The following is a 134,249-nucleotide window of genomic DNA, read 5'->3' as shown; positions in this document are numbered from 1 at the left end:
ACTGCCGACCCCCACCCTCTCACTAAAATGGCCATAACTTCGCCAATTTTGACCCTAGAGGTATAATTTTTGTTGCAAACGAAAGTTTAACATGTCTTCTATCTATTTCAGTCGAAAACAGAAATTCGTATTTTTTGAAATCTTTCGGGAAAATCGACTTAGAAGTTTCACCCGAATTTTCAAGAGGGAAATTTGCTTACATTTTGGTTAGGGAAAAAATCTGAAACTCAAAGTGCTGTAACAGGCAGAGTTTTCACGGTAGGGACTTGAAATTCAAAACATAACAACTTCCATTAGGGGTGTACCTTCAGTGCAGATTTCAACTTTCTAGCTTTGATAGCCTTCGAACGAGAGGCTGTCAAATTTTTGTTCTTCACCCCATTGAAAATACAATTTCTCCAAGATAACTTTGCCAAGACAGAAAAGCAGGAGTCCAATATTGTTCTTCAAAAACTATATGGGCATAAATTGGCTTTCCCTAAATTATATGCACTGGTTGCAAGCGTTGCCATATTCGGTTCTAGTACCGCTGTGTGTGAAAGCAGCTTTTCAACCCTTACTCTCGTTGACTCACAACAACGACGATCTATGACTCAGCTTCGCCAGTGCAATCTTGTTCTTCTTGCCTTCAACAGGAAGCGTACCCATAAAATTACTTGGGACGTATTGGTTCAACGTTTTGCCATTAAACATACCCGACTATGCTACGATTAAACTAAAACGGCAATAAAAATCCAATGAATTATAACTTGTGTGTTTTAACAAAAATAATCAGGCTACGGGCCTGAACTACTCGCATCCACATGTTAGCTATATATGATATAGAATTTACGAATTATTACGGTTAGTTTATGATTTGTACGAGTTATTAGCCTACGAGCACTCTTCGTGTAGTAACGTGTAATTTAACAATAGATACATTATATAGTTTACTATTTGGGAAAAGGTTTAAAAGCTACAAAATCGCAAGAACTGTAAATACTCTCATCCGTAAATATTGGTAATAACAAATAGGCCTATATAAGTCGTGAAACCCCTTCATGTCGCTCGTAATAGCAACTCGTAATGAATCGCGAAATTTGCCGTACATACATCATTAGCCAATAGTAAAAATTACCAATGACATCACACCTAATCGAATCGCCTAACCACCAACTGGGACGGTTAGGTCGATTAGCCTAGTTTAGGTAAACTGTCTCACAAATGCATCGATTAGCCTGAACGTCCTGGCTCACAAATGTACAAAATAGCTAATCTACCTAATCGAATCGTGCGACAAAAACGACTCAGATTTAGTATAAATAAAGCTTGCGGTTGAATACGTTATGGCGAAAGAAAAATCGTGTATGTGAAGGGTGTATGGACTCACTCCACTAATTCATTTGCCATCTCTTCCCACGTTAAAACACGAAATTCAACCTTCTACAAATTTTTCCAGAAATCTCTTTGAAAGCTTTCCAACATGTCGAAAGCCTGACCAATCCTCAATGTCTCCTAAAAAATTCAATATATGATGGCCATGAAAATTTTGAGCTACTAAAATTGAAAGTAGACTACTACCGGTAAATACTCATCTGCTAGAGTTTGGCAGTTCATAAAACGACTATTTTTAGAATTAGCCTTCCGCCTTTACTTTAGGTCTCTCATCATCTCACCAAATCTTAAAGATAATTCAATTTCAGACATCAAATTCCAAATCTAGACCAAACATTACACAAAAATAGGCATGCAAAAACCCCAAAAGAGAGAGAGAAAGAAGATTTCTAAAAATAGCCTGGACTATATACAATCATAAAATGTTTTAGTGGAGTGAGCCCGTATCAAAGAATGGCTACTTTGTGTCGTCTGCTTCTATGTAGGCCTACACGCGTATTGATGTGACCTATAAAATCATGACAGTGATCATGCGTAGTGACATAGTTCGTCATATGATTTGGCACAGGGAAATGAAATAAATGTGAACAAAATACTGACTTTCTGGAGTTTTAAGGCACAAACATGAGGGTAAGTGTGTGTAGAATACCAGAAGACATACTGTATTATTTCTGTATATGGCTCAAATAACACAGTTTACCATATTGGTGTCATAAACCGTCTTACAAAAGCCATATCAATGTTATATAATATAACATACAGTGTTATTTATAAATAAATAATGTTGTTTACATTGTCGTTATTGTCTTGATGTTGTAGAATCACTAAGGCCAATATTATATATCACGGTAATAGAAGAGATATTTCTGCTCATTCATATGTCCACAAACAGTAATAGGAATTCAACTTTCATAAATCATAAACTGATTATTGCTTAACTTAATAATAAAGTGGGCTGATAGCTCGTGTTTATTTTTTGAAACGGACACGGATGAGCAGAAATATCTCTGCTCGACTATAATTTCTTATTTTCTCTCTCCATTTTGGCGTAATTCAAATGTTGTTGATTTACCAAACGTACATGGTTGAAATTTTATGCGTGTTTTTCAGATATAACCGTCATTATTATGAGATGGTTGTTTCACCTTGCGTTCTTGAAATCCCGGCATAGGTCGAGGTAATAGCTTCGGATTTTTTAACCCGGTTTCCCTCTGTCAGAGATGCAGCTAAAAGGAACTGACATGGAAAAAACGTCTAGTCGTTCGGATGGGACAATAAATCGAGGCCCCGTGTGCTACAGGATGTGCACGTTAAAGATCCCTCGACAAAATTTGGTAAAATTTCCCTCATTGTACTCTGCATGGCGTTGCCCGTCCTCATTAGCTCACATGGTGCAGAAAAGTAGGACGTAAAACTCCATTAATTTAATTTCATTTATTCAGCTTGCAAATTATCTCTCTTACAGGGCTATTGCCAAAATCTAAAGACGACAAACTTGTTGTAAATTCTTTGCATTTTCATAATGAAACTAGTTTTGAAGTTCGGTGTGTCACGAATTGTGTCCTAAATTGTAGAAAATGTGCGATGATATCTAGGGTATTATGGAATCTAATCTATCAAAAGAAGAATCAACATTATCCTGACAATTTTATCTGGACAGTCACTTCCCAAGGGCGACCACTCATGTGACGTTTCTATCTGTGACAAATCTGGTCCCAAAGTTCCTTGGACGTTTAGGGTCATAATATATTAATGGCACATGTTATGGGAGTTGCTCAGACCCACTGAATGGTACCAAAATACAGTCGAGGGCGGGGCTTAACCTACGGAGTTGAACGAAGAAGGAAAAACCCCAACCAACGGTTGTTTTGTGGTACCGTGTGGGGCACAGGGATATAGTAGAATATCTAGCAAAGTCTTGATTGACTCAACAATGGTTTAGCTTCGTATATACCAAAATTTAAGCTATATTTATATTATGAAAATTATCATAAACTAACCCATTAAAGTGTTATTTTATGTCTTGTTTTATGTCCTAATATCCCAGTCAGATTTGTCGAGCTCAATCAAAATACTTCATATTTTCTTCAGGATGTATCGATATATTACCTGTTAATCTTGGGATGTGTTACGTACATCAGATGTCCTGCCCCACCAGGTCCTGTTGATATGAAAGCCACAGAAGAGACCAAAACTCTCTACAAGCGTCTTTACGCGCTCGCTAGAGACCCAGATCATTTCTTGTTTGGTCACAAGGCAACGACTCAAAGTGGTATTTCTGGTGGAATTCCTCCCTATGAAACTTTTAAAGATTATAAAGGATTCCAAGCTTGGCAATTTACGGTAGGGAGTCAATGATTTTCTATCTTTTAAAGGGTTAGATGCGCCATTTTGGGGGTTGATTTGGGTCTGGAATATGTATAAGTATGTAAACTAGAAATTTTATTTCCTATTTCTTTACATATCTTATATATATGACAGTATCTCATGAAAAGACGATTCGTCTTTTACTGTCAAACGCGGTTAATTCGTGGATTTGAAAGCTCAAAATAAGGTATGATTGGTCAAAAACGGCGCATTGATCTTTTTCCTGTTGTGTAGATCGTAAATCTCCTTTTAATCTCGATGGACCATAACCATATTTCTTGTCATATTTTCTTTAGAACACAATGGTATCCCACAATGTAACCGACGAACTAAGTGACGTCAAATTAGTATCTGGATATTTTCCCGCCTTTGTGGGATTTGAATTCTTTCAACTAGATCCACAATGGATGGCTATGCAGCGATACTTGTCTCAACGTGCGCATGCTCGAGGGATGATACTTGCAATGACGTGGCATTTTGGTAATTTGGCAACAGGTATTATTTTAATTTTAATCGAAGATTCGAAATGATGTCCATACCAGACACAGAACTCTGTTAGACACCTGCTTAGGCCAGTAGCTACAGAGGGAGGGGGTGGGGGTGGTTGCAAGGAAAAAACAACCGACCAATTCCTGGACAACATACACCATTGCTCCTCCGGATATATTACATGTCCCCCCTAACAATCATGTCTGGTTACGGGCCTGCATCTGCTTTGTAGATCTTATTGTGGGGTAGCCAATCCAAAGACTATGCAGAATGGATTTACAGCACCTCATTTCATAGTCCAACAAATCTGGCCTTATCATAGCCATACCGGATTAGGCCAAACTGCTCATAAAAAAGGCATTAATTTTTGTCTTACCCGGACTAGTTATTTCTTTTAAACGCAATAAGAATCAAAGATGATATTTTAGTCCATGATAGACTTAAACCCATAGCTCAATAGAAATTTAATATCAATATGTAATATATATATACTATATTAATATTTACTTTTTTACAGACTATTGATTCATCTCCATTTTAATTTAATACTCTCTCTTTAGTTCATAGGATGTTGGTTACAGAAACAGAAAACGACGAACTTCCTTCACATTAATATATATACTCTATTATTTTAGAATTATTTAATTTGTAATTAGTATTACTTTATAATTTAATTCCATTACTTTAAAAAATCCCGTTGATGTTGCTGAATTTTCACCTTGGCCTGTGCTTTCGTAACTTCAATTTTATGTTGTTGTTACAACCACTCTTACCTAACCCTGACGAAATCGCATGTCTGAGAAATTGAGAATAGATCTGTTTGTTTATACCTTTCAATAATTATACTGAAGACAATCATTTTAAAGAGACAGACGCACCATTTTTTTTAACACCAATCATACTTTAGTCTCAGACACGGGAATTTGTTAGCTAAGACGATCAGTTACAGTATTCACAGCACACCGTCGACATTTGAGCTTTGAAATCCATATGTGTCAAGAATATGTGTTATTATCCCCGTTTGAATGTTAAAATGACGACCTGTCATTTTAAATTACTTTGTGATATATAGAAAAGACATATAGAAATAGTGAATAAATTTCTTAGATTGAAGTATTTTTAAAGGAATAATGCGATTTTCGTACATTTCTAGTACTTCTGAAGACAATTTACATAGGCCTATATTCAAAATCCCACATACGTCCCTTTTAAAAAAAAAGTAATCGTTGGTTATAGCAAAATCATACTGAAATTACATTAACCTTTCAGGTGGAAATTTCTACGATCTCCATGGTTACAAAGTAGTCAGAAATCTTCTTCAAGGAGGAACCTTGAATTTGAAATATAATCAATACTTGGATAAAATTGCCGACTACGCTCACAACTTGGTGGATGAAAAAGGCCGACAGATTCCGTTCATTCTCAGACTCTTTCACGAATCTAACGGTCCATGGTTTTGGTGGGGATTAAATAACGCTGTTAATAATACCGGAGAAGACTTAAAAGACGCTTATCGATATATTGTGGAGTATCTTAGCGACTTTAGAGGCTGTCACAACATCCTGTATGCTTACAGTCCGAACGCAGGTTTTGCTAATCTGACGTCTGCTGGTACACTTGCCTCATACATGGCAGCTTATCCCGGCGACCAGTTTGTGGATATTCTTGGATATGATGACTATTCCTACGTGCGATCTCCACGAACTCTTCAAAAGTTTGTCGATGCCTTATCAGAAGTTGTTATGTATAGCGAAGCGCGCCAAAAAATTCCCGCCTTAACGGAAGTGGGTTTGAATGTCTTAAACCAAATTGACCAGATTCCTGATTGGTGGAACGACTACATTTTAAACTCTATCAAAGGAATAAAATACGTGAAGGCTAACCCAGCCACTAAACGTATAGCCTATGTGTTAACGTGGGCCAACAGTTGTCAAAACAGCACAGTTTGTTCGTATTATACTCCATATAAAGGTCACCCAGGGGAAAAAGATTTCTTAAAATTTACTCAGGATCCAATGGTTGTTATGTTAGGTGAGCCTTAAAGTATGTAATATTGGCCCGTATATTATCTTACTCACTAAAGGGATTGTAAAGAGGATTTCTAATTATGTATATCGGGGACACAATAGCATTAATTCGCACCATTCCAATTTTCAATCACGTCTGTTGTTCCTGCAATTCCTTCAAAAAAGAAGTATTGTATGACGTCACTAATCGCAAAATACGGTTTATCTCTTAAGGCCCTTCGCGGTTAGTAACGTTACCAAACACTTTGTTTTGGTCGAATTGCAGGAACCACAGATGTCTGATTAACAATCCCCATAAAGATGGGTTCCCTTATTTTCATTTATGAAAATTAGGTACTTATATGAATAGAAAGTAGAGGTGTTCTAAGGACTTGGAAAAATACCAGTTTGTCTCATTTATAATTAGCTCAATAAGAAGAGATTTACTAGCAGAATTTCAACGAGTGACCGATCAAGAAAGGTCAAAAAGTCTTTTTAATACATGGAGATTTGTGATTGGTTAAAACTCTTAATTATATGCAATAAGAACCTAATGATATGATTGAGAATACATGATAATTCATTAGAAACACCAATTAAATCAAATAGTTTGCTTAATTTGACGCTAAAAATTAAGGAAACCCATCTTTAAGAACAATTAACATTTTTTTATGTTCTGAACTATGAAAGCGCTCAATGATAAGTGAGGACTACTTTATACGTGAAGTCATGAAATGACATTTAGTAGTCTAATTGTGTACGATATGGAACAACAATCGCTGGTTAACGTTTTTCCCGTGTCGTTCTTAGTACTTTGTATTTCATCATTAGAAGTAAAAACCAGTCTTGCAGCTTGCTCTCAGTTCGCTTTGTATTATAATAGAGACATATCAATAACTTAGTATAATTGCTTGATTTTTATTTCGTTTTTCATTTCAATCGGAAAGTATTGTCTGTAAGTTGTTAAAGGTTGTACATTTTTATACTTTTGTTAACAAATAATAAAGTTATTTTTTGAGAATAGTGTGACAGACTTTGTAAAATGAGGAGTGTATGGGGATGGCACATTGAAATCTCTCGATACTTCATATTTAAACAACAAAGAACAGAAAGGGAGAACAAGGATTTCTGTTATTTGTTCTAATGTGGAAGTGCGAAGTGAGATAGTTTCTTGCAGGTACACTGAGCAGAAAGTGCTTACTCTTTTCGTAGCCTTTGGGCTCTGCCTACCATCTTTTTACAACACACCATTATCAAATAGGCAGACCGTGGTTCACTATATCTAAGTAACTTAGTGAAGCAGTGAATTAAAATCAATCAAAAGCGAAATTGCACCCACGAGTGGCATTGCCCGTATTCGTAAAAAGAGTTCCATGCAGTGTTCATATTTTATATTTTATTATTATTAGTAACTTAATCATTCTTATTAATAACAATTTCTTACCCGTCTTGAATTTGGAGTGTTTCTGAACATCTGGACGAACAACTCTTGATTTCAGCTTGCATGAAACAAGTTGTAATTACCAATATTTACATTATGGATTATTTTTTTCATTGTACTAGTATAAATTGTCATTGCCTCATCACCAAAACAGTAGGCGTAGTAATGATAACCAATGACGCCGTTATTCATTGACGTGATTGAATGAAATAGACGGTCTCCAATTACATGTATAAACAATCATGTTGGTAGTACCAAACGTTGAAACGTAAAGAAATAGGCCCTACTTAAATTCATACTAAAGTCTTTGTATCAAAATAAGAATGTCTTGAAAACGTAAATATAAGCAATAAATAATAATATTGCTTAAATAGAAGGCAGATTTGTATTTTATAACTTTAAATCATACCAATCAATTCTTAATCAGCGTATTATGTTATCCGTCACATTGGCCGTTTGATGGAGAGAATCACGAGAAGAATTTATATTATCTTAATGGTAAAAATTAGGAACGTGATCCTGGAATACTGTTATAGGGTCTTTGTAGAAATTGTTAACGAAACTAGAAGCACCTTTATGACCCTTGTATGGTACCCAGATAAGGCATTTTGGGTGACCCAATTCTAGCCAGCATTGGTTGGTCCAGGCGTGGATGAATGCAATACGCCGTGTAGTCTTCTCTCTCTTGATGACGTCAAGCACGTGATCGTTCCAAAAATTAGGCGCGTCATTGATTTTGTTGTTGAAATATCCGGTTTCAGTCAGTCCGGGAATTTTATCACGTGCTTCTGCCAGCTCCACTAATTCTCGAAGAGATCTCTGCAAATTGTCTTTTGTAGCCCAGTGATCTGTAAAGTAATAATCTGTTCCCAATATGTCCACATAAGAATCACCAGGATAGGTTTTGAGATAATCATTTTTATCCTTGAACTTGTCTGGGCTGAAGGCGTACAGGAATTGATGGACGCCTTTATGGTCTCGTAGGTACACGACTGTGTATCGGTATAGCGATATTAGCTCGTCGACTGTGTTACCAACAGCATTGTTCAGTCCCCAATAAAACCAACCACCATTTAATTCATGCAAGAAGCGAAAGATGACTGGAATAGGTTTTCCATGTAAATCTTTGAATCCATGAGCCCATGCTGCAATCTTGTCTAAAATCTCGTTCCATTTATGATTTGAGTCACCTCCTGGCAAGAGTCGTTTCACGGTCTTGTGGTAGTCGCCATGGTCTCGATCTATCCATGCCGAGCCTCCAGTGATGGGGTTGTTGTGATGCATTACCAATGAAATTACTTCTCCTCGTTCGTATGCCAGACGACCTAGAAAATTCGTCGTCTTCAGCTCCGACGGTTTGAGGTTGTAAAGGTCAAAGCCTATAATGGCGGGAAATGAACCAGTCAGACGTTTGACGTCACAGAGCTCGTCTGGATATTTTTGATCTGCCATATAATCCTGAAAGACATCAATATTATCCAATGAAGTATCATACGCATATTGGCCCATTCATATTCATTTAACATGCCGATAGAACTGAATTTCACCTTTCAGTGGATTTTTTCAGATAGCAAATATGAATTGGGTTCATCTATACTACACGTACAAACCATTTGGCATATCCTACCGAATTTAGATTTTTGGATGTTGTATTGATCAGATATTCGCATTGTATCAATCTAGTATATATATCAAGATAAAATTGTCCATGTTGACTGAGTGATATCGAGCTTTTCATCCTTACTGCATAAGAGTAATTATTGCAACAGTACTGGTCAGACTTATTGGAGCTACTGTATCACGGTTAAACCCTTCATTGGTTTTCGTTTTTGTCTCAAGGGTACACGACGTTACTTCCAATATTTTCAGACTCAGAAATAACATACCGTACCCCATATATCCAGGCTTCAACTCCATCATGTCGTCGATTCAAAATATAAGGTGAATGTCCTCCTTCTAAACCTTGCAATGTAGCTTCTTGCATTCCAAATAGTATCTTGGACTCATTTCTAGCTAAGTTCTTCAGTCTGTAGTAAAGGTTCTTTGTCTCGTGGGTGGCATGTTGATCCACCATACCTGTGACAGATACCAGGCATGGTAGAACCAGTAAAACTAGACTCAGCAGAACTCTGAAATATTTGAAAAGGGATTCATAACTTGTTATATGGTTTAAGACCATTTACAATTTCAGTTGCTTGTGCCTTTTAAGTGGCTATGAAGAGTTTTTCTGGTCTTTTTTTATATTTAGATTCTATTTGTACTGTTCCAGACCCATATCAGCGATTGGTAAAAGTTTGACCACAAACAACTGCCACCGGACGTTTCACGTTGAACATAATATTTTCTTATGTTTGTCATCCTTTTACATCTAATAATATATTAAACATGCTAATTTTGTAATTTTGTCGATTTGAACATAATGCGTAATATTGGTCGTTTAAACCACGTCTCTCATCCATAGGTGTAGACAGAAATATGTAAGGGTGTAAACCCTTGTTCCCAACCTGGGGTGTTTTCACCCCCTCTGTGGGTGTTGGACTAGGGTGAAGGGGTGTGGCCAAGTGGTGTAGGAGTAAGAATGGATTATGAGTTGAGAGAGTACCTCACATCATCACATGCTGCAAATGTGGATGAAACAAATTTTGGGGGTGTGAAAGGTCCACATGATTGCCCCAGGAATGTAGGGGCTGCAATAGGTTGGGAACCACTGGTTTAAAAGGTGTTGTTGAGTCTACAGCTATTTATTAAATCATGGCCTACCTGATGCCATCCATTATAAAACAATGTAGAATATTATTTTGATAAGAATAAATGTTATCTTTATTTACATACGTAATGAAATGATCTTATCTTGGAAACTTAAAGATCGTTCTAGCTCCATTTTTGGCATATCTCTTCTGGGGGCGTAAAGTCATCAAATGACTCATACAGATATCCACTAAATATATCGTTTATTCTATGTCTACGATGAATGTGGTTACTGTTTGAAAGCGTTGCGGTAGAAAAATTGCCTTTTAAAGACGACAGAATTCCAAAGAAGTCTTTAAAATTGAGAATGTTGAGCAGATTAATGCGACAGTGACCCCCTCGATTCAAACGAGCTAAAGGAGACTCTCACAGGCAACATATTTGATAGTGAGCCGGGTCAGTTTCGGTTCATGGGAGCATACCCACCTACGCCACTGGGAACTCCTCTCCCACCCTGCACAGCACTGGCGTCGCAACCGATTTCAATTCAATTTCAAAAGAGAAATCAAGAAAAATAGTTAAGTGTAATTTATTATCTTTGAAAATATCACAGGTAGATTTTAATCATAGAAAGCTAAACTTTTCAAAATAATCATTTCTCACTTTAAAATATTTTAACATATTATAATGTCATAGGTGGATATACAAAATATTTTAACATATTATAATGTCATGGGTGGAAATACAAAATATTTTCCATTGTTGTCCAGCTCTTCTAGAAAACTTAAGAAGATCCAAAATACAATTCCTGGAGATAGTGTCACCGATAAAATTTTACTAAGAAGACACATCCTTAAATAACATTCTTAAGCAGTTGGGTGTATATCTTCCCAGCACAAAACACCAAGACTATCTTGAGCAGCACAAATTGAGACTTAACTTTTGTATGTTTTTTAAAATTAACAGAAAACCGATTATTTTTATAGTCATCATGGAGTAAGTGCTGATAACACAAGGTTTCTTCAGAAATGATTCGCCTCAGCTTATATTACAGATTCAAGTTTAGAAGAAAAACAGAGTGAGTCATCCACAAAAATTTCAACTCTGTTCGCTAGAGATCACAGTTTATATTTTTAAGCTAAATATAAGATATACACAAGTTATTTTGTTGGAAAAAAAAAAATTAATCAGCAGTATGTAGAAATGGCTATAAATTGATGAATGAATGAATAAATATGCAGAATCGTTGAAGGGATTGTAAAGAGGTTTCCAAAGCTTTTTATGTGTATCGGGGACACTCAAAGCAACGATTTGTACCATTCATGCAATAAAACTAAAACTGAGTGTCTTATGATGTACCCGGTGTACCAGCTTTAATGATACAGTTAAGCATTTCTATAATACATGAAAAAGCATTTGACGAAAATTCAATTGATGCGAATAGAAGATATAAGTGATCCCGATTCACTAGCAAGACAACCTCTTCACACAAGCCCTTTAATGTCTTCCAAATGGGAATGGCTAAATTATTCAGCAAAAAAACATTTTTCCAAACACAAGACAAAAACATTTGGATGTATACATAAACCAAAACATAACAATTTTAAAATATAGATGAACAGCATCTTCACAATGTCAAGTTACTATGCACGTCAGCTTATACCTTGACCACAATAGCCACTTTTTTTGTATCACGGAATGAGGCAATTTGAATTGATTGGATTGTATGCCCGCGAATACAGCCAATAAAAGCCCTTGACAGAAAGACTGTAAATTACATCGCTGCATTTAAAAACATCTGTGATACAAGAAAGATGGCTATTGCAGTCAAGGTATAAGCCAAAGATCTACATAGCATGTCATTGTGAAGATGAGATAATCATGTGTATATGCAAAAAAGATTATGCATGAGAAATCATATAATTATAAACAACAGGATTTACTCAGTTTATGTTTTGAAACATTCATAGATCACATAAATATCTTTGATCAATTATACCACAAACAGAACAATATAAGACACATAACAAATAACAGAATGATACAATGATTTCAAATATACTTTAACAATTACTCATCAGGATCACCTCCATATCAATCAGATCATTGACTGACAATACAATATTCTTTGGCCGAGGTGTTATTGTGGGACTGTTAGTATAGTACATTGAAAGACCTGTAATGGCTAACCTAGACTTGATGTCCGGTACAAGATATTGATCATTGGTCATTTGAGCTGCCTTGCCGGTCATGTCCATCAAATAGAGCTAAATCAACAGCCCTGTAGCCAAGAGAGAAAGCATGTTTTAGCTATTTTACAGCCTTTGTGACAATTTGAAGGAATCCCAGCCCATGACTTGATAAAAACATACTGTACTCATACTGAATCATAGAATTAATTGGAAACAGCTGACAAACCTAGAGCCTCAGTGAAAATTCTAGCAAAGATATCAAAGGGACAGGTAGGCCATTTTTTTGACCAATCATACTGTAGTCTCAGAAACTGGAATTATTTTAGTCGAGCTAATCAGTAATAGTGTTCACAGCTCACAGTCGAAATTTGAGCATTCAAGACCATGTGTGTCCAGAATTATCTGCGTTTGAATGTTAAAATGATGACTCGTCAATTTAAGATACTCTGTGATTTATAGAAAAGACATATAAAGAAATAGTGAGTAGAATTCCTAGTTTGAAGAATTTTTAAAGAAATTATGTGATTTTCGTACATTTCTAGTTCTTCTGAAGACTATTTACATATATTCAAGACTAAAATCAAACCCCCAAAATGGCACCACTGTCCCTTTAATACATCCTGGAAGTTCCAACCATAATCAAGAGCAGTCTATTTTGCTTCAGGGTAGAATAAAGTAACACTTAAAGATTTAGAAGAGTCCAATCTATTAATATATTATGATCATTACAACTTAAACTACCTAAATAATAAAATGGACTGCTCAACAACACCTTTTGCATAATGCCGCAGTCTAGCAGCTAGACTGAACTCTCTATTGATCAGCAGTTGATATCTTAAAGTCTTGGTGAATTTTTAGGGATATTCCCAGCATTTCGGACCTTGTTTATCACAGAATCAGCAACATTTAATGTCATTTGAGTGATAGGGAAGTTTGCTGGTAATTTTTTAGCTATTTGTTGATGTCTGATATAATATCTGAAATAAAAAAAATGATGAATATTAAACGATGACTATATAATTGTCTTTTTATAGGGATTGTAAAAAGGACTTCCAAATTTGTCATGTGTATAGGTGACACTGATAGCAACCATTAGCACCATTCCAATTTTCAGTCAGATATCTTTGGGTTTTGAAATTCCACTAAAACTAAGCATTTTATGAAGTAGCAAGCTATTGGGGAAAGTGACATCATACATTGCTAAAACAATAATTACTGGAACCAGTGACATTTGATGGAAAATGGAATAATGCAAATAGAAGCCATAAATGGGTGTGATACACATTAAAATTATCAAAAAAACCTATTTAAAACACCTTTAACATGACCTTCACCTTCAGCAAGCATACTTCTGAAACCCTGTATACATTATAAAATTTCCTGTCTCCCATCTAGACTAAGTGGACACCTAGCATGTATCTATCATACTGAGCCAAAGCAGCTCCAAATAAATTATACTTACTTAAATTCCTCTCTATAAGTATTATATATAAAGGCTGTAACACGAGGACTGTACTCTAGGAATGTAAGTAGAACAGTAAGATGTTGATAGAGACAGATAGATTCTTCAGGACTTAACATCTCATATTGACTGGGTCCTATTACATGTAGAACTTGTTTTATAACTCTTTCTACAAACCTTTCCTGTAACATATAATACTTTTTTAATAATTATATAGTTAAAATGAATATTATCTCTTAGAATCGTCATAAGATTTAAAATCTCAAACTTGGTGAATGGGAGTATATATTCATCAGTTGGACTTACAAGGTACCATGACTAAAGAATAGAATCTCTATATCGATATCACCACCAATAGTATTACCCTTGACCACCAATAGTATTACTCTTGCCCACCAATAGTATTACCCTTGACCACCAATAGTATTACCCTTGCCCACCAATAGTATTACCCTTGTCAACCAATAGTATTACCCTTGCCCATCAATAGTATTACCCTTGCCCACCAATAGTATTACCCTTGACCACCAATAGTATTACCCTTGCCCACCAATAGTATTACCCTTGCCCACCAATAGTATTACCCTTGACCACCAAGCCAATTATGTCATGTAACGTTTCCAATGCTTAAAGATGGATTCCCTTATTTTCATTTATGAAAATGAAAATGCTCTTATATGAATAGAAAGTAGATGTGTTCTAATGACTTGGAAAAATACCAGTTTGTCTCATATGTCCATTATTAATTCATAATTAGCTAAATTTCAATTTCAAGGAGTGACCGATCAAGATAGGTCAAAAAGTCTTTTTAATACATGGAGATTTATGATTGGTTAAAACTCTTAATTATATGCAATAAAAACATAATGATATGATTAAGAATATATGATAATTCATTAGAAACACCAATTAATCAAATAGTTTGCTTAATTTGACACTAAAAAAATAACGAAACCCATCTTTAACCGAATGTGCTCTAGAATTTGCCTTAAAAATGAATTTTTACCGATTTGATTATATTTTACACCATTCTAATTTTCTGAGGCATCTTGCAATTCAACTAAAATTATTAAGTCATTATTGCCCCTGATACCGATAACAAGTGTATTTAATCACTTTGAAATCCATTTAAGTTATACACCATCCATGCATTGGAAAAAAAAACTTACTGTAGTTCTATAGTCTTCTAGTATTCTCACCATCCATCCTATGTTAAAGAAGTTATCTTCAGTATAGGCCCAGGAAGCTTGACGAGCCATCAGAAATAACTCAAATACAGCTGTTACAGAAACTCTGGTGTATTCATCTAACAAGTCTACAAACTGTAATATATCATAATATTATTGTTAACATGCTACAGCTTAAAGGGGCAATTAATTTTTATTATTGAAAACATCTTAAATTATTCCTGAAAATATAAAATATGTCATTGATCTACTTGATCAAACTGAATTTATTTTAAAAGGGTTAACTAATAGTTAAGCAGTTTTGGTGTTTGGTTTTATAATAGCTTGATATTATTAGTTAAAACTCTCAGAATAAGTAGGAGACTTATTTCTCTACAATTTGGCGTTTATCTTGCTTAACAGTACAGTTGTTTTCTTACACCTACCAAAAAACATAACAAATGTAAAAAGTGTATGTAAATTAGTTTGAAAAAATTAAATACCAAATGCTTTCGTAAAAAATCTCCATAAATGATTCACAAGCCAGCTCCAGCCTGGTATTCTCGAAACGATCTAAGCGCTAAGATCGTTTCAAGAATACGGGGTCTGGTCTTAAGGTTTGATAATTTACTAGGTTTATCTCAACTGAAATCTCAATTCTATCGCAATAAATAATTTACTACCTACCTCCTGATCTGAAGGTTTGATGTTAGAAGATTTACTAGATCTATCTGGAATTTCTGGTAGACAGGTCAAGGTCATCAACATATCTAAAACTGATTTTCCCCTAAAAATTAAAAACAGCGGAATTAATCACAACTGCTAAGAATAGTAGAGAGATTTTGCAAAGCATAAAATAATTAAATAGGTTAAAAAGGTTTGTTTCTTTTTTTCTGATACATCTCGATTGTAATCTCACAACTTTTTATTGTTATTTTTAACCAATCAAATTGCATTTCTTAAAAACAATAGCCAAACCCAATAAGGGTGTCTTATTGCTTTCCTACAATTTGTAGGTGGTATCAAGGAAAAGGGCCTAGGCCTACAAGGCACTCGTTGATAAGTTAAAAATAACGTCATTAGAATGAGACTGCAGTAGAAAACTTGTCAGATTACAATTGAAAGGAAAAATGGTGAAATTAAAATAATCACAGATATTTGATTGAAATTGGAAATGCTGCAAATCGATGCTATAAGAGTCCACAATAAACATGAAAAATTTGGAAAACCTCTTTACAATCCCTTTAGTGAGTAAGATAATATTATAAAAACTGACAGAAGTACAACTGGTTTTTCAAATAATGCAAAAACAATCTTGTGAAGTTTAACTGAAATAATCTACTCACCTTTCAGCCTTTAATGTTAATAACCTATCAGGTATAATTTCTGTTTCACGAAACATTCCACTTAATATTTCAGCCATCAATATCACTATTCTATAGAAAGATAAATATACTTTAAGTAATAATGATACTTAAATGATACAGAACAAGAAACAATCCGTGCCCATTACAACTTACAGATGAGTCAAATGGAATAATGGAATAAGATGATTTATTCAAGCTCACCGGACTTTACATGTCAACTGAGACCCTATGACCACCATTTGTTCGAAGAGCTTGGTATATTAGCATACCTAGTATATCCCTTAATCATAATCAATCCATCCATTGAATAAAATATTGATTGATAGATGATTTTTGTTGGTAATAAATGCTGAATGCTATTTTGAATATTCAACCCCCATACCAACTTACTCAAATTCATCAACTCTTTGTCTTCTGCCATCTATTGAGTTGATATTTACAGCAGATTTGGGTAAATATTTCTGAAGAGTTTGTACCAAAAACAGAAACAGATCTGAATTCTATAAGAAATATAAAAGAGTTAAATAAAATCATCTTTAAATATAAGTATTAATGGCCTATTATGATACATTGTCAACCTGATGCAGTCAGCAATGAGGGAAATTCACCTTGTAGAATATCAACATGCTTAATTTACTGTCAATAATCTTATTTGCCTGAGAATCTTAAACATTTGCTGTAACCCAAAAGAAAATTAAAAAAAAAAACGCAGTTTAGTTTAAAATATTAAAAACTTCACATACCCGCCAAAATAATTTCTTTATAACAAAATTTTTCTCAGAGGCCACTTTGACTTCGTTTAATAATCTGTAGTTATCATCTATATTATTTCTGGGGTTTAATAATTCTCTCTTCAACTGATTAAATAATATATCAGTTTGTTCTCTGTAATTAATAAATATTTAACAAGTTATAATTATCATCTATATTATTTCTGGGGTTTAATAATTCTCTCTTCAACTGATTAAATAATATATCAGTTTGTTCTCTGTAATTAATAAATATTTAACAAGTTATAATTATCATCTATATTATTTCTGGGGTTTAATAATTCTCTCTTCAACTGATTAAATAATATATCAGTTTGTTCTCTGTAATTAATAAATATTTAACAAGTTATAATTATCATCTATATTATTTCTGGGGTTTAATAATTCTCTCTTCAACTGATTAAATAATATATCAGTTTGTTCTCTGTAATTAATAAATATTTAACAAGTTATAATTATCATCTATATTATTTCTGGGGTTTAATAATTCTCTCTTCAACTGATTAAATAATATATCAGTTTGTTCTCTGTAATTAATAAATATTTAACAAGTTATAATTATCATCTATATTATTTCTGGGGTTTAATAATTCTCTCTTCAACTGATTAAATAATATATCAGTTTGTTCTCTGTAATTAATAAATATTTAACAAGTTATAATTATCATCTATATTATTTCTGGGGTTTAATAATTCTCTCTTCAACTGATTAAATAATATATCAGTTTGTTCTCTGCCGAAATAAATATTTAACAAGTTATAATTATCATCTATATTATTTCTGGGGTTTAATAATTCTCTCTTCAATTGATTAAATAATGTATCAGTTTGTTCTCTGTAATAAATAAATATTTAACAAGTTATAATTATCATCTATATTATTTCTGGGGTTTAATAATTCTCTCTTCAACTGATTAAATAATATATCAGTTTGTTCTCTGTAATTAATAAATATTTAACAAGTTATAATTATCATCTATATTATTTCTGGGGTTTAATAATTCTCTCTTCAACTGATTAAATAATATATCAGTTTGTTCTCTGTAATTAATAAATATTTAACAAGTTATAATTATCATCTATATTATTTCTGGGGTTTAATAATTCTCTCTTCAACTGATTAAATAATCTATCAGTTTGTTCTCTGTAATAAATAAATATTTAACAAGTTATAATTATCATCTATATTATTTCTGGGGTTTAATAATTCTCTCTTCAATTGATTAAATAATATATCAGTTTGTTCTCTGTAATTAATTAATATTTAACAAGTTTTAATTATCATCTATTTTATTTCTGGAGTTTAATAATTCTCTCTTCAATTGATTAAATAATATATCAGTTTGTTCTCTGTAATTAATAAATATTTAACAAGTTATAATTATCATCTATTTTATTTCTGGGGTTTAATAATTCTCTCTTCAACTGATTAAATAATATATCAGTTTGTTCTCTGTAATAAATAAATATTTAACAAGTTATAATTATCATCTATATTATTTCTGGGGTTTAATAATTCTCTCTTCAACTGATTAAATAATATATCAGTTTGTTCTCTGTAATAAATAAATATTTAACAAGTTATAATTATCATCTATTTTATTTCTGGGGTTTAATAATTCTGTCTTCAACTGATTAAATAATATATCAGTTTGTTCTCTGTAATATATCATATTATATTATAATTATATGATCAAAGAAACCAAGAGGAAGATATAACAAAAAAACAAGTATCATATATCATATATATGATAAAAAAAAAAACACAATGTTTTAACACATAATGTAAATTGTGTTTAGTGTTTTTTGTGATATGTGCTTCTTGTCATTCCAATCTTTTAACAAGAGAAAAGTTTCAATTGTTATAAAAGTTCTCAAATGAATGGATAACAGAGCAAAACTTGCTAACTCTTTCCAGGATCATTTAGATATTGTCAGAGGTTATTTTCTAGTTTTGGACAAGAGCTGCTAATCTTAATGTATTTGCTGAATGTCTAAATAACTGACTACAAATTTGATCTATAGGTTTGATAAATAAGCCAAGAGTAAATTTGGGGATTTTTCAATGATTATTCTCCAAAATTTAACTTAAATATAATCCAGATTTTCAGAAATACAGTAATCTGATTGGATAACAAAACTAAATTTTAAATCAATTTTAGTGATTGACCAATCAGATGGCTTGAAAACTAAAATCATCTTAAGTTAAGTTTTCAAGAATAAGGCCCCTGAATTCATGTGTTAAAATGTCTTGTTTGGAACTTCTAAAATCAGCAAACCTATTTTGGACAGAAATATTTACATTATTTCTGAAAAATGCTGTTATGCAGATGCATACATGTGTACAGGTCAGGAAAAAAAATCTGGAGATTTGCCTTGAAAAATCTGGAGATTGGGTGAAAAGTCGGGAGATTTTTCCAAAGCTTGTAAATTTCAAACTGCAGTAGATGTTCAGTGTCCAACACATCAAGAAAACATGTTATTTCGCCATATTTTCAATCGAAATTTTCTCTGAATACTGTAGTTCATACCTGTGTTGTTGTGAAGCTCTGATAACAGCTGATTTTCTTTTTCCATCATCAGCTGTTTCTATCTGTAACGTAGCTCTCTAAAATACAGAAAAACATTTTGTTGAGGTTTTCTAGATTTTTTATATGTAGTGGGGTCATTTATGGCTCTGATTGGCATTATTCTTATTTTCCATCAGATATCTGGCATGTTTCAAAGAACAAGGGCAATAACTCATCATAAATATTTCATGGTTTTTTTGATTTTCAATAGGGTTTATCTTTGGATGATAATAAGCAATTTTGCTGAATTGTCCAAATCTATCAAGAGTTGTGCCTTCTGGAGTGTTTACAAGCTAAAAAACACATTTAAAGTGGGTTTGGAGACACTGCGGTGAAACAATGCCATCTTTTTTTTGTTAGCGTAATGAGCCTCGTTCTGGATTTAATATAAGGTCTATCACAATACCAAAAAACTTACAAGAAGGTAGTTACTCCAAGCACTGCGAACTAACATTAAAGTTGGTGATACCAGATTTAACAGATAAATATGGAGGACTGTTTGACGTTTATCATTGATACTGGCGCCATCTATTGATAATAAATGTAATCCTGTTATAGAACCACTAAACTCAGAACCTAAAACAGAACCACTGAAACAGAGAAAAAAAAGAATATGTTATAATACAATTAGAGATTTTAATCTCTTAAAGGGATTGTAAAGAATTTTAATTTACTATTTATGTGTATTGAGGAAACTGATAACATTGATTTACACCATCCCAATTTACATTCAGACATCTGGGCATTTCACAATTCCATTACAACTTAGGGTTTTATGACATCACTATCACAAAGGATCTAAGATAATAATAGCAGGATTTGCAGTAGGGTCCTCATGAATGTTAAGTTATAGAGGAATTGCAAGAAGGAAATATGTCTGACTAAAAAGTAGAGCAGTGAAAATCAATTCTATCGATGTCTCCTATAACCATAAAGAGTTTAGAACACCTCTTTACAATTCTTTTAAAGCCTGCAAAATGCACTTTAAGAAACATAGAATCATACAAATGTCTAGGAAAGTCAAGTTTTTAATGTTTGGGATATTGTCTGGTTACCAAGTAGGACTTACTTACAGTTGCTATGAAACAAGAGAAGATAACTCTAAAGTTTTTACCTCCGATGTCTCTCTCTTTCTACTGGAGTGTTCAGGCGTGAACCAAAACCATTCGATATATCTGATGATCTGCGGGATTCGGCAACTTGGAATGATGGGATAGGTGATGATGAAATGATTGGTTGATTTTCTATAGAAATATGTGGAAGTTTCTTCTCATTTACACTCTTTGGCTTTTCATTGGACGAAGCAGTACGATAATCAGCAGTGCGTGACTTTTCGGCAATCCCATGTTGCACTTTATTTTTCCGAAACTTTTTCCACAATTTGATAAAACAACATGAGGTATCTACAGGATCGTTCGCAAGACCAGAGTCGGAATCGTTCGGATCTGGGGCAGTATGTACAAAAGCAGTTTTTTTAGGGGGTGGTGGTAGATGGCGTGTTGAGGTTTGAGAAACACTGTCATGATCATAATTTCTAGTTGAGACGACAGAACGAACTGTTGATAAACGCTCAAAATCAAGATCCTCAGCATGTTCCTCAATTTCCTCTTTCAAGGATTGTAAGATACTGTCCTGGTCCCAATTTTCATTTTTCTTTTTGTTCTTTGAATTTCTGGAGTCACGACTTGAAACCAATGAACCACGACTGTTTGGACGGCTGCCATTATTAACTGGATTACTTAAAGAACTATTGGTCACATAGCCATTGTCTTCCACGGATCCGTCCAACGATGATACCAAGCTGACTGGAGTTGAAAGATTGGAGCGGTCGATACTTTGATCTAAGCTCAAACCACCTTGTGAGGATTTTCGAGATCTCCTGAATAATTTGCGTTTTGTATGATCTGATGCTAGATACTTTATGGCTAAATGCTGCGTATTTTCCCGTTCAATCCCACTTAAGAATTCTGGGTAATCCTTGACCTGAAAAAGAAATTCATTTTTTATCAGAGATGTAATTAAGAATGGAGCAATCTTTATTTATAAGCTGTTGGGCCTTGTTCCACAAAAAATGTTGTCATCAATTGTTATTTTTCTTTGTGAAGATGGGACCATACACTTTTTCACACCCTGACTTTATCTTTGTGAGAGTAGAAGTTATCTAGTAAAGTATGAAAATCATTTTAACATAAACTTAAAATTACAATAAGAACCAAATGTATTAACATCTATTTAAAGAGTAAAGGAGAGTATGCACCAGCTTAAAGGAATTGTGAAGAGGTTTTCTAAAGTTTTCATGTGTATCAGAGAGACTGATGACATCAAGTTTTCACCATTAAAATTTTCAGTCAGAAGTCTGTGGTCTTTCAAAAAAATTACTTCACTAATCGCAAAATACGCATCAATCACTTAGTTTTAGTGGAATTGCAGGAACAGACGTCTGCTAGAAAATCCCTTTAAAAGTAACATGTATTGTGTCTTTTCTTGTGTTTTGCCATTAGTGTCAGTTAGGAGTACTTCTTGCTCTATGAACTTTTTTTCTAAGTCATATAACTGTTTGATGTAAGCTTTTCAAAGTTCTTTCTCATTCACACCCACAGCATCAAATATACTATCACAGTCTTCAATACTTTTATTATCAGTAGGAAGTAGGGCATTTTAACCTAGAGACATTCTAATCATCATTATTAATGTACAGACTTGCCTCAAGCTAATAAGGATTTGAACAATATCATTAAAATATCTTTTACTAAATCAATTCCACATTACAACACTCTAGTATCTTCAAACCACACCCAATATACCACTTTTATTTATTTTTCCCGTTACCTAGCAACTTGACATCAAGTAGTTGTTTATGATTTTAATATGAATTGAAATATTTATGGTATCTTGTTCAATATTGTATATTGTTATAAATCTCAGTAGAGTTTCAGCTCATTGAATTTTATAACCAGCTAGGTCCATATTGTTCATATAGTAATTTCCCACAATAATCACAATTTTAGGCTTCATTTGTTCTGATAAGACTCATAGACGTGACTTATAATTCTAATTATGACTTCTTATAATACTTTATTTACTGCTTTTTTTATTTCATCTTTCCTATTTGTGAATTTTCAAGATCCTCGTTTAGTAGCGGCATCAGTGGGGGTACAGAAACCCACTTTTTTAATGAAACTCAAAATCTATAAGCTTATGAAAGATTCTAAATTAAGCTTATATTTTCATGCATGGGATAGCCTACATGTACACAAATTTAATCAATTGAACCTCCTTGACCATACTGGTCTCTAACTTAGAGTTAAAATTATTATTAAAATTAGTCTTCAAAGTGTATTATGAATTCGAATCAGAGGAAATTGCGTAACGTTTTAACAACTGCAGATTTTAAACAGTATCACTTATAAAAAAGGATAATAATCTAGGTCAATGAGTAGGGTTAGGTAAAATGATGTAAAATAATCAAATATCATCACTACCATTTATAATTTCGATTATCAAATTTCATAATCCATTATATTTCAAAGTTACATTTTCTCCACATAGTTTCCCTTCAGCACATAACTTACCCACAATAAATTATAATAACCGATCAAAGCCAGAATATACTTCTATGATGCAAAAATTGCCCGTAAAATTAAGAATTTGGCATGTATTTAATTTAGTATTTCTCGATTAAAATATTTCATTTATTAATTGATAAATGATCAGCTGTCAGATAATCGATACCCCGGCCAGCCTTATCTATGAGGATCATTTCTATCCATTGGGCCATCTTTTAGAACTAGAAGAGAGAGGTCTGTGCAGATATGTCCTTCTAAAAACAAAGAATATGCCAGTACCGGAACTATGATCAGATAGACATCATTTTCAATCTTATCTCTTCTGTAACTATTTCAACACTTGCAGCGACGTTGCTAGGCCACAACACGCCCCATAGTACAGTGCAAAAGTGGCGTTACTGCTTAAGACCACCACCCACCCTTCCCAATTTTTTATCATACTTTTTTGAGCCCCCACTCAAAAATCCTCCCCCCCCCCCCCCTTTTAGAATGACAATTTTGTAGCCCATTCCTAGTAGGCCTAAACTCAATGTCAGAGGAGAGGTAGAATGCTTTGATTTACCATGGGGCCATAAAGGTTATCCTTCGCTCCTTCAACTTACCAATTCAACTGAAATCACATCTTTCAATTGTACTGCTTCCTGAATGGATTTGGGAGGATTTTCAGTCAAAAACAAACAATCATCTCCTAAAATCACAAACTTGAACGATTTTTTGTCTTTTTCGTCCACAACAATGCACGATTCGTAAGCTCGAATTCGTTCATAGCTTTCCTCGGTTATAGTTCGCTTCAGGAAACTTTCCAATTTGCTGTTCTTTTTCACAAAAAGATCTTGATTTCCCCTTGCCATTCAAATTTATATTTTCATCCATCAGAAATAAACACAATAACGGCACATTTGTTTGATTAAAAGAGTAGAAAAAACTGCACAATTTTCCTAACTACCATGTACACAATAGCACCATTGTCCAGACGTAATAATAGAACGATTGTCCAGACGTCATAATAAAGCGTAGTCAATAGAACTATTGTCCAGACGTAATCACAATGACCGATAACGATACAAATCGCATTGTCCAGACGTAACAATAGAAACATTGTCAAGACGTTCGTATAGAAGAGTTATCCAGACCTATTACAGAACAAAGAAAATGACAGGCACATTATCGAATCCAATTAGCTAGTCCGAACTTGTCCGTCAGACCGATTAACAGCGGCTCTGCTGACAAAAGGTGTGTTTGTGACGCAATCTGCTATGGTGTACATAATCCGATAAAAATTGATTATCGGGATTAGTATAGTCTTTTCCTGATAATAATCGTGATGAAGTTATTACACAAAACTATTAATCTGTGACCTAGGCCGCAGTGCTTTTCATTGCTCCTCGCTTAATGTTTTAAAAGAAATAGAAAAGAACACGCACAGATCGGAGAAGATCATAGCCTAAGCATAGTTTTGACAAATATGACAGCATATATATGCTAGAACATAATACTGAGATGTGGCAACACGAACGGTCTTGGTCGGAAACTTTTGTCGTTGACAAGAGTGATCTGCGGGCACACGAGTAGGCCTAGACAAAAATCTCCAGTTGGTCTTTTCCACCATGTCGATAATGACGTGCGAAGCGTGCACTTGAAAAAAAAATGAGTCTGTTAGGATGATGACTGTCTTGTCTTGCAGACGATAAAATAATCGGAGACAATAATTATCAAACTTGTTTGATATTATAAAACAAACTTGTCGTGCAAGCACGGGCACACGCGCGATTTTACTCAAGACTTTAATCGGCGACAAAAATCTCCGACCAAGACCGCCCGTGCGCCCGCACCTAAAGTAGCTTAATTGTACATAAAATTATTTAGAATAGTATGCAATGGTAGACCGGCCTGATGGCCTAGTGGGTATTGAGAACGTGGCCGTGATCAAGAAAAAAAACGTACGTGTCTAGTTTTGGTTTTATTTTCAGATTTGGACTTTAGTTAAGTCCATATTAATGCTTAAATGGTTAAATTTAGAATCAAGATTAAAGATGTTAATGTTCTTATTCTCAACCAGGAAAGGATTCTTAACAGTAAAAATATATTTATTAGTTCGTCTGTTAATCATTGATTCCAACAGCAGGTAGGCCAAAACCCCATAGGCCTATCATAATGGCATAAGATATTCAAACTAACCAAAGCTGCGATTGCACGTGTAGGCCTACGTAAGCGTAGCCTAACTCAAACTCAAGCTCGATCTCAAAATCAAACTCAAAACGTGAAATCTTACGTCCGTACGATGATTCCGCAATATCGTCAACGTAAAAGTGTGATAATGGGTCAGGAAACATGCACAGTAGATGTAATAAAGGGGATTCCCCTATTGGCATCTTGAAAGCTGTATGTAACGACTCACAAACACAATAAATCGCTCACTGTGCCATCCGATGCGTTTACGAAGATGTTCAGTCTGAGGTCACATGTAAGAAAATTGGATTTGGTAAAGAGTTGGATAGAAATTACTCTTGTCCGTTTTTTATTGAGTATGCAGCGTTTGAGTTTGAGTCCACATACACATGTAATCCTAGCTTAATAGACTTGCACGTAGCCATTTTTAAGTTTTGTTTTGTTTGTATACAAAAAACAAGCATGGAATAATGAAAACCTCTGTCATAATACGAAACCGAGGAACAAGGGATAACGTCATTTAATTCAGCGTCATAATAACACAACGTCAACAATCAGAATGCTCGACATGTTACCACAGACGACAGAAACAAAATGGAAGTCGCAGCTTCACCATATCTAGATTCAAATTCTGGGTTAAAGGAATTTCGCGATCAGCTGAACGAAATTAGGGAACAAGAACTATTTTGTGATGTGAAAATCAGACTGAACAATGGTGAAAATTGTACTCTTTCTGTGCACAGAGCCATTCTGGCAAGCTGCAGTCCATTTTTCAGATCTCTTTTCACGTCTGCCATGGCGGACTCCAAGAAGGTGGAGATTCTTCTTCCAGAAATCTCAAAAGAAGAGATAGAGACCATAATACAGTTTGCGTACACGAACCAAGTTGATCTGTCACCAGATACGATAGAGTCAATTTTCATCGCAGCAGACAGACTTCATGTATTGGGACTTCTAAAATTATGTGCTAATTACCTTGAAGAAAATGTCGACCCATTAAATGCTGTTGGTGTTTACAGACTTGCGCACCATTGTCACTGCAGATTTCTGGAAGTTCGGGTGGAGAACTACATTGTGACACACTTTGATCAAGTTTGGAAAGAAAGTGCAGAATTCCTGCAGTTGCACATTAACGAGTTGTTGCCTATACTGCAACACAATCGGTTGAATGTACCCACAGAAAATATGGTGGTCCAGGCTTCTATGAGATGGGTACATCACTATCCAAAACGAAAGAGACATTACTATGATCTGCTAGCAACCGCCAGATTAGGAAGATGTGACAAATTTTTCATCGAAGACGTTATTTTGAAGAATAAGACAATTATGGCCCAAAAAGCCTGTCGTGATTTGGTCTATAAAGCTTATGCTATGAGCCAATTCACTTTGCTACAAAAAACTCAGAATTATCTGAATGCTCCGTGTTACATGTTAATGCCCAGAAATCCACATGGAGTGATCTTCATTCTTGGTGGTTGGACGAACGATAGTGTTTGTGGACATATGGAATCGTATGATAATCGGGTTGGTAGGTGGTACTCCTTAAAAACGACGGTGGAAGAAAAACCGTTGGCCTATCATGCCCTTGTTACTCATGGACGTTTTGTTTATGTAATCGGGGGCTTTACAACAGCTACATGCTTGAACACAGTCAAACGATGGGATCCACTTGAAGAGCAATGGGAAGTCATAGCTAACATGCATGATAAAAGATGTTATGTTGGTGCAGCTGCTATTGATAATTATGTATACGCTTGTGGAGGATTTGATGGAGAAACAAGACATAGTTCTGCTGAAAAATACTGTCCACAAAAGAATCAATGGTGCTACATCGCTCCGATGAGATCGATCAGAAGTGATTCTGGTGTTTGTGCCCTCGATGGTAAGCCTTGGTGCCCTGCATTGCAATGGATTGGAAAATCCCATTTTATGACCATTTGTATGTACAACGTTATTAAACGCCTCCAATAGGTTGCGATTGCAAAGAATTTCTTTCCTTTCGGAATAATTAATGTTGCTACGATTGGATTTATCAACCCATAGTTCAAAGCTTGCAATCTCAAATCAGCCTCTGATAAATATTTTTGATGGTTATCGAGCTATGGTGATTTCACTTGCCATTCATTAAGGTGATAGAACATTTTTTTCGTCAACTCCGGGTTGCAAGATTGAGGACGTTCCACTTGCGTCTCTTAATACTGTAAACTTACTTCTTGGAATATGTTTAAGTTCGGCATTTTGATTCAAGGATTTTGCATGTTCTTATTGTTATATATATGCGTGTGATTAATGCTGTTTCTGAAACTTTTCCATTAACGCATAGGTCTTCTGTACGTCTGTGGTGGTTTTGATGGTGGAGCATGTTTGATTAGCACAGAAGTTTACTCCCCAAAAACAAACCAATGGACAATGATTGAGGACATGGGGATACATAGAAGCGGGGTAGCAGTTGCTAGTTTTGAAGGCTATATTTATGTCCTTGGTGGTTTTAATGGACTTCAAAGATTAGGCTCAGGTATATTTGTTATCGCTATCCAAATTGTGTTTATTGAGTCTACCTGAAAAACGTTGGTATTTATGATTCGTCAGTATCGTCAACGTCATCTCTTAAAGACCCAACAAGTCGACCTTACAAGAACACCCAAAAAACAAAATTAGAATTTTTATATTTGTCTTTCCTACGCCTGCTGTTTGGTTCTTCTAACTCAGGGACACTGTCGGTGGGGTTTAATAATTTGTCATGCTGTAGGCATACTTACTCTCTCTTTCCTCTATTGCCCCTGTCATTTAACTTAAATTTTATTCTAATTTCTTTTTCACAGTGGAGCGGTATCATCCCGCCACTAAAAAATGGTCGACAGTGAATGGCATGTCCCATTCTAGGAGTAACTTCGCCATAACAACTCTTGAGAGGAAGATTTATGCTATTGGTGGCTTTAACGGTAAATATGTGCGTTAATATACTATATACCATTTAAACATTAGTTTTCTTTCATATGAACTCAATATAACAAAAATAAATGCAGCTGTTCAACCGATCCCCTTGCTCGATCTAAACTGCGAAACACATACAGAAACAAGTGAATGATCGGGTTATAAAAGCTATTAAACTTGCCTTTCCCGTCGTCCAGATACTACATTATATCACAAGATCATCAGAATCTAGTTATATACACAGATGATACTAATAACACTGAAAACCACAGTCCATGGCTGCAGGACTACATCAGAACCCAGATCGCCACCCAGAAAGCCCGCTGAGACCTATTTTGACAATCGGCGGACTAATAAATAAAGACAACTTTACATAAAGAAATCTTCAAGGTGTGTTCTGCCTTCTATAAACTTAAAAAAAATTTCTTTATCCCCAGGTACGTCAACAAGCAATACCGTAGAATGTTACGATATAGATAAAGATGAATGGACGACAGTAAAAAATCTAGTTGTAGGACGCAGTGCTACTAGCGCCTGTACCGTATATGGACTACTAAATGTCATGGATTATACTTTTTTCACGAAGGACTTACCTTACCAGCAACGCTCTAACGCGATAAGCACCAGAGTATAATAATATCCAGCTATCCGATTCAGCTAGATACAAGTTACGGCATTAGGACCATGACGTTTTCTATGGTTTGCTGAGAAACTAAGCTTATTGAGTCCTTGCAAGCCTGATATATACATGCACTAAGCCTTTACTTAGAAGACGTTGGTGCTGTTACATCCTGAATATGTTTTTGGTACAACTGTCAGCAACATTGGTATTTTTGGAAGATCCAAGGTCTTCCGTACCGATATTCTCAGCAACCCAAGTGATATACGCCTATGCGTCAGAGTAAAAAAAAAAATACAAGCTGTCGTTCATGATAGACTGCATCTCCAAGTATTTTAACCCACTGGTATCCGTCTTTCATCAGCGGATAGGAAGATATCCTCTGATGGAAGTACATGTACTCAACTCACTGTTTAATATTCATTCACCATCAGTCTGAAGGTGTAATACGTTCGATAGTGACGATGTTATCTGAGAGACGCAAGAAACAGTAAGCAACAGATGTTACCTGGTTTGTGAATTTTGGAAGAGAAAGTAATTGTGCAATAAATATCATATATTTATCTAAATCTTTTGTCTTCACCAGAATCTTTTGCATCATCTAAATATCGCAGCAAAGGGAAACCCAAGTGGATGAAATAGTTCTTTTGTAGAAGAAATAGAGTTTTGGTGTTAATCAAATGTGCATGTTTGTTGCAATAACTGCAAGGGCTCTTGGCAAATATATTGTTACCATTTTAGGACATTGTAACATTACACGTATGAGATACTGTCGAGGACATCTTTAAATGGCGAACATTACAAAATTTTACACGTCTGCCAGTGTTGATATTTGTACATAAAAGCTACTATTCCATTTGAGCAGCAAATGGATCATTATAACTCATCAGATGATGTCAATGCACTAGAATAAGACCAGAAAATTACAAAAATATGAAATGAATTTTTACAGATCCTACTGATCTGTACTGTAATGAACTCATATATTTTTGCAATGCCATAAAGCATGAGAGAATTTCCTGCTGATGACAGCACAAACTCTGGATTTCCAGTTATCAATTCACACATCTTGTGAATCATATTCATCTTCATCAATTCCCATGATATCTCTGATGGTTTCAGAAATGCTCATCACAGACTTGGCTTCCAAGCTAAGATTATGACATCAGAAACTACATTTCTAAAACAGCTGGTCTTATGAATATTAGGATGGACTTTATATTCAAAAATGTCAATATCATTTCAGTTTCAGTCCATAGAATTATACACAAGTCCTAATATCATACTTTCACCAAACAAAAGGTGCCCTTTCTCGTAACATTCTAGCATTAAACTGTTTCCATTCTCTTTGATATATCCATAATTCTTGTGTTGTATCCAGACAAGCCAAGATGGCCGCTCCCTTCCAACAAATTATCCTAGGATCACCATCCTGTAAAACACAAGGAAAGAACCTCAGACGTGATGTTGTATGGTTTTTAAATAGTCACAGGTAGTGTCAGAAATCTACATTTTATGGGTGATGAACCTGGTTCATATTTGGATTTTTCTGTTTTTTTCTTTACCTTAGATTTTGAGAGTATATCCATGCTCTCCATCTGTAAACGTTGATAATGTGGAATGTTGGGTATTATACGATTTGTTAAACATTTCTGAGTGCATTCATAATTCATTCCTCCACCAACCAATAAAACACAGCTATACATCTTTCTTTTGATATCATCATTACCTGAAGGTTAATAAAAATTCCACAATAATATTGTTAGCCTAGTTGATAAATCCAGTTGCAGAGCGCCATCAGGAATATCACATCAGCGTTCAGGCATTCACACATAAACAGAGCAGGGCAACTTTAAATCAATCATTCGCTATGGAGGATTTTGTTTGTGTGTTCCTATTGCTTGACAGCCAAGCTGCGAGCGGAAAAAATACAGCCATATATCCTGAATGTGTCGCTGTGTATCGCTCCGCTTGAACTGAGGGTCTGTACAATCAAAACTAACTAATCACTAATGCTGCTTCGAAAAAAAAGAATATGCTCAATTTTCTCATATTGGCCTTCCCAAACATGGCTAAAATATATTTAACAAATAAGTAAACTTTTGATAATGTCGGACTATATTATAGCCTTTTTGGTCTGTCAGGATCACGGATTAGTGTCGTAATTCATAATATACAGAATATTGTAGTACCGTACGCAAAGTTCTTTTAGGCTGATATAAGAGGGAAATTAATCAAGACCAAAAATATGTCGGATTGCGCAGAATGTTGAGTACTCAGATTTCGGAATCACAGAGTACACTGTACTTACTACACTTTTCAATACTGTATAGTATAGCCTCATCTATACCCATCAACTGAGTTACAGGCCCTTCTTCTAGCTCTTCATCTTCTTCCATTTCTTTACGTCTGTCTTTACTAGTATCATTCTGTTGGAGGCTATCAGTATTGGTTTGGAGATTATCAGGTGCTTCATTCGAATCATCATCCATTTGTGAAGATACAAACTGGCTATCATCTTGATTCATACTAATATCTGTATCTTTCATTTCCTCTGCTCCTTTCTTAGATGACAGTTTACCTGCCTAAACAAATTAACAAAGCATTTAATGCATGGCTTTGGTTTAGCAATGCCAATTGCCAGATATTAGATATAGGAAGTCAAAGAGAATAACCTTGAAACCAAGACAAAATACATCATGCAATATACATGTAAACAGAAATAAACACCAATGTTTTATAAAAATTCGAACATGAAATCACAAACAGTCCTCATAAAATGATGATCAATGCTACAAGATAACTACCAAGGAAAGTGACAGTGAATTCAACTGAAATTTCTGTGTGTGTCTGTCCCAGAGAAAGGGGGGCTACTTCAGTTATTCTATAGCAGATTATACTTTTTGACTTTTTAACACATTAGAAAGTGACTGTATAAAATGTATTATAATGCTGCCCCTTTACCTCTCTGTTCTGTCGTTGTGTTTGAATGAGATAATGATCATCATGAGGATCAGACGGATCACCTTCATTACGACCTTGAACTCTGACTAAGTGGTTGCCTTGGAGACCAAACATATCTGGATATAACAAACTTAATGGTGTTAAAACCAGTTCATCTCCCATTTTCACATAATAATGTACAGCATTCTTCGACACTTTCTTTATTTCTATTTCTTGGTCCAGAATACCATAAACATCCTAAAAAAATGAAAATGTTCACATAAGACATAATAAATAAATAAATAAATAAATAAATAAAAAATAAATAAATGAGAGTTGAATGAACTGCTATGGAATATCATGAACTCTCAAAGGCATCATAAAACTGAATTGATATTTCATTTTAAGCCCAAATGACAAGTGAACACAATTACTTGTCAAAATTTAACAAGTTTTATGCTGAAATAAAAAATTGGCAAAATCTGAGTAAAGGCTCACTTTTCTTTCTGTACGTAAAATGAAGAGAAATTTAAGTGTGGGAAGGTCAAAGCCAGACAAACTTCAGTTTTGCCACTGATTAATTTATGATCTATACCATACCAAATCTAGATGACAATAGGTCTCTTTTAAATCTTGTAAAACAAAGCCATCGACTAGACTGCTATAATTCAGGTCACGTAGAGGTACTCCAGCTCGTCCTAATAACCAATGAAATACTCTAGTAACATCTCCACCGCCATATTCCATTGTTATCCTGAAATACACATCCAAAGTTTGGTTCCCAATTTTTGTGTTCAATTTGTACATCTGAAAGCAAAGCCTACATCACTTGAACATTAACCCTTTCAAGAATAAACTTGAAGATTAACCCTTTTAAGAATAAACTTGAACATTAACCCTTTCAAGAATAAACTGGAACATTAAACCTTTCAAGAATAAACTGGAACATTAACCCTTTCAATATAAACTTGAACATTAACCCTTCCAAACCTGGAATCCAATATACTGGATCCAAAATTACACACCACAATACCTAAGCGACTGGTTAACCGACGGTTACAAAGTGACATCACACCAAGTTAAAGTCATAAGCTTCAACATATTATATTACTTGGAGTTCAGGGTATATGAAGTTTTTTTCATTTATACTCAGGGTTCAAAGGGTTAAAATTTCTTATAAAATAGGACATTTTGTTGTTTTAAATAACTACATTGTTTGATGTCAGCTAGAATAAAGTTCCAAAGAAATTTTTTGTACATCACTCCCTTTGATAATTGTATAAGTTGGATAGGACAGGATAGTACCTGGTATGTTTGTTAGAAATACCATCTTCTACACAGCAGACACTTGTCTTTTGATCTCCAACATCTACAACACAGGCACTAGTAACACCACACCCAAACACAGCACATACTGATTCCTGTAATATAAAACACACTTGTTATACCACACTCAAACACAGCACCTACTGATTCCTGTAATATAAAACACACTTGTAATACCACACACCCAAACACAGCACATACTAATTCCTGTAATATAAAACACACTTGTTATACCACACTCAAACACAGCACCTACTGATTCCTGTAATATAAAACACACTTGTAATACCACAACCAAACACACTTGTAATACCACAGCCAAACATAGGACATACTGATTCCTCCTGTAATATAAAACACATAGTAACACCACAATCAAACACAGCACATACTGATTCCTGAAATACACATATCATCACCACAACCAAACAAAGCACATACTGATTCCTGTAATATAAAACACACTTGTAACACCACACCCAAACACAGCACATACTGATTCCTGTAATATAAAACACACTTGTAATACCACAACCAAACACACTTGTAATACCACAGCCAAACACAGGACATACTGGTTCCTCCTGTAATATAAAACACATAGTAACACCACAATCAAACACAGCACATACTGATTCCTGAATACACATATCATCACCACAACCAAACACAGCACATACTGATTCCTGTAATATAAAACACACTTGTAATACCACAACCAAACACAGCACCTACTGATTCCTGTAATATAAAACGTAATCACTAGTAACACCACAACCAAACACAGCACCTACTGATTCCTGTAATATAAAACGTAATCACTAGTAACACCACAACCGAACACAGCACATACTGATTCCTGTAATATAAAACACAGACACTAGTAAAACCACAACCAAACACAGTACCTACTGATTCCTGTAATATAAAACACAGACACTAGTAAAACCACAACCAAACACAGTACATAGAATCCATCAGAATATGACAAAATCTTACCTGATGGACAATAACACCAGCAAATCCAAGATTATCTAATAACATATCTACCATGGCAATCACATGTTTATGTATGTAAATATCAGGTATCAATAATATCACACGATATACCTGAATAAAATAAACATTAAACAGGGAATAATTTACTGAGAAACCAACTTTTAAGCCAGCATATTAGACAAATTCTGCATAGTGGGACAATTATTTTTTTTTTGTTACACTTTGCTATCTCTAACTGGTCACCACAAAACACTGGTATATGGCTGATAATTTTAAAATCACAACTTGCCATCTTATGGCCAAGACTTGCACCTGATGGTATTTCTTTTGGAGGAATCTACTACTATTAATCCTGATTTTGCCATTCTTTTGACAAGATTTTCTTTTAAAGGAATTGTTTTCCTTGTATAGATTTTTATTGCTGTTAGAAAGATACCCCAGTTACTGTTCACTATATGCTTTGGTACTTAAAGAAGAGTCTAAATTCATATTCACAATAAAGAAATAACAAACCTTAAAATCTGCCTTAGAAATATCAAGATAATGTTCTATAACATACAGCCATATTGTTTCAAGATCAGCTATAACTGCTGTTAGTGAACCACCAGGTCCTTCATGAATGTTGAGCTGTCCTCTTTGTATCGGCCATGACAATCTATATTGATCAGATGGATGGACATGGATTGCCTGGTGAAAAAAAAAATCTTTGAAAATACAGTGGGCTTGAATAAAGTATCGCATACATCAAGAGGTTTCAAAAATACCACAAAAGGTCTCCTAATTGTCGTACAAAACAATATTCATTGTCATCATAAATCATAAAATTTCATGCTTAAAAGAAAAACTTGCCTAAGTACAAAAGCAGTGAAAATTTTGAAAGATTAATCCACATGTTTCTGGCTCTAGACACTACAGTGCTTTTTTTGTTCAGTAACTATGCAAATTGTCATAATCATTTTGGTAAAGATCTTTAACAAAGAAAATATACACTTACATCTTCTCCAATTAAAAAAGAAGGCTTTGATGATGTATTTGCCCATTCTTTTACACACTTAATATCAGTTCTCTCTGCCTGTACTGTTGTATTATGATTAGCCAACTAAAAATACATAATAAGCACATTTTCACATATCAATATTAACATGTGCAGGTCTCATTCATTTCCCTCCTCTAAATCTACAATTTGCCATTCATTTTTCTTCTGTCCTTACATTAGTTTTCGAACCAAAAACTCATAGTTTTTTGCATTCTAGAAATTAGCAACAAGATACTTTTAGTTAAAACTATAAAGAGACAGATGCTCCATTTTTTTGACCAATCATACTTTAGTCTCAGAAACGAGAATTTTTTTAGCTAAGCCAATCAGTAATAGTGTTCCCAACTCATTGTCGAAATTTGAGTCTTCAAATCCATGTGTGTCCAGAATTATCTGCGTTTGAATGTTAAAATAACAACTCATTATTTTAAGATACTCTACGATTTATAGAAAATTCCTATTTGAAGTATTTTTAAAAGAATTATGTGATTTCAGTACATGTACTTCTGAAGACTATTTACATATATTCAAGATTAAATTTAACCCCCCAAAATGCTGCAACTGTCCCTTTAAAATAAGGTAACAACAGACACATTTTACTATAGTTTGATCCCTACTTTTCCTTAATTTGAGCAATTAACTTTTCCAAACTATTAAAAACATCAAACTAACCTCTCTATATGATGTGGAAGGTCTGATATTTCCATTCTCCATCACTCTATTAGATAGTACTTCTTCTGCTGTTTTTAAACCATGTTTCATTACCTGTTTAGAATCAGATTGCTGAAATTAAAAATCAATAAAATTTATCAAAACAAATAATGGCTGCTACTTAGACATGCCAGACTTCAGTGTTTCAATCAAAACTAGGGCTGGGTGATATTGATTCATGTTGTCATCACGATATGGGTATATATCGCGATATTTCTTAAGCATGGTTTTTACTGATTTTTGATACAAAATGTTTCTTGTTTTTCCATCTAAATCTCAAAAACACTCCAGTCTTGAATATCATGAAAAAAACATCTGTTTCAAACATTAATTCACAGTAATAAATACATAATACGAAATATGACAAAAAACAGCAGGATTTTTATTTTTACTCAGAAAGCACAATTCTCATGACAGATCTTGACAGCCCTCATAAACATTTGTCAAATAAACCTAATAAAAAAAATATGGAACGAAAGTTTTGATTAATTTTTATAAAACTGCATGAAACTTTAACCACTGATGTTGTTCCAATAAGCTATGTTTATAGAGAGCAATTTTTCCTTATTATTAGAATACCAGTTTGTCTCACATGTCCATAATAATTAATTCATAATTAGCTAAATTAGATGAGAATTACCAACAAAATTCCAATGAGTGACTGATATTGAAAGGTTAAAAAGTTGTTTATCCTGACTGTACATACATGGACATTTATGACTGGTTAAAACTCTAAATTGCAATTGCTTAATTTGACACTAAAAAATAAGGAATTCCATCTTTAAACATCACCTACCATACTCTGAGGTCTCATCCATATTGTAGACTGTGTCTGTTGATTAATAGGTGATTTATTTCTACGTGAGATACAGTGAGGTATTGTTAATGGCTGACTGTCAACAGCTCTACCAATCAATAAATTCAATGATCCTGGTTGAATTATAATAATTTGACCTGGTTGAATTGGTTGCTTAAAGTAAAAATTTATACACATAGAGACTTATTAAACACAAGATAAATAATCGTCTAGTGTTAGAATAGATCATTTTCAATCGAAAATTTGAATATAGGCCTCAAATCCAAGAAATTTCAACAAAAAATGTTCCACATTTTATCTGAAAATTATCCTCTAATATTAATACTTTTAAATATATAAGCTTAGAACTAATCAATAGATAATGTCATTTAAAGACTAAAACTTAAAATAGTGTCAGTCGTTTTAAAACTGATGAAAAAGATTCAGTAAAACATGATTTACCAACTAATTGGTGAAGACGAATAAGACGGCAATCTCATACCTTGACCATGATAATAGACATTAACAGTAATTACACTAGATCTACTACTAGTATAACTTAAGTACTAAACCCTACTAAATTACAATAATAATAAAACACATTTCAGATTTCGTTCACTGGCATGTAATAACAGCTATAAAAATCTATCAAACTACTCACTTCAACTGAAGGCTCTGGGGCAGCGTGCACAAAGGGTTTTTTGCTTGAGGTAGGGGGCATTTTGCAAGTATTTTTGCAGATTTCTAAATTAAATTTCTTAAATTTCCATTACCGGAAGTACTTTCAATGTGAACTACGTCATCACTTTTGTTGTAAAGAGCAGTATTTATTTCGCTACTAAAAAGAATGAAATGTGCTTAAATCGATTGAGTTGCAAGAAATAGAATAATAACGAAATATCTATTTTTAGAAATGATCTGCAAAATCCTGAAGATTGATTATTGGCACAATCTGATTAGATTACTTTCACTACAATAATTACTCCTTTTCACGTGACTGAAATCGTCTTTCTGATTGGCCGAATTATGAAATACTGCGGGAAATTTCTCGTACAGGGCAGTCTGGATGAGGATTTCTTAGCGAAAGTTGAGAAATCCCCCGCTAACCCTAGCTTATCATAGTCGTCCTTTCATTTTGGTTTGTTTTTTCCTTCAGCTTTTTGTCGACTAGGAAGGACGACTTACTGTCCAAAAAGCTGATAGTCCAGACCTTGTGGGGTGTCGAAATATCTCACATTGAAGACATATTTGTGGTTGAATTCGACAGGGTTGTGATGTCAATCAAAGATGGCAGACGAGGGTTTGTCCCTTTTCCGACCATTTTCGGTGAATGTCACATTTCCAGACCCCCACAAATAGTAACTTGCCACTATGTAGGTTAATCCTGCAGTGAATTATGCAGCGATACCTATGTCAAGGCATACAGCATTACATTCTCGCATTATGTGAGTAGAGCAGATTTAGTCACAGGCACTCTTTACATAGTGCTATATTGTAATTCTTGAGTCTTGAATATTATATAGGGCCTAGTCTTCAGAAATACTACAAATGTACGAAATAGTATTACGCATAATTCCTTCAAAAATATCTCGAACAAGGAAATTATTTTCATATTTCAAAAGATGTCCTTTTTATATATGGCAGTGTCTCATAAAAAGACGACTAGTTTTTGTTAACTTTCAAACTCGGTTACTTCTGGACACATAGATTTGAAGATCTAAATTTCGACGGTGAGCTGTGAACACTAGCCTTTTACTTATTGGCTTAGTTAAACAAAAAATCCCGTTTCTGAGACTAAAGTAGGCCCATCTGTTCCTTTATGTAAGTTGTTCCCATTTCTGACAAATTAAAAAACATGAATTTATTACGCTTTTGTCTTTAAAAATATGGACCCTCTTAGACGCTCCATGGGAGGCTTACACAGAGTTGCTGCATTAGTTTGAGAGGGTTCTACCCCAAGAGAAAATGGAAATATTTCATTAGTAATAGTGATCAGTTGCTTGTCAATAGTAACTGGTTTCTTTTCAACCATCCTAATCATTATAGCAAAGTTCTTTGAACTGATAATCTTTTTCAACATCAGAAAATCTGCTTTTAGAAAATGTATACAAAAACACATTTGTAGAAAAATACTTTATTTAATAAAATGATAGAATCAGAAATTGGTTATGAAAAATATAGCAAAATCTAAAAATTGCAAGGAGGAAATATTATTTAAGCAGAAAACTGGAATGTAGTATTATTACTTGTCTTATAGATCAGTAATGGCCGGAAATCTAAATAATTTGTTTGTGTTGTTTTTATATTTGAATGATTTGTGGCACTATTTTAATAAACTAATTACTATTATCAAAACCTTAATCGAGTTCTCGAGAAAGTTTTGAAATATTAATTTCCATTTTTTTTAGAATGATAAAATCTTATATAGAATAGATTAAAGTTGGGTTGCCGCATTCCTTTAGACTCACATCAAGTTTACTATTTGATGAATTGAAAGATACAAAAGTATAAAATAACATCTAAAATGTGGGATGAAAATAGTATAAAAAATTGCTGTCAGCTTTGCGTAAAATTATGTCAGAAACGGAAAAATTGAGTAATTCATGATGTAAGGTGTTTTTTTCTTTTTGATATGTTCTAGTTCAAAGATAAAGCATTATAAAGGGATAGAAAACATAAAAATAAAAATTCAAAAAAAATTCAGTGGCTCAGACAAAGTCTTAGAAAAATATTCAGAAAATGAATTTAAAATTTTCATATATTATTATAATTTCCGAAAATAAACTGTGGTTCTTTTAGCACTGCGGAATTTTCAGGAATTCAACGATCTTAATTTACTGGTTAATGTGCTTTACAAAAGATCAAAATTACGAGTCGAATACTTATGCAAATGCATCCGAATTACATTTTATTACAACACTTTTGCTATCAAGAAAATATCTGAACTACTGAATTACACTTAAAAAAAATATAGATGATGATTTGAAAAGTCCGTTCTGTGTTTTTGTCCCCGTTGATAATGATTGTATTTTGGATTTTTTTCTGTAAAAGAGAGTTATTAGGCTATAGACATTGCAACTATTTAAAAACTTTTGTTAAAGGTGTTATTTTCACATTTGTGACATTTTGTTTGTTTCTCTTGTTCAAAAGTGTGTTTTGAAATTTGTTTGTATAATGCGCTAGTTTGCATCTTCAATACATGTATATGTTCAGACTATTTTATTCAAATGGAATTTTTGTTTTTCAAATCATCATCAAAATCATCTTCTTAATCTATATAATCTGGATATGGTACTGTTTCCTTGTATGGTGTTTGAACCTCGAACTGTTCCCTGGGCGGGGTCACTAGTCTAACTTGGGGAAGTCTTTCACCCTTAGGTGAACTGCGGGACATCTCAAACGTACTTGGTCCAAAGTGACTGCCTTGTGATGAAGAGGCTTTTCTACCATTACCATTTATACCACTCGATGCAGGACTACTCTATAAATAGAAAACAGAATATGCTTCAGTATTTGATTAATTTTACTAGAAGTTAAATATATATTAGCACGAATTACAAAATATGTCTTTATATGGCTAAGTATTAGATTTTTCGATTAAAAAGACGATGGCTTTAAGAGCTGAGGATAGTATTGTTGGGTAATTCAAAAATTAATTTGAGTTTCACAATCCCATAAACCGCAGTCAGCAACAGACCGGTCCTACTATAAGCGCTTCGATTGGTTAAAAATTAACGTCATTGGCATACGGTTGCAATAGAAACCTTGTTAGATGGGTGAGACGAAAATATGAGAAAAAACGCATTTGTAATTTAATTTTAATTAGATTGTTGTTCATTTTACTTACATTCATAGATGGTACACCAATTAGTTCCTGTTCTCTCATTGGCCCATTTAAACCATCATATTGATATCGTCTATTAAACATCACCATTTGACTTGATCCTGACCGAGACTGAAATAAATGAAAAAGGGACATTGATCATAAAAGGACCGCAATATGAATTAGATTTATCAAATGTACTGCTCAATGACCATTCGGTTTTAAAAAAAACTGCATCTGTGTCGGTAATGTTGAATTGCGTTGTGTCTTCTTTTGGCGAGACTCTTTACTACCGGTATTTACCAGTGATTCGTCAAGAGGTATTAATATTGCAGAGATTTTGTGTCAGAATTATTCCCTAAATGCTATAGAGCTAATCATTTGTATCCAAATCGTACGAAGTTGGTTTCAGAGAGATCGCGGATTGTTTGCTCAATGACTTCCCACTCTAAGCTGACATGTTAAGGCAAGCTTGTAAATAAAAGAAAATAAGCTTACCCTAGGATATTCTTCTTCATTCTAAAAAATAAAAATAAAAATGGTTCATTACTTGATTCCTCTTGAGTCCTTTTCCTTAAGACCGAAAGGTTAAAATGCTTTTGCTAGAAAAAGTTAATCTTACATGTTTTATGTGATTTCTGTTTGCAAATGTTCCGAAGATCTCTAGATGCCCCAATAACTAACAACTTATTGTAGTTCAAATGAAATTAAGCTTTGAAACTGATTTCAAAAGCCTAAAAATATTAATACTCACGTCAAGATTATACGCGTTGTTATCAAAGGTAATCTGTTTCTTGTCATCGTCACTAGAATGGTTTGAATTATTTGATCCATAGCGATTGAAAAACTTAGACCACTTGACCCGACTGAAACAAAAATATTTTTAAATGAATACCATCATGTTATTGTCTGAAACAAGTCCAATGTAAACAATGTTATCTAATATCTCTGCTTTTTGTTCTGTATTGTGCTCGTTTGTTCCAAAATATCCTTGTGTAATCCACGATATCCTTGTGAGTCCACATCATCTTCGTGTGAACCACTATATCCTTGTATGATCAATGACATTCTACTCCACAATATCTTTGTGTGTCCCAAAATAACCTTGTGTATTCCATGATATCCATGTTTGAACCACATATCCTTGTGAGTCCACATGGATATCATGGGTAATGTGTGTTCCACAATATCCTTGGGTGCTCCACGATATTCGTCTGTGATCCACGATATCGATGTGTTAAACAATCGCTTTGCATGCTTTTTGAATATCAACTGTCATAACAATTAACAAATTGTATCTTACCCTCTTCTAACCATGCAGATGTAACAAATCAAGGCAATGATTGCCATCATTAACAGTACACCAATAACTATCAAAGCAATCATCCAACCAACCAGTCCATCGCAGTTAGGTTCATCTTGAGAACAGGCACATTCATAGCGATTCTCATAGTTATAACAAACATACGGCCAGCTACATGGAGAACTTGTACATTCATCATAGTCGTCCTGGCATCTTGAACCAACCCAACCATCTGCACATTTACATGAATAGTGATCATCAAAACTCTCAGCTCGACGATAATTCTCACAGGTATATGTAGCATCAGAGGCTTAAAAATAATTTATATTCATAATAAACACAATAAATCTGCACGTCTCAATTTACATGTGAAATGACAGAGTTCAAACAGGACCCACTCCCACGCCCCACCTTCAACACGAGTCATTTAGGATTGGAGTCAATTCCTTTCTACATCACATCAACAGCTCATCGAAAACTTACATTTTGGTTGACAAGTTCCTCCATTCAGACAAGGCATCATCATCATGGCCATTCTAATACTGACAACATCAGAGCTGGTTCCGGCATCATCAGTAATAAACATCCTTATGTCGTCATAGCCAGATACTCCTTCTTCAGGTTCATAGGTCATTGTATAATATAACCACTTCATTTGATTGACAGGATGTGGTAGGGACATTCTGTTACACGGTAGACTTGATTCCTGAAAATCAAAAAAATATTCTAAGATAAAAGTTCGATTTGAAGACAAATTCTGCAATCTGATTGGACAATTAGAAAATATAAATCTGAATTTAAAATTAAGTATCCAATCAAGAACAGGGTACAGTTTTAGAGAATAAGGGCCCTAAACGTCATTGATCCAGTCATCGTGTATTATGCAATCTCTCTGCAAGAGCTACATACACTATGGTACTCTTTTTAATATAATAAGCCTATTTTACCTTCGCTTCAATTCCGCAACTTGGAGTATTTTCATACCCCGGACTGATAGTGAGTGAACCATTTTTAGGTCGATCAATAAATAATCTAAGTTTATCGCTGGTATCCACATCATATACACCGAATGTCCACGAATATTGGTGAGAATCATTCAAACCTAATCTATTCTGTTCCATCAGGAGCTAGAACAAAAAATCATAAAAATTATAATGGATCATCCAGCAAAATTTTCGTTATCTTTTACCATTTCAAGTCAAATAACTTTCAAAGAGTAGCAGTGGATCGGGTATCTAGAAAAACTGATTAAAAGATGATTTCTTGGCCAGCAGGATTTGCATTAATAAATGCCACAGGAAGTACGAAATCGTCCTTTCCAGAACTGTCCAGAGCAAATTTAGAACCTACCACGACAGTTTCTGTAGGATCTGATAGCAATAAGCTTTTATCTTTTTTCAAAGCAAAAACCGTCGGGGCATCATTAGCTTCAGTTACTACGATCTTCAACGTCTCTTCGGTTTCTTCTGGAGGTATTTCTTCTGATTGTACTTCTGTTATTTTAACAGGAACTTCTATTTCTCCTGAACAATCTTTACATGGTAAATACATTAGTCTAAAAAAACAAAAATGGTCTAATTAAAGAAATCATTTACTACCTAATCAGACTTAACACAAAACTTTTTCTGCAAAAGGGTAAAACTTATATCTCCAAAAGTCTTACTTTAAAAAATTGCTCAATATTGCTTCTGAAATATATCAAAACTATGAATAAGAAGACAATGTGTCGGAGCTACTGCAAGTGGGTTAGAAGATGATGATGGGGATATTGCGAGTAGAAGATGATGATGATGGTGCTGCGAGAGAGTAAGAGATGATGATGATAGAATTCGAGAACACGATGAGGATATTGCGAGTAGAAGATGGTGGTGAAAGAACTGCTAGTAGTAGATGATAATGATGATGAAGAGACTTGCTATTGATGTTGGTGATAATGCTGATGATGATGATAATACTTTTAATGCTGATAATGAAAAAGAACTTACAATCCTTTAGCTGTGAGATTCACACTGCCAAGTGATGCTGACGGTGTGGAACCAAATGAATACACAACTTCATCTCCTTCTGGGTCTACCACCTTCAATTGATACACGATAGTTCCTACAAAATCAGAATCGAAATATTAGACTTCAGCTTAAATCACTTGATGACTCTAATCTTGTACTTTGGTTTTAGCCACAGAACCTATTACATGTATATAACAGACACACTTTCCAGGCACCACCAGACTAAGCCAATCTGCCCGGCCCCTTACAGCCGTTTGTCCCCCCAGATTAGGGAGGTTGGCGCTGCCAAGGGACGATGAAGTATTTCAATCGCTTACCTTCATCTTCTATCATGGTGAATTGTCTGGGTACATCAGGAGCTAACTGTGGTGGAGTGTTGGGTATTTTACGTAATACATCAGTTACCATAAACTGTGTATCTCTTTTGAAATATGCATCTTTTCCTACAGCTCGTTTTGTTCTGGTGGTTACAGTTTCATCTGAACTCCATGTATCACATACCTTAAATAATCAGAAAAGAGTTAAAGGCATTGTATTTGTAAGATAACAGTTCAGATACTAGGGTCATAGCTGGTTGTGTTTTACTTGAAAAATAAATTCAGGGGGAGAGATCTGGTTGAACCCCTGTTTACTGACCGTGATTCAACACATGCCCTTAGGGCATTTCATAGTTTTTGAGACAAAAGCCAATGTTTAGAAATTTTCCTTATAATTGTACTAAACATTAGACAATACAATTTTGAAACCACTGTGGTCGAAAAATAATCTAGAATTTATTACCTTAATCTTAATTTCTCCTGTAGTCTCATTAACTATTTCTGTGTTTGCTTCATTTTTGCATGTTCTTTTACTGAGTTCCCATATTGATTTAGCTGAAGTAAGAGAATAAAATAAAATTGAAAAAGGGCCGTGTTAAAGGGAAACTATCAAAATCGAAACATTTGCTCTCCTTTTAATAATTAGCGTAGGAGAAACAAAAAATGCACAAGCATAGGCTATCAAAAGAAAGAATGGTGGCACAGTGCTGAGGACGCTCAAGGCTTACAACTGGCTCCGTGAACCAAAGTTTGCTTCGAGGGAGATATTTAAAAAAAAAAATCTAGTGGCAGTGTTTGAGATCGAACGTAATGTATTAACTAATGAGAACTTTACCTGGATTCCAATGTATCAACATAGGTTGTTTATCAGCATCTGTTGTAGCTGGATTGTATTTGATGGTGAATTCTAGTGGACCAGGCATAGGAAGATTACCAACTGATGTTACACTGAACGATTTATCTCCTGCGTTGGGATTTAATCTGAAATTCAAAATTAAGGAATGTTAAATGCTGGAAAGAAAAGTAACAAATGGGTGCCAAATAATTCTGAGGATTGGCGACATCGTCGGAAGAGTTGGCATGGAAAAAGCGTCTAGTTGTTCGGAAGCGACAGACTATGTACTTTAAAGATCCCTTGAGACTCGACTGGTGGAAAGTGAAAAAGAGTAGGCTAATGCCGTTTTCCCTCATTGCGCACTGCATCACATTTTCTGTCTTCATTCGCCTATTAATTTCAGGAGAGTAGGACGTAAAATTCCATTCCACTTCATTTAGAAGTGTAATAAAAAAGAAGATAGTAGTTGTACCTATTGAGAAGTAATCTATGAAGATATCGAGATTGAGTCAACGTAGTGGCAGGGTTTGTTATATATGATATAAATTCTGTACTAGCATCAGATCTATAATCGGCCTCTAATTGAACTGTAGTCAGTTCTGTTTCCATGATGGTCTGACCTGGTTGTAGACCTAAATAAAGAAAAATGACTGATAAGTAAACTAAACGATTAACACTCCAGTTGTGGCTGTTGAACTTTGAATTGGGATGGAAGAGGTTCGGTCAAAAAAATATTGGCAAATATAGCGAGCGACCCAGGCAACGAGCCATTCAAGAGTAGTCCGGTGACTGGTTGTCATGGAAAAAATTTGAAAATAAAGGGCCCAAATTCAGCATGTCATGCAATATTGAAAGAGTAGTCTCATAAATGTTTCACTAAGAGAGCGTGTACCTGCGACACACAAAACTTCAAGAAGTGCTAATGAGTTAACAATTAAATCTGCCAAGGTTCTATTTGTATTCTCCCATTTCATTGTTGGGAAGTTAGTTTATCTTGAGAGCTTACACATTGGAATCCGAATTTGATAATGACCAAAACCTCTCGAAATACATACCCGGTGGAGTTTTAATAACAACATCTGTGACAGCACGTTTCTTTCTACCGGTGGAAGATCCTAGACTAACTTCAACACTTTCACCATTTGTAGAGGTGGCCATTTTGGAATTAGCGTCAACAATGATAGAAGTACCGACATTTCTAACAGTACAGCGTCTAGCTTCGTTACACATTCTCATACACAAGAACAGAGTTCTTCCAGGTTCCATCTTGTAACCAGTGGTAGCAGTGGAAGTGTCGTTTGTGTCTGTTTGATTCGGGTTATAGGCACCAATTGGTTCAACCTTTTCCCCATTGATCTGTAACCAGCCATCTTTGATTGCGACTTCTCCAGACACATTGTAACCAACCCAAGTAAATGGGAATATATCGTCACAAGGATCTACTGTACTACCAACACCAAAATCTGAAATCAGCATTGAATCATAAGACAAAATAAACAAAATGGCGAATACAAGAAACAGAACTATTAGTTCTGCAAGTTTCAAAATTGATGGTAAATGAGTTCTGCTCTAAAGAACTTTCTGGGTGCGGACTACAAATTGTGGATTGTGATTTGGAGAGATGCATCTGCATGTTCTTGGATATGAAACGCCTATAGACAATATATATTTAATTACCATATTCTCTAATAGAGGGATCAGCACTAACAGTCCAGGAACATCCAATGGAACTTGGATCTGTTGATTTCATAGCAGTAGGTGGTGAAACTTTCTCTGTAAATGGCTCAGCACCTGTGATGTTGGTATTTATATCAGCGATATCAGGAGCGTTCAGCAACACCGTTACACCTGTAATAATAGTAATAATAGTAACGACAATAGTACTATCATAATGATAGTAATGATAATAATCATCATTATCATAATAGTAACAATGATAATGATGATAATAATAATGATAATGATAATGATAATGATAATAATAATAATGATAATAATAATAGTAATATCAATAATGATAATGATAATAATAAAAATAATAATAATGATAATGATAATGTTGCGGTTGGGATGTTAAATCCACTCAAAAAAAGGCGTATCCTCGATGCAATAATGAGACGAGCTTAAAAGATTTGTAAAAGCATTATGTGACGCATTGTAGTTTCCTCAGAGTTAATATTTTACTATACCTTTCTGTTCATTGTAGACAGTTTCTAAGCCTGCACCATTTCTACATTTGACAGAAACATAGTAGGTAGAATTATCTTCCAATATTCCTAACAGATTTCTGTTGGTTCCTGAAGGATTTATACCAGTTGATACATACTCTTGAATATCCAGTCCTCCTGGTGTAGTTCCTATAGCCCATTGATACTCCTAAAAGAACCAAGTAAGCTTATTAAGCCCTTTCATACAAATCATATAATAACACGCAACATGAGCACACATTATGTCTTGAAAATTTGTTTCAATTTTCAGCTAAAATTTGTGACATTTTGGGGTGAAAATTCTAGGAGAGAAATGTGTTTCTTATCGATGTAATCTCACAAAAAAAGTATATTTTTATCAAAGCAAATACATTCAAAGCAACTTTATTATTGAAATTGTCAGAGCAATATATAGAGATAAGTATTATCATTACAAAACATACCACTATCAAACTTTCTGTATCTTCACAGAGGAAAATGGATCTGATGGTGTCATTAGAAGCTTGGTAGGACACGGGAGTAAAATTACCCTGGTATACATCAATATATAGGAAGGTTTCTTCAAAGACCTCTGGTGGAGTAACATCAACATAGAAACCATTAGATGAAGATATTACACTCATTCCTGAGCCAAGAACAGCTTTCACTGAAATAAGACCAATGTATCCACATAAACAAATTATCAGTATGGATATTTCCATGAGCCCCCACCTGAGCATCTGAAAATTCACAAGAGAACCATTGAAAAATAGAATTAATTTGGTGTCTTCTTACACATACTTTGGGTTAAAAACGTATTAAAGTAAAATTTCTGAATTTGGTAGAAATGAAGTGGGGGTGCAATTGGAGGGTACAAACTATTTCCTGGGGCAAATGCCAGATACCCTTCCCCCTCTCCGCCTAGCGCCTCATCGGGTCTGTCTGGCGCCAAATCATACGCAATGAAAACCTCTATTCTACTATGTTCTTGACTAATGCAGATATTGGTCATTTAACCAACTGTAAGAGTTGGCAATATTGACCACTGTGGTTTTGATGTTGTATTTTCCTCTAATCTTACCTGTGAAATGGTAATGTATAGCTTTTTCAGTTCCATTCACTATTTCTGTGGCATTTAGCTCCAAATTGTTCAGTTTAAGATTATGTTGAGTCACTTTTTGACTGTTACATGGTGGTAGACATTCAAATCTATCACACGGTGTCTGACATGGAATACATGGTCTTGTTACCTACAACAAGAATTTGAACATAACTTTGATGGGTTGTTTTACATACAGTTGCTTTTGCTTTGAAGGCAAAAGAAGTCTTTGTGAATATTGCAGATATCTGCATGAGGATAATCAAATTGGGTCTTAGTGTACATGTACTGAATCCAATACATCAAACATCTGTAGCTATTTAACCTTCTGATAGCTATTTTCACAGACGACAACTCTCAAAATAGCCATTAATTTAATACAAGGGATTAAATTGTTTTGATTTCAAAAAGTCACTAAAGGCAAGGGTCCTCAGATATTAATAGCAGCTTTTGCGATAGTGATGTTATAAAAAGCTTATTTCTGGTGTCTGGTGTCAACAATTTGCACCATCCCAATTTTGAGTGTCCCCGATACACATAAAAAGTTTTGAAAATCTCTTTACAATCTCTTCATGATTCTTAATACTTCCACTAACCTCTCTGAAGGGCACCACATTATCACTGTTAACTCTCGTACCAATTCCTGCTTCAAATTTCACAACGGCATTCTTACCACCACGGAATGGTCGACCAAGGCGACATATGGCATTACTTTCTGGTGGCATAATGAGGTCTGTAAATATGGCCTTAGTTGACCACAGTTCAAACATGTCTTCAACTTTAGTTGGTAATGGAGGCAGATAGTTCTTCCAGTTCCAGACGTGAAGGAAGAGTTTCGTTTCAACTGAAAGTTCTGGTATTCCACAAAGTTCGGATATTTCGTCATCATTAACATAAACATTCAGACACCAAGTACCCTGAAAAGGAACATCAAAATATTAAAATGGCAGCAAAAAGGGCTGATCTCACTAAATGTAGTTATGTTAAAATGCAATTTTAAACACGGTATCCTGTGATATAAGTAATCGAGCCTTAAGAAAAAAAGAAGAAAAGAAACAACCATTTTTTACAATAAAAACAAATTATATTCACGAGAATCCTTCCTATAACCAGCTGGTCTTTGCCAAATCTCTTAAAATGGATCTTTTCTAACAATAAACACCAAGAAGGTTAGATCACTTATTCACGGTCAGCAGACTTTCACACACCGACTGAAATTAGAGCCCATGACTACGTTCGACGTAATCAAACAAACACTTCATCATCGAATTGACAATAACTATACTATTCATATATTTAAAAGATCTACCCCGGTTGCCTCTTCCTGCAGGATGTTGAATTCTAATCTGTAATTATTGACAGATGCTGATGGGTCAAAGGTCAACTTTCTCTCTGCTTTCATTGGTTGGTTGAGATTGTCTTTGAAGCGACACCATGTTATCAACTTCTGGGCATCACCTGTAAAAACGAAACACAAACTTGTAACCTGAAGTAAATGATGTTTTGAACAGCTCATCAGGACTGACCAAAACAAGCCAGGGTTCTGTCCGCTCAAGATATGTATATATATATATCGGGTCATCCAGATGACAATAATTTCCATTCCTGGTTATTCATAAAGTATCAAAGCTAAGATCATAATATTTGGACCGTGTAATTAAAACGATATTAGACACCTATACACAGAATCACAGCTTTATGACTGTGTTAAATCACTAATGAATGATCTGGAAATGAAAAGTATGACAGTTTTTTAAGCAACCAGATACACCAAACAACCAACCTGCCAAGATCTGGATTCCACAAGATCTATAAGATGGAATTTGAACAGCCTGTACATCGCCAGTGTCTCCTGCTGTTTCTTCCAGCATCAGTTCTGCTCTCTGTTCTTCTGTGAGATCCTTGACATAGTCTGGTTTGTTAGTATCATTGGCTCCTGTTGAACGCTTCACAATGTTTCTTGCTTCAAGGAAATCCTTACAGTTACATACTTTAAGACATTCCTACAAAGAAATCATATATCACCATACTGAACCAGACAAATTGGTATATCTTAAAGCGTTTCAAAAATGGCCTCTGAAATACCCTGTGATACACCGAATTGCCTGATTCACAGAGGTTGAATTAACTGTGACTTTATAATTGACAAAATAATAAATAAAACCAACCATAGCAACTTACATTATCATTTGGATCAACTTTACAACAAGAACAGACGCCCAAAGTCCAATCAACTTCCTTGGTATAGTCATATTCTACAATAACAGATTCTGGTCCATCCCATAATACTATAGAGGTAACGGCTTTGCCTTTACCATCTGCTGCTTGGAGATTTACCTGAAAGATAAAAAAAATTGCAGATGTAATATTTTTCATTGCAAGATGTAATTGGATTTTGCAGCTGAAGGGCCATTTAAGTCTTTCAACAGATCAAATCATGGTCACGTTTTTGATTACCAAAAAAAAATCAGCCCAGTGGATCTAGCATTCCTCCTCCAATTTCAAATTTTTCCCATCCATTCCAAGCTTGATATTTGTGATACTCAAACCCTCTATATTCGCAGAAATCTTATATTTACCTCATAAGTTCCGCCATTGACCATATCAGCATCTCTATAATAACCACCAGTAAACATAGTGTCAGTTTTAACATCTCTGGCTAGTTTGATCTCTAATTCATTGTCTCTATCAGGATTGGTCAATACATTTCCATCGCGATATTCCAGTTGGAGTCTGTTGCCTTTGCTATCATAGTTTTGTTCAGCCTTGAAGCGTTTCCAGCTTGAATCTGTAAATTTGATGTTTCTACTTGGACACGATGGTCCATCTGGTGACGGTAGGTACAGAACAGATCCTACAAAAAAGGACGAAGAAGATATAGAACAGTTTAAGAAAAACCAAAGGAGATTCGGACACAATGGATTCAATCGACATGATCGACATAAGGGTTCATTATACCAATGTACTGATTAGTTACCCAATGTGACCTTATTATCTATTATTTGGATCTTTAATGAGTACTTTACCTGTAACAGTAGATAGTGAATTTATCCACACAACATCTTGTCTGAAGTTCGTACCATCAACAACATGACCACCAGTTGGTTTAGTGGTATCATAAATTACAGGGGCTGTCTCTGCTTTAATTTTCAACCCTGCATTATTTTCAACTTCAAGATGCACTATATAGGGTCTTGAAGGCTGAAACAAACATAACATAACAATGCCAATCTGACCTTCATATGTACTTGGTCTTGTTTGAACCAGTTGCGTTTGAAAATGGTTTGCACTCCCAATTGCACCCCAGGTTTATTTTTGACAAATTTGAAAATAGAGTTTTTCTGCATTTTGGCACCAAAATATATGTCATTTTTTAGCTAATTTTCTTGAAGAACTCTCTCACACGCTTGCGACTATGACACCTCTACATGATTGCCGCATTTTGAATTCAGCCTCGACAGTTGTATCCCCATGTCTCGGGAAGCTGGCGCCGCCACTGTTAATCAGTACAAATGGCATGCATTTACTGTCACTTCGGGAAGCACATCTAATGCAGTTTCAGGGTCACTTACTTGTAGATAAAGCCCCAAGAATTCATAAGCTGTATAATTTCCATTGATTTCTATTGGTTTGACGATGGTGGTTCTTGTAGCACCAGTTTCACATGTTGATTGTTCAATTAAACTGACTCGGAAACATTTGATACCAGATTCATCATCTATATAATCTTTCCAATCAACCGTTACAGATTCTGAGGAGGCAGCATACGACATTTTCTGAAATATAATAAGAAAAAAAACATAGAAGTCAATAGAAACAGATCGGACTGAGAAGCTTGCTCCTCGGACCAAGAGCCTAAATTCCCTACCTAAATTTAATTTTTTCATCGGATTAAGGCCATCATATTTTTCAATGAATTTGAAGCGACAAAAAATATATTGATTATACATTCAAAATAGACATCGTGCAGCCGAGAAAAAGATTGTTTGGATTGGTAAACCTAATACATACCATGCCGTAATATGGTCCGACCTTGATCAGACCTTTAACTGGTGGAGTGATGTCCACGTGGAAGGCGAATGTCGTTAAATTACAATCACCAGCTTTATCAACACCTAGAAGAAAATATTCCCAGTTTTTTTACTGACACAAGACCAATGTTCAAGATAGTATAGTAATGTATAGTAATGCACACGAAAGTAATTATACTTCATTATACTTTATTTATAGACGAATAAGTTTGACTCTTCACGATGAATTTGTGCATTAATAGCTTATTAAAAAAATAAGGAAGCTTTTGAGACAGGAAAATAGAAGAATCATATGCACAATTCTGTTGCCCCTGCTCGCCCCCCTCGGCTCATGTTTCTAAGAAACGCCACTGAGCACATCCGCCCATGGGCTTGTGTCAATTTGATTCCGAATTTCCCAAATTGTAATTCGATAGATCGTCGGAATTTCAGTTAGTGGGCTTGTAATATAGGTTTCTAGTACATGCTCAGCCACTTGTGGATACATTGGGGGAATCTGCCTTAGCAACCTAACTATCCATATTGTGAGCAAAACACTTACCTATAACTGTGGCGTAGTATCCATGATCCTGTTCTAGAATTCTATCTGTTAGTTGTTTAAAGGTATCCTTTCCTACATTTTCTACATCTCTAATATCAAATACCTTCTTTCTGCCTTCTTCAGTCATATCACCTCCCTCGATCTATAAATATATATATATCATAATTTCAAATCAAATATCATTTAGTATATCGGTTTGGGTTAGAAAAAATGCAAGTTTTTTTTTAAATACCAATGTAGTCTCTGAAGCCCAGACTATTCCTATCTACGACGAAGCCGTACGTTGACAAAGAGAGATTGGATGATAGAGGCTAGTACCAATACTAAGAACCTAATATTTTGACTTCAGTGATTTATACCATTATTTTACGTTCGAAACACGATGAAAGTTAACATGTTTTACACAGCTATGCTAAAAGCCTATTATCATAAACAAAACTTACAAATTGGCGACATTGGTCCTCAGTAACTGTATTATTAGACGATATGGCAATATAGTACATCATCATACCAACTTTAGATTGAAATTCATTCCATTGGATATCTATAACTGTGTTATTCTTGATGTATTCTGGCATAACTATGGAGGCAGCTAGAAAAAGACAAGGAATATTCCATAATCATCATTTGCATGCAAAAAAGACGTCTAAAATTTAGCTGTTTAAACGAACAGAGTCAATTCTATATTGTCCGGAATTGGATGCAAAATTGTAAAAAGAGGAATCAAAGCTCCTGTGATAACTGAATTCTACAAGAAATGGAATAAAGCGAATGAAGATTTACGTCCTACATTTCTGGGCTGATGAAGACGGGCAACGTGAAAGTGTGAAATGAGGGGTATTTTGTATTATCCTACGCTTTTTCAAATTCCTACTGCTGAGCTGTCTTTCATGTGTATAGTCTGTAGCACATGCGGCCTGCGTTTATTGTCTCATATGCTCGAGTAGAGGTCTTTCCATGTAAACACCACCGACCTGCATCACCGACAAAGGGAAACCGGTTTGAAAAATGCTAAAGTATTTGAATGCCAATAGAATAATTTCTGTTTCAATGTAATTTTCTTCAGAAAGTAGCCAAGGGATGCCATTTTAATGTCCAAGAAATTATGACCTACCTAATACACCATGATTATAACCAGCTTGGAAACCATTGGAAGTAACTTCAGCAACAGCTAGTGATTTACTGGTAGCTCGGACAGTGAAGTAATATGTAGCTGTCAAGGGCAATAACTTAAGATCGAAGAAGGTCACCGATGTATTCAGACCGACGTTAGTAAATGGTACCACATTGTCCCGAGTTTTGGGGAATCGTCGATCTTTTCCTAAAGCAACTTCATAATACAAGATCTCTTGGTTTTTATTTTCACCCGTGACACCAACTCCTGGGTTACCTGCCAAAAGAAAGCATCTTCCTGTTATTGGCGAAACAAGGCGTCAGCATTTATGTAAACCTTTTAGAAAGTAATGGCGTTTTACAAAATAACCGTAAAACTGTCATATAAGTTATGGGCGCATGTCTCTAGATTTTGGTCAATAGTTTTCATTAATTCGAGCATCTGACTTTCCAATCCTATTTATAAATCAGACTCTTAGATATTTGCAGAATGGATAAGCAAAATAAGTTAACACTTTGATAGTGCCCAATTCCGGATAGAGTGTCCTTTTCATAAAATGAGGTTTGATACATTTCATAGCTGGTGTGACGTCTTCATGAACATCACAAATTCGCCACTTGCTAGATATAGACAAGAAAACCATCGTTGAAACGTTGCATTGTTAACAAAACAGTAATTGCCATCCATAAATCTTATTGTTTACTTTAGTCCATTACTAAAAGACAAATTCCCAAAAAAAGCAAAAGCCTCACCTGATTCAATCTCAACTGGAGCAGAGTCACCGTTGAGTGGAATACCAAATCCACCCCAATTAGCAGACGCTTTGTTTTGAGTGTAGATCTTGTTCAAATCGAATCCAACCACATCACCATCATTGACTTGTCCTGGTATTAATGGTTCTTGTTCAATAGTCACACCATTAGAACGTAGGATATAGCTATAACCGGATGATGTTGTTACACGTAGTAAAACGTAATATCTCTCTCCATTCTTCATTGAGAGTTTATCATTTACTGCAACTTGTGATCCTGAACAAAACACGAAAACAACCACATTACAATAAGATATAAGTACAAGTTTGAGGTGGAGATTATACAAGATTCATCTAATTCCTTTTCACTATTAATTGTAAAATAAGTTATAAAATATTGTTTTTAGATAGTTCTATTTCATCACCAATCGTAAAATAAGTAAGTAAATAGCAGATATAAGGATAAACAATAAAAAGGTTTTCTGCTTGCTATTGGCGATGTCGTTGTTTCTTTTTCCCAGAAGCTCAACTACCATAGGGACTGGTTGAACCACGTTCACGGGCCCCCAAGCCTAAATGGACCGCCATCTCCAGAAAAAAAGCAGAAGAGCAAAAAAAAAAAAAAAAAATCCTGAGGGAAGAGCCCAAAATCCGCTTAAGTACACCCCCACGCATCTACTTGAGCTACTGTCTTTGCCCTCTTTGACTTTGAGCCATTCAAATTGATAACTATATGCACTTAAAATGAGAGAAGAAAGGATTACCTAGAATTTCTGTGAAGTTTTGGACAACCAAACCATCTATTCTGACTATAGACCATTCCAATTTCATGGCAGGGCAAGGATCACCAGTCACGTCCCATCTTGCTGTTATTGTATCAAGACTTGTTTGGAAATTACTGAAATAAAAGAAACTTTAATCAAAAACTCAAATACAAAAATAGGAATTTCAATGGATACATTTTTAGAAATAGTATCGCTCTAAGAATTGTAAACAAAATAAAAAAAAAAAACAAGGTCAAATTCATCTTACGGTGGTAATTTGTATAGCTGTTAGTCAAAGCCTATACTTACATGTCTCCATCAAGCGTATCTCCATCCCAAACACCAATAGGTTTCAGAGGTTCCTTCCCTTGACTGACGTAGGATATGTATACACCATTAGAGGTCGCAACTGTACTCAACCCTGCAGCGTTAGTGGCTTTAACAGTTACATATACCTGGAAATTAGTTGTTGATATATTAATAGAATGACTTATACCCTTAATTAGGGCTGGAACAATTCACCCATGAATTGATGAACCGTGATTCTTTCCTTCTTATCGATGCATCGCGTTGGATAAAAATAATCGTGATGTATCGGCACGATTAATTCCCAGACCCCTTTAATATTTTTCTCTTTCCTTCTAAAATAATTGAATCGCGACAATTATCGCAATAAATCTATCGTTGGATGAGTATCGTATATTATTGCATTGAATCGAATCGCAAATTCAAGAATCGTTGCAGCCCTATCTTTTATAGTTGTCAGTTATTATATGGATATTTACAAGTAAAAGGCTCTAAGGAAAATCCGATCATTCATCAAGTATCAAAATAACGAAGACCAGTATGGTTGCATCCGGTTATGCAAGAAGCTGTTGAGCAACTAGATAATACAAGCAAATTAACTCATCTGGAAGCTGGAAACAGGAAACACAGAGGGATGGACAAATGGATGATCAAATAGAGCCTCTAGGTACAAGATACAAACACAAAAAGACTGGACAATCTTTTAAGGATTGCAATCACTTTTCTAGTTTAAAAATACCAAATACCTGTTTCAATCCATTGAGAGCCAGATTTTTGATGGTCATGTATCGTTTATCTAAAGATGCTGTGAAGAACTGTTTAACTTGACCTCCACCTGGAGTTGTTCCTACTGCAATTTCATACCTACAAAGACAATAGAATATCAAGTAAATATGGATATATTACAATGGAGCAATGACAGCAACAAAAAGTCAATTTCAAAGTGTTAATTGGTACTTAGATTCTTGCATCCAATAGGTGAAGTAACTGCAATTACAGATAAAATCTTCTACATATACCTGACAATCTTAGTTTCAGGGTCAGTAAATTGAGACCAGGCGACGTTGATGGAAGTAAGAGATTCTTGACAGACTGCATCTATCTTATCACAATCTGAAAATATGCAGGAGATAAAAGTATAGCAAAAGTATCAACTATTATTGGAACTCCAATGAACATAATCTCTGCATCAAACCATGCACCAACTACCGCGACTACTAACAGCTACCTAGTCTGCGATATAGCTTCTACTGGTAGCTGATGTTAACTTGCCATCCACCAACCTTCATCTTTACACAACTTGTGGTTTCTGTATGATATAGTTATATAGTCGACACATATAACATACTTAGAAACAGCTCCAAGAATTATTTTTTTGTTTTTGCAAGTTTAATGAATATCGCATTTATTTCCAGAACACTAAATCATGGATTTCTGGAGATGTGCATCAATGATCTAACTTACCGTCCTTTGAGTTACAGCTATGAGTATTGAGTTCTGATGTAGATCTATCACTAGTAACGTTAATAATATATTCTGTTCTCAACTCGACAACTTGACCAACAACTGGTGGTGTAACATCTACACTGATACTGTCCGATACAGCTGATATTGTTTTACCCACTGCATTTTTCGCTGTCACAATAGCGAAATATTTCTTTCCATGGGTTACGCCTCCAAGCAGATCTGTAAGAAAAATAGTTATTTGGAAGATCATAGTGAGACGATATTATACTGTTAAGTTATATAACATATCGATGTATTATCAATACGTTGCTTTGGATTTCGCGTTTCGTTTTGAGGTTTGGAACCTAGGTATTTGGGTTTATGTTTTTATACAATACTTTCTCAAGCAATTTGTTTGATACTGAAGCAACATTTACTTATGAGCGAGATCGTGCTACTTACTGTCCACTAGATGCAAGGTAGTATATCCTGGAAGAGATACTGGAGCGATGACATCAGTAGTTCCTTCTCTTGATCCCAAACCAAAAGTAAATTCAACAATTGGACTTTCATTATCTATGAAACCATCCCAGGAACACTTCATTGATGTATGAGGCTGTAATGAAGATGGTATTTTAAAATCTTCAAAAAGGTAAACCATAGAAAATATAACTTCAACTCCAAAAGGTGCGCCATTTTTTGACTAATCGTACCATTATCTCAGAAACGTGCTTAGCTTTAGCTAAGCCAATCAGTTATATTGTTCACAGCTCACCGTCGAAATTTGAGCCTTCAAATCCATCTGTGACTAGAATTATTCGCGTTTGAAAGTTAAAAAGACGATTCATCTTGAGGCACTGCCATATATAGGAAAGACATCTATGGAAATAGGATACGAAATTCCAAATTTGAGATATTTTTGAAGGAATTATGCGATTTTTGTACATTTCTAGTACTTCTGAAGACTATTTACATATATTCAAGACTAAAATCAACTCCAGAAAATGGAGTCCCTTTAATATATCATGAAGCGCTTATTGCCTAAAATATTTAAGAAGAATAGATCCTGAGCAGATAAATTAACAGGGCATTATTAAAGACGTTATAAGTTACCTGAATGAATGACGGACAGGTGACTACGCCTTCACTTGGTGGAGTGGTATCAACAATCAGAGTGGCTGACGATACCTTTCCTGTTAGACCGACATTGTTAACAGCCCAGAAATTAATAATATTTGGTTTACCTGAAAAATCGAACATGAAGTGAAGATGTTAGTAAGCCTTCTCATATTCTGAAATTATCCAGTAGAATAGAACCATGATTCAAGGGAATATGTGAGAATCAAAACTGTCTATGAACTAAACACCACATTTCATTGAATAAAATATCTGAAAACATCACATACCATCAGCTGTGGGTTTAGCATCTCCAACAGGAAGTGAGCCTTCTCCGTTCAGGAAAACGGAAACTTCAGCAGCAGATTTGATATCAGCACCATCAGGATAGGTTCCAACAGAATAGAACATCTTGGTCACGTTACTTTCCAGATCCTGGACCAACCAATCAGCTGAGATGGAATCCACTTCTGCTTGGTAGATCTTCATACCAGGTTCTAATTTCATTTTCTCTGATACTTCAGACAAGCTGGAGGAGATGAACAAGATGATCAAATGAGGGCCTTCTAGTCAGGTCCGTAGTCAGACTTGATTGTTTGGAGGGGCAAATAATATATAAGGAGGGGCAAGGGTATATGATAATAATATTTAGTTAACGGAAATGGTCAGACGTCAGTATTTTGTTAAGGGTTAATCTAATGTTTTTTTTGGGGGGCGGGGGGGGGGGGGGAGCATTGTCCCCCTTGTCCCCTGTAACTACGGGTCTGCTTCTAGTAGTAACATCATACTGCCCCCATGTCTTTTTTAACATTTAGAAGCTAGCTAGAAATCCATCAAATCAAAATAGATTTTGCAACCTTCACAGCATGTATACCAGACTTACCTTTGTACAGTAATACTCGGTGGTGAAATATCAACTGTAAAACCATCAGAAGTAGATTCGAGAACATTTCCAATGTTACTGATACCTCGTACAGTGGCATAGTACTTTACACCAGACTCTTGTGGTAGAATGGCTTGACCATATCCAGAACTGGCAATACCTTAAAGAAAACAAGACGAATATTGCACGATAATCTTCATTAGTGTTCTTCACAAAATAAACACACTATTACACCTACTATTTGAAATTAAAAGCAGAATAAGGGACACCTACCATTACCAGGAAGATCAGCTTCCTCTTTATGTATCAAACTAGCTTCCATAAAGGGCTGTACCTCTTCTCCACCAGCTGTGGTACCAACTGCCCAATCGAATCTTGAGATGCCATGGAGAGCACTTTCATATCCAGAGAACTGAACAGTCACAGTTCCTGTTTCTAACTGGTAGTCAATATCTACACTGGGACTTCCTTCTGTTCCTTCAGCTCCATCAAGAACAATTCCTGAATGAGACAACACCAACAATGTCACAATTTTTATAAAACGATATACATACATTCTAAAGATAACAGTGGCTCAACTAGTGACTGGTTGAAGAAGGTCCATGGGTCCCCACCCCATGTTTAAATCTAAAAAGGTTTACACACAATATAAAATGGTTCACAACTTATCCTACCAGACAATATTACGTCCTGATTTAAGACCCTTTACCAGCTATGACTGTCTACGGGGGCCCTAATACACGAAAACGTCCAGGGGAGAAGAGACCTCAGTCCAAGGGCCCCGAATCATTTAGTTGAAAAGTAAACTACAGAGTATCAAAATCAGTCATCTCAAAGATGATTTAACTGGGTGATGTCACCGACAAGAAAATCCACAAGATCTACCTGCTTTATCTTCATCAACCACTTTAATAGGAGTAGATGTTATCACCCCACTTTCCAGTCCTGCGCCATTCTCAGCCTTCACAGAGACATAATAGTATGGAGAACTGGCAGTTTTGATTTGCAGATTGAGTCCATCTATGTAGCCATCACGTTTATTACTAAAACTCTTCCAAGCTAGAATGTCTTGTCCGCCTGAAAAAAGATAATATGAAATATGTTAAACCGATTTGTTAAGTACCACATATAGTCCCTATTCAAAGTCGAGTTCGCTCCAACTAAATTCGCATGTTCCTTGACCAATGAAATGATTTGTTGTCATATTTGACTATACAATGATTCGGGTACTCTGTATGAGGGGAACTAGTCTTACCTGGTGTGGTACCAACTGCCACGGAGTAATCTTTAATACCACTGACATCATCAGTAGCAAACCACGAGGCTTTGATACCAGTTTTATCAGCTTGTAATACTTCTCCATCAATATCTTCTTCTATTTCACCATTAAATACTCCAACATGTAACCAACGCATCTGAAGAGTTTGAAAATAATAATAGTCGACTTTTTGTTTGAATGGTTGACGTAAAAGTATCCAATTTTGGTCTCTAAAGCTGTTCAGAACTATTTAAGGACTAACTAACATTCAGTGGCAGTGGAATGGCTCAGTCGATAGTAGGTAGGAATATCGTTTGCTAGTCGATGCGGTTCCGTGGAAATGAATCCACCTCAAAGTAAGAAAAATCCTGATTCCATTACCAGTGCTATCGAAAATTGGATCGGTGTCAGCTTGCATCTCCTATCACGTGTCATGTCTTTCATTGAAATGAAGAAAGAATTTGAAGGAATTTAACCGTACCTCAGGCGGTGTATCGTCTAAAAGGAACCCATTTGTATCAAACGTAGCCACAGCATTGGCTTTATTTACAGCACTCATTCGAACACTGTATCTAGCTCCATTTTTCAAGGCTATGGAAGTAACCTTCACATTATCTGTTGTTGCGTCCTTAACATCAATCCATTCTCCATCAGCTGAAAAACCAGTGTAGAAACACATTAAAGGCTAGTTTAACTTCATTTGAGTAACGCTTAGGACTTATAAATTGGTGAAGCTTGCAATTTGCAAAGACACAGTACATTTGATGAACGACTTGATGTAGGAAAATTTGTGGGACTTAATGAGACACAACTGTTAAAATGAAAATTTGGTGGAAAAAAACTTTCAAAACCTTATCTCATTGATCAAGTTCATGATTTTGATGCAAATTGTCTTGGTATTCTGAATAAAGACACTAATAAATTACCTGGATATATTTGGTGCTTTGATCCTTGGAAAAGCTGGTAAACTTGATATTTATAATGATCTATTCCAGATTCTTCATCAATAAATTTATAGTTGACTGATATACTGTCTTTAGATGACTAGAAAAAAATATTGTAAAAACGTTTAATGTGCTCTGTAAGAACCATCTTCACAATGTCAGACCATTACTTACTGTGCGTAATACCTTAACAGAATTCCTGCAATAGCCACCTTTCTTGTATCAGTTTGTAATTTTGTTAATGAATTTTGATTGGATTGTGCGCTAGAGAACACATTCATTCAGAGCTCCCGACAGAAAGTGTGTAAACCAAAAGCCGTTTCAAATCTCTATTCCGGGAGTTCTGATTGGATGTATTCTCTAAAGTACAATCCAATCAAATCGCTGTATTTACAAACTTACATAATACAAAAAAGGTTGCTATTGCAGTCAAGGTATTTGACACAGTTCGTAATAGCCTGATATTGTGAAGAACGTACTGAGACATTTATTTGTTTGTAACGGGATCATATAAATCCATAATTTGAAACAGTAAAACCCATCCAAATCGGCATCACACTCGACTGATGGGAATGCCAGTGAAGAGGGATGTCGGTTTAGAGAGGAATAGGCTGCTCAAGCAATTTTACATTCCTAATCATAGAACGACGAATTATATTTGTCCGAAAATTCTATACTAGACTACAAAGAGTCTCATTTGCATCCAAAATTTCAAAATGACCCTAGGTTGAAAACTCCTGAAAAACACAAGTAATCATCTTTATACAAACCTGGTAATCAATATCCTTGGTTTGTTGACCTCCATCATTTAAATAAATTAAAGAAGGTGGGGTCAAATCTACAACATATCCATCAGTCTCCTCGACAATTCTACCCAGAGCTCCATTAGTAGTCCTTAGCTTAAGTTTAACATTATCACGATGATGAAGATGGAAGTTGTGCCATTCAATTGACTGAGTGTCGTTATCTAATTCATGCCAATCCCGAAGAACTTCAAAATCTTGAGATATGTTCCTATAAGCAATACAAAAATGAGCTTAATGTTTAATGTTTTCCATGGATTAATAAACATATTTCATGTTGGACAAATGATACAAAGGGCCACTAGAAAGCTTCAATATAGGAGCAAAGTGATTTTTAATAATGCACAATTCAACTGAGAATTTGAAAATTATACATTTTACTACTAGATCAAAGCTTTATTTTGAGCTTGTTACTTAGTTTCAATACTTACTTTGCCCTCAAAATTTGAATTTCATATGATTTGATACTTGACTCGGGATCATATTGACCTTTCCATTGTCCTGAGATTGTGGCGGTTGCAGCACTAAATTCGATATCCTCCATATTCGGTTTTATACCATCAACAACCTCACCTGTGACTGGTATGGTCAGATCAACCGTTACTATAATGGAAAGTGTGAATATTTAATGTTTGGAGATTCTGGGTTTCGTTTTGCGGTTTATTCATACATGATCCATTAAAATTTCCCATTGTCTTTCGTTATTACTTTGTCCCAAATCAAATTTGATCAAAATCAAATTAAATTGACAAATGAGAACAAATATTCTTAAGAAAAACTCAAGTATATTTTCATAACAAAGTATATGCCAATAACCGGCTTTGAAATCTAAAATGAGAATTATATGTAACAGCTCCCAGGTAATGCATTCAAATTGAACGGTTTTATGAATTTTGTTTAACTTCGGAGAAATTACACACATTAATAATTGTATAAATCTATATAAAACTTATCTTTCTTGTCATGTTGTGCGGTAAGAATGATTGCAGTACCATATGGAAAGTATCGTTACATGCTACTTGAATTGTAAATATACCTACCTCCATCAGATCGTCCAGATACATTGAGTTGTTTATGACCAGCATTATAAGCCCATAATTCGATATAGTATTTCTTGCCATGTTCTAGTACACCATCATCTAAATCAATACAGGCTTGATGTGTTCGATGGTCAAAATCTGTTCCATTGGTTAGATACATATCATTAGCAGAAGCTCGAACATAAGCCGAGAAATATGATAAGCCGGATTCTGGATCATAAAAATCTACCCAGTTGGCACAAATCTGTAATAAACATTTTATTAGTATATCATATCATCATACTGCTATCAGAGATTTTACAAAAAAATGCATTTGACATTAGAAATTCATTAAGTATTGTGCACTTCATGTATTCTGAAAAAAGTCTTCAAACAACAATAAAATCAATTTTGGTTACCTTGTTGCTGTCCTTGGTATACATTAAATCGTGTTTATAAAGAGGACCATCATAGACTTTTCCAGCTATTGGTGGCGTTATATCCAAAATAAGAGGATGGTCGGCTGATCTGAGAGCTGAGATGTTCACTGAAAAGGAAAGGAACTATGGAGTAGTTGTACCTAATAAATATTCTAAAATTACCATATTATAGTGTTTTTTTGATACATATGTATTATATACAGTGTTTATTGTCTTTAGTCTCTGACGCCCAGACTATTACTTTCTGTGATCAGGATATCTTTTCGTCGAAGCTGTACGTAGACTATAAATGTAGACAAGGATGGACTGGGTGATAGAGACAATTTGCCTTTGGATAACAGACTTTCTATTGTAACCACTTTTACCATAAACATCAAATAAACGATGTATTGAGCGGACATTAAATCTATACTTAGTTTTTTTTACACAGTAAGAATAGACCTACCATTATTCCAAGCCTTGATTTTAACCCAGACTGGGATACCTCCTGGTAATTCTGTATTGTGGATAACTTCTCCAGAATGTGGATATCGTTCCCAGTCTTTAATGGAGCAATCTTTAGTTGTTCTTCCCAGACAGATATCAACTTCCCTTACATCAGATTCAGGATCACTGAAAATAAATCATCATTGTCAAGATTAAACTATTCAACAATTTTTGGTGAAATTGAAATAAGCACAGTTCATGTGAAATAAAATTTGATGCATTTTTTTTAACCAATCAAAGCGTGTCTTTCCTTGATAAAATAAGGAATTGTGGGAAAGCGAAAACCAAAGAGGCTTATAATCATCAAAAAAATATCAGAAAACGAAAAAGATACGAAATTGTAGTTTAGGTCTATTTAGATTGTGTTTGAAAAATTCGAATCTTACGTAGCATTATATTCAGCAGACAAATCTTCCGATTCTTCATCATAACGAACGTTGAATACTTCATGTACGAACGGAACTGAGTTGTCAATAACATAAGGTGTAGAATGGCAGAATGATGTTACCAATGGTCCACCGTATTCTACTTTATTTAAAGCTCTTACAGTTAGGTAATATTTACCATCTGAAACGAAACACATAAGTATTAGTATTGAAATGTTTTGCTGTATTACACATAGCCTATGTCTTTATGTTATTGAAAGCTATGAAGGGAAAGCCAGCCATTGTGGTGCACATTATTTCAAAGATAAATCAATTATTTGCGGTTGATCCACACAGTATCTGTGGAGGAGGGCCAAAAATTCATCTCAGGCCATCTAAAATCTAATGGCTTCTGGTGGGTCTCCGACAGCCTCGAGAACCATGACCTCAAGGGTCTATATGACACCTCACATGTTTTGTCCGCTCTTCAGGAATTCGCAAGGTACGCATTAGTTCGACACCAACGCCTATGTATATAATATAATATTACATAAACGAACCTGGAATAGGGTCGTTTTCATCACGTTTAATAATTCCAGTATGAGTCCATTCAGATTCATCATAAAGATGAGCATGAGGATCTTTATGTTCATCAAGTGTCTCTTCACATATTGAATGACCAGCAGCAAATGAATAACCATGGATTCCTGTCTCTTTATCATGAATACCATCCCAGTTACCTGTAGTAATAAAAAACAAACAGATTATATATATAATATGTTTTTATTTAAATTAAATTAAATGAATGGAGTTTACGTCCTACTAATCTGCATCTGGTAGGATTATTGAACAATGTGCAACGTCATGCAGTTGTGTAGGAAGAAACATATTGTCTATATCCATCTGCCGAGAGATCTTTAACGTGTACAGTGCGTAGTTTATTATCCTTTCCGAACGACTTTGCACTTTTTCCATGGCAGCCTCTCCGACCTGCTTCACTGACATAAAATTCTCCAGCCATGTCAGAGATGAACCCAGAACCTTCAAGTTAGCGAGCAAGAGTCTAATTACAGAGCCACTGAGACTACGAAATATTATTGAAACTAACAAACCTGACATGTATCTATTAGCTCTGAAATATTTCTTATCTAACAATGGAGTGTGACCATTAAAGACAGTGTTAGATCCTTCACCATCTATCATAGTTCTAAAATAAAATATAACTTGAGCTAGAATTTCAATCTTCCAATAGTAAACTAAGCTAATCAAACCTAACGTAAAGTGGAGATTTCAAAGTTGTTTTATTTATGATTAAGAATGCATCAGGTAACTCCAATTTCATTTGCTGGAATGTTCAATTATTACTCATTTGTATTCTTGTGATGTGTAAATTAATGTATTCATTAAAGATGAGATTCCTTATTTTTTTAGTGTCAAATTAAGCAAACTATTTGATTAATTGGTGTCTGTAGTGAATTATCATGTATTCTTAATCATATCATTATGTTCTTATTGCATATAATTAAGGATTTCAACCAATCATAAATGTCCATGTATGTACAGTCTGGATAAACTAAAAAAGACTTTTTGACATTTCTTGATTGGTCACTGATTGGAATTCTGCTGGTAATTCTTAAATGAAAATAAGGGAACCCATCTTTAAATAATATTATAATGTCTAATGTATTCGTTCCATCCTAGACCCAGTTGGTAAAATCAATCTCTGCCGTTCCAGGGTGTAAACTTTATTAAGATTATGCAATTACGAGGATATGTAAACCAATAGATGGTTCTATACCTATTTAGGTACAAGACACTTACCTATGATTTTTAACAAGAGTCGATTGATCTATACAGCGGGCTGCCCAATCTGTTCTATCTTTTGGTATTACTTTTCTGCAAGTAACCAATTCTAATTCATCTGTAGTGGCATTAAATAATCCTAGAAACAGAAGTTAAACTAAACATACTTTCAAAACAACGGACTGATAGATGACAAGTTAAACCCGTAACTACATCAATGCAAATGAGGCAAATACCTGGCCGAATTTGACAAAGGAATAAAGTAAAATGAAAACAAGTTTTTGTTTGAAAATATGAAACAAATAAATAAGATATCCGCTAATATATATCTTTTTTGATATCTAAAGGAAAGATTTTTACTGTTTTAAGTCTAACGGAAGCGTTGCGATAAAAGACACTTAAAAGACAACAGCTTTGTCTCATAGGAAAAAGATCCCAGTTACGTAACTGCAAGTAAAATGTGTCGGTATTATAGCTAAATTGTTTTCGTAATGATGATCGATATGAACTGACCTTCTCCGGGAGTTGGTGTTGTGGTATCAATCAAGATACCCTTAGTAGAGATGATGTTTCTAAATCCAAGATGATTCTTGAGGTCAAAGTTGAAGTAGTAGAGTTTATTGTGTTGTAATTGTTTATCAGAATAGGCAAATTCATACGCCAACCCAACACCAAGTCTTTCCATGTGCAAATATTTCCCTGACTGCAAGAAATAGTGTTATTATTAATTTTCTATCTAAGCTTATAATAATTGTCATCCTGAATCATGAAATATAGCTTCAAGCTATTTGACGAGAAAGGATCTCTCCTACTCTCTTCGAGACGCCTGATTCAACCCTGCGATGGAGTTTGTCAAATCGGCAAATCATTTTTGAGTCCACTATTGTTTATCTGGTATTCAGTTTTACTCGAACTAATGAAAAGGATTCTTGGCCTGTAAAACTCAGCCCCGTCGCCAGGAATGAATTGGTGCCGGGGCTCAGATTTTGTATTCAGAAAATCTGAAAAATTAAAGGCCCAGAGAGCTCATTTCTGACAATTTTGAGTTGCCAAAAACGCATTAAAACCTATATAACGACGGGGCTGGTGATACTACCAGCCTCTGTTTGTTTGGTCATTCAGCAATGTATAAAACTGGATACTTACTGTAGATATTTTATAATCATGACCTTCAATAGCCTCGAGTAGTTCACAATGACCAGTTAATTCATAATTCACAGACAAACATTTTGATTCTGGTAATTCCAAACATTTCTTTAAACATGCCTGGTAATAATTGATGCCATTAAATTCCTGAGCGACAGGTGCTATGAGACGTCCTAACTTTGATGTGGTGAAATGTGCTTCAGCTTCATATCCATGTGTATCAGCAGCAGCTAGAAGATAAAGTAACGTTGTAAAAGGTTTTCTAATATCCAATTTTCAATATGTAGTTCCCGCAATTCCACTAAAACTAAGTGATGACTACACTAAACGCTAAATGTGTTTTATCACATAAGGCACTTCGAGAAACCACAGACGTCTGTTTGGAAATTGGAATGATGCAAGTTGTTGCTATCAGTGTCTCCGATACACATACAAAATCCCTTTAAGATCTTTCAAATTTTTACGACATACTTTCGTACATATGGAACAAATTCAGGTTCAAAAGTGCCTTCCAGTGAAGTCACGTGTCATGTTCGTCTTAAAAACCGACATAAATTTGTAATATCATGGATTAAATTCTAATTGAAATCATACCGTCATATGCCTTGTTATTCTGAACCTTCAAGTCAATAGGGTTCCAGTGTTCCATTTCATCACCATAGATCCCGCGACCTAGACCAACACCAACAGAAGAATATTCCAAATCAGAGTCCTCAAATACAACAACGGAAGCTTTCAGTACTCGTGGGTTACTTGATGTGACAAATTCAGTTGTAAATCGTCCACCAGGTAGTGATACATCATATGTCGGTAGAGAACATGTTACAGTCGCTGACCCGCCACCACTATTTCGACCCACCACGGTGAAGTATATTGGTCGACCATGTTGCTTTAGTTTCTGGAAACAAAAAAATAAACGTAGGAGGAAGGTTATTAAAAAGATGAACGTAGAAATATAACTAAATCGTAAGACTGCCATTAAACAGATACACGATAAAGTAGGTTGATGGAACTTACCGTGGTGATAATGGACGATGGACCACCAAGTTGTGTTTCTGAAAGTGCATCTGCAAGACCAGGTTTTGAACCAGCAGTTAAAAATAGTTTTACTTGACTTTTGTCATCTTCAGCACGAATTGAAATCTCTATAGCTGGTTCTGTATGGTCCCGACCTTTCAGTTGTCGAACTGAACAGTGTCTGGTGGCTGTGTTGATTGGTAAACCGGCAGCTCGCTTTCGTCTTCCGGACTGAATCAAAAACGAAAACATACAGTTCAAAGAAAATTCACAAAGATTCTTTCAGTGACAAGAACTTTGGACTACGCAGTTTATTTGTTCATAAATAACAGTATAAGTGAAATCATAAATCCACTAAATAAGGCCATTAAACCATGGTGCCTCTGTAAAATTCAACTCTGTCCGAGAAAGATTACTATATAACTAAATTAAGGTTACCTTTGTATCTGTATATTCAGCGAACAAGGGTGGCGAGGTATCTTCTTCAACTTTTCCAAAATCAATCAGTCGTTTTCTGATAGTTGGTGTTGAATATTTCCATAATGTTGCTTTAAACAAAGTCTTCGTGAACTTAATGAAGCCTATCTTGACTCTCAAAGTGACTATAGCCAATAGTCGTAATCTCAGTGGAACTAATTCCAAATCCATGGTTAATCTGTAAATAAAGGTGGTTGATTATGTACCACATATACCTAATTCGGCATGAGCTTGAACAAAAGAGGGGACTTTTCACCGAGCTTTATGGAAATAGATTAACGGCAAGTTGCACCGATTTCAAAAATGTTATTTCTTCTAGATTAAATACCTACATAATAATCTTCATTGCGGTCATTTGAAACAATAGCAATTTCAATGTTTGAAGTCAAGGGCATAGTCTTAGTCTTGGAATTTTCACAGTATCAAAATTGGTACTTATCTTCATTTTTAGAGATGATAGCTACACCAAGTTTTATAAAAATTAAGTTGAAACCTACAGCATTTAAAAATATTTATAGACTCGGAAAATAGAATCCATTTCGTTCCAATATGGCGCTAGTTTATTTTATATCATAGACAGTGTATGTAATGATGTACCAATGGAAATTTATCCCAAAGAATTGACTCCATGAATACAAAATTATCTCGCACAATGATATACTTACCCAATATCGAGAGGGAATTTAGAGAATCCAATTTCAGCACGTGTAGGGAAGGACGTTGTCATAATGTAACCTTCCAAACGTAATCCACCATATAGTATAAAACCAACATTCAGTTCACCAAATGTTAGGACCGCTCCATAAGGAGTTGCACCACCAAATGCTACCATCTTCATGATCTTGCCACCAACTATAATCTGCATTCCGTAAGTACAACCTGCTCCGAATCCTATGAATAGGAATATCATTATCAAATAACACGTTGCTTTCAGAGTATTTCAAAAAAGAAAGGACTGGTGTTTTGGTATGTTGGGGTAAACTGGGTTTCAAACTTTCAAACTTACATTAAGTAACCGCACAGAGTTTTACAGGGATCGTAAAGAGGTTTTCTTAACTTTTTATGTAAATTGGGGATACTGATACCATCAATTTGCACCATTTCACTTTACGATCGGATGTCAGTGGTTCCTACAATTCTACTAAAACTACGCGTTTATGACGTCACTATCGCAAATGTTCTTAATATTCTATTGTTCATAACAATAGGAGCTTTTGCGATAGTGACGTCACCAAACGCTAAGATTTGGTGAAATTTCAAGAACTCCAGACATCTGACTGAAAATCACAGCGGTGCAAATCGATGCAATCAGTGTTTCCGATATACTTGAACAATTTAGAACACCTCTTTACAATCAGTTTGCGTCAAAAGTTTAGTTACTAAAGATCTGATTTCATAATCTTGATTCAAAAATATGACGAACTTACTGAAGTTCATGGGAACAATACCAGCCAACAAGAAATAGATACTATATTCAAACAATACCACATTCTGTTTTGGGAAACTGAAATCGCCTTGAAGAGTAAAATCTAAAGATTTGAAGGTATCAGCAGCTTGTCCTGATAGCACAGCATCTAATACTTCAGAATACTGAAAATACAAAATCACGATATTAATATAATATCAGAACATTAAATGAATCAATATACAGGAGCAAAACTGAATTGTCACAAGAGAGTTCTACACTAGGCACAAACGTTCCTAATTACCAGTCACAGGCACTGGTACTGTGTGTTCTCTTTCAGAAGAAGGTACGTGTTAAACCAGTGTTTTACATGCTTATTCAACCTGGTTTTCCCCTGTTAGTGATGTAGGTAAGATGGACTAACATAGAAAAGGCGTCTAGTCGTTTGGATGTAACAACAAACCGAGGCCTCCTGTGCTACAGGCTGTGCACGTTAATCATCCCTCAACAATTGGAAATTGAAAAAGAGCAGGCTAATGCTGCTGTCCTGGCAAAATTTTCCTCATTGCATACTACATGGCGTTACCCGTCTTCATTAGCCCACAGGGTGCAGGAAGTAAAACTACATTTCATTTTTCTAAATGCTAAGTATCTTATTTCATAGATGAATGCTAAAATATCTAAATTAGCCGTACTATTTTAGATTATACAATGTAAATCATGGTTGCTACAAATAATATCAAAACAGAATCTTACCAAGGCAGAGGCCAAATTTCGGATCTGTTTCACAAGTTCTAATGCCTTCTCTGGATCTATATTTTTAGTGTCTACCAAGGTCATGATTTCACCAATGGTCATGTTGGCTAATTTGGCTCCGAGAAGTTTAAGACCAGCTCCTGTCAATCCTTTACCAACAACAAAGGCTTGTTCAACATCATCTATTACTCCTGACATTGTATTTAATATCTTAAACACCTCTTCACCTATTAGAAGAAATAGAAAGAGTAATGTCTAGAATCTCATGCCATGTGCAATTGTCATATTTCGTTTTGCTTTCAGAAAGTATTTTCTGAGTAAGAAAGGGGCAGCTGCACATAAAACCTAAAGTTTTGAACAACATCTGTAGTACATGCCTTCATTATTCCCGTTCCTTGATATCGGAAAATAGCAGTAGCTGCACATAAAACCTTAGTTTTCAGATGCACATAAAACCTTAGTTTTCAGATTCACATAAAACCTTAGTTTTCAGCTACACGTAAAACCTTAGCTTTCAGATACACATAAAACCTTAGTTTTCAGATGCACATAAAACCTTACTTTTCAGCTACACATAAAACCTTAGTTTTCAGCTACACATGAAACCCTAGTTTTCAGCTACACATAAAACCTTAGTTTTCAGCTACACAAAAAACCTTAGTTTTCAGATGCACATCAAACCTTAGTTTTCAGCTACACATAAAACCTTAGTTTTCAGCTACACATAAAACCTTAGTTTTCAGCTACACATAAAACCTTAGTTCCACCTACACATAAAACCTTAGTTTTCAGATGCACATAAAACCTTAGTTTTCATCTACACATGAAACCTTAGTTTTCAGGTGCACATAAAACCTTAGTTTTCAGGTGCACATAAAACCTTAGTTTTCAGCTACACATAAAACCTTAGTTTTCAGCTACACATAAAACCTTAGTTTTCAGATGCACATTAAACCTTAGTTTTCAGCTACCCATAAAACCTTAGTTTTCAGCTACACATAAAACCTTAGTTTTCAGCTACACATAAAACCTTAGTTCCAGCTACACATAAAACCTTAGTTTTCAGCTACACATAAAACCTTAGTTCCAGCTTTTTTGCAGGCATTTACCCCATTGCCAACTACTTTTATGTAGCAGTACTTACTTCCTTCCATTCCAACAGTTACTTTGCCATTGTCCGAGCGATATAAGATGGTAGATGGATTGGTTGATCCCATGGATTTTAAGGCTGATCTGATGGTATTAGCTTGTCCGCCATCTTCCCAATCTGGGAATAAGTTTGTTTCAATTTTGGTATCCTAAAAAACAATAAAGATAAAAATCCGTTCAAGCAAGATTCTGCAAATCAAATATATCGTCCAAAGAATGGCAAAATTTGGATCATCAGGTGCTTCGAAAAGATAAAGCATGATCTGCTTCGCGCGCAACGCCCGCCACTACTACAATTGTTGAAATCATGAGATACAACCATGCCAGATTTATTGTATTTATCAAGTGCTTCTCCATAGCAACCATAAACGTAAACAACGTTAATCAGGATGTACCTAATTCTACTTCAAAAGACTTTGTATATTTGTGGTCTGCAATGCAAAATAGAAATATTTTCAAATCTGTATAAAAGTTTTAACTTACAGCATCATTTTTGACTTCATTCATGAAATCTTGAATTTCTTTATTGGTTGCATCTCGACCAATCAAATCTTTCAATGTAGCTTCGTATTGATCTTCAGTGGTTCTAAGAAAATAAAATTACGATAAATTCTAAAGATCCTAGTGGCACAGAATAGATGTCTCCCCCTTTGCAAGTCAGTGGCTCAACTAGATGAGTAGGGGAATTAAGTTTGTTGGGAGCCGTTCCCTTGGGGATTTTTTGAACATACTCTACTGCATTTTTCCTGAGGGAGTGGTTTCCATAGAGATGGGAGCCCATGGACTTGGTTCAACCAGTCCCTGTGGTAAGTCACCAAGTTCTGGTTTAATCAACATTCAGCTGGGAAGACTGATGCTCGTTATAAGGTGTACATAAGTGAAGTAGCGCCGACTTCCATGTTATAATTTTTGTTTTTAGAGGTTGTCTTACAACAAAAGTTAAAAAGTGTAGCGTGGTTGTTTCTGAGAGACATTTTGTTTCATTGTAAACTTACACTTTAATGACACTTCTTCTCTTTCTACGTTTAGTACATCCTGGTTTAACAAACGATTCTTCATCGAGCAGAGACCAGAATTTACAGTACGGTATATTCTGATAGGTATTGAGGGCACATAATTTTATATCCACAGATACAACATATGCACTACCAACGTCTTTGATAACATAGCTTATATCTATTGCCTCTCCGATTTTTTCTGTGATGTTTGTATCTATAATGACAATCAATATAGTGTCAGTGTTGAACACAGTTGTCTAATACATCAGCACTACGCTGTGTTCTGTTAAGGCCATGGTTCATCATTTTGGGCGGTTGTTTTAGAGTTTAAATTTAATGTAAATAGTCCTCAGAGGTACTAGAACTGCAGGAAATAATCCCTTCAGTCCAAAATAAATGTTTGATGACGGCAGTATTACAGGATTACAGGAATAACAGACGTCAGATTGAGCATTGGAATGGTACAAATTGATGGTATCAGTATACACGTAAAAAATTAACAAAAATCTCTTTACAATCCCTTAAAATATAAACCACTACACTGTTGCAGGATTCTGTAGGAATCACCCAAACATCTAGAGCGTCTATATGACGTTTTCTTTTAATGCCTAAAAATCCCCTGATTCCAATCGCTAAGCATGTATTAATATAATATATTAAACGATTGTCTGGAAAATGTATTGTGGTTAGTCAAATGGAATTATTTTGTTATAAAAATAACTTACCAGTTGCAATAGGCAGTAGAGTTTTCTCCCATTGCTTGTTTTCTAATGAATAGGTCAATTTATTTTGACAATGATCCAATTTAAATGAAGCCGCAAGTGAATACTGTCCAAGATATTTTAGATCTACACCCATGCAGCATGATATACCCTGACAGTTATCAGCTAGGTGACAGATGTTAGAAATCGCGGCTGGAAGAGTCACTGGACAACCTGAAAAATAATTCATTAGCATAAAAATATGTATATATAATAAATACAGAAATATTTCTATATCGCTCTACACTTGATGTATTGAGCACTATTTTAACAGTGATATTTCTATATCGCCGTAGAACTGATGTATTGAGCACTATTTGAACAGTGGTATTTCTATATCACTCTACAATAGATGTATTGAGCACTATTTTAACAGTGGTATTTCTATATCATTCTACAATTGATGTATTGAGCACTATTTTAACAGTGGTATTTCTATATCATTCTACCATTGATGTATTGAGCACTATTTTAACAGTGGTATTTCTATATCATTCTACAATTGATGTATTGGACAATATTTTAACAGTGATATTTCTATATCGCTCTACAATTGATGTATTGGACAATATTTTAACAGTGATATTTCAATATCACTCTACAATTGATGTTTTGGACAATATTTTAACAGTGAAAATATATTGTTATTGTATAAAATGGATTAATTAAGTAGTATAATTATTGAATACATACTGCTTCAAGAGTCATGTTCAATAATTTCTGCTATGCACACTTACAATCCGTGGAAAAACAGCAAATATTACAAAAATAAAGAACGAAAATACTCACTTGAAGGTGGTGTTTTCAACTGACACGACTTGAAGGACCAGAAATCAAACGTCAGACCTATGAAGAAAAGGAAATAGAAGTAAATTAAGAGCAATTGGAAATAGTAATTTTAGAAGGTTAGGTGATAGCCGACACCGGCCTGACTCTCGGAGACATTGATCGTGGTATCAGAATCTTTATTTCTTGAGGATGATTCGAACCCAAGGTCCCTTATCGCCTGGACATTGATCAATATCAATATGTCCAATATACAAGTATACTGACCTTTAAATGCTTGTGGTTTAGTTATATCACACGGAGAATATGAAATATCAACTTGTTGTAAAATTGGTACGTCTAATAAACAGGAATCATCTTCGAAACAAACTTTAATGTTTAAGTCTGTCTTTATCTTATTTTCTGCTGGTAAATTAACTAACTTATAGCTGAAAATACATTTATATATTTCATTTTACGATTAGAAAGCCTTCTGTCCTTATTTCAGGTCTTATCTATTGTGATTCATGTTTGCAATTGTGGTTATACTTTTATGACAGAAGAATATGACATATTATTGCAATAAGGTATTCTGTTATCCAGGCCTTGAAGAATTTCAAAAACATTTCGGGGTATGGTTACTCTTCGAGACACCTGATACCACTCATTATGATATAATTCTTCTTTATGATTAATAATACTCAATAATCTGAAAATATCACTGGCTGCACTACATTTTCAAACTGCTGTTTTTGGATTTCGAGTTTCGTTTTGCAGTTCTGGTTTTTTATGTTTAATATATATAAGGATATGTAACACCTACTATAGTCTAACTCTTCCAGAGATATGGAAAACATCTTCTTTATCTGAAAGACAAAAACATAATATTAATTCAGAGGTATGCACGCCTCAAAAAATATGTCTCACAATCACTTCAATAGAAATGCCATAGATTTACAGCCAAAAACATTTCCAAACATCATTGCCCTCAAGCGTGAAAATACAACAAGGTTTTGTGTAGATTATTGAATTCAACTACATCATTGTTGTGAAGATAGTTACATTGAGATACTACTACTAGTTTCCTTTTTTAAACAAATAACTGCATTTATCTTGAATAAATTTACAAACAGGTTAATGGCAAATGGACCATTCCACTAAACAGAAAAAAGCTTACCCCATTCATAATCAAACAATGATATCACATATTCCATTTTTCCCAATTTTAATGTCAGTTCTAGGTTGCATACATCAACTTCAACTTTTAGATTTACAGTGCGTTTTATCAAACCAACGTAAATACAGCAATCTATGGTGGAGCAGTCAGCTGACCAATGACATCTTGTTGAATCTGGCAAACTTGGAAGAGTGATTGATTTGGTGCATTCTATAAATTAGAAAATATATTTGTGTAAGATAACGGGAGGCTCGGGAAAACATCAAAGTTATCATGTTGTCAATATAAAGCATCTGAGGAATTATTTGAATCTAATGCTGTTGACTATCAATTAATGGCGGCAATTTCCGGACAAATAGGTCCAAAGGATTTAAAGTGAATGTGTGATTTCTCTTCTTTAGTGGTTATGTAGCATTACCATGTAAATTCGTGATGAAACTATCCAACATTGATGTTTTAAATGAAACAATGAGCCCAGTGGTATATAAGTTTACACCTAGCTCCAGACTGCGTGTTAGCTTACCTTTTCGCCAATTTTTAGAATCTGCTGGGATGTAGGGAGCCGATTCTCGATCACACCCTGGTTGTTGAAGATAATCAGCTAAACCAGTTTCCTCTAGTAATTTAGTCAGGAAGATGTCAGCTATTTGTGCAGCACTTGGTAGTTGTTCTCTGAGTTTGAAATGTTTCAAGGAGAAACCTAAAATGACATAAAATTAAATGAATGGAGTTTTATGTCCTATTGTGCTGTACCTATTTGGTTTAGTGAAGACGTTAAATGACACGAATGGGATGATAAAAAGAAAACAAAAAGGTACACTTTACTTACTGCTGAGTTCCAAAGATTCTTTATAATTGCATAAAGGTTGTGGGATTCGTTTCTTATCTAAAATCTGTTGTTCAAACAAACAATCATTTTCAGCCAAACAAACTGAAATCTTTACACTGACTTCAATAGATTTCTCGGCATCTATCTTGGATAGGACATAGCTGAAAAGGATAACATAATAGTAATGGTCTATTCTTCAAACTATCAACATTAAAAACCAAAAAACACAAGGGATTATATTATGGCATCAAGCTTCTAAATGTCGTTCAAATCTATTTGTCTAATCCAATTGCATTAGGGTATAGATAAAAAGGCTACCGCAATAATAAATCACCCTTATTGGTCATACCTTGTTCATCGACGATAATTAGGATAGAGAAACTGTCACTGCGTGATAAATTTGTGAAGTCATCATCTCTTTCGAATAGAGCAACGTAGGCAAAAACGTTATTTAGATATATATAAATATATTTTCAATGCACACTGTTATCGCAAAAACATCAAACATCTCTGATAATTGCAACTGTGTTAAGCAGTAAATAACAATATTGAAATCTCACTTACTCTACTCTCACAACTCCTTTCAGATAGAAATGACTTGGTTGACCTGAAACAAAGGATAAAGAAATAAATATAGGCGTTAATAAAGGTCCGACTTTACCGTTCCTTTTGAAATATATGAGAATGTGAACGTATAACAACCCAGCAAATAACAATACACATAAACTTAAGCAACAAGCAGAACAGGAAGTAGGGTTTATTTTTTTTAACTAATTCGCCATCAGGCTTCTGCTTCATTTGCCTATATTACGTAGTCATGGTCCTGAAAAGGCTCACAACAGAAAAGTACTGTAATGTAACTTACCCCATGTGTAATCAAATAGCTTATGTTCGTACGACAGGTTCTCAATAGTCAGAGTTAACGTATAGTCACACATATTAACATCTACTAGAGTATAGATTGATGTATCTAGAAATCCTACATCAATACAACAATCTATATTGGTACATCTCGATCCAACATGACATCTAAAATTATCTGGTAACTGGGGTAGAAGACTGTCCACTTCTGATATGGGGCATTCTGAAAAATAATAAAACAGATTTTAGTTAAATAATAGGGATGTTCGCAATCCGTTTGACCAATCATGGGGAATTTCAGCTAAGGTAATCACAACTAGTGTTCATAGTTCACCATTGAGCCTTCAAACACTGATAAGAATTATCCGCGTTTGAAAATTAAAATAACGACTCGCCATGTCATGTTGAAATGGAAAGTGAAATTTCTTGTACTTATGAAGACTGTTTACATATATTCCATGCACAAATCGACCTACGAGAATAGCGAACCACGGTTTCTAATGAAAGATATAGATGAATCTGAGGGTCATTCATTTTCCAACAGATCTCGTCATTGCAGCCTTCCGAACTATTGTAAATATTTGAAGATTAACATTTGACAATCTTATCGAAAACAATATTTAAAAAGACACCGCCATGATATGTGTCTCCTGAAATTTATCATAACATCATACCATTTTTCCATCCTTTGCTGGTGGCTGGAGAAAAGACACTGGACGATTTCAGACATGGTGGAGATTTGATGTACATAGCTATTCCCAATTCTTCATATAATTTGGCTCTCAATGCAGATGTTAAACTTTGAATACCAGCTGCTTGTTGGTTCTCAAGCCAATCACTTAGTGAAAAATCTGGAAAAAAATGTTAACCTTAGTGAAAAATCTGGACGAAAATGTGGAACTAAGTGAAAAAATCTGCACAAAATATAGCACTTAGTGGAAAATCCAGAAAAAAAACAGAGCTGGGTGAAAAATCGTGAAAAAAATATGGTATTTAGTGAAAATTCTGGAAAAGATAAAGAACTTGGTAAAAAATAGAAACAAATGTAGAACTTCGTACAAAATTTCGTACAACGGTACAACTCAAGAATGGATTCGATTCGAGACCGAACTTTCCTATGAGGTAACTCACCTTTAAGAGCCAGGGTGCTGTCCCAATCACAGACCAATTTGGGTATTTTGGTGTTGGTTAAAACGGGAACCGACAAGAAACATGGTTTATCTTTCTCCAAACAAATACTGATGTTCAGATTTACAAGAAATTTCTTCTCAGAATTCAAATCATCTATGGTAAATCTGAAAAATATCAACGTAACTTGAAGTAATGACAACTTTTTGTTGTTATATTGTAGGAAAACTAAACGTCGTATACTAATTGTGAATTCATCGTTAAATTGTGGGAGAACTGAACATCGTATACTCATTGCGAAAGGCGTTATGAACACGTGAATTCAATCTCTAGTAAAGCAAATATCTTGATATTGATTTAAATTTTCACTTGTAGCAAAGGATTGAATGCTAAAATGTGCATTATGAAATCCCATTTTCATTAGTGAATTGGAAAGTGTACTTACTGAGCTGTTACCAATTTCTGCATGGACAAACTCTCTTTGGTTCCCCATTCATAATTGATCAGATTTCTACTAAATTCATATTTTTCTACACCAACACGGAATTTGAAATTGCAAGAGTCTAGGTATATGAAGGCTTCAAATGATCTTTTGAGTATAGGAACTGGAGCACAACACTGGATACCAGTACATGTATCAGGGATATAACATGTTAAACCATTGGATAGAGGTGGTAGATTGGTTATAAGAGGACACTCTGTAAAGAATAAAGGTTCAATGTCTGTATGATGATGTTGCAAATTTCTATGAAATCCTTGACACTTCCTGTTCTTCGGATATACGGATGTGATATCGGCATTTCGGGCTTTGTATCGATACCAAAAATATGCCAATTTTGGCTTGTGTCATGATGAAAATTCTCAACAACAAATCATTGAAAACTACACGTGCCGATATCCCATGCATATATCATTGGTAAGGAATGAAACAGGAACAAGATTTTCTCGGGCAACAAGTTTTTGATCAATTGGTAAAAGTCAATAATCAATAATCATAATGAATATTTTGCGACATGGTGAATAAGAATCTTGAATTTCATCAAGTCTTATATACTCAATCATGAAGATCCACCTTGTTATCGCCGTAGCGTTTGTTACTCATTAAACAATTTAACTGTAAAAGGGGTTTTTGCTTCACTCCGACACCGCTGTCAATCATTACGTGGGCGTGTCATAAAGTTTTCAGCGTCATTGTTATTGGAACATAATGAAATAAGGTTTGGTTGATAAAATTGAAGCACAATCATTGGTTCTGTAAATATTAGAAAAGATCTTACTAACCGTTCTTCCATCCACCAACAGCTCCAGTGTAAACACCGGTAGTAGTATCACACTGTGGATCTTTAAGATACTGGGCAATATTCAATTCATTAAATAATCTAGCTAATACAATAGATGATAGTTCATTAGCTGCTGCCATGCCTTGTTCTTCTAACCATGTAGACAGAGAGAAATCTATAAATAAATCATGCAAAAAGGTGAATAATATGTTTTTCATAAAAAAAACACTTAATTCTGACCAAGGACATTTCATTTTACTTCTGCAGTTGTCCCTGGCTCTATGTCATTAAAACAGGCGTAACAGTTACGTAGTTTAGTTATGGCATAATATATAACTATATTATCCATTTTCGTTAATTAATCATGCGATACGATGATTAGTTTTGGCCATATCTAGTAAAATAATAGTAGAAATGATGTCAATCTTGCTCTGGTTATCTACTCTTGCTGGACTCATGGTCTTAACTTGTCCACAAAAGAACTAATTTTTTCGAGTCGAGATATACAATCATGTTTATATTAAAATTCAATTCAAAAAAAGGAATTAAATCTCAAGCACCAAACGTAAATGTTCAGACTAACCTTTAAGACTGTAATCGCTTTCCCAGTCACAGAGTATTTTAGGTACTCTGGCATTGTTTAATATTGGTACTGTTAAACATGCGGTAGTGGAATCAAAACAGAATGTAGCAGATACACTGATTAAATATTGTCTGGCACCTTCTAAATTATCAATAACGAACCTGCAATTAAAAATTGATTTATGCTTGGATTCTAAAAAGAAAATTTCAGTTAATTTGGAATTTCCTTTTCATGCCTATCCCTAAGTCAATTCAAAAACCAGTTTCAGTTACAAATCTGCTTCAAAAAATTACATTTTGTAACATCAGACTCTAAAATATAATTTGTTTTATATTGAAATCTCCTTTTCAAACTATGATATTGATCAGTTATAGAACCAAGTGGATAAAAACATCTAAGAAAATATTTGGCGTTAGAATCAAACAGGATGAATATATGAATAAATAATTCTAGAAAGCAAAGCTTACTCTATTCCCACAACACCATTAATATTGAACTGTTCTCGTGTACCTAAAACATAAATGTAGGCAATAAACTACCTAAAAACCTGCAGTTGATCTATTGAACATTATTTTAAAGAGGAACAGTCGGCATTTTCGGGGATTGATTGGGTCTTTATTGTGCTTTAATAGTCTTAAGAAAAGTAAAATGCACGAAAATCTCATAATCGCTTCAAATATACCTCAAAATAGAAATTTCACTGTATATTTCTATATATGTGTTTTCTATATATGGCATAGTCTCTCTCAAATTCGGGTCGAATTTTTAACTTTCAAATATGAATAATTATGGATACACATGGATATGAAGGCTCAAATTTCAACATGCGCTGTGAACACTATTACTGATTATGTAAGCTAAACAAATTCCTGTTTCTGAAACTAAGGTATTATTGGTCGAACAAATAGTGAAGGAGCTCCTTAACAATGGAAATATTTCTGATATCTGGTTTTCTATTGTACATAATCACTTAAACCACGACAAAATATCATTTAAAGTTTGATTAAACAAAAGCAAAATATCCTTACCCCATTGATAATTCAGTAAAGTTTTCTTGAAGACGAGGTTTTCCAGTGAAACAGTAAGAGTATAATCACAGGCATTGAGATAGACTTTAACGTTAAATGATCGACCAATCACTGGAACTGTTACACAACAGTCAATACCAGTACAAAAATCTGGAATTCGACACGTGGCATAGTCTGGTAGTTTACCAAAATCCAGAGTTTGAATTGGGCAATCTGAAAACGAAAGCAAAAACATATAATGGTGATGTGAGTGATCAAGGTTATCTACTACCGTCGTAGAAAACAAATAATTATACAAACATGGATTTCTGCTCGCTCACAAATGGTTTTTAAAAAGCATTGAGCAAGTTAATTGTTTATATGTTTCGGTTTTAAACTATTTTTGGCTTTCTGTTTGTCGTGTTTCTTGTGTATGTTGGGTGGCGGGGCGCCATACAGGGTATACTTACTCTTCTAGACACCTGATACTACTTTTCTTTTTGATATACGTGCTCACTTGTTACAAATGTACCATGTTTTCTTTTTTTTCTTTTGTTTTTCATTTTGCGTTTTGGATCGTAAATGCTTGGTTTACTTATACAAAGACTACTTACCATATTTCCATCCTTTAGCGTTAGCAGGAGAATAAACATCGCCAGCACGGTTACATTGTGGTCTGATCAAATATTGAGAAATATTCAGAGCTTCAAATAATCGTGAAAAGGTCAGTTCGGATAAAGCATCCCCTAGATTCTGTTTCTGTTCTTCTAAAAACTTCTGCAGCGAAAAGTCTAAAAATAATAATAGATTTTAGAACATCAAATTCCTAATAAGTAGTTAGAGCACGGTTCACAGTTGAAAAAAAAAACAGCCCAAAATGGTTATTGTTGAAGGGTAGGGTTTCACCTTTTGGGCTTACAAGGAACTTCCAAGCTGGGAAACTCACCCTCTATATAGTCAATCTGTCCCCTATTGTTACGCTCATTCCCAGAGGCTGGGCCGCCACAAGTTAAATACCAAAATCTAGTGTAATATTGTTAAGTTTAGAACTCAAAAATTACTCTACCTTTTAAGTCAGTTGTAGCATCCCAATCACAGAAGAGTTTTGGTATTCTAACATTATTGAGTACAGTAACAGTAGGTTGACAAGGTTTATCAGAGCTTAGACAAACACTCATATTTAAACCTAATAAATACTGTTTATCCCCAGCTAAATCATAGATAACATAACTGAAAAAATAACATATAGTATGTAAATATTGAATGGAGTTTTACATCCTTCGCTTCTTGTGAACCTAATTGAGGCTCTTCCTAATGACAATACACTTTTTTCATATCAGCTGCTCCGAACTGCATCAATGACAGGGGGAAACCGGGTTGGAAAATTATTATCTATGTTTGGATTAAACCTTGGTATCAGGGCAGCAAACAAATGAATGACTCACCGAGCCACATTAGTAGTGATTTACACTATGGATTCATGCGAGATTTGATATTCAACAAAAAGGAAGTCCAAGCCTTCTTCTTACAATAAAAAAACATTTGCAAGGTTAAGATATAAACTTACTCTACTCTTATGACGCCTCGTAAATTGAAACTATCTGGTTGTCCTGAAATTTATGAACATGAGCAAATATTTTAAATTTCTCGAAGTCTTAAATTTTGGAACATAATGATGTAAATCAAACTAAACTCTCATGACCACATATACGTCCGTTTCCCTCAGAAGGTGATATCGCAGACAAAAACCATAGGCATGCTCACGGCGCCAGTTTGTACGGTTGAAAATTTGAGCTACCTCTTTACTCTGTCTTATTGCAGCCATTAAGATCCTTAAACTGATATTTTCACTCACCCCAATTGTAATTTATAAGAGATTTCTGTAGTTTTATTTTCTCAATGGACAGAGTTAGAACATTGGTACACATATTGATACTAGCAACAGCTCGGAAAGATCGTTTTAAGAATGGTACTTGAAGACAGCAGTCTATTCCAGTACAGAAATCAGGTACTTGACAAGACAGATCACTAGGTAGAGCTGGTAGGTTCATGTTCAGCTGGCAATCTACAACATAGATATTAATTGCTCAAGTCTGGAATGCTTCGCTTAATTGTCATCAATCTTATTTGATTTCGATTTTTTTCTTTTTTTTTAACTTATATTTTCTTCTTCTTTGTAATCTCATCAATTTTTCTCCATAGTCGCATGCCAACGACGGTATTTTTAACCAATCACAGCTTGTCATGTAGAACCCGTTTCTTAACGAATTGTTGGCCTATGAAACCAAAGTGCAGCGATATGACAGTCTCGTTGGTTTTGCCACCCCACAATTTGTTATGTAAGACTGACATCGTTTGTCACTGTTATCCCCTTGAAATCTGATCAAAATTGAAACCGAATGTAGAAATAAAGTGCCGTACCCTTTTTCCATCCTTGAACAGCTGGTGCATAAATGGAACCATCTCTGTCACACATTGGTGATGTAAGGTAAGCAGAAATACCAAATTTCTCCAGTAATTTATCAATGATTGTATCTGTTAGCTGTCCTCCCTGTTCAGCTAGCCATTCATCCAGTTTAAAATCTGATAACAGAAATATGAAATTGATATTATTATGGACGAGATACTGTTTTTTTTTTGTATTTTTGGGCCTTTGATGGGTCATGGCCTTTTGACTTTTAGGTGATGACAGCAACTAAGCAATCTATTTTATCGTGCACTGAATAGAGGTTCACCTACAGATATTTAAAAGAATTTGAACAAAGGAACCTTTTACACGTCTGTATTTCTGAACAAAAACATCGTTATCGTTTTCCAATTAATACAGATTTCCCTCTAATTCTATCTACTACCGAAGTAAATATATTATTCTTCGTTACCTTTTAAAGCAAGAGTAGCATCCCAGTCACATAGCAATTTAGGAACTCTCATATCAGTAAAAACTGGTATTTCCAAGTCACATTTCTCTCCAGCAGTAAAACAGGCACTCATCTTCAAATTGACCAGATATTGTTTCTCTCCTGGTAGATCTTCAATTCTAAACCTACAGAACATGAAAATCTATTAACATCTTGATTATTTTTACATAATATTTAATGTTTCTACTCTGATCGTATTCCTCAGCAATGTTGGAAATATTTTCACATCGAGAGTTGCATTTGTTTATTTTGTTATGACGGAAGCCTCATGGATCCGATCATGCCCCTAGTGTCATGTAACAGATTCATCAAGGTTATAATCAAGTTGCATCTGTGGAATAGTACAAGGTATTTGATAAAACTTACTTGAGTTGAAAAATTCCACCAATATCAATAGACTCTTCAGTTCCTGAAAAAGCACGATGAAATATTATAAAATAATAATACTCGACGTTTTGTCGTCAAAAATGTTTTGATTCATCGTGTTATACCAAACAACTTACCATAAACATAATAAACAAATATACTATAAACAATACTTACCCTACACATAATTAACCGATTTTATATCATAATAAATACTTACTCCGACATAAGCAACCAAAGTTATTTTGTAAACAATACTTACCCCAAACATAAACAACCAATGTTATATCATAAACAATACTTACCCCAAACATAAACAACCAATGTTATATCATAAACAACACTTACCCCAAACATAATCAACCAATGTTATATCATAAACAACACTTACCCCAAACACAAACAACCAATGTTATATCATAAACAACACTTACCCCAAACATAAATAACCCATGTTATATTATAAACAACACTTTACCCCAAACATAATCAACCACTGTTATATCATAAACAATAATTACCCAAATCATAATCAACCTATATTATATTATAAACTAAGCTTACCCCAAACATAGTCGACAAATGTCATTTTATGAAAAATTTTTACCCCAAACATAATAAACCAATGTTATTTTATAAACAATTCTTACACTAAACATAATTAATACATGTTATATCAAAAATAACACTTACCCCAAACATAATCGACCAATGTTACATTGTAAACGATCTTCTCGATTCCCACACTGAATATATAATTACAGGTATCAATAAAGAGATGAGCCTGGAAAGTTCTCCGTATTTCTCTTACATCAACACAGCATGTTATACCAGTACAATATTCAGGTATATAACAGGCCATACGATCATTTAGAGCTGGTAACGTCATGTTCAGTGGACAAGCTGCAATATCAACGAGTACATCTTAAGAGCATGTAAAAAATAATTCAACACATATGAAATAGCCACTAATGTGTCGCCAATATGTTGTTTGGCTTTCGGGTTTCGTTTTGCCTGTCAGTACTTTGTTTATTTACAATCTGGCTGTATACAATCAATGTAGAGATCTTTTTATCCGGCAAGATACAATAACTGTGGCATATCATCAACCATCAAATCTCGGAATAACTAAAATATAATGGATTATTTACAGAGGTTTCTAAAAACGATTCAACTTTCTTACCCTTGTTCCAGCCATCATTTACTGAAGCTGTTTTAAATGGTTCTTGAACAAAACTACAAGGTGTATCTTTAAGATATTTGGTAATTCCAAGTTGGTCCATTAATTGATTAGCTAAGATAGCAGTTAGATCTCCACCTCTCTCTTCAAGCCAATTCTTCAAGGAGAAATCTGAAACAATGGAAAATATTTACTCTTAATAATGAATACAACCATCCAAACTAAAAGTTAGGAGTCTCTGTTCGTATCATTGCTATGCACTTGTCGCTTATCTTTAATTAATCCATTTTTCGCGATAACCAGGCAATTTGTGTCAAGATTAAACCTTAATAAACTTGTTAACTTTTGCTTTAGTTTTCCCATAGTAATGATTCCAAAAAAACGATAGTATCTTTTGGCGCTGTATAAACTGTCTCGGATTAATTTCGAACCTCGTGATTAGAGGTCTGTACTGAAAAGTTGGAAGAGCACCGTATATTTTAGTAATTGATCTACAAAGGCGATGACAGCCCTTTATAATTGAACAATGGTGTAATATTACATTAAAAGTGTAACAATTTTTTTATCGTTGCGTTTATCTTTAATTCAATAGATTTTTATTTTGTCTAGGAGAGAGGTCTTTCGCATTTCCCTCTTACCTTTGATTTTGAAACCCATCTCCATATTACACAATGGCATAGGGATACGAGATTGTTGAAGTACTGGTAGATCTATTTCACAGCTATCTGCTCCCTTGAAACACATCTTGATAGACAAATCAACTATAAACATCTTCTGTTCTAACAGACGATCAATCTTAAATCTGAAAATGAACATAATAAAATCAGTCGAAAATGGAAAATGTGACATTATTTGCATCATTTGATAATAGAAGCTACATTGGTTTAGACGGCTATCTGTGACTTTATAAAATCCATATAAACTGTAAGATAGAAGAGATGGGTGTTTCTATCCGAGATTTTGAACTGTACACTGTGTCCTGGTGATAGATGATATTTTGATGGGTTATCACTTACTTGATAAATACAAATTCGCTCAGCTTTTCTTCCTCTTCAGTTCCTAAAAAGCAGAATAATTTCTTATGATTCATCTATTTTATACTTATAAAATCATAAATACTTTCCTGTGTTCAATTTCTTAAATTTGATCATAATAAAACACCAGAATAAATTCTTATGATGCTAATTATCAATGATGAAACAACAGTCAGTGGAAAAAATAAAATGGTCAGTGGAAAAAATAATATAGTCATTGGAAAAATAATGGTCAGTGGAAAAAATAAAATGGTCAGTGGAAAAAATAAAATAGTCAGTGGAAAAAATAAAATGGTCGGAAGAAAAATGATGATAAAATGGTTGGACAAAATGGTTAGCCAAAATGGTAAACGTTAGCGATACACATAGCCGCTTTTAACATATAAATAAACTTGCAAGGCTTACCCCAGTCATACTCCAAAATAACGATCTTGAATCCAATTTTTTCAATAGCTCCTTCAATAACATAGTTACAAGTATCAATATTGAGATGAGCGTTCAGTGAAATTCCCAGTAAGTCACTTTCTAGACAGCAGTCAATACCAGTACAATAGTCAGGTATATAACAATTAGCTGGTGCCTTCAGTTCTGGTAGCGTTGTTATCTTGGGACAATCTGAAATCAGAGTAAAGATCTGTTACAGATTAACAGTTTAAGTAAGTGATCTGAGAGAAATGTAAAATTATAGTGTGTACTTCAGCAACTGCTAGAAACAAGCCCAATTTATACTTTATATTTTATACTGGCAACGCAAATTATTTCCATTGAACGTAAACGCTTTCCATAGTAAATGCCCCTAAGCATAGGTCTTTAAACAAACGTCAAGAACTTGTACGAAATAACAACATGTTTCCAGTTCTGTTTTGATATTTCTATATAACTCTTCAATTGATGTATTGAGCACTTTTTTACAATGAAAATACTTTATCATTCTAACTACTAAAACTACAAAAGTTTCCCTTCCCCTCCTATTGATCCTTGATCAATTGAAAACCTCTGTCCTAAAGATATTGATAACGGTATGTATACGTTACCATTTTTCCAGTTGGAAGGAAGAGCAGGTTGATATTGTAAACTGTCACGTTTACAAGGTGGATCTAACATCTTCTCAGCTATACCAGTTTGTTCTAAAAATACTTGAACTGCCTTTTTAGCTAGACCATCTGCTATATCCATACCTTTCTCTTTTGCCCAATCAGCAATAGAGAAGTCTAGAAAGAGAAATGTGACATCATTGATTAAAATAGATGTACGTCTACTTTATGCTCCTTTTGCGATTACGTTATCAAGGTAACCTTCAGCTACTCGCTGAAACAAATCTGTTTAATTTAATCCTCCTGCTGATTCCACCCAATTTGCACTGTAATTTTACATCGCACAATGGGTACTTACATATTTTTTTCAATATATATTAGCTTATATATTAACTCACTTTTGAGATTAAAATCTAACTTGGCGTTCAGATCACAGATAAACTGTGGGACTTCAGTACCAGTTAATATTGGGTAATTTTCTTGACATTTATCTTTCTCAAAACAAACTTTGATAGATAGATCTAACAAAAACTTCTTATCCACTTTACGAACACCAAAACTGAAAAATTTAACAAACATTAACGTAACTCATTCTAAAAAATCTAGATAAAACTATGTATAATGACAGTTTCACAAAAACCTTTTCGCTTTAACCTTTTAAGTCCATGAATTTGAATTCGAGCAAATTAAGAAATGTTGTTGGCATCGGCATCGCTATCAAAGCACCTGATGCCATTCAACAACTGAGTTTGTCTACTCGGCATCCCTTTCGGATTGAACAAATAGCCACTCTGATTCTTTTTTTTATATTTATTGTTTTATGTGCTGATGTTAATTTAATATGCATACAAAAGACGAATACTTACGTCACAACAAAGAAATCTGAAATTTTGACTTCACCAGTAATTCCTGAAATATTCAATTGAGAGTTTACTGTTTTAATAATGGTGTTTCGTTGATCCAGAAAATGATATTTTTAGAATCTAAGCTAAATCGGAATGAGTTCATTTCGGTGTGAAGTGGAGAAATTGTTACCTGTATCAAGATTATATTCATCATTAAACAGAGAATATTTGATGTGTTTCTTCTCGATTGACGCCTCCAGGAAGTAATCACACATATCAAGATTAAGGAAGGCGTGGAAAGACATGTCTAGGAAAGCAACATCAAAACAGCAATCAATCTTAGTACAAGTATCACCGATATGACAAATCAATCCTTTTGGTAATTTGGGCAGCTTTTTGATTGGTTTGGGACAATCTGAAAAATAAAATTTAAACATTAACACAAGGTATAACTCAAGTCTTAAGAACAAATGCATTTGCCGTGCCAGCTATCCAATACGGTGGGGACGCGTTTAACAATTTGGCGATAATTAACCCGTTAATCCGATGATTCGGTTGCCGTTTTCTCGCGGCTGTGATTGGCAATTACTATGCTAATCTTGTTTGAGACTGCTTAAAAGCGTAAGGTAAATTACATTTACAACAGAAAGTGTAAAGACTGAAATTTCTTTCATAAACTGAAATAAAAGTTAAATAAACCACTATTTACCATTTCTCCAACCATCAATACTAGATGAATAAGGCTCGCGTTTGACATCACATCTCTCGTCCAATAAAAATGGAGTAATTCCAAATTTATCCAATAGAAATTGAGCAGCAGATTTAGCTAGTTTCTGACCAGCTTGATCTCCGATTTCCTTGAAGTAACCTTCCAGACTAAAATCTAAAACAAAAAGACAGCGATTAGACAACGAATTTTGTATACGACATTGGTAACTTTATTGTAATATATTCGACTTCATCACACATTAAGATTTTATGCTTAATTACAAGATCCAAGAGGGCTACTTACGAAGTAATCGTCTAGTGACGGACATACAAAACCACAGAGAAATATATTATAAAATATGTTATCTTTTAATAAGTAGTAGTTTGTCTCATAAGACATTCCTTTGTGCTATTGTTATAATATGTGCTCTCTGGTTCTAATTGTCTTCAATCTTATAAGGACCTGCAATCTTAACATTATAAATACTGTATTCCATAAATCAGCTGAACCATAAGACCATAATCGAGAATAGTGTCAAATTCATGCACCTTAAAGTACCACTATTTATCATAATAAGTTACCTATATCAGTTAGGTTAGCGAGAGCTCTAGCATCACAGGCTGGTATACGAACATCTTTCATCAGATCTAGACCTTCTTCTGGGAAACAGAACATTGAGCCATCTATTGGTATACAGGCCAGAACACTTAGATCTAATATAAAACCTTGGGTATATTTGTTTATTGTCAGACTGAAATGAAAAGTTATATTCAAAATATCAACCGAGAGTCATTATTAAAAAAAGTTAGACTATAGCTATACTTGTTTTTTTTTTATATTTCACCTGATGATGACAAATGTAAATTGATGAAACGTTCTGTATAATAAAACCCAGGAGTAGTTTGCCATAATTTTGCTGTCCATTATTTAATCGATATCATGAGTCACTTCTGGCAGAATGTCGAAAATAATTGTTCATGAAATTTGGGAATTAGCGAGACTAACATTTTCTAATAAAAACTTTATATCTATATAAACAGTTAATATTCCACTTACGTTAATGTAATTGGCGCAGGATCTCCACTTCCTATTTTTAACTTGGTTGGTGTACCTGGATACATAAATATAATAATATACCCTATTCATGGTGACCAATAGTGGGAGGGGGGGGGGGGGGCAAATGGGGGATGGATTGCTGCCTGAAAAATTCAACCGACAACCGTCCAATCGCATGACTTTAACTAAAGACCATACCCCATAGCCCATCCGATATATTGCCCGCTATTTAATGTGATCTTTACCCCTAAATGCCGTTCTAAGATTATCTATGGTAAGAAACTTTACTAGAATTTAAACTGATATATATGTAAAAGTTTACCCCATTGATAGGTCAGTAACTTTTCAGAATGCTTATATTTTCCAAAACCAACATCCAGTCTGAAATCACACGGGTCAAATTTAGCGTAGATGAATACACTTTTAACTACTGGATCATCAATAAATGGTATTTTAAACTGGAAATCAACGCAACAATTTACACCAAAACAATCATCAGGCATTCCACAAGTTACTTTATCTTTTACTTTAGCTGGTAGATATTTCTCTACATCAATATTCCATGGACAATCTGAAAATGCAAAGGAATTCATTAGAGATTCTATGAAATTGGATGCATCGAATGAAGGGTATTATCTATTCCAATTGATCAGATCTGGTGACATTGTTAAGTGTAATATACAGGTCGCTTCAATAATTTCCCTTACCGGCTGGCAGAGTTACATTTAATTTATCTGAATTACCTTTTGAGAATTAATATCCCAGCCATTCTGATGTAATTCAAAGTCAAGACAAGTTATTTACATTTTTAAATGCAATTATGAAAGATAAATTCATGATGGGGAGCGAAATATCTTAGATTGCCCGAATTTCTAACCTAGTTATGAGATTTTTGCCCGAAAAAACTTGCTTTCGGGGCTACCACGGACAAATTCTACTAGAAAAAGGAATACAAGTACTTCAAAACCAAAGCCGAAATCTAAAATAACAGTTCGGCAAGACAAAAGATGAAACAATAAACAATGTTAAGCAAGTATAAATAAGGAATGATTTCATAATGAAAAGAAATGATAACCGGCCTTACCTGTTGGTGATGGTGGAACATTACATGTACCTTCATCAAAGATTTTCTGAAAATAAACCAAAATCATTTCAGAGCATATTCTATTGATCTCACAACATACTTCAAAGACTTGAATATTTCAGACACTAATACGTTGTAAAAAAAAAACAAAGTGGTAAGAGCTAATCTCACGATACAGAAAAGCCGATTTCGGGCAAAAAGTCAGGATAGATTGTATTTAGCTAACTTTTTGATTTCACAGTTTCAGCGAAGTAAAAATACAAAAATACATCTGCTATATATGATGTACTGTAAATTGACTTACATTTAATCCAAGTTTTTGGAAGATAACTTCAACAGCTGCCTCGGACAATTTTCCTCCCATTTCTTTAGCAAAGTCAGCGATTGAACCGCCTCCTAAAATATGCATTGGTTAATAAGAAATGATTGACACGTTATGCAAATACTCATATGCGACAAAATACATTCGATTGAATATCAAGCAAATTTAGTACTAATATAAATTAATATAACTGACTACGGGTGAACGTATTTATTAATCCGTACTTAAGTTATGTTTCCAAAACTTTCTTAAATAACAAAAATATAACTACCAAGTAATTTTGGCACTATACGGTCAATATGGACATTTTCACCAAAGAATAGTACCACTGTACCAATCAAAATCTGTTACCTAGTTACCATCTTCATAATGTCAAGCTAATACGAACTTCGTCTTCATAATAGCTTTACATCGCGAAGATGACTAGAACCCAATAGCTTCGTATGTAAATTGTACCAACCTGGTAGTGTGAAATTTTCATTACAGATTGGTATAGGTATTTCCATTCCTTCCAACATTTTACTATCAATTGACGACTCTTCATCACCCAGGTTAATCAGCACACCAAAATCAACAATAAATACTTTCTTATTGCTGTCTTTATCTATTTTAAATCTATAAAACAAAAAGAAGTTGTGTGTTAGTTCTCTTCACTGGCTCAGTATTCAAAGAGAGCAGTATTAAGTGCATACCAGTTCAAAATGCTTTTGGTGAAGTGAAATTTGAAATTTTTTTATGAATCACAGACTTAAATCTTATAATATACTTACTTGAGGTTAATTGCTTTACCCAGTGGAAGTTCTTCTTCTTTTCCTGAAATGAAATTGAATTTATTTAAAAAAATTTGTATATTAAGAAAATTGCAAATTGTAAAAATGAGATAAAAGAAGAAATATCCAGAATAGCACTTCTCGAAGATCCTTGTCTTCTAGCTAGCCCTTGGCCAAATATCTTAGCAATGATCTTTTCTAGACCCGTTTAGAAATGGTTGTACTGGTATAGCGAGACATATTCAACATCACCATAATTTTCGCGCCGACCTGTTAGAGGAAACCCGAAATTTAAAACTCTGACTCAATGAGCTACGGCAAGTCCTAAGAACATTCAAGACTGTGCCTAGATTTAACCTTGAAGGTCAGTTGTTACGACCATGCAGTGGTCAAATAATCCGATGGAATAAATTCAAAAAAAGATTTAAATTCACTTACCCCATTCATAACCGATCAGGACAATAGAATGTTTGTATGTTTCAAATCCAACATGGAGTAAGAAGTTACAAGCATCAAGTTCTATATAAGCATTAAATGCTTTGGTAAAGTTGAATAATTTAGATCGTATTTTAACGTCTATACACGCCTGTAGATGAAGACAGTTCTGACTAATTCGAAGGTATATCAATTTCTTCAGTTTCTCGTTCTTAATAGTTGGTAGTGTCAAAGTTTTATCCAGGATGGTGCAGGCTGTAAGGAAGAGAAATCAACGGATGTAAATTACAATTTGTGATCCATATTAACAGTAAAGGTACATTTACAAAGAGATCCGAAACGCAATGTTGCAACATTGAAACACCTAAAGTGTGAAAACCAGGGATAGATAGTGACAGGGCATATCCAACAGAGAATCACCCATGGTATGACACCTAGAATCTTCACACTGTCAAGCTATTACGAACTTCGTCTAATACCTTTACTGCAATGGCTACTTTTCAAGTTTTACCGAAGTTGACGAGATCAAGATTTGCTTTTGATTTAGCTTAATATTCAGCAAAATGCAACTTACTCTTATGAGAATTACTGAGTCTATCTCGCAGTTGTTGAAGAGTTCCAGTAGTAACTAAACCAAGCTCTGATAGTTGGTTCTTTAACAGAGTATCTGTTAAAATTTCTGGACGTTGACAGGGTGGGGTCTCCTCTAGTAGTTCCTAAAACATAAAAACACAACAATAAAACCAGGGCTACATAATTCACTATTACAGGTTTAATAAACAAGAACAACTGTAGAAGTTTACTTCGCGAAATCGAGCTTCATGTAGGATATCGTTGATATTAGCTCCGTTAAGTAAATTTCCGTACCTCTGGAATACCAAGTTCCTTCAGACCCTCTTTTATACCATACTCAATACCTTCTTCAGCTAGTTTCTTGGCTGATTCTTTAAGGCGTTTTTTGATTGCGTCTCTACTGTAGTATTCCTTCCAATTAACTGTAATCAAGACAGTTAAAATCTAAACAAAGTTTATCACATGTGTAAAATGATATATTCATTCAATTACCAACTGAAAGAGCTCAATTTCAGCTATCCTCCTATCCGACCCCTTCTCGAAATACAAGAACTACAAGACGTGCTGAATTATGAATAGAATTTAGGGTTTTTCCTATCTTGTATGTGTATTGAGGACACTGAAAGCATCGATTTCAACTGAAGACAATTTCACTAAAAGTTTTATGACGTCACTATCGCAAAGACACCTGCTAAAAATATCTCAGGACTTTTTTCTAAGGACAAAATTTGAAGAACCACAGAGATCTGATTCAAATTTGGAATGATGCAAATGGATGTCATCAGTGTCCCCGATACCAATATAAAGTTTAGAAAACCTCTTTACAATCCTAAAGAAGGTTTTGTCTTCAAAATGGAAAACAGGAATTCTTACCATCAGGCCAAGTGAAGCTTCCATCAGGTGCACAGACTGGTAAGGGAAGAATGGTTTCATCCAATATATTCAAGGAAGGGAGACAATTATCTTCATCTTCAATAGAACAAAAAGTTACACCCAATGTTCCCAGTGCTACAGAATCTGTCTTCTCGATGATTACACTGAAAAAGTTATAAATTACAAATAATATAATTACTAAAAATTAACCAAAGTCATCAAACCGGTTTATTTTTATACCTTGCAAGCCATCAGTGAAGACTGTGCCAATCGAACTATCTACTATAGTGAGGTCATGAACTTGTGCTGTTTTTTGGAAGTTAAAGCAACCACAGAGATTGGACCGAAAACTGGAATGATGCAAGTGAGATGGCCACAATGGACATACAAAGGCTTACAAATCACTTTTAACTCCATATAAGAATTCTTTTCTTATTGGCACATATTTACTAATTATACGTACGTGATGACAAGTTCCATTCCACCAAGTAAATCAATCTTAACTCCAGGTTTAACCACTAGTTCTTGATCTAAATAAAGGCGAACATTAAACATTATATTATATTCCAAATGAGATGTGATTGAAATCACAAATCATGTCAATCCGTGACGATATCACATGTGTATATCACGTCAGAAGAACTGTGCCAGATTTGCAGGGTTATATTCTTTCTAGTAGTCTAGAAACTATGTACAAGTGTAGCTATATGATAGACGTGATCGTTTTGACTTTACCCAAATTCATTTGAAACGTGACGATATCACATCTGTATATCACGTCTAATGAACTGTGTATAGAGCCAGATTTATAGGGCTATATTATTTTAAGTAGTCCAGCAGGCGATGTACATGTGTAGCTATGATAAACTTGGATCGTTTAACCTATATTTCGTAACCCAAAAAATTATCAAATTCATTGTATCATTGCATAATTTTTTTTTATCAAAACTGCTTTACTAAGGTACATTTTCGCATACTAACTAATACTCATACACAATAATAGACTTTAATACACCGTATTTCAATAACGCATGAAACGCCACTGGCATGAGATCTTTGCGGATGAAGAAGCATACTTACTTCCATACAAGCCTCCAAAAGGTCCAATCTTTTTCTCAAACACGTCTTTAATTCCAAATACAAACATAAGGTCACAGGGGTCAAATCTAGCGAAGATCTTGTATGTTTTCAGGAACATGAAGACCTTCAGATGAGCACAGCATTCTATGCCCAGACAGTGTTGATCAAACGTACAAAACATTCTATCTGTAGGCATATTCAGACTCATAGCAGCACATTCTACAACACAAAATCGAGTATAATGAAACCGAGCCTTAAAGTCAATTTCACGATTATTCTTATTAAGCGACTACGGTTAATGAGGTTCCATCGAAAAAACTTGAACCCAACACAAATTAGGTTTTATTGAAAATATATTAATCAGTATGCACATAATACTTGCAAAGACACGGATATCTCTTTAAATTGACAGACCAATTGCTCATAAACAACTAAAGACCTCGGCGGAGACCAATTTCCAATTTCAGGAGGAGGTACATATGGTTAATTGGTTAAAATTTGTCAATTCACAGTCTTCTGAGAAGGGACGAAACTACAGTGGAGGCTACTTTTCAGTCTAATGGAAGTTACATTGGTTGAAATTTGTCGAGAAGCTACATGTAATATACTTAATTCTTGAATTAACTAAAGATGGCTTACTTTTGTTAGGAGCAGTCAGTTTTTGTATCATGGTTTTTGTGGAACCTTCAGCAGATAAACCTCTCTCAGTTAATTCTGTCCGTAGCTGATCATCAGTCATTTGGTAGGGATTAAAACAGGGTTTGTTATCGATGATTTCCTGAAAGTGAAATCGAAATCAGAATTTAGGAGTTGTTTAATCTGGCTAAGGAGATCTCATCGGTTTTGACGATTGAAATTATGAAATTTACGTTTTGTAATTTTCTGTTGCCCTAGACGAGAGTCTTAAAGATATACAACATTTTAGGTTGACAAACAAATTTTAAACTTGGTTAAAATGAGTCTTTGCACATCAGTTGACTTACCTGGTGTCAAAACTATACGACAGAATCCCTTTATAATCCATAAAACTAAGTAATAATTCATTAAACTAAGTAATTTGGAAAGATGCTTTTAGTTAGTTTAATGGATATATCGTCTTATATAGAGATTCTTTAGTCATGGCATCTGGTAAGTTCAACTGATGAATATATACACTTATTGACCAAGTTTAAGGCTTCAATTTTTATGTCCATCTATAGGAGGAAATCTTTACGTAAGAGTAAGTTTCTGTACAATATTATATCATACTGACCTTTATTTTGAGGATGACCTCCGCCATGGCTGCTTTACTTTCATCCAAACCCAGAATATCTAATAAATCCAAGATGGCCCCCATTTTAAGTTTACGAATTGAAAACTTCTGAAGAAACGCGGCAGGTCTCTTAAAAAGATTTGCCAAACCTAAAATACATAATTATATTGTTAAAATTCAGAAGTATACTGCAAAGACTTCTATTAATGTTTTGGTTAATAAACGCAAATGAAAATAACGCAGCAATGGCCTAAAGCGTAGTATAGAAACACAGTAGACGATTAGGGGCCCATGGACTTCACATATGCACTCCCGCACTATCCGTTGATTTGTAATAATTAAAATAAAAAAAAAACATTCCTACCCTTATCTTTGGTCTTTGCAGTTTTCTCGTCAATTTCACTCTTTTTAGCTGGAGATGAGGCCTTTCCAAACATTGTATCATCACCAACTGTAAAAAGGAAATTGTTTAGTTGTGCTCGACAATTCAAGGCCAAACTGAACCTGGATTCGAAAGTACATGATCAAAGCAAATGCCTCATGCTGAATTTGACAAAAATTTTGTTTAAGAAATTATATAGAATATTATGTGATATTTGCTTACTAAATCAGTTATTTAAAGGTGGTTACCACTTGAAAGCTACCGAATGTATTGCGATGAAAGATATAACTGACCTCCAAGGCAACAGGAGTTACAGCCCTTGTGACAAACTCACAGCCTTCTAAGGTGTCACATTATGATTACAAATTATTCATTACTTGATATTAAGCCCTAATGTACAATCCTTACTTATCAAAATATAACTTACATAAACCACCATCTAGGACTTTAGCAGGATCATCCTGGTCGTCTAGGTTAATAGGTTGATTAATTGTTGGACCTGATCGCTCTGGTGTTTCAGTTACATTTTCCTTACCATTAGGTCCCAGTATACTTCCCTCGGCGATTAAATCAAACTACAAAATGATATGATACTGAAAGTCATATTGTCCAGATGTACAGGATGATCATGACTCATAAAAATGCCGATGATTTCTCTGATTTCTCTTTTGTTGTTGATGATGACGCTCTTTCTGACGTTTCTCTGCTGCTTTGGCGGATGATGATGTGGCTGATGATGTCCCGACGATAATGATGACGAACATTAAAAAAAAACTATTTTTACCTTCCATATAAGTCTGTAATCATCACACTCTTGGACCCATTTTGGTAAATTTGGTACACGAGCTTCAAGATATCTGGTTGGGTCGATGATTCCGCCATCTGTGGTTTTCCTCATAGCAAAATGAATAAAATCCACCGCACTACAAGGCGTTGAGGTGACTTTACCAATAATTTGGCCAGCATGAACCTAAAAACATTCAATCGATGAACTAACATTAACAATCTGTTCAGCTATTTCTTAAGCTGTAAGGTCTCCATTTCGTAGCAAAGGGAAATATTTCTTCCTCTGTATCAATCACAAATATAAAAAGGATCGCTTTGTCAAAATTACTAGTCAGGATATTTGTATGTGTGCATTGGAATTCAATAGATTTTGTCGCTACTTTGAGAGCCCTTAAGTTAGTTTCTAAACAAGGTGCCCTTTTAACCAACAGTCATAGTGACCACACAACAAATAGCTAGTGGCGTGTCAACCGGGTGGGGGACGAGAAGAAGGCATTTAGTTATTAAGGCCTGGTGTTGTTTGTCCCCCTTGCTTGCCCATGCTTGATTTCTCCCCCGAATAATTCAAAGATTAGCCACTGACGTCAGCAATAGAAAGGAAGTTGACTAACTGACCTGCAATGGAACATCATTCTCAGATGGTATGGTAGAATTAGGTTCAACATTAGTGATGATTATTTCTGTGTCTTTCAATGATCCACCAGTTGTTGCGATAATGACTTCATTAGATCTGGTTGAACGACGAATATTTCCCGGAAATGGTGCCACAAGCTAATAAGACAAAATACAACATTTAAATTAATGGCCATGCATGAAGTGTAGAAATGGTGAATTTAATCATCATGCCCACATCTGTACTAATCTATTTACATTTACTTCGGTCGTTTTAAACATGTTCCCAAATAGTACCAGCATGATAGATAACATTATGGTATTATAACGAAAATCAATCCATGAACTAACCTTAGATCCTCTGGAAGCTACAACATCAACACCATCAATTGGATATTCAGCAACTCCACCTTTCTTTAGTTCAGATACATAGAAACCCGAGCCGTCACATCCACCGCCTTTAATTCGATACTTCCTTGGGAAATCTTTATGACATTTGGGTCCGAATACCCGATCAATCAACGATCTAGCTGTACGATATCTAGAAAGGTACAATGGCGTGGTGAATGGCATGAAAATGCTCATCATCTGTCAATCCCACCAAAATATTCAAGTATCGATCACATCCTACACCCTGAGATCTATATTTCAACTTTTTGAAATTTGGCTCCGAATTCAAAGATCTAGCTGAAGATAGTTGGAATGTACAATGACATGAGAAATGGGAAAAAACTTGATCTCGGGCATGTTTGTAGTGGGTCGATTTTGCAGATGATATCAGAGATGGCAAAGACTCGTGAATACAATCATGGGTACATCCATGAATATATTCAAATAGATTTAAGTCCCTTAGCAAGCTAACTTTGGGCTTGATGTTCTTGTGGCTTATGTCATAAAAAATTAATCATGATGCAAATTGCACACATTGACAAACAATATGACGAATATTCACTCACCCCTCTTTCAATGTATTATACGATGTTTTAATAGTATCTACCAATTTGAAAACACCCATGAATCTTTCAAAGAATTCACCACCAAGGTTTCTAATACCATCAAATGGTTCCAGAAGATCGTCCAGGATAGATTTTAGTTCATCAATCACCTCCTGTCTCAGCTCGGCCTGCAGATAGAAATAAATCATTTAAATTGACAAAAACTTGTTGACATTAAGATGTTTGAATTTGGTTACGAGGACTTTAAGCTTCTTGAAGGAAAATTATTTAATCGACTAATCAACATTTTTCTATTATCTGTAGTTACTGCTAAAAATTATAAAAATATGTTATGTTGAAGATAGATACTCGTAATCAACCTAAGGGAGCACAAACTTCACGTTCGGTTTCGTATTTTCGGTGATGTCTAATGGTATTTAAAGATTTCATGAAATTTTCTAAGACAAAATTTTCATATTGAACATCATAACAAACTTTCGAAGACCAACTTGAATGGTCAAATAATACAGATAGCGGTGATAGAATTGATCCACGTATTTGTTTACGATGTAGAAAGGATTTCTATCTTGGCATCAATCTGTCAACGCTTCAGTACCTACCATTGAGTATTTCCCATTGGTTAATTCAGCCACTGGATCCTTGCCGACGAATTTTTGTTGTATCCAGTTTCTACTTCCGGAGGTCATATCAATTTTAACTTGTTTAGTCAAATCCTTTATTTCCTGGTATTGTTTCTTTAAGTTAAACCAATATGGTTTCTCTTCTGCAAAATGAGAAAGGTTAAGTATTAGTAAATCCTTATTTTAATTATTATACTCGAATACAGGATGTATATGGGAGTGTCTTAATTGATGCAGAAATACGGCTTCTGGCAGTACACTTCGATTCCACTTTGTGCTAACTGTTTTAGCTCTTCTCAGCTAAATTAAATAAAACTCATATTATCTGGAACCGCATCAGGCCCGTAGCCAGACTTGATTGTTTGGAGGGTCAAGTAATATATCCCGAGATCTAATGGCGTATGGTGTTGCCGCAATGGATTTTGTCGGTTGTTAGGGGAACAATCCATTTTTCGGCGGGGCATTACCCCCCACCCCCTCTAGCCACGGGCCTGAACCGCATCTTACTCCAGGATTTGCGGACTAAGTGACGAATGTGTTCATGTGGCCATTACTTACTTTTCAGAAAGAAACAGGCATCTTTTGTTTTGTTGACGGCATCAATCAGGTTCTTTACTTCTAGTCCAACACTGAAAATAATAAGTACAAATTTCAACAAACCAAATCCTTCACCTTCACGTAGAGACAACTTTTCAGTTTAGGATTTAATGAAACGCGACAACAACATTTTCGGTTTAGCTCATCCTTAACAAAAGGAGAATATCCATTTACAACCAATATTCAATGGCCTTTCAAGTCTAAATTCACCATAAAAACTTACTTGAGAACATTTCCACCGACAGTTGAAATTGCCTTCTTCGGATCATTTTTAAAATCTTTAAAAGCCTCAATAATAGCCTTGATCGCGGCATATATCTGTTTTCCTGCTCTCGGTATAACAATCGTGATAGTTTCCAGTAGTTTCTGTAAATAAGTTTATATGAATAAATATGAGATGAATGTTTGTGTAAATTGACAAACATACATGTGTCCAGGAAAATATACTGACGTTTTGTATAATTGCGTCCAAATCTGTTCCGTTTTCTATCAGCTTTTATTTTTAATAAAGCCATTTCTGTTAGGATCTAAAGACTGGCCTCTTAAACATTGGTCAAAATAACCTTTTGATCTAACCCTGCTTTAACCAATCAAATTCCCTCACTCTCTGCAAAATGCCAGCGCTAGAGAGTGCAGAAAGTTGATTGGTTAAAGCAGATGTCATCAGATTAAGTCACAAGGTTATTTTGACGAATGTTTAAGAGGCCAGTTTTATGTCTCTATTGGTTGGTAATGGATAGAAAATTTATGATAATATTGTTCAAACTTAAAAACTTACATTATAAAACCCCATTACGTCTTTTCTAACGTCGTTATAAATTGTAACGACTTTCGTCACCAGCTTGCGGATTGATCTGATAAAGGGCGGTAACTCGCTTTCATCTATTTCTCCTAATCTCTTCATAATTTCTATAGCTCTCTTTCCAAGCTTCACAACCTAGTAAAGGAAGAAACATGTATATGCTATAAATTCATTGAAGTCGGGGCAGTAATATGGTCTCATGACCACATTCTACCTTTCTATATATGACAGTGTCTCAAGAAATGACGAGTCGTCATTTTAACATTCAATTTAGATTTGAAAGCTAAAATTTCGGCGGTGGGCTGTGAACATCATTACTAATTAGTTTAGTTTAAAAAAATTCCCATTTCTGAGATTCAAGTACAATTGGTCAATTGGTCAATTGGATGGCGATTCTGTCGTTTAAGGTTTAATTGTATACATTATCTCCGTAGTTACAGACAAAATATCTCTCTAAAAGTAAAATTCAGAAAGCATAATTGAATAAAAAATCAGCAGAGATTGTCTTGATTGAAAATGCAATTGCGAATGTATCAGTATAAATATTGGGAAGTATTACCTTCTCAGGTAGTTGTTCTAAGGCTTGCTTAAATTCCTCCAAGATTTGGCCGATTGAGATATCACCCCGGATAATCTTTTTAAATAAATCTATTCCTTTCTTGATCTCGCCAACAACCTCATTTTTTATTTTATCATAAAGTTTGACCAAGTCTTTTAGATTATCTATACCAAATTCCTGGAAAGAGAATAGTTTGATGTTTTATGAATAGTTTGGTGGATCTAACATAGCGGGGTGTATGACTGGATTTGGTATAACCTAGATTGTTTTTAACGATATACTAGCAATCGGAGATTCATCAGAAGCAATGGTTGGTTTAACTTTACTGTGCTGAACTATTATTCCAAACCTGACGGTATCCTTGCCAAAATGGTGGACACATTTAAAATTCAAATTCAAAATCTACTGCACACGACATAACTGGCTAATGTTAATCCATCTGTTGCGAACAGATTCAAAAGTTTGAGCCATACGATAATCTGTGGTTGAAAATCTAAGATACCTGTAGTAAATTCAGATTGTACTCAGCGTTTCCCTTAAAACAAACTCGAGCAAGAAAGAAATCCAAATTGACTCCAACAACTCCTAGATGGACTCTAGCATAAGCTTCATCATGAACGTCTACGATAGCATGACCACTCAGAGCAGCTAAAAATAGAAACATAACAGAAAGGTCAAACATTTCATCGACATCAAATGCTGGTTTGAGATTAAAATTTCCACGATGACGATGGATTACAACACACGAACCAGATCTTCCATCACAGCTGCAACCTGTACAATTGTCAAAGTTCCATGTCATGTCATTCTGTAACCGGTATTTACATTAATTGCAAATTCGAGTCTCTAAGACATGCTAGTACTTACAAATTTTCAAATCCAGTAAATTCTTCATCAACACTCCAAAAGATGCACCAATTTTGGTCGAACCTAACATCTTCTTAAAATCAACAGATGGCGATTGCAGAATGAAGGTAAAACCTTCGTCAATAAAACTACGTCTGTGTCGGGAATGGATAGAAGCTTCTTGTGAGTCCAGATCCCAAGGATTGAAATAGATTGATGATTCATTATAAGAACTGTAAGAAAAACAAAATGGAAGTCACCTTAAGAAAATTTAATACAATGATTTTGCCAGAAATATCGTGATAACGAGCGGTTTTGATTCTTCTATAGCTTTGAACTGTTTAGAATGAGCCTGGTAATATTGATGGTGATGGTAGATAGGTCAGTTTTAGAACAGAATTGGTAAGGCCTTTTCCAAGAGGCTAAAGCTCTAAAACTTGAAGACTTGTGTTAAGTATTTGATTCTCAAAAACCAATATCTTACCTATTCCTTGCTACAGGTGGAATGTATGGAGTCAGCTTTTTAGCTCTAGGATGAGCCTGGTATTGAAGCAAAGCCTCGTATCTTACTGTATCATCACCATCATACTTAGCTGTATTCAACATTAAATTAGCAGCCTGAAAACAAATCGAAAGTAGATGACGAAGGCTTTAAATTTCATTTTGTCCAATACTGTTTTCAATTTTAACGTTTATCATCAATATTTTCAAGATTCTGCAGTAGGGGAACAATCTTCTAATTCTTAATAAAATTGGATTGCAATCTAAAGTTTCTGTTTTTTTTTTAATATTCATTGTTTCAATTGTAATCTGTCAAGTTCATTACGGCAGTCTTGTTGTAATAACGTTATTTTAAACCAATCAGAGTACGTCATGTTGGACCACTTGATAGCAGTGACGAATTGTGGGATAGTGAAATCCAAAGTAAAGCAATATGACTTTTTAAGTCATTATGACATTTTAATATTTAGTCATACGACCTGACCAGATCTTACAAATTATCAACTACCAAACAGAACCATCAAATTTGAACCAATCCAATTACAAACGACTACGACTACCAACATCTACCTAGTTTGCGATATCAGCATCCACTGGAAGCGAAAGTTAAATCATCTACCAACCATCCATGGTGCTTCAGAAATTCACATGCGAACGAATAGAAAAAAAATCTTACATGATCATGATGGTAGCCTCTCAGAGCTGTGATACCAGCACGTTTTACCCATTGACAGTTGGTAGTGTTGATATGGGATACGATATATTCATAAGATTGATCTAATCTGGCGTTACCAAGAGCTCCAAGTAAATTAACTTTTAATGAATCTTCAGCTAGGATCTGTTCCTCTTTCATAATGGATCTTTTCTTACGATACATGTAAGGATCTGAAATTTAGCTACAGTTTATGTAAACAGTAAAAATATCATGATCAAAGTGCTACCGTTTTGTTAAAATGAACAGTTAGTTGATTGTAACTGCTGCTCATGTGTGTTATCCACCACAACGTATCAGGCTTTTCTTTTGAAAGCATCATTTCAAACTATGCCTTTTTAAGTAAAATGGTGCAGAAAATTAGGAAGTAAAACTCCATTCATTTCATTTCATTGTAAGAAAAATGTTGAAGTCATTTAGCCCAGGTACGAATATGAGAGACGCAACGATATAGCTACGAACTAAAAAATCCGTAACCTTTTGCGTTTTCAAAAAACAAGAGCAAAACCACATAAAATTTCTGGCTAAAAACGGAAATAAGGTGAACATCAAGATTTTTGGATTTACTTAAGACCTAGTGTCAACTGAAATCGACTTCGTGAAAAAGAATATCTTGCATTTATTGAGCTAAATTTGTGATTTGACTAACACCTACCATGGTATCCAATCATTTTCTCTATTTTAGAAATGGCATCAGCTGCTTCTTGTGATCGACCAGATTGATGGAGTTTTCGGGAAACAGAACCAACCGTCAGCAGAATTCTATGGTAAACATCACCTTTATGTAGAACAGCTTGTGATTTATTTTTTTCAAAAGCCAGCTCAAATAATCGGGTTAAAAGTTTCTGAAAAATATATAATATGATGCTTTATCTATCTATCACTTGTGATTTCTTTGGACTCTACTCGGCACCTCCGCCTAATGAAATCCTGTGATCCTTTTTTGCCGTTAAGCTGACCCATTCCAGTTAGGCTTTCTGAAATGTAATTTGGAATTACATGTAATTGTCTTCTGTCTAATTAAACATAGACCAAAAGACGTTCTGTTTTTTTTAATTAGCTTTTATTTCCAATATGGTCACTTCAGTTAGGGTCTAACGACAGCCCTCTTGAACGTTCGTCAAATAAACCTTTTGACCTCACTCTATATAACATCTGCTTTAACCAATCAAATTTCTACCCTCTCCAGCATTTTGTTATGCGGTGTTTATCACCTTAGGTCAAAAGGTTAATTTGAGGAAAGTTCAAGAGGGCTGTCGTTAGACCCTAACTGAAATGGCTACATTGAAAGGAAAAGAAAGAAACTAAAGAATTGTCTTAAGCCTACCTGACTGGGAACCTCGTCGCTTGATATAATGTGTACCATCAATCTCATGATCAATTTAACATCTGGTTTGTTTGTATCTAAAACTTTCTCTGTAATAATATCATGAGCCCGTTCTGTATCTGTTCCCATGGCAGCATCTAGAATGTGGTTTCTGTCTTTTTCGTTTCTTCTGGATCTGTAGAAAAGTTATAAAAATGCAAATGAAGCGCAAGACTCGAAATCGAAAATGGGTACAAGGGTAGCAGCAATGAACTAACGATAAAATTGACCATTGTTGGACACAGTAGTGCTATCAGGCTTGTAAATGCCAAAGACCTGAAACATTTCTAATGAAAGGCCAATGACACAGTTCTAAACCTTCGATTAAAAAAAAATTACATCTGGTAGCAGTTTTAGCCCTTCTTTTTAGTTTACTAACTCTAAGACTATGGAACAATTGGTATATAATGAAATAAACTTACAGAGGATTTAAAGCCAGATAATGTGATAGAAGCTTCTCAAAATTATCATCATCCAATAGATTCAGACATGTCATTAAATGATGGAAACAGTTGGTCATCTCCTGGGTGGCTGAAACAGTAAAATACGAAATCATATTTTCAGTAATTTCCAAAATCCATTCCAGGAAAACAACCAAAAATCTTGTCCAAAGCATGACAGACCAGAAGAACAATCAGACTTTTCGAAAAGAGGATGAGCGGTCTGCTTCGCCCACGACAACTGTCAGCTCTCTTTAGGTCAAAATTATGAGAAGCAGTCGACTTGGTCATGGTTCGTTTTTCAGCTTTACTTGGAGATAGTTATGGCCCCTTATACCTTTACCATGCTTATGCAGGCCAAGCAATTAAAACAGAAACAGTTGATGAAGATATATTTCTCAATAAACACGAACAAAAGTGAACTTCATAACTAACGTAACGTATACATAAGCGACAATTACAGACAGATGTTTATCTTTCAGCAATATTATATAGATTTGTGCTTTAACATGATCGAGGTTGTAAAGAGGTGATATGTATTACTAGCTACACCCATTCATTCTAAATTGCATCCCATCCTTCTTAATTTAAATAACTCTCACCAGACTCATCAGGTTGATTTCTCATGATGGTTAAATTGGCACGAATTTGTTCCAAGATCTTTTCTGGTTCGTGGCTTCGTATTGGCTTGGCTTTAACCTGGAACAAACAAACATGTTTCAACCAATAGTTTCAGAATACATCGGGATTGGATTAAAGATACTATATTTACTCGCTGTTGATCGATGCGCTAATATCAGTGGCCGTTCAAAAAATGTTTGACTGTAATCATAGAATTAAATTTCGTTTCTTAATACAGAATCTTGTAAGATGTGTGCTCAATATGTTCACATCCATTGGAAATGCCAACAGTCGAAATTCTCGATTTCAATGTCAGGAAATTGGTATTTCATCTGATATCAGAATGTCTCAAATGAAAATGACAACGTTACAAAAATGGGCTTACTGTTTTAATATGAATACTATCTTGTACTGTTTGTAGTGAACTTCGTGATGGTTTATCAGAAATCTTATGTTGTGATAGAAATTCTAATTTTCCTTTACCCATAGCTTTCATCTCGGGATATTCTGCAAAAAATACAAATATCATTCATATCATAAGATGGCTATCACAAAGCCAAATATTATATTTATTGCCAAAAATCTTTGGTTTTGGTTCCGCAAATTATATGACAAGCCTCCTAGTATCAGTGTACATCGAAAATGTTAGGATAATTCTACAGTTTCTTTAAAAGGCAATATACAATTCATCAAATTAAAAGTGTAAGGTACAGTAAAGTAAAGCAAAGGCTAGTTTAATACCTACCTATATCAGAGAAATCATTTGAGGGCTTGGTGGGTCGTTGGCCTTCAAAAGGTTCATAGCCTGGTACAGTTTGTTTCATAGCTGAGAATTTCTCATCAACATGCACAGTATGTATAGTACCCAGTTCAGAGTTAAAATATAGGGTCTGAAAATAGAAAATACGGTTTTAAAATGTAAGGTATCCAAGGGTGATAATTTGAGGTTTTCAAAAAGAAAAAAAGAATTAAAATTCACTCGAGTTTAAATGAAATAATATTGTTATAACTTTAATGCAGCAGAAGAATCTTATTTATATGGAGGTTGGTCAACACAACGTCCTCACAAGAGCTGATATCCAAACTATGGTAGTTGGATCAATTGGATTGGTTTAGAACTGTTGGTTTGTAGTTGAGAAATCTGATAATATTTGCTGTTTTGGAATCACACAACGTAGACCTACCTTGGTGTACTGAGCTTTAGCATGAGCCAATGGATGTTCGTTTTTTGTCTTGGTGAATTTCTTTCCATCGGAATGGGGCTCTACGTTATATGTGGCATTGTGCTGACCTACAAGATAACATAGATAACATATGGATAACAATAAACCAACGGAGTGAAAATTTAAACAAAATATACACCAAACATTCTCTGCTTCTATGAGTTGTGATTTAGAATACGCCTAATGATTGTATCAGTTGTTTTCCAATATCACCAAGGTCAATTTCAGCGATTAAAAAACAACAGGTGACTGTTTTCTATGAAATATGATTAGGCTAAGAAGTCAATTGGTCATCTACATTTCTCCGAAATGACTATGCAAAGCTAAAAACAAAGCTGAATCCAATGGACTCAAAATTATTGCTTTTATGCTCTATTATAGTACCAAATAAAGCTTGTTTATTAACGATACAAGCCAAATTTGGACAAAAACACCTGAGACAAAAAAAAAGGAAATGGCGTACCTTCATGACCAACTTCCTGTACATGATACCTCCAACCTTCGGGAGTCTTCTCCATCAAATTCTGTTTAAAAAGTAATAAAAAGGGATATGAACATGTACATTACCATGTCCTATTTACAGGGTGTTTCGACCTTGAACAGTATTTGCCTGGAAGGGTGTCAAAGGGAATTTGCCATTTTCGTGTAAGACAGTGGTGCAGAACTTCTCAGGTATTTTTGGAGCAATACTCCCGAAATCCCATATATTCGCAAACTTGAGATGGCTATCCATTGATACCAATCTTGCCTTTGGATGTAATATCCTAATCTTAAGATCGACCTTTACCTCATCTTCGTCATGTAGTTTTCCAGCAAACATGGCCGCCATTCCTTTCTTGATAGCAACAATTTCATCTTCTTCATTTTTATCATAAAAAACATCTTGGATTTCTCCATGTTCATTGATAACGAACGAAAACCTGAAAATTTGAGCATAGTTGTGCTTTATAGAAAATGAGAAAGAGAACGCGCAGAAAAAAGCTTATGACAAGGTTTGGTCAAGGACAATTTCCGAAGCCATATTAGATTATGACTTTATGTTTATGTCTAGGGCTAGATTTTCACAATTTTCGATCTGGCAACTCCACTTTATATAAACCGAAAAAGACATATAGTCGTCTAATTATATGTTACTTTTTGAAATACCCTTTCGATGCCCTGCTTCAAACAGTGGAAGTTCCGAAAGTCTAAGTAAAATTTAACCGATGATAAAGCATAATTAAATGCATACTGATTATAGTACAAATTCATCACCTTAATCTCATATCTGTATTCGTTATAGCTGATAAAGCGACAATTGAAACGACTATATTATATTGATTAATGGTACTGAGATGCTGTATATTTGCTTATATCAAAAGTATAAGAAGGGTTCTTTCAAGATTCAATGTCTATCAGGAAAAGAGGATTGACAATGACCCTTAACCCACACCAAATAGAGCAGATTACAGAGAAAATATATGTCACGTTCACAGAGACGAATAACTTTAACAATTTTTATTTAATCTACAGTCACGTTTACGAAATGTTTGTATGATATATAAAATCATCCGAGTGTGAAACACTTCAAGTATATAAATAAAACAGGAGAGTATATGATAAACTTGACGGTTATGGTTGTTGGTGCAACCACCAAGCCGAGAGGTTCAACATTTACAGTTCTGTTTAGCATTTAACAAAGCATGCAGTTTTATATCTATAACTTGCTTAAAATACCCACAAATTACGAGTAATATTAAATGAAAAGATCAGATTAAGCAACTTAAAGTTTAGGGGTTCGGCAACAAGATAAAGAGCCTACTCGTGTTGAGACTCGTGCGAGGATATATTCAATTGTTTTAATTCTTACCATTTGTTCAAATCTAGATCATGGCCGACCATATCTGAAAATAAAACATCAAGAATCACATACAAAGGAATAATTCAGTGTTATTCTTGTAATTGGATGATTTTCCTTGTTTCGATCTTTTTCTTCATAAAATCAGATTATACAAACCAAATTAAACAAAACAGTTTTGACTCTTTGGGGTGTTACAACAAGTGGCAGAATGGCTTGGGTGTTCCGTGATACAATGACAAATAACAGGTCAAAAGTCCTTTTGCGTTTAAGATTGTCGATGAGCTGTTACTTACGTGGACTGTTGGCACCACTAAAACTAAAAGTTCGAACTCGGAGGAAGATTTCTTGTCCATGAGCAGTTTCACCAACATTTATATACGATACCTGGAATAATAAAGAGATAAACCATATATGCCAAATATTACGAATCACCAGAAGTTCGCTTAACCAAGAATGAAATCAAACTTATCCACTGTGGTTCAACTACCACGGGGGCTGTTTGAAGCAAAAATTCCTCTGACGAAAATGCAGGAAAGCATATGTTATTAAAATAAATTCCCGAGGGGAGGGTCCCAACCCACAGGCCCCCACTCATCTAGTTGAGCCACCGTTTATTCAAATCGATGTGTTAAAGGTGTGGGTACACGAGAGGTCTCGGACGAGAGTCTTGTCTTCAGTTCAACGAGGAGACAAAAATCTCCAGTCGGTCGTTTCCACCTTGTCGATAATCACGTGCGGGGCATGCAATGGATTGGATGATGACGGTCTGTCATACAAACGATAAAACTATCGGGAGCAATCAATCAAACTTGTTGAATATTATAAATCCTGTCGGCGACTCAATAATCTTGTCGTGGAAGCACGGGCACAGGCGAGATTTTACTCAAGATTCTAGTCGGAGACGAAAATCTCCGATTAAGACCACTCGTGTGCCCACACCTTTAGATTCGAATACATTTTTTTGCAAATTGAGCTGAGATTTTACTCAAATTTGAAGAAGATATCACAGGTGCATAACTGAATATATCAATCCATTCCTTAAGTTTCTGACAGTATCAAAGTATTATTCAAATATTACATTTTCTTGATGCAAAGGGCATCGTGAATTCGATTAAAAACTTAGCGGAGCATGAGAATGAGAAATGTTTTTGAAGCCACGGGGCTAGGTTACTTGGGTACTTGAACATTAGAATGTACCAGAAAAACGTCTTTAAAATTTACTCTTATGTAATAATCAAATTGTGATTAAGGCAGCTCTGACGCCCGTACTAGCAAGTCGTTGCTTTTCGTCGAGGACCCTGCCCTATATACATTATACTCTGATAACTATTTCATTTGAAATTCAATTCACCAAAGATGAGCAAAAAGGTCACGTAAAGAGAGAGAGAAATTGGTTCAAATGGTTGTCAAACAAGGATGAAAATTATTAGTTATAGCCTATCATTTGGATAATATAACTTTCGATAGTAGTTTGAAAGTTCAAAGTAAACTAAGTTCGAGTTCGAGATTGAGGTCGTTCCAATACTAAACCGGAAACCAACCAAGTCTTTGTACGTTTATTTCTAATGGTAAAGAAAGACGGTAAAAAAAAGCATCGAAGAATTGAAAATTTAGAAATCACTATTAAATGTATTCAACTATTCAACATAAAAATGTTTTGTATGACAGTTAATATAATCAATTCCATTGCCTTACGAAAATTCATTGAAATATTCAAAAACAAAAAAAGGGAGTTTCGAGGAAAACTTTTCACTACAAGATTTAAAGAAAAGATTATCTACTTTAATGTTTGAGTTAAATATTAATGTTCTCAAGGGGTTTATTGTGAAAAAACAGTGTTCTTTCCTAGAAATAGGCCGGAGAAACCCGGATATAAAACCAATGAAGTGTATAAGGGATAGTCACTTTATAGTCTATTAGAGTAGTGTATAGATAATATAATTATAAAACATTCAGGATTTTGGTCGACATTTCACACTTCATTTCACATTAGTCATTGGTGTTATTCACTTGTTTATATTTCAACTTAAAGGACGATGGTCAAGAAGTCTTAGACGAACATATTTGCCTACAAAGCAAAATGAAACACCAATTATTAATGAGAAGTCAATGACCCTTTTGTTCATTTCTAAAACAACGTGTTTCCGTTTTAAAGGGACAGATGCGACATTTTTGGGGGTTGATTTTAGTCTTGAATATATGTAAATAGTCTTCAGAAGTACCAGAAATGTACGAAAATCGCATAATTCCTTTAAAAATACTTCAAACTAGGATATTTACTCACTATTTCTATATATGTCTTTTCAATATATTACATAGTATCTTAATATGACGAGTATACATAGATATACATATCTAACGAGTCGTCATTTTAAATTCAAATGCTGATAATTCACGACACGTGTGGATTTGGAGGCTCAAATTTTGACTGTGAGCTGTGAACACTATTACTGATTGGCTTGGCTAAAAAAAATCCCGTTTCTGAGACTAAAGTATGATTGGTCATAGAAAAATGGCGCATCTGTCCCTTTAATTCGATATAAAGAAGACTTTGCAACTGGAGCAGATAAACAACTGTATATTTGTTATATTATGACCCCATGTATTCGATATTGGGCTGTTGTCTTCAGACAGTTGATCATTATTGTCTGTGCATTAGACGTCCATGTCATTTTCTAAGTGAGGCATATTTAGGTCCAGGCTACCTTACAGCCCATTAACAGTAAATCTATTACTAATAAATCTAGAGTTCTAAGGTTATAAACATCCTCGAATATACGTAAGAGAATTAATAATCTTGATAATATCAAATGTTCGGAAATCTTTTTTAAGTCCGCATTTAAACACAAAGCACAAAAAAATCAAACTATTTATCAGCGGGGCTATATAATGTGTCGATGACAAAAATGTTGGATGGGGTAAAGCCTTAGGGGTAGTTAGGGGGGGGGGGGGGGATATAGTGATTTGAGTAGTTATGACTTCAGATCTTTAAAGGAAAACGTTCGCCATCCGTTCGACCATTCATACCTCGCGTCTCAGAAATTCGATTTTCGTGCAGCTCTAGTGCTTCTGGTGGCTATTTACATAATATTCAACACTCAAAACAACCCCAGAAATTGTCGGCATCCCCCTCCCTTCCCCCAAAGAAACGCCACTTCTGCATACATATATGTAACACAATGACGAGATCTGCCTTATAAAAAGATTTCAGGTGATACTTTGACAGTTAAATTACTTGTAAATGTGAGATGTATAATATATGACACCGATTGTACATCAATTTTGCTACTTAAAACTATCTTTTCTTTTTTTTCACATTGTATTAAATCTAGTGTGAATTGAAGTGAAAGAACTTAAGCGGGCTGATACCAAACACCGCCCGACCGCATCGACCTAACCACTATCATTTATCATCCTAGGAAAGTGTTAAGTGAAAAAAATAACATTACATAAACAGATGTTATCAAAACTTTCAGTAATAATGTATTATTAGCATGAGCGGTGCGCGTGTCCGTTACTAAAAAGTGGCGGTGGAAGCCTCTTGGAACTGGAGTACAAATAAGAGGCAAGACAAATGCAAAAGCACTGTGGAGGCGATATACTGCATAGGGCTCCTGTTGCGAATCTGATTGTGTACTCCCTCAGAAATAAAGTGTTATAAACTATTACTCATGGGAACAAAACAGAAATATTTTAACTGTTAAATGCTCAATACATCAATTATGAGAGAGGTAATATACCAGTCAAGTATAGTTCTAGGTGCCCTCATTATTTATTCAAAAGAGCATAAGGATTTTGGCATTTCAGGAGCAATTACATATGAAATCCAGCAAAATAAGACATATCGTACCATGACCATACCCTTGTACCGATTTACACCAACAGGTAATTCAGAAATTCAGTCCTTTATAATAAAATAAATTATAGGCTTGTGATTTCGTTGTTCCCCACTCTTAGTTATTTATTACAATTCTTTGTATATAGTCATAGGTATTATAGGTATATTATATAAATATGTGAATAGTATAAAGGCGTTAACGACTAAAAAATTTGGAAATTTTGTCCGTAGTTTCCCTTTTTGTTACTTTCATGTGTATTATAAGTAACAGACGTTGAATAGTAAAAAGACAACAATTTGTTATTTCAAAAAAAAAAGTAGTTGACACAATTTTATTCCTTGACATTTCCTACGATTTCTCATTTTAAGATTTCTCCTTAATTTGACATGATTCGTATCTATATTGTATTCTTATAAATGGAATTCATATCGTCATCATTTTATGAATTTGCCATAATTGTCACAATTCGTTTAGTTATATATAGATTTCATTCTTATAAATGGAATTCATACCGTCATTTGTCATAAGAAGAATTTGCCATAATTGTCACAATTCGTTTACTTATATATACATTTTATTCATAAATGGTATTCATACCGTCATCATTTTAAGAATTTGCCATAATTGTCACAATTCGTATACGTGTATATTACATTTTATTCTTATAAATGGTATTCATACCGTCATCATTTTAATAAGAATTTGCTAAAAATTGCCACACTTCGTTTACGTACATATAGATTTTATTCTTATAAATGGAATTCATACCGTCATAATTTTAAGTTATTGCCATACTTAGTCAATATTTGTTTGTTTATATCATATCATTATACATATCACTGGACTTCTCCTCACGGATGGATTTTCTTAATGTATTTTACCGTTAATAGGTCAGATATTCAGTAAAGCATGACAACTATTCTATGTTTCTAGTGTTTTCCTACTATCTTAGTGACTTGACCTGGTATATAGGTACGATCGATTTATTAGCTTGATTAGTTTTCAATAGCTCTGTTTTATATACAATAATAAATCCGTTGATATCTATATACACATTAAGAAACAGACCTAAGCGTCATTCCCCAATCTAAATAAAATTAGATTACTATTTTGTTTTCTGATATTTTAGTCTTCATTGTAGTCTAACAAGTTTTCCGTAAAATTCCCGTTCTATTGACTAAAGTAAGTATTTGATGACGTCAATAATCGTGAAGGGCCTTGTGTGATAAAGCATATTTTGTGATGAGTGGCGTCTTCAAACACTTAGTTTTTGTGGAAATACGAGAACCATAGACGTCTGATTGAAAATTGGAATGGTGAAGATTGATGCTATAAGTGTCCCCGATACACATACAAAATTTAGAAAACCCCTTTACAATCTCTTTAAGAGTAAATTTTTTTCGGTGCAAGTCGTGTTGTCGTAATAAGTTACTTAGTTATTATGTGCACAATATATTAGGATATCACAGACTGACACCAGTACAGCACGTGACAAAAGTGGTTTTAAGTATCTGAAATATTTGAATTGAAATACAAGCCACTTCAAATGCCAATGGTTACGATAATGATAATGAAGCAAAGAGATGTGTTAGGAAGGGCCAGGGTTACCATGCTTTCATCGCTCAGAGCAACTAATTGCTGATTCGAGAGGGGGGGGGGGGGGGCATTTGGCCCATTCACCCTTGTACACGCTTGCCCATCGTGTCCGAGCCACGCCACAATTCATCATATATACTTTCTCGAGATCGTGGTAATACAAGTGGTTGGTTGGTTGGTTGGTGGATGACAAGTTAACGTTCGCTTCCAGCGGATGCTGATATCGCAAACTAGGTAGTTGTTGGTAATACGAGTGAGAAAACTTACGTATTCACATCTAAATATTTTCCAATCAAAATTGGCCCTGCAATCAGCCAATCACTCGTTATGACGTAAACAAAACGAAAGAATCGTGTCATTAAATGTTGACGGTACAGAATTGGAGCCGAGAGAAAATCAAACCTTACTTTGGAATATTTAATTGAAATCAATGTGTTCTTATCTCTTCAAATGGGCGGCGGCAAAGAGATGTTGTGTTTTGTTTACATGACCTCATTTCTAAACTATGGATCTGATTGGTCAGATTTATTTCCACGCTCACAAAACGAAGTGTAATGGGCTTAAATAAGACCATGTCAAAACCCGTATTCGTGATACGATAAAGCTCGTCCTAGATTCCTTTCCTGGGTTCGTTCGTCTTGGGTTAGGATTAGTTTCCTATGAATTCAATCGGTTGATAAAACAAATAATTAGACGTCTGTATCCCTTTAAGGACACATTTTATGTGGAAATTTGAAGTGATTCTTCTAATAAGTATATAGTATATTTGCAATTTAATTTTGTTTATATTGGGATAGTAACTTGGAATCAATTCAATACACTCTAGTACTCTATAAAGTACTCAGTACAATTAAATTAGCACATAAAACTTTTAGAGTCATGCACAAATAAAGAACAGAAAGAAACAACATTTTTGTACCCAACAACATAGGTTCACTTAGTAAGATCCTTTATATAAGTTAGTCCAGGATATTTGGAAGTGAAAGTAGAATGATTTTAATGACCCGGAGAGGGGGGTACGGCACAAAAATTACTATTAAATACGCCACTGTCTTTGGTCTTCCCGGATAATCCATACTCATTTACAGTGGGTCGGTGGAAATATGAAAGACGATTTATTCAAGGTCACTCCAACCAAGATAAGAGTCCAATCAAGAAAATGACTTTGCATCAAAAACCAGCGGACGGACTGCGCCAAGGAACCTCTTAACAATTTAGCAACGACGAGTCAATTGCAGAAACGTAAATACAGCCCCCCCCCCCCCCTCCCCCCAACATTCTTTCACACAAACCAGCAAATATTTGAAGAAAAAGTCATGTCAGAAAGCCCCCATAGTGACAATTCGTAAGCTTGTTAGGCGTTTGTGAACTTAAAATTGCATTATATTATATAGATAATCTTACATCATATTCGTACCACACCCAAACAATACGTAGTTCATTGTAATAAATTTCACCATGAACATTAAAATTCTTTAAAAGATATATAATTCAATGTTTTGATATCTATTTATCAAGATCTCGATAGAAAATGACTTTTCAAAAAAAAGGGTTATTTTAAACCCTCCAGACGTCAAAACTGAGTACATTTATTCATATTTCACGTTAACAAATCATATCTCGAGGAGATTCGGTTGAAGAAAAGTAGGACGTAAAACTCCATTTGATTTCGAGGAAGCTCGTGATTGCGACAATGCGGAATGTGAGGCCCGAGTCATTATAAAACCCTCAAATTTTTTATGTAGTTGCTGTATTTGTCAATAACCCTAAGACTTAGCGATAGTTAAAGATGCTTAATATTGCGAAACCGGCATAGGTTGAAGTTTTCAGCCAAGTATCCCTCCGTCGGTGACGCAGAGCTGATTTCTGACATAAAAAGCCTCTGGTCGTTCAGCCAATGAAGGTGTCGAGGAATTGATATATTGATACCAAGTTTTGTTCTAACAGATAGTAAACCAAATATTAAAGACTGTTTATTCTAATAAATGGTTTACTTTGCAATGATTATAATTAGTACTTATAGTAGATTTATAAGGTTAGTGTAAAATACCCTCTGGTCAATTGCCCAATCTTATTGATGATAGTCGAGGTTTTTCATTGTGTCAAACAGTATTATTTCAACGAAAGACATCCTATAATCTGTAATTATCCAATATAAAGCAATATAAAGGCAATTTACACCAGCCTGTAATTGTTCGAGGTCAGATATTTGACTAGTATTAACAATAGTTTACTTGCGTAACGTATCAATAGAGTGTTTTTACAGAGTCAACAATGACCTAAATACTAACTGATTAATTATGTTGGAAGACGAAAACGCTGTACAATAGCATGTCTTTCAAAACCAGCTATTTTTTAACCAATATTTTACGAAAAATAGATGGTGCAGTTAAAGTATAATAAACCACACAGAAAAAAACTGGTGCTTATTTAAATATGCTTCGCGGAACATGAGCCATATAACCAATTCTATTTTTTTATCACAAGGGATAATTTTACTAACAGTGTTTAGTAGCAGTAATGGAATTGTTCGATTGTCAAAATATTCAGTGGGCAATCCATTTTTTAGAGGAGGGGATGGGGGGGTGGGGGGGGGGGGGGTGTAACTTATTGAAAGAATTAGTAAACCAGCTTAATATGACTGTTATCACACATAGTATACTCTTTGAGTTCTGCTGACGAGTTGACGTTATAAAATAGGGATTTTTCATAAACACCATAAATTTGTGACATAGTGGTTCAGTAAATATAGTCAAAACCTGTGTACATGATTAAAGATCTCCAAATACTATATACAACGGAACATGAAGACACATACGCCTCTTTCTTTGTTGATAGGTGACGTCAACATCTTTCTAAATAAAGACTGTAACAGGATGTTATTAAATTTCTCGTTAACAACATAAAATATATAATTTATTATGAAATGTCTTAGATGTACTAAGTTAAAAGCCGATACAAGGCTAACTCTCGAAAGCACGGGTAGTGCCATTTAATTTTTTTTTCTTGAGTTATGCGAGCTCGTGTCACTTCATTAAAAATAACTAATGTTTTAGCACCTATCCGGCATATTCCACCCGGTTTCCCCACTGTCTGTGATTTAGGAGGAGCTGGCGTGGAAAGAGCGTCTATTCGTTCGGATGGGACAATAAACCGAGGCCCCGTGTGCTACAGTATGTGCACGTTAAAGATCGTAAAGATCCCTCGACAGTTGGAAATCGAAAAAGAGCAGGTAATGCAACTGTCCTGGCAAATTTTCTCTCATTAGCCCACATGGTGCAGAAAAGTAGGACGTAAACTCCATTCATTTCATTTCATTTTATTTATCTATCCAGCATGATAGCTTATCGTAAGATGGCTTATTGATTTCCGAAGCAAGTATTCATTGATAATATTTTAATTCATTTATCGATCCTTCAAATCGGACAACAACTTATTTCATTCATCAATTTATCAACCTCTAAATACTAAATAATATATGAAGTATTCTTACCTTCGCCTTTAAGTAAAATTCTCCCAGATTCTTAATCGAAGAGGTCGATTCCAGTTTATATTCATACTCAATTCCTGGTTTAAAATTCACAAAATTTGACTTGACTTGGATTAGCGTAAGGAATAATGCAAGAAGCAATATTCCCCATTCCCCGGTTGGGGAGAACATTTTCACTCGAAAGATATTAAAATAATACGAAATAGTCCATTATCTATAAATTGCGTGTTGCTTGTCGACTTGTCCTTAATGTAATATATCTTATAAATGTATAGATCCTGTTTAAAAACTCTACCTTTTCTTACTAAATAAAACACTTAAAACATTGGTCACGTGATATAGGTACGGCATGCCTGAATGGATATAGATCCTATAGTCTCGAGCAACTGGTGTATCATCTTTCTAATTCATTGTGACCTGATTATAGTCGCCATTATCAGGTCGACACTATGCACTTTAGTGAATAAGTATAAATCAAAATGTGACATCTAAATGAAATAGAAGTTTTTTTTTTATGATAACGGTACTTTTAAGACGTGTATCGAATTCTTTATTGTTCTATTTATATTATAAACATCTTGAATTTAAAGTTAAACTTTAGGTTTCCGAAAAGCCTACCTTCTTAAAGGTATACTACCTCTTAATATGAGCAAAACATTGAAATGTTTAAACATTGTTATATGATGAGTCTTTGTTCATGAGTGGACTTACTTGGTATCAAGACTATACAACATAATCCCTCTAAAATCCACTAAATGCATGAAACCAGTTCATCAAACTAAGTAATTTTACGAATTATTTAGTGCAATAGATATATCATCTTATAAAGAGATTCTATTCTTTAGTCATGGCATCTTAAATTGTCTATCCATTCCAAGTGGTAGTGTTGCTTTACTAAAATTGTCATTGTCATCTTCCACATCACTGGGACGTCATTACTTAGACTTTATTTATGCTAATTGTTTAAATGCCCATGCACACATTTGATACATTGCCCATTCTGATGAGACGCAAATTTCGTCTCCCTTCGCCAACATGGATGAATTTAATATCCCGATTTTAGAGCATGGCTCAGAACGAAATACGGTTGCTCACTGGACAGTACCGGACAGTTGATCACTGGACAGTACCAGACAGTTGGTCACTGGACAGTTGCTCACCGGACAGTAACGGACAGTTGCTCACTGGACCGTACCGGACAGTTGATCACTGGACAGTACCGTACAGTTGCTCACCGGACAGTACCGGGCAGTTGCTCACTGGACAGTACCGGACAGTTGCTCACCAGACAGTACCGTACAGTTGCTCACTGAACAGTACCGTATAGTTGCTCACTGGACAGTACCGATCAGTTGCTCACTGGACAATACCAGACAGTTTCTCACCGGACAGCAACGGGCAGTTGCTTACTGGACACTGTCGTACAGTTGCTCACTGGACAGTATCGGACAGTTACTCACCGGATAGTACCGTACATTGCTCACCAGACAGCACCGGACAGTTGCTCACCGGACAATACCGTACAGTTGCTCACCGGACAGTACCGTACAATTACTCAATGTACAATACCGTACAGTTGCTCACCGGACATTACCGGTTACTAACTGCAAAATTTACATATTCAGAGGGTCAACTATCTGGTGAGGAACTGTCCTACCTGCACTCCCCAGAACATGACCGTGACCCCGTGTGCTTCGGGCTGTGCACGTTAAAGATCTGTGGACAGTAAGAAATCTGAAAAAAGTAGACTAATGCCGCTGTTCTTGCATACTTTGTTACCCGTCTTCATTAGTTACATTAGGTGTAGAAGCGTGCAGGACGTAACATTCAATTCAGATTTGTGATAGTTTTAAAAGTATCATATATAATACTTCTCCTATTTTATTACCATGGTAGAAATTTATACTTCACTGTGGAGGAAATCATTACTTGATATTAATTTTCAGATAGACTCGGCCATTTCAATAATTTTCCGAAATTCCCAAATAAACTTCCTTGTCGGTTTAAAGCGGATTTGCCAAATAGAAAGGATGCCGAACAAATAATTGCAATTTAAAAGATTTACACAAACACAAAATTCAATGTACCCTCATATCATGATCACAATTCCATGTTGAAAAATGAAAAGATTATGTATTGCTTCGTTTCATCATACATAATAAGAGCATTCCAATTTTTCATTGCAGCGTTCCAACATTTTACTGTCATGAAAACGTGAATTCGCGAATATCAAGACACAAAATTACCTGTCGGAATGTTGGAGCAATCGGAGGCTGTCGGAGAAACCAAGACACCGTATCGTGTAATCACTAACATATCAGTGGTTCTAGTTTAAAATTATTTATAATCGGTCCGTGACCAATATTAATGCTATATGGCACGCCAACTTTAATTTTCAAAATGAAATACATCCTATAAATTGACACTCTTTATGTAACATTAATCGCAATAACATTTTAACTTCCCTCGGTATACATCTATTTATCAATTTTCATCATACATTAATGTGAATAACAGTGTTTGAAAAATATGTCACAGTGCCCATCTAATCATAATATTACTTATTGAATTTTCCTACGATGCCTTCGAGATGGTACATTTATTCGTTACCGCCATACACTTATCGCATTTCTCTTAGCATTCATACACTTATCGCATTTCTCTTAGCAATCATACACTAATCGCATTTCTCTTAGCAATCATACACTCATCGCATTTCTCTTAGCATTCATACACTTATCGCAATTCTCTTAGCAATCATATACTTATTGCATTTCTCTTAGCAATCATACACTTATCGAATTTCTCTTAGTAATCATACTATTATCGCATTTCTCTTAGCAACCATGTACTTATTGCATCTATCTTAGTAATCATACACTTATCGCATTTCTTTTAGCAATCATGCACTTATCGCACTTATTGTTTAAATACTGTGTTCTAGATCTTCTCATACGCAATGCAGCGGAAGTAAAATATGACACTAGAATATTCATTACTATTATGAATTATTAAATTTCATACAAGGGAATGGAACAATGTTTAGAATATCAATCGACATTAGATATGCCATGCATGTCTGATCATATTTTAATGGGAAATGCATCCTGTAACATTTTGATATATATTATGTACTAATAAATTTTTATCCATCTATGTATTGGTATAAATGATTGTAAAGTAACAAAAAATGTTTGTTGCCTTGGAGCTAGAAGCATTTTAATTTCATCCAATAGACAATACGTTCAAGGAATCCTTTGTACTAGCGTCTAACCATTTTGACGTAAGTCTTTGCCAGATGACCCCTATTCATTTACAAATTGGTCGACGGTGAAAACTTAGAAAAAGTCTGAACTATGACTATAATAAGTAAGTAATTAATTATTAGGCCCTGATAGCGTAAGTATTAAAGGGGTTGTAAAGAGGTTTACACCAATTTGCACCATTCCAATTTTCATTCCGACGTCTGTGGTTCTTGCAATTCCACTAAAACTAACGCGTTTTATGACGTAGGGGATCTACCGGAAACTACTATTAATATCTATGCAGTTCCCCTCTAGTGACGTCATAAAACGTGTTAGTTTTAGTGGAATTGCAAGAACCATAGACGTCGGAATGAAAATTGAAATGGTGCAAATTGATGCTATCAGTGTCCCCGATACATATAAAAAGTTTAGAAAACCTCTTTACAATCCCTTTAAACTGGACAAATAATATAAAAGTAAAAGGATACACATATATTATGACTAATATTATAATCACACTGTTAGAATAGATTATGAAAAGGAAGTTGATTTTGGTTATTTTATACAGTTATCAGGACATTATATTTCAGATAATTCATATTTACGCCAATTTTGTCCGCCATTTTGAAAATTGGTACTGCACCACCATACCATAAAATTCTTCAATATTCGTTTATTTCCGTCTATTTTGCATATGAAAACATCCGGGGTTTTATTAAGTAAAACATAAAATGGTTTATTGTCCCATCGCTACTTACAATGTGAAAACTTTGGAGATTATGTTTGTAATATACAATAAAAAAATTTGTTACCACTACAAGTCTCAGTTTTTTTATGTTTAGATGTTAAGCAGAAACGAGCGTCCATACGAATCTAAAATGCCAACTGCCTTTGAGCTCTTGGGTATTGTTATTTAGATATATTTTCATATATAGAACCTTGTGGAACTTGACCAATGTAAGATATTTTAGTTCCCCTATGAAAGGTTTCTACATATCTAGGCTTTTTCATAAACAGACTCCTGTGGAACTGTAGGCCTACCATTGTAAGCTGCTTTAGTTATGCTTTGAATATTTCCTACATCACCAGCATCTGAGTAGGTTTTGAGTTCTTCCTCATTTTTTAGTGTAAACGAGTAGTTGTTCCTTTCTCCATTTTTACTTCGTTTAAACCTTAAAAGAATATCATTTCACATGGGAAAAGTGCAGTAAAATGTTTATGGATAAACGAAAATTTAGTAATTATACTTAATTTAATGTGGATTTGGATATTCGAGCGGTTTTCTGGTTCTGGTACAAACTGTACTGAAATATATCAATGTACCACCAAACCTGGTTTGGTGGAACTTCATCAATCAGTGAGTCAATGGATTTCAAGTGTATATAAACTGAATTACATTACCGTATGATTCCGAGGAGACATACAGCACCAACTATTATTCCTCCAGTAAAACAACCAATACCAATACCATACGTAATAACTAAATATAATACAATAAATCTTTATCACACAACAGTACTGTTCTCAGATTCATAACACGGGTTCATAAAAACGATATGAACTCGTAATACCCTGTGATATATAGGCTTAATGAGTAAAATTCTTATATTTTTGAAGGAACAATCCGATTTTCATACATTTCTAGTACTACTGAAGACTATTTACATATTTTCCAGACGCAAATCAACCACTAAAAATGGTGCATCTGTCCCTTTAAGTATTCTTAAGAATTCTTCTAACAATTTTATGAACGTGTATTATAGAATGTATTGGACCAGGAAACATGAAAAGAGTCTTTATGATACACAACAAGAACAAAACTAAGGAATTGTACTACCTTTATTCATAAAACTTTTAGTATTCATCAGCTCGACATCGGAATCTTCAGTTTCTCTCAATACAGTGTCAGTAACAAGTAATCCATTGGTTGTATCCACCCTTGATGGTAGTGTTGTGGAAGAAGGCAATTGGATTTATGTTGTTCGTGTTGGCATAAAACTGGTCAATATTAGATTGGAATCTGAAGGGAAACAGAGCTTTGGTAAAATGTTAATCTTTTAGTTTTTTTTCAAAGAGAATTGTATTTGTTGAAGCAAAATAAACGCCAAGTTGTAGAGAAATAAATTTCCTACTTATTCTAAAGGTTTCAACTAATAATATCAAACCGTTTTAAAGCCAAACACCAAAACTAGGTCAAAGCTCTGTTTTCAATTAATTCTTATTAAAAAAAAATTCACTTTGACCAAGTAGATACATAATCCTAATAGCATATTTTAGAAATATTTTCAAGTCTGAATTATGACATTTTTGATAATGAAAATTTACATTCGCCCCTTTAAAGACGGACACAGTAGGGGTTAGAGCGCTAGAACCATATTCTTTGGTTCATCTGAAGATTACAATGTAGGTTGTTGAAATGGAATAGTGTACCATAAAATTGTGTCCGTTATTTAATGTGATCTCTACCCCTAAATGTCGCTAAAGGACTATAAACAAAACAATAGTGGTCGTGGTTGTTAATCTCAGTCGATGTAGCTGGTCTAACAATTTTTTAGATGGTACCCCTTGCCTTCGAAATATCTCATTGCGATATATGTTATGTATGGAAAAACTTATTTGATGATGACGTAATGTCCAAAGTCAACTCTGTTCCATCATTTGTTGGTTTGTATCGTTCCAGTTTCACAATCAAATTCTCTTTGTCTGTAGTAAAGTTTTAGTAAATATCTTCTGAGTATCACAAGAATAGTAGATATGCCATCCACTATAATCAACCCGTAGGCCATACTGACAGCCATTCACTCGGGAGTTACGCAGTTCCACCGTATTTTGCTTATTGTCCATAGATCCAAGGGTACATGAGCAACCGTAGAATCAGATCTAGTTATACCCAAACGAAATTCTGTTGCAACAATTGTGACATTTTGACAAATAGTTATCATGGAACCTAAAATAAAAAGTTTGTCTAAATAAGTTAAATATTACAAAAATTTTGTCTGTGCATAAAAAAGGTAAAGAAAAAAAATGTCATTGGTCCGTAATCACTCTTGAATTCTTGACGGATTTTTCTCAAAATATGGTGTAATTGTTTCTTAAAATTCTTAAAACCCTTTCACATTTTTTTTGGAAAATACTGTAGTTTGATGCAGTTAACATATTTATTTTTTGCGATAGCTAACATTAGATAGCTGTAAAGCTTTACTTACCTATTTGATATATTGGTAATACCAGAACAATGAAACAAGTAAATAGTCTCATTGTTATAACAGTTTGTATCCCGAAGTCACTTGTGTGTGCTTATGGTATTTTTTTAAAAAACGATTTTTAACAATTTTGTCGGTTTTATTCTTGTGATTGCCTTCTTTTATAGATTTAAAAAAAAATCTTCTTTCAGATAAAAGGAAACCATAAATAGTGTATATCCTTCCTTCTTATAAGTGAAAACTATATCTCCCCTGACCCTTGTCTTTCTATTATATTTCAACAAGAATTACTGTTATATTTACACTTGTGACTATTAATATCGCTGCTAAATCGGCAACAACAGCATCTCCATGCGAGAATGAAATCAACCGTTCAAAGAGAACCTCATTGATCTGAATAACCCACAGAGGGAATCAACAAAAAAATTCAATCTCGTATTCACTCAGCGGTCGTGCTAGCCTCCCGAGACCCGGATTGTAAAAAAGTTGGACAAACTGACACTTAATGGGGGGACAACTACCCAGGCTGGATTCAAAATACGGCATTATAGTCGCAATCTTCTCATAGAATGAGAAGGGGTTTCTCAAGAAAATTTTCGAAAAATTGAATTCATTTGGTGCTTTCTGACATATATCTTGGAGCAAACAGGGCTAAATTTAATATTTCTAAATTTGCTGAAAATACAGTGAGGATAGAATACGGAGTGCAAACCATTTTTCATGGGGCAAATGCCATCAACTAAATTATCTAGTGTTTAATGAAAAATTACACTTAGGTGAAAATTAAAAGACACTCGACTTTGATAATAAATTTAACGAGAATCTACACGAAAGCAAGCGCAATACATAAAGAAATATACATGTACATACAAGAAAGGTGAAACAGAAAGATAAATATGATTCATAAGAGGAAGTGACGTAAACCATGTATCGTATGTAGCTTCAGATAGCTCTTTATGCGGTTGTAGAATCCTACTTTTATTCGATTCTTTCAGGCTTCTTAGATTTATATTAGTCTTTGAAAAATATCAAGAATGTTACATACAGTGGCGGCGCCAAGCTCCCGAGATTCGGGGTACAATAGCAGAAATTTGGAATTTTTGAAAACGTTTGAGAAAATCGACTTTGAAGTTTTACCCCAATTTTCAAGAGGAAAATCGCGTATTTTTTGGTTTCGGGAAAAAGTTTGAGACCAAAAGTGCTGTTACTGGCAGAGTTTTCAAGATAGGAAGCTGAAATTTGGAACACAACAACTTCCAATAGGTGTGTACCTTCAGTGCAAATTAGGGGGGTGCAAACCAGTTTTCTAGCGCGCATCCCCTTCTTTTCCCACTGGCGCCACCACTGGTTAAAACTATATTGTTCTTGTAGTCATAAAGACTCAATGCATATAGCTAGACGATTACATAACATTAGAATATCCACAGCAAGTAGCTTTCATAATGTAAACATTGTTATTTGGATATATTTTCATAAACAGACTCATGTGGAACTTGTGGACCAATGTAAGCATTTTTAGTTCTGTTTTCAGGGTTTTCTGTATTACCGGCCTCTGCGTATGTATGAAGTTCTTGTTCATTTCTGAATGTAGTTGAGTAGATGTTCTTCTCTTCTTTTCGACTTCGTCTAAACCTAGAAAGAGTAACATAGTTTCTTGATTTTTATGTGTAAACGCAAATTTGAACTGATACTCACACCTTCCGCGATAGCTTGTAGTCTGGAAAACCTTAGATGTTCTTTTTGGATCAATCAGCGAAGCTATGGAGTTTCGTACGAGTGTTTATTTACTTATACCCCCATTTCACAAAGATTATTTTTCTGTCTCGATAGTACCCGATCATATTTCGGCTGCACTTTTGCAAAAATGTCGGAAACCTGCAGGCTTCAATCTACCGAGGATCGGGTCTAAAAAAGATGAATATGCACGTATATAAACTCAATTATATTACCGTATGATTCCAAGGAGACATACAACACCAACTATTATTCCTCCAGTAAAACAACCAATACCAATACCATACGTAATAACTAAATATAATACAATAAATGTTCAATCGCATCGAATCCTTACTCTTCTAGACACCTTTTTTATTATGAAATACTTTACCAATTATGACTGATTCCTCATAATAAACATAAAAAGACTGATATGCAAAAGTATTTGTATACCTGCAGTGTCAGTTACAACTAATCCATTGGTTGTATTAGTAGTTGATGGAAGTGTTGTGGTAGATGATGTCCATTGTGTTGTAGATGTAGGCTGATGGGTTGATGTTGTAGAAGAAGGCTGCTGGGTTGATGTTGAAGTAGAAAGCTGCTGTTTTGTTGTTGTTAGTGTTGGTTTAAAGCAAGTCAATGTTAGATTAGCATCTGAAGAGAATTAGAGATTTAGTATCATAACGTCATTTGTTTGGGTGTCGACGTGTTCAATGTATAATATGTATCTAATTTTAAATGATATGAAATAAAAATATCAATGATATGAATCTCTGTAATATTTATACCCCTTTCGCACTGCACAATAGGTTTGTTGAATTCCGTTATAATACACGTTCTATATGGTCATATGGGGTTACCTGATGATGACGTGATATTCAAAGTAAACTCAGTCCCATCTTTAAAATAAATAGTGCATATCGGCTTGGGGTCACAAAAGACATTCGCATATATTTGCATATATTTTATGGCCATTGTAACACGAGCTTAATACGCCTTATGAATGGACGAAAGGAAGGGCTCAATTATATTTCGTAAAAAAACAAATATAATAACCTGATAATGACGTGATATTTGAAGTAAACTTAACTCCATCATTTGTTGGTTTGTATGGTTCTACTTTGAAATTAAAAATCTCTGTGACCATGGTAACAGTTGTAGTCCAAGACTTCTTAGTATCACAAGAATAGTAGGAGTGCCGTCCTTCATATTCAACTAGAAGTCTATACTGACAGCCATCTAATGGAGCGTTACTCACTTTTACTTTATTTGTCTTATTATTTGTAGATGCAAGTGTGCAGGTACAGTCGGCAAAATCAGATTTAGATCTACCCAAAAGAAACTTTGTCGCAACAGTTGTGAAATTTTGACAGATGGATACCATGGAATCTAAAAAGAAAATTGTGCTCACAATGATCTGGATAAAACCTCATAATGGTTCCAGCTATATGGAGGTATAACGTTGCCAACATTGTTGATTCTGTTCCAGCTAAAAATACCAATGTTGTCATTACAAAATGCATTTGTCAATGCTGCAAAGTTTAATTGTCGATATGTAAAAATCCAAAATGTATAAGTATTCTCTAAAATCCAATGAAATGCTACATGAATGCAGATAACATTTTACACTTTGCATTAGACACTTTGCATCATACACTTTGCATAAAAAACTTTACATAATCGAACATATACCTTATATGGAATGATGACGTATTCATTTGCATACGTAAAAAGAAAGCGGAAATCTACGGAAATTTATAAATATGCGTTAGTAATAAATTCTTCCTGACGGTCAAGGTCGGTACTAACGAAAATAATATTACCACGAGTGTCTTCCAATGCCCACTTTCATGGCTCATGCACAAGGAAACTAAAATTGAAAACTTTTAAGATCGTACTTGTTAAATTTCTTTATCTTAAAGTTTAGAGTAACTTCCTTTATTACCGTCATTAACCGTCAGGAAGAATTTATTGCTCATGCACATTTATAAATTTCCGTACTATTCCGTCGTCTTGACGACATTGATATTTTACAGTTGCAACAACATCGGCAATTTTGGCAACGTTATAACTCCATGCAACCCAGATCAGCACCTCCAGACGATGGCAGGCCAGACCAGGCAAGACAACAGCTTAAGAAAATCTTGATTAGGTCGATAAAATTTTGGACATGGGTAAATGCAAAATAATGCAGTTTGGACAGATCGAACGTTTTCTATTGACAGAACATTCTAATTAAACATTCTTTCCTTTTTTCATCAGCTTCCATTTTATTATATTTTATCAGTGACGTCTGCTTTAGCAAATCAAATTTCTACCCTTTCCAGCGCTGGCATAATGTAACGCGGTGTTTATCTGGTTAGGTCTAAAAGTTAATTTATAGAACGTTCAAGAGGGCTGTCGGTAGACCCTAAGTGAAGTAGCTATATTAAAAATAAAGGCTGATAAAATGCAGAACGAACTTTTTGTCTTAATTAAGATTTTAGACTGTCGGAAGATTCAATTTATCAATTAAAAGGGCTGACCGTCCTGCAATTCCTAAAATGTTTTAGTTTTGTTATAATTCTTTTAAAATTATTGACTTTACAAATCTTAAAAAGCCCTACAACTCCAACAATTTAGAAAAATGCATTTATTCTGAATGTGTCCTGATGAATTTGGCCATTATTGTTCAGATTATACAGTGGAGGGCAATTGGACATATTTATTGGTTGTGACAAACGTGTGATTGTTATAGCCATTAATAATTGTGACTATGGAACCCTGAAAGACACGGAATTTAAAGTTTTTTGTTAGTTACTATAATTTTCAAATCGGAGGACTTGCCCTTAAAGTTCGGTTCCCTTATTTTCATTTATTTATATATGTATTCCATTATTGAACGGCTAAAACTTATATAAATCGAAAGCAGAGGTATTCTAATGATTGTGAAAAGTCACTTAATAAACATAATCAGGTCTCAGAATTTCCATTTCCATGTGTGACTTTTTACAGCCGAACATTACCAAAACAGCCAAATACCAACCGAAAGGTTTTAAATTTCAATGGTTATGTTTCTAGGGAAAAGACGATGTTTTTTATTTTCTAAATACACAGTGTATCTAATTACATTATTCCTAACTTACAAATATGTCTTTTAAACATGGTTTGGCTAACAATTTGTTATACGAGAATGTGGCTAGATTATCACAATCTATTCTAGTCAGAAATCTATTTTTAGCTTTTTCAATCGCATTTCAGTCAATTTAATCCCCAAGCTTTTCTACATCCTCACACAATCTTAGCACTCAAGAGTACTTGATTTATTCGTTAGAAACATCAATTACAAGAACAAGAAAAATAAGCAATGGCAGATTTAATTTGCCCTGATGTCTTAAACCTGTATTCCAAGCTTAATACGACACCCCAAAACAAAAGTACTTAAACAGACACAACCGAACAGTTGATATCATGGTATTGAGGTATTCGATAAATGATAATAAGTCTACTTACCTGAAGCCGCGACAGAACACGAAAAAAATATGATGAAAAATAACTGGGTACGATAAACCATTACCATCCTGAATTAAGATTGATTTCAATTAATTTTAAAAGTTGGTTATCTTCCGTTCGAAAAGGAAATATTCTTTTGGTTTCCTACTTTAATACTGTATCTTTTCATTTGCAATACGTCAAATTTAATCTTGAAAAACAAAAGTGAATTAGTGTAACAAACGTGTAAGCGTCATTTATGATGACAAAAAGAAAAATTCACAAAATTATATTGAAACGAAACGAAACAAATTTTGGCTATGCAACTAATGAAATTCGGATACGACCCACAAACTACACTAATCTGCTCCTTTTCCATCTTTAGGTACCGGATTTTTTATTTAAACCTGCACACCCTGGTCTTCGTTATCAAACCATTCCATTATCATAATCGTTCTTTTGATGTCGGTACTTCCGACCATCACCTCTGCTGGAATAATGCTTATCAAGGCTATACCATTCAAGCACATGTCAAAAGATGAGATCTGTTTGTCTGAATTGGTTCACTCCACAAGTATATTTACGTACATAAACATCACGTGTATGTTGACCGTGGTACAATTTGTTGTTCTAATTGGCAACGGACCCAGAGAAAACGTGTATTAGTACGAACGATCTCGATGTCATCTTTATGGAGAATTTACAATAGTTCTTATTTTTTTATATTTTTTTATTCTAGATAATTGTTTTTTCTGTGTACATGTTTGAGTTTTTTGTTTGTTTTAGACCTACAATAAAATCATAAAAAGAACCCTGTTTAGTTAACTAACTTACACTGGACCTTCCTATAACAACTGAAACAAACATAATTGGACACCAAGTGATTACTATATAGAGATCACCGTCCATTTTGCATAAAATCTATTATCTGGCATTATGAAAGTTCTGACAGAACATTTGGCAGAACAGTAACAATCACCGGTATGAAATATTCAACCTTCAATCATACACTTCATTCAAATTGTTTTGCTTGGTTTTCAATTCTTTCTTACGAGATAATTCCGTCCTAATCTCCCATGAATTGTCCTCTAAAATGTTTACAAACTAGAAACAACCCCCTTTCGATAACAAGGACAGTAACTCATTAAATATTTTTCGATTTTTTCAAATTTTTGAATCCCTTCTCGATTCATGATATACAATTTCCCTAAATTTCATTACTATCTATCTATAATATTGTGCCTTTTTCAATATTTACCAGTTAAAAATTGAACGTGTTTTGAAGAACAAGGGAAAGAACTCAACTCAAATATTTTCCTTCTTTGTTGATAAGGTTAATCCTTGGGTGATAATAAATAATTTCTCAAAGTTTGGTCAGTCAGGAAAAATTAAAAACAAAGAACAAGGGCAATAACTCATACGAATGATTTTTTAAGAATTATTCCTTCTATTGTTTAAGTATTGACGGAAGGCTGACGGACTGCATGGGTGACGCCAAAATAGTATTTTACTTTAATTAAAATAAAGATATAGTTAAGAAGCGTTCAGTGATATATTTTGGTAAGTGACCGTAGGATTGCTTGTTCTGTTTTCTCCTGTGGAATTAGGGGCTTCTAGTGCTTCTCCTATAGCAGTCTCTTCTACTGTACGTGTATTCCCGATGACTCCACTACTAGGTGTTATACTGGTATACCCATGATCTTCTTCTCTAATTGTAGAAGTAGAGTACATCTCATTCTTCTCATTTCGTTTCTTACGAAACCTAAAACAGCAATTGGATGTTCTAGACTACTTATTTCAAATACGACACATATTGGCGATGAAATTGTCTGAAAGACATAAAAAGAACTATCTATTATTTGAGCGCCAGGTTTTCCCTGTTGGTGATGCAGACCGGAGTGGCTGGCCAGTGACACGCGTCAAGTCGTTCGAATAGAGCAATAAACCGAACCCCCATGTGATAAAGGCTGTGCTCGTTGGGCCGTCGTAGTGCAATCAATTTTTGAGCACATAGACAATGCTAACTACGTTGGTAGCAAATATTTGACTAGTTTTGCAAACTGATAAAATTCATACCATTGTAATCCTAATACTGCTACAATACCAAATACTATTCCACCAACAAAACAACCAACTGCTATTCCTACTGTACCATCTGAAATTGATAGATGTATATTATACTTGCTCGAAAGGTTGGGCGCATTACGGGCCTAAATTCTCCACTGGATGCATGGAAAAAAGGAATTTTTTGTCTACATATATAGTTTTATTTCCCAATAGGTGATGTCGGTTTAGAGTCTTTTCACAGTTGTATAGTAAATAGAGGGTTACCGTTTTCTGGCGATTTATGTTTCAGTTGTTCTGTATTCAGTGTTGTTTGTTCATCTGAATTGGTTGTTATAATGATATTCTGTTGATGAGAACTTGATGATTTTGATGTTACTTGTTGAAGTTGAGTGCTTTCAGTCGATGTATTTGACACCATTGTTTTAGACTGAAAATTGGTTGGTATTGGTGTAGTAGGTATCGAAGTAATGATTGTAGTAGGTAGCTGTGTAGAGGAACTTTCTAATGTCGGTACGAAACATGACAACGTAAGATTTGTCTCTAAAATATTAAAACGGAATTGAATGAATTAAAAATTAAAATTCAAGTCGAACTGGTCGATTTATCCAACAGTGGCTCTCTTTCTCTGTATCAAATGATAATTTTATCATGGTTTAATCTCATGCTGAATGTAAGGGCATCACCACTACTTTAGATTCATGTATCTATGAATATAAGTAACACAATTTGACCTATCATCTAAACTCGAATATAAGTACTATTGTCTGAGCGAATCAAAAAGTTTTTTGAATTGTTTCTATATCTTTATGAGAATTGGAATATCAGCGTCAAAATAGTAATGTTAGTTCATTTCACTCCTATAAATTTCAACCAAAAAAACTCTGAAAATTGTCCACTGTTAAAAATTTTGAAGACATAATTATGTGCTCATGTTTATATTTTGTCAACGAAATAACATTCTAAGACAAACAGTACTAGTTTGAGGCTGCTATTCCAATTCTCATAAAAATTAAAAAATTTTAAAAACTCTTCACTTGTCTCAGACAATAGTAGTTTCTTATCTCCAAGTGTCGTTCCTGCAGCTAAGATATGAGCCCAATGATACATTCAGGGTCTTTATTTCTAGATGTGTTGAACTATTTTCGTTGTTACATAGGTACATGCAATAACAATTACTGCTCTCCAATTACTGGCTACTGTGCCATTGTGTCAATAAGTTGAACACAATTTTGCTGATAAGATAACCTTGTTGTCACATG

At 34.7% G+C, this 134,249-nt stretch overlaps 8 protein-coding genes across 8 annotated transcripts in view; 2 read left to right on the top strand and 6 right to left on the bottom strand.

Moving 5' to 3' along the window:
• Positions 1 to 1,941: 1,941 nt before the first annotated feature.
• Positions 1,942 to 6,272, top strand: LOTGIDRAFT_236955 (hypothetical protein; the record flags this gene model as incomplete). Its single annotated transcript, XM_009068543.1, has 4 exons — positions 1,942 to 2,004; positions 3,466 to 3,717; positions 4,038 to 4,236; positions 5,500 to 6,272. Exons 1-4 carry the CDS (start codon positions 1,999 to 2,001, stop codon positions 6,270 to 6,272), a joined length of 1,230 nt encoding a protein of 409 aa, XP_009066791.1. The 5' UTR covers positions 1,942 to 1,998.
• Positions 6,273 to 8,169: 1,897 nt separating this feature from the next.
• Positions 8,170 to 9,751, bottom strand: LOTGIDRAFT_169921 (hypothetical protein; the record flags this gene model as incomplete). Its single annotated transcript, XM_009068542.1, has 3 exons — positions 8,170 to 9,135; positions 9,305 to 9,356; positions 9,564 to 9,751. 3 exons carry the CDS (start codon positions 9,749 to 9,751, stop codon positions 8,170 to 8,172), a joined length of 1,206 nt encoding a protein of 401 aa, XP_009066790.1.
• A 3,119-nt stretch (positions 9,752 to 12,870) lies between these two features.
• On the bottom strand, positions 12,871 to 24,309 carry LOTGIDRAFT_223226 (hypothetical protein; the record flags this gene model as incomplete). Its single annotated transcript, XM_009068541.1, has 9 exons — positions 12,871 to 13,534; positions 14,020 to 14,201; positions 15,189 to 15,341; positions 15,873 to 15,972; positions 16,532 to 16,621; positions 16,943 to 17,052; positions 17,296 to 17,437; positions 21,682 to 21,875; positions 24,061 to 24,309. 9 exons carry the CDS (start codon positions 24,307 to 24,309, stop codon positions 13,393 to 13,395), a joined length of 1,362 nt encoding a protein of 453 aa, XP_009066789.1. The 3' UTR covers positions 12,871 to 13,392.
• Positions 24,310 to 26,173: 1,864 nt separating this feature from the next.
• LOTGIDRAFT_197896 (hypothetical protein) lies at positions 26,174 to 29,997 on the top strand. The gene is made up of 4 exons (XM_009068540.1): positions 26,174 to 27,509; positions 27,951 to 28,142; positions 28,450 to 28,569; positions 28,999 to 29,997. Exons 1-4 carry the CDS (start codon positions 26,222 to 26,224, stop codon positions 29,193 to 29,195), a joined length of 1,797 nt encoding a protein of 598 aa, XP_009066788.1. The 5' UTR covers positions 26,174 to 26,221; the 3' UTR covers positions 29,196 to 29,997.
• Positions 29,998 to 30,468: 471 nt separating this feature from the next.
• LOTGIDRAFT_134368 (hypothetical protein) lies at positions 30,469 to 37,189 on the bottom strand (the record flags this gene model as incomplete). The annotated part of the gene is made up of 11 exons (XM_009068539.1): positions 30,469 to 30,612; positions 30,746 to 30,909; positions 31,492 to 31,765; positions 32,145 to 32,381; positions 32,724 to 32,877; positions 33,429 to 33,544; positions 34,449 to 34,559; positions 34,962 to 35,135; positions 35,443 to 35,547; positions 36,157 to 36,267; positions 36,992 to 37,189. The coding sequence occupies 11 exons, from the start codon at positions 37,187 to 37,189 to the stop codon at positions 30,469 to 30,471; spliced, it is 1,788 nt and encodes a 595-aa protein (XP_009066787.1).
• Positions 37,190 to 40,259: 3,070 nt separating this feature from the next.
• On the bottom strand, positions 40,260 to 111,320 carry LOTGIDRAFT_236952 (hypothetical protein; the record flags this gene model as incomplete). The annotated part of the gene is made up of 139 exons (XM_009068538.1): positions 40,260 to 40,472; positions 40,839 to 40,946; positions 41,313 to 41,333; positions 41,569 to 41,680; positions 42,118 to 42,427; positions 42,601 to 42,823; positions 43,065 to 43,244; positions 43,468 to 43,672; positions 44,103 to 44,217; positions 44,441 to 44,624; positions 44,904 to 44,995; positions 45,276 to 45,421; positions 45,748 to 45,907; positions 46,331 to 46,738; positions 46,953 to 47,123; positions 47,465 to 47,651; positions 47,926 to 48,128; positions 48,543 to 48,711; positions 49,157 to 49,477; positions 49,870 to 50,018; positions 50,344 to 50,563; positions 50,742 to 50,897; positions 51,140 to 51,414; positions 51,587 to 51,761; positions 52,133 to 52,336; positions 52,572 to 52,675; positions 53,133 to 53,274; positions 53,576 to 53,724; positions 54,247 to 54,522; positions 54,999 to 55,274; positions 55,762 to 55,895; positions 56,071 to 56,216; positions 56,814 to 56,931; positions 57,087 to 57,180; positions 57,532 to 57,753; positions 57,976 to 58,129; positions 58,627 to 58,757; positions 58,920 to 59,158; positions 59,513 to 59,672; positions 59,786 to 60,013; positions 60,398 to 60,589; positions 60,768 to 60,927; positions 61,252 to 61,424; positions 61,697 to 61,814; positions 62,485 to 62,728; positions 62,949 to 63,120; positions 63,558 to 63,801; positions 63,956 to 64,083; positions 64,422 to 64,588; positions 64,849 to 65,029; positions 65,388 to 65,567; positions 65,940 to 66,034; positions 66,649 to 66,769; positions 67,144 to 67,333; positions 67,777 to 68,006; positions 68,371 to 68,674; positions 68,794 to 69,024; positions 69,232 to 69,448; positions 69,936 to 70,161; positions 70,698 to 70,860; positions 71,432 to 71,658; positions 72,576 to 72,729; positions 73,064 to 73,166; positions 73,576 to 73,792; positions 74,304 to 74,513; positions 75,129 to 75,185; positions 75,393 to 75,553; positions 75,928 to 75,970; positions 76,282 to 76,491; positions 76,805 to 76,981; positions 77,111 to 77,271; positions 77,675 to 77,717; positions 77,976 to 78,194; positions 78,646 to 78,822; positions 79,103 to 79,266; positions 79,545 to 79,797; positions 80,381 to 80,554; positions 80,963 to 81,123; positions 81,430 to 81,472; positions 81,991 to 82,203; positions 82,584 to 82,760; positions 83,036 to 83,199; positions 83,537 to 83,579; positions 83,825 to 84,034; positions 84,391 to 84,552; positions 84,849 to 85,012; positions 85,254 to 85,296; positions 85,947 to 86,156; positions 86,437 to 86,604; positions 87,072 to 87,235; positions 87,450 to 87,492; positions 87,873 to 88,082; positions 88,502 to 88,678; positions 88,900 to 89,060; positions 89,368 to 89,410; positions 89,537 to 89,761; positions 90,056 to 90,229; positions 90,637 to 90,806; positions 91,112 to 91,166; positions 91,434 to 91,682; positions 92,196 to 92,241; positions 92,500 to 92,591; positions 92,978 to 93,132; positions 93,288 to 93,330; positions 93,726 to 93,977; positions 94,297 to 94,438; positions 94,590 to 94,717; positions 95,169 to 95,332; positions 95,632 to 95,698; positions 96,249 to 96,467; positions 96,888 to 97,026; positions 97,501 to 97,649; positions 97,865 to 97,951; positions 98,310 to 98,457; positions 98,667 to 98,852; positions 99,284 to 99,439; positions 99,632 to 99,821; positions 100,237 to 100,403; positions 100,836 to 100,999; positions 101,415 to 101,485; positions 101,677 to 101,819; positions 102,232 to 102,390; positions 102,815 to 102,991; positions 103,317 to 103,462; positions 103,682 to 103,893; positions 104,145 to 104,278; positions 104,838 to 105,046; positions 105,529 to 105,718; positions 106,201 to 106,375; positions 106,662 to 106,770; positions 107,282 to 107,378; positions 107,686 to 107,807; positions 108,046 to 108,190; positions 108,485 to 108,591; positions 108,987 to 109,047; positions 109,311 to 109,443; positions 110,373 to 110,406; positions 110,657 to 110,747; positions 111,303 to 111,320. 139 exons carry the CDS (start codon positions 111,318 to 111,320, stop codon positions 40,260 to 40,262), a joined length of 22,422 nt encoding a protein of 7,473 aa, XP_009066786.1.
• A 15,870-nt stretch (positions 111,321 to 127,190) lies between these two features.
• On the bottom strand, positions 127,191 to 131,011 carry LOTGIDRAFT_169916 (hypothetical protein; the record flags this gene model as incomplete). The annotated part of the gene is made up of 4 exons (XM_009068537.1): positions 127,191 to 127,368; positions 127,686 to 127,764; positions 127,906 to 128,106; positions 130,945 to 131,011. 4 exons carry the CDS (start codon positions 131,009 to 131,011, stop codon positions 127,191 to 127,193), a joined length of 525 nt encoding a protein of 174 aa, XP_009066785.1.
• A 1,445-nt stretch (positions 131,012 to 132,456) lies between these two features.
• The window catches only part of LOTGIDRAFT_169915 (hypothetical protein), a gene marked incomplete at both ends in the record, with an annotated part of 8,335 nt that continues 6,542 nt past the window's right edge, over positions 132,457 to 134,249 (bottom strand). The window contains 3 exons of the mRNA XM_009068536.1: positions 132,457 to 132,685; positions 133,000 to 133,078; positions 133,255 to 133,530. Coding sequence (XP_009066784.1) covers positions 132,457 to 132,685; positions 133,000 to 133,078; positions 133,255 to 133,530 — 584 coding nt within the window. The remainder of the gene's footprint in view (positions 132,686 to 132,999; positions 133,079 to 133,254; positions 133,531 to 134,249) is intronic.

The sequence above is a fragment of the Lottia gigantea genome, assembly GCF_000327385.1.
Source record: "Lottia gigantea unplaced genomic scaffold LOTGIsca_90, whole genome shotgun sequence".
Classification (NCBI taxonomy): Eukaryota; Metazoa; Mollusca; class Gastropoda; family Lottiidae; genus Lottia; species Lottia gigantea.
This window is presented reverse-complemented; position numbering and strand designations above follow the sequence as displayed.

Coding starts and splice junctions, on each gene's coding strand:
- LOTGIDRAFT_197896 (XM_009068540.1), top strand. CDS start 26,222: ATGGAAGTCGCAGCTTCACCATATCTAGATTCAAATTCTGGGTTAAAG. Junction 27,510..27,950: donor TGGTGTTTGTGCCCTCGATG/GTAAGCCTTGGT, acceptor ATTAACGCATAG/GTCTTCTGTACGTCTGTGGT. Junction 28,570..28,998: donor TGCTATTGGTGGCTTTAACG/GTAAATATGTGC, acceptor CTTTATCCCCAG/GTACGTCAACAAGCAATACC.